General features: G+C 56.8%; 4 protein-coding genes and 1 long non-coding RNA gene across 22 annotated transcripts; 1 reads left to right on the forward strand and 4 right to left on the reverse strand.

The window, feature by feature from the left end:
* Positions 1 to 3,920: 3,920 nt before the first annotated feature.
* CCDC97 (coiled-coil domain containing 97) lies at positions 3,921 to 13,856 on the reverse strand. Of its 5 annotated transcripts, XM_051836368.2 has the most exons (6): positions 13,122 to 13,382; positions 11,212 to 12,959; positions 9,454 to 9,897; positions 7,012 to 7,287; positions 6,685 to 6,814; positions 3,921 to 5,507 (listed from the first exon to the last, which is right to left on the reverse strand). In XM_051836368.2, exons 2-6 carry the CDS (start codon positions 11,240 to 11,242, stop codon positions 5,387 to 5,389), a joined length of 1,002 nt encoding a protein of 333 aa, XP_051692328.1. In that variant the 5' UTR covers positions 11,243 to 12,959; positions 13,122 to 13,382; the 3' UTR covers positions 3,921 to 5,386. The 5 variants fall into 5 exon arrangements, with proteins under 5 accessions (XP_051692328.1, XP_051692329.1, XP_008247927.2 ...); XM_051836369.2 differs by lacking the exons at positions 11,212 to 12,959; positions 13,122 to 13,382 and adding an exon at positions 13,726 to 13,856; XM_008249705.4 differs by lacking the exon at positions 11,212 to 12,959 and having other exon boundaries at positions 3,921 to 5,502; positions 13,122 to 13,474.
* Positions 13,857 to 13,964: 108 nt separating this feature from the next.
* Positions 13,965 to 15,683, forward strand: LOC108175753 (uncharacterized). Its single transcript, XR_007915763.2, has 2 exons — positions 13,965 to 14,096; positions 15,253 to 15,683. It is a non-coding gene; the product is annotated as an uncharacterized lncRNA (long non-coding RNA).
* Positions 15,414 to 52,244, reverse strand: HNRNPUL1 (heterogeneous nuclear ribonucleoprotein U like 1). Of its 11 annotated transcripts, none has more exons than XM_070062167.1 (15): positions 52,109 to 52,244; positions 45,901 to 46,026; positions 43,938 to 44,091; positions 41,272 to 41,345; positions 39,560 to 39,699; positions 38,197 to 38,296; positions 36,662 to 36,774; positions 29,782 to 30,048; positions 28,145 to 28,267; positions 27,932 to 28,060; positions 21,533 to 21,701; positions 20,690 to 20,971; positions 19,194 to 19,483; positions 16,773 to 16,964; positions 15,414 to 16,293 (listed from the first exon to the last, which is right to left on the reverse strand). In XM_070062167.1, the coding sequence occupies exons 1-15, from the start codon at positions 52,224 to 52,226 to the stop codon at positions 16,177 to 16,179; spliced, it is 2,394 nt and encodes a 797-aa protein (XP_069918268.1). In that variant the 5' UTR covers positions 52,227 to 52,244; the 3' UTR covers positions 15,414 to 16,176. The 11 variants fall into 11 exon arrangements, with proteins under 11 accessions (XP_069918268.1, XP_069918276.1, XP_069918272.1 ...); XM_070062175.1 differs by lacking the exon at positions 52,109 to 52,244 and adding an exon at positions 51,816 to 51,959; XM_070062171.1 differs by lacking the exon at positions 52,109 to 52,244 and adding an exon at positions 51,816 to 51,959 and having other exon boundaries at positions 43,938 to 44,094.
* Positions 52,245 to 52,351: 107 nt separating this feature from the next.
* AXL (AXL receptor tyrosine kinase) lies at positions 52,352 to 81,344 on the reverse strand. Of its 2 annotated transcripts, XM_008249707.4 has the most exons (20): positions 80,835 to 81,344; positions 79,590 to 79,812; positions 79,274 to 79,374; positions 78,568 to 78,744; positions 74,934 to 75,014; positions 74,702 to 74,817; positions 70,096 to 70,306; positions 69,679 to 69,818; positions 68,900 to 69,050; positions 68,692 to 68,718; positions 66,017 to 66,149; positions 65,676 to 65,767; positions 64,267 to 64,362; positions 64,078 to 64,155; positions 62,086 to 62,178; positions 61,624 to 61,745; positions 60,951 to 61,060; positions 57,672 to 57,831; positions 56,877 to 57,013; positions 52,352 to 54,045 (listed from the first exon to the last, which is right to left on the reverse strand). In XM_008249707.4, exons 1-20 carry the CDS (start codon positions 80,896 to 80,898, stop codon positions 53,694 to 53,696), a joined length of 2,664 nt encoding a protein of 887 aa, XP_008247929.3. In that variant the 5' UTR covers positions 80,899 to 81,344; the 3' UTR covers positions 52,352 to 53,693. The 2 variants fall into 2 exon arrangements, with proteins under 2 accessions (XP_008247929.3, XP_051692320.2); XM_051836360.2 differs by lacking the exon at positions 68,692 to 68,718.
* Positions 81,345 to 81,459: 115 nt separating this feature from the next.
* CYP2S1 (cytochrome P450 family 2 subfamily S member 1) lies at positions 81,460 to 99,638 on the reverse strand. Of its 3 annotated transcripts, XM_008249708.4 has the most exons (10): positions 99,200 to 99,635; positions 98,211 to 98,376; positions 96,458 to 96,607; positions 95,883 to 96,043; positions 95,623 to 95,802; positions 94,764 to 94,905; positions 93,655 to 93,842; positions 88,371 to 88,512; positions 88,099 to 88,265; positions 81,460 to 81,799 (listed from the first exon to the last, which is right to left on the reverse strand). In XM_008249708.4, the coding sequence occupies exons 1-10, from the start codon at positions 99,362 to 99,364 to the stop codon at positions 81,740 to 81,742; spliced, it is 1,521 nt and encodes a 506-aa protein (XP_008247930.2). In that variant the 5' UTR covers positions 99,365 to 99,635; the 3' UTR covers positions 81,460 to 81,739. The 3 variants fall into 3 exon arrangements, with proteins under 3 accessions (XP_008247930.2, XP_051692322.2, XP_002722341.2); XM_051836362.2 differs by lacking the exon at positions 88,099 to 88,265 and having other exon boundaries at positions 88,266 to 88,512; positions 99,200 to 99,638; XM_002722295.5 differs by lacking the exon at positions 81,460 to 81,799 and having other exon boundaries at positions 87,447 to 88,265; positions 99,200 to 99,634.
* Positions 99,639 to 114,108: the final 14,470 nt, after the last annotated feature.

A 114,108-nucleotide genomic window follows, 5' to 3' on the forward strand; every position in this document is an offset into this window, starting at 1 on the left:
AGGAGCGGTTCTGGCCCACTAGAAGGCTACTCCTGGCGATGGGGGGTGGGGTGGAAGTGGTGAGTACATGGCGAGAGCGGGGTGGTGTGGAGGAGCCTTTGGGAAGGAGGAAGGGGTTCTAGGGAGAGGAGGTGGCACTGGAGACTGCAGGGAGCCAGTGCAGCAGCTCTGGGGGGCGGGGTTCTGGGTAGGAGGCAGTGGGCAAGACCCGGAAGTGACGGCCAACTCGTGTGGGTGGGAGAGGGCGAGCAGGGAAGGGGCTGGGAGCTGAGTCAGGTCAGGCGCCCACTGGCCAGAGAGCAGCAGCCTCATCCGCCAGGTGTGTCATCTGTCCTGGATCGCGGTGGCCTCCCCACAGTGTGTCACGGCCTGTGGCCAGCTCCAGCCCCAGGTCTGCCTGGTTTTGTCTGGAACAGAGTGGGCTCATTGGTGTGCATCCCTCTGTGGCTGTGCTGGTGTGCGAGTCCCAGATTCCTACCGCCAGCCCCCATTTGAGCTTTACTTGACAGATGCTTGCATCCTGCAGCACAGAGGTTAGTTATGTCAAGTTCACACCGCTAGGAAGTGGCAGAGCTGGGACTTGAACCCAGGCAGGCGAGCTGAGGTTCGTTAGGTAAGTCCTAGCTAGTGCTGCCCGGCGGACCGGTCCTGAGGGAGGTGCAGCCAGCCGGGACTCTGGCGGTCAGGGCTCACCCCGCTTGGTGGTTGAGAGCACACACAGTGGAGTTTGGCCACAGGGCGTCTGCTGGTCCTGGCACCAGGTGACGGTGGTTTCCCTCGGGTACCTCCTCCTTTTTTTTTTTTAATATTTATTTAATTTATTTGAAAGGCAGAGTTACAGAGGGGGAGAAACACAGATTTTCTCTCTGCTGGTTCACTCCCCAAATGGCTACAACGGCCAGGGCCGAGCCAGGCTGACGCCAGGAGCCAGACCTCCATCTAGATCTCCCGGTGGCATGTCGGTGAGGGGCATCTTCCGCTGCGTTCACAGGTGTGGTAGCAGGCAGCTGGATTGGAAGTGCACAGCTGGGACTGGGACTGGTGCGCTCTGATTCGGATGCCGGGTGCCGCAGGCAGGGCCCCTGCTGCCTCCGTTTCTTCTGCCTGCTGTGGCCTTGCTGGTGAACTCTCCAACTTCCCCTCTCCTGCCTCTCAGTTTCCTCTCTCTTCCCCCGGTTTCACTTCCCCTCTCTCTCCCACGTTGTCAGGCCCCGGGGGCCCATGTTCGGCTGTGCCACCCAGCCCTGGTTCTGTGCCCTGGGCCCAGGCTCACTGGGGTTTGGTGAGGTCCTGGCCCCTCCTCCTGCCCCAGGGCTGGGGGCCCCAGAGGAACTCCCCCATGCAGCATCAGCCGGCTCCATGTGTGGGAACGCCGCTGAGGCCTGGCCCCAAGAGGCAGAGACACAGCCGTGACACTGAGAGTAGTCCCTGTACGCCCCATGAGGCACATGTGTGTACACAGCAGCCCACAGCCACACACAGCCACACACACACACACACACACACACACACACACACACGCTGACCTCTCCCAGCCCTGATAGACACCTGGTGGCAGAGGCCGTGCGCACACGCACAGGTGGGAAGAAGAGAGAGTGCCAGCAAGCCAGGGCACAGGCCAGGGTCACGGTCACAACCCCCGCAGCAGACATTGCCACAGACAGTGTCGCACAAACACGCATCAGCACCCCGGCAGGAAATGGGCCCACCCGCGGTTCCACAAACATCCTCTGCACGAGGTCACGCGCCCACCCGGCCCCTCGGAGGTCTGACCCTCACAGCACACACAGGGCCAGCGGGTTGCGCCCAGTCTGACCTCATGCCTCCCCAACACCCGAGCCTGCAGAGTCCCATGTGGGCCACAGAGTGCAGCGACCCCGTCACACCCAGACACTGGCACACCCAGGGTCCCAGACGCAGACACAACCCCGGCTCGGCCCTGCCCAAAGCCTCGGGCTCCCAGCCCTGGGATGCTGCCGCCCACCTGCCGGCTCTGGTTGAGCTGGCCGCTGGTGGGCAGGAGCTCAGGGGTTTGTGGGCTCAGCACCTTCTGCCGTCACATGCACGTGGCCCCTGCCCTGCCACTCTGGCCTGCTGGGTGGCCTGGCTCCACTGGGACAAGTCTGCCCCCCCCCCCCCCACTGTAGACCACAGAGGCAGGGCTGGGGTGCGGGGCGCCCCTCTCCCTCGCCGGCCCCGCCCCTGCCTCTGTGGGGCCACGGCTGCCGGGGGAAGTGGTGGGGGGAGCTTGGGTTCCGGCTGCATCCCCAGCTTCTCGCCCGGCCCCCACGGGGCAGGAAGCGGCTGGGGTGGCGGGGAGGCCAGCTCGGCCTTCCTGCCCCTCCCTTCACGATGGGCCTGGGACAGGGTCGGCTGGGGGTGGGGGGTGGGGCAGCCGGGGCGCCAGTGCGTGTGAGTTTGAGGCCTGGGACTACAGCGTGGTCCCCTCCATGTGTCTGTGTGCCGCATTTCTGAGGTGGGCTTGGCACCCTGGCACGGCGGGTCTGGCCAGACTGTGTGCAAGAAACGCAACACACATTGGGGGGTGGCTGTGCGTCCGAATTGCCCCTCAGCATCTTCCTGGCTCAGCGCGGGGTGTGAGTTGGTGTGTTCTGTGCAAGTTTGACTTGAAATGCAGTGTTGCTGTTTCTCACACAGCCGTGTGTGACGACTGCCACGGTGTGCAGTGTCTGGGCACACCTGGTGAGCCAGGCGCCCACTGCAGTGCCGCGTCTTGAAGCCTGACTGCGGGCTGGTGGCTGGGCTGTGTTGTGGGGGCTCTGCCGGGCGTCCGCAGGGCCGGGAGTGCCAGTGCCCGTGTGGCTGCCCTGCCTGCTGGGGTTTGCAGGGGAGGAGGCGTCGTCCTGTGACGGCCGCTGGCCTCTGTGCTGAGTGGAGGCTGTGTCTGCGGCGCGTGTCCCCTTGCCGCCTGGTGCCACGCTGGCTTGGGGCTGGCTGCGGCAGTGGGCAGGGCAGGGGCTGTGGTGGGCATTGGCCCTGCGCCCAGCCCTCGGTATAAATAACCCAGGGCTGCCTGTGGCTGTGTTTACTCTACCCCAGCCCGGGGGCGGCCGCAGCCCAGCAGGTCCTGGGGGCGGGGGTGACCAGGCCACAGCACAGACATTTCCCCCTGGCCAGAAAAGTCCCACAGCCTCACCGCACCCCTCCTGGGTGGGGGCAGTGACCCTCGTTCTGCACTGCCAGGGGCCACCAGTGCAGCTGACCTGGACGTGCCTGGGAGGCAGACAGAGGCTGGGAACAGGGGGCAGACCAGGAGACGGGCAGGGGGAGGGATAGGAAAAAATGAGGGCTGAGACCAGGGTAGGAGGGGAGGCCAGTGGAGCAAGGGATGGGGGTCAGAGACTGACAGAAGCTCAAGAGGCCAGCAAGAGAGAATGACCAAGGTGGGAGAGGCAGGGGCTCAGGAACCCGGAGTGGAGAGGCAGGCACAGGGGGAGGGGAGAGGCTGACAGCCAGAGAGGGGCGGGGGAGGGGCGGGCGAGAGGCGGAGGAGCCGCAGAAAGGGGAGAGGACAGCAGCCAGCACAGGGGCACAGGGATGTGAAGCGGCTTCGGCTTTGGCGGAACACGGGAGGGACACACGGAGGTGTCAGTTGCTGAGGGCGGGGCCGGGACAGCCGCCACGGGGTGGGGGCCGGATGCCCACAAAGGGGCTGTCCCCAGCAACCAGCCTCCCTGACTCAGCCTCTCCGCCCACCCCAGGCCCGAGTGGCGCTGGGGGGCCAGGGTGGGCTGCTCGGAGTCTCCTCCTCTCTTCCTGTCTCCCCTTCTAATCCCCGTCCCCGGGACGGCTCCACCTCTGTCCCGGCCAGACGCTCGTCTGGACCATCTGACTAACCCTAACTCTGACTCAACTGCTGTCTCTTGTTTCTTTTTTTAAAAAAAAAAACACGTAACAAATTTACGATGGCACAGTAGAACATAAAGATTTAATGACCAGATGACAGACCACGCATGCTCCCCCACGTCGGGTGCCAGCACCGCTCCTGCGTGACGACGTCCCTGCGCCGTGCTCATCTCCCCCAGCGTAGCCTCAGCGGGCCTCACCCCACCTGGACGCTTCTCCTGTCTCCCTGTCCCGGGCGGCTCTAGCACCTTCGTTCCACCTGTCTGCCTCTTCGGGCCTATGGCCTTGAGTAAGCAGCCCCTCCACGCTGGGCCTCCCCTGACCCATCTGCGATGTGGAGCTGGGGGTCCCTAGGCTGTTGGCTGCCTGGAGGAGTCCCTGTGGTGCGGTGCCAGGCACCTGGCCCAGGGATGCTGGGAACTCTGCTGGCCGGGTACCCCCTCTGAGCCTCCCAATGCAGCCACCTACCCCTGGCTGTCCACCCTAGCTCCTGGAATCAAGGTGGGCTGACCTACAGCTGGGCACAGGCCAGAACTGTGGCCCAGGAAGGGTTCCGGGAGTCTGGCCTGGTCAGGGCGCCACCGTTCTGTCTCACAGGAGACAGGAGTCCCCAGGCCCAGCTCAGCTAACGGCTGGCTTATGTGGCCCACTCCCCTAGTGGCCGCCAGTTCCCCCTCTGCTGGGGGACCAGAGGGGTGTGGGGCATGGGAAGGCAGGGCGCCTGGGTTCCCACAGGCCGGTGGCTGAGTCACCAGGCGGCCATCTGGCTCCCATTAGCCTAGGGCGGCAGGGGGCTCCTGGGGCGGGCCCTGTGGCCGGCTGGGGGCAGGGAGGCTGGGGCAGGCTGTGTGGGATGACTCAGGCCCGTGATAACAGCCTGCACGTATTTGGGGAGTGTAAACAGGAGGGAGAGGGAGCGGAGGAAGTGAAGGAAGGGAAAATTGTGGCTGGGCGGCGGGGGGGGGGGGGGTTTGTGGGGGCTGGGAAGGGGGAGCCCCCCTGCTACCCCAAGCTGGCAGGCCCCCAGGGCTGCCCACCCCTCCCCAGCCTGGGTCCTGAGTGAGACATGGGAGCCGTGCAGCCAGGCTTGGGGGTGGGGAAGCCTACAGCTCAGAGAGATAAAGGCTGAGACCAGAGGGACAGAGACAGCCCATGGCTGGGAGAGAACTGGAAACCACAGACGGAAAAGCACAGGCCCAGGAGATGGGGACACAGCAGCGAGCAGGAGCTGCGCGAGACAGAGGGCGCCACGCACGCCACCTGAGTGGAACGAGACGTGCACGGGGCCAGCAGCAAGTGCCCCGGCCTCAGTCCAGCGGAGGACTTTCATACTGGGCCCGAGGCAGCGGGCAGCGCCTTGGGAAGAGGGAGAAGGGCAGGGACGCAGGACAAAGGGCAGTGGGGCTGAGGCAGGCACAGGACGAGCCAGGGTGTGGGGGAGCCGGCCGACGCCCCTGTGGGGTCGGTCACAGGGCGGCCTGCAGCAGCAGCCTCGCCAGGGGAGTGGACGGTGATGCCGTCAGTCGCCATCCGGCTCTGGGCTGGGGGCGTCCTCGGGCTCCTCCTCATCGAAGTAGCGCTCCTCCTCGTCCCGGGCCACGATGTCCAGGTTGTCCAGGTCGGGGTTGTCGTCCACTGTGCTGTGAAGGGAGGCAGCTGTGTTGGCGCTGACCTTGGAGGGGGACGTCAGGCCCAGCATCTCCTAAGTCACGTTTTATATAAAAAGTCTGCTTTCTCAAACGACTGGAGACCGTGGTGACGTGGGGCCCACGTTCCCAAGGCAGCAGGGGTTTCCAACAGGGCACTTTTGCCTCCTAGGGCACTGCTCAACACCCTGCCACACACAGGTCCATAGGATTCCCAGCAGCCCCCGGCTCAGCTCCCCACATCCAGGGAGCCCCCCCCCCCCCCCCGCCCCGCAGGTTTCCTGCACCTGCTGTGGCCTCTCGGGAGCGCGGGTCCCCTCCTCACAGCCTTCCCAGCCCTGCGTCACCTCTCCGCCTCTCGCTGGAGGGGCCCTGTTCTGTCTGGCAGGAAAGCCTCTCGCTGGTCTTGTTCCCCGCTTTATCCCCAGAGCCTGGACAGGCAGACACCCGGCACACACGGGCTTGGTGTGTGGACGAGGACATGGTGGAGCCGCTGCTGCCCGGCAGCTGCCCTCGCGCTCCCGACTTCCTCCCAGGCACCTGGTCTGGTGGCAGCAGCGGTGTCGCCCACCGAGGGATGCCATGGCCTGGACACCCTGCTGGAGGCTCTGGAGGCTGTGCTCTGACTGGGGGCACATCTGGCACACACACGTGCACACACACACACACACGGCAGCTGGGATGCTCTGGTCCTCAGGTGCTGGCCATGGCCAGGCCCTGTGGTGGAGACCACAAGCCCCGTTTCAGAGGGGCCCAGGTTGGCACACCTGCTCCGGGCTACAGGTCTGGTGTTCCCGACCACGAGGCAGGACTCGCTCAGCTGACAAAACCACCTTTCTCTGACTCTGACAAATCATTTTCCCGTGTCCTTTGGCCTGGTGGTCTGGGTGGAGAAATGAACACCTGGCACTGTGGACCCACAGGCCCCTGTGTGCTAACCCTGCAGGGTGCCCCCTGGGTCTGACCAGGCTGCAGGGCCTGGACACTCGGGGCTCAGGTGGCCACTGCCACCTGCAGTGCTCAGGTCAGCCCTGCGCAACGCCTCCCCGGCCGAGGGGCGAGGCTCGGGTGGCCCAGGCTGCTCCAAGGCGGCCATGCCTCCTCCTCCGGCTGAGGCCGCACCAGGGCCTCCCAGCACCCTGGGGCAGGCGTGTGCGGGGCCCGGGAGCACCTGTAGTCGAAGTCGCCGTCCTTGCCGTCCAGGAAGCGCTGGTGCATGCGGCTGGTGAACTCTTCCCGCAGGATCAGCCTCTCCTCCGAGTCGGGGACCCAGGCCTCCGAGTCTCTGCCTGACCGCTGGTCTGCGGCAGGGACAGCACGGCGGGGGGTGAGCAGTGCATGTGGCAGCTGCTGCCTCCCTCCAGGGGACATGGTCCGTCACACGCGCCAGGGACCAGACTGCAGGCCTCAGGGTGGGGAGGGAGCACTGAGGGCTCAGGTGCGGGCCAGGCCTGCAGCCGGTGTCTGGATGCTGGGTCCCCCTGCTCCTATCCCTCACCTTCCTCGTCACTGTCCTCCTCCTCTTCCTCTTCCTCCAGGCAGGCCTCCTCTTCCTCCTGCTGCTGGAGCAGCCGCTGCTGCAGCTCCCGCTCCTGGTAGGACTGGAGCAGCAGGTCAGACAGTGGGCAGGCGGGCGTGCCGGGGGCGCCTGGCTTGGGGGGCTGGATCGGGGCACGGGCGCTGAGCTCCTCCTGGGTGAGGTACTGCCCGATGTACTGCTCGTACAGCAGGGGGGCCCGGAGCCGCATCTGCTCATCACTGAAGTACTCCCCCCCTGCGTGGAGAGAGCGTGTCTGAGTGGCCATGTCCGTGCGTGCACGTTCAGGTTCACAGGAAAACCACGGGGGCCTCATGTGTGGGGCACGCATCTGAGCATGTGCGTGTGACCGGGCCTGCAACCACCGGTGTGTTCACGCATCCAAGCAGGGGTACAAGGGCAGGCCTGGTTCAGCATGGCCTCTGAGGCATCAGGGCTCTATGGCCCATGGACAGCTGTGCCTGGCCTGGGAGGGTGTGTGTGCAGTCCCACGTACCTGTGTCTGGGAGCTGGTGTGTGGGACAGTGCAGGCAGAACGCATGTGCGCGCAGCCATGTGCATCTAGGATCAGGTCTACAGAGCTTGGGGTCTGCCTCTCAGGGTGTCCCAGCTGGCTCAGCCCCTGCAGGTGGGCCTGGCTTGAACACTGTGGTAACAACTATACTGTCCCTGGCCCTCCCCCCCCCCCCCCCCCCGGTCCTAGCCCAGGACCGAGCACCTGCACAGCATCCTGGCTCCTGCAGCCCCGGGGTCTGTGCCTGTCCCTGTCCTGCTCACTCCCTCAGTCCTGCTCTCTCACTCCCATTGCTGTTTCTTTTCTTTTTTTTTCTTTTCTTTTGACAGGCAGAGTTAGAGAGAGACAAAGAGAGAGAAAGGTCTTCCTTCCGTTGGTTCACACCAAAAGTGGCCGCCGCGGCCAGCGTGCTACACCGATCCAAAGCCAGGAGCCAGGTGCTTCTCCTGGTCTCCCATGGGGTGCAGGGCCCAAGCACTTGGGCCATCCTCCACTGCCTTCTCGGGCCACAGCAGAGAGCTGGCCTGGAAGAGGGGCAACCGGGACAGAATCCGGCGCCCCAACCGGGACTAGAACCCGGTGTGCCGGCGCTGCAAGGCGGAGGATTAGCCTAGTGAGCCGCGGCGCTGGCCATCCCATTGCTGTTTCTGGCATCTTCTACCAAATGGTTTCTATTCCTCTTTTTCCCTCCATCTCTCTTGCCTGCTGTCAGTTTCTGCCACTTAACCCCACCTCACTCACCCCTCCTTTGTCACCCTGTTCCCCACCGACAGTCCCTCCACAGCTGGGCCTTCTCCTAACTGGCCCTGACTAGCTCTGCCATGCTCATGTCTGTTAACTCTGCTCGCTCTGTCTGTGGCCACAAAGACACTCCTAGTTAAGTGGTCAGGAAGGCAGCAGTGTCTCCTTCATGGCTGTCACCGTGTCTTGCTTAAGACATCCGCAAGGGGGCTGGCGCTGTGGCACAGTGGGTTAAGCCACCACCTGTAGCACCCAATATGGAATCCCACTGCTCCACTTCAGATCCAGCTCCCTGCTATGGCCTGGGAAAGCAGCAGCAGGTGACCCAAGTGCTTGGGCCCCTGCACCCACATGGGAGACCTGGAAGAAGCTCCTGGCTTCGGTCTGGTCCAGTTCCGAGTGTTGCAGCCTTTTGGGGAGTGAGCCAGCGGATGGAAAATGTCTCTCTGTAACTCTGCCTTCCAAATAAATAAATCTTTTAAAAAAAACACATAGAGCCGGTGCCGCGGCTCACTAGGCTAATCCTCCGCCTTGCAGCGCCAGCACCCGGGTTCTAGTCCCAGTTGGGGCGCCGGACTCTGTCCCGGTTGCCCCTCTTCCAGGCCAGCTCTCTGCTGTGGCCCGGGAGTGCAGTGGAGGATGGCCCAGGTGCTTGGGCCCTGCACCCCATGGGAGACCAGGAGAAGTACCTGGCTCCTGCCATCGGATCAGTGCGGTGCGCTGGCCGCGGCGGCCATTGGAGGGTGAACCAACGGCAAAAGGAAGACCTTTCTGTTTCTCTCTCTCACTGTCCACTCTGCCTGTCGTCAAAAAACAAAACAAAACAAAACAAACAAAAAAAACACATAGAAACAAAAACGGCACCCCGAAAGGAATTGCCATTTGTTCGAGTGTGGAATGCGGCGCATGTGCTGCCAGGCACACAGGTGGGCGGTGCTGCGGCCTGTGGCCTCGCCCACTGCTGTCAGATGCCAGTGACGCCTTCTGCCTGTCGGCCCCATTCTCTCTGCTCCCTCTCTCCACGACTTCTCATTTCTGTGGCTCTGCCTGGACCCGTCTGCCTCAAAGCCTCTCCCGGGATCTCGGGCCTGCGTCTGCCCCCATCTCCCCCCACCCCCTTCCCTCCCCGGCCCATCTGCCCTCCTCACCTTGGATGAGCTCGCGCAGGGCGGCATAGCGCCGGTTGCGCAGGCGGGTGCGCAGGGTGCGGGGCCGGGCACTGCCCTGCCGGGCCACCTCAGCGCAGTAGAAGTCTGCACGGTGGTCCCCACGCAGGTGGCCGAAGCAGGCCAGGTGCTCCTCACGGAGGCCCGTGCGGAAGCGCTCCAGGAACACGAGTGGCTTCTCATGGTACAGCTGGCTCAGGATGGCCACCTTTTCCCGCTCGGTCAGGTCGGGCTCGCCCTGCTGCTGACTGCACACGGGCAGAGGGCCGGCAGCCACGGCGCGCAGCATCGCACTCACTGCCGGGTTCTCGGCGCCGTCCAAGCTCCCCGACTCTCCTTCCACTGCCTCCACCTTGTCCTGGGGTCTGGGTGTGACTGGGGTCTGGCTCAGCTCCCCCCAGTGCCCAGGCGTGGGCTCCGTGCGGCCTGTGAAGAGAGGAGGTGTTGGTTTGGGGTGGGAGTGGGAAGGGGAGAGGCTGGGACTCCTCACTCACTGAGCACCTGCTATATTCTGGACACGCCCACACCCCCTACGCGAGGGGGTCGCTATTTTAGAGGGCCCAGACGGCTGATGGCTGACCGCCAGCATAGTTACTGGACACACACAACGTGGTCCATGTTTCCCAGAGCCATGCTGAAAGGAAGGGCAGGAGGAGGAGACACGGGGAGGCTGCGCTTTTACTAAAAGTTTTATTATTAAAAAACGTGTTCTCACTTCCTGTGAGAAGCAGGGAAGGGAGAGGGAGGGAGATACTGAAGTCTTCCACCTGCAGGCTCACTTCCCAAACCCCCGGGCAAGGCTGACACCGGAGCCTGGAACTTCGTGGGTCTCCCACGTGGGCGGGCGGGAGGCAGGGACCCAAGTCCTTGAGCCGTCACCTGCTGCTTCCCAGGACAAACAGCAGCAGGGAGCCGGGCCCGAAGCCGAGCAGCCAGGACGCAAACCATGCACGCCGGTGGGGGATGCCGTTGTCCCAAGTGGTGACCTAACTCTTGAGCTAAACTCCCAACCCCCAAATTTGTACCTGTTTATCTGAGAGGGAGACAAGACAGAGCCCCCATCTTCTGGTTCACTGCCCAAATTCTTGCAACAGCTGGGGCCTGGTCCGAGCCCGAGCTGGGTGCTGGGACCTCAATCCATGTGGGTGGCAAGGTACAGCGCCTCCCAGTCTGCATCAGCAGGAAGCCGGGGTCAGCCGCAGAGCCGGGACTTGGACCCAGGTGTTCCAATGTGCAAATCTTTTTTTTTTTTTTTTTTTTTTGAGATTTATTTATTAGAAAGGCAGAGTTAAAGAATGATCTTTCATCCCCTGGTTGACTCCCCAAATGGCTGCAGTAATTGGAGCTGGGACAGGCCAAAGGCAGGAGCCTGGAACTGCATCTGGGTCTCCCACGAGGGTGCAGGGACCCAAGCACTTGGACCATCCTCTGCTCCTTCCCCGGGGGCGTTCGCAGGGCGCTGGATTGGAAGTGGAGCAGGTAGGACTCAAACCAGCACCCAAATGGGATGTCAGGTGTCGCAGGCAGCAGCTGAACCCACCACGCCACAGTGCCAGCCCCCAGATGTTGGCTTAACTGCAAGGTCGGATGCCTGCCCGTGAGGCTGCGATTTAACGAGAGGAGGCTTTGCCCAAAAGTGACATGAGAGTAGAGAGCTGCACGGTGAGGCATGGACCAGCCAGCGCAGAGGCCTCGGGCCACCTCACTGATTCACTTGTTTACACAGACGCATTCACTAACCTGTCCCCTCCCTGGTCCTCTGTGCGCACATGGCCCTGAGCAGGCGAGGCCCAGCGTGCAGGGAGGAACCCAGTGCAGCTCCTGCCCTTGGGAGCACAGCTGGATGGGAGACAGTCCAGATCGAAGAGCACACAGGCAGAAACGGCAGGAAAGCTGAGCCCGGGCAAACCCCAGAGGGGGCAGCGCTGAAGACGAAGTAGAGACCGCCCCTTTAGCCACTTGGCTGGGATGGGGACGAGCTGCAGGGGGTGTCAGTGTGGCAAGAGAAGACAGCTGGAGCAGACAGAGGCTGTGGCAGAGGGGAGGGGAGAGTGGGGGCGGGGCTCCAAAGACGCCAGGAGGCTGGGCAGCCACGTGGGGCTGAAGGGCAGGGGGTGAGGGAGGCATCCAGGACTGGGCCCAAGACAGGGTCACGGGCAGGAAGCAGGAGCTGATGCATGAGGAGAGGGGCCAGACATGGGCGAGGACACGGCTGGGAAGGGGAGTGGGCGTCAGCCCAGCGGTTAGAATTCCAGGTCCCATGTCGGGTGCTTCGACTCCAAGTCCCAGCTTCCTGTGACTGCAGACCCTGGGAGGCAGCGGTGAGGGCTCGAGTGACTGCGTTCCTGCCACCCCAGAGGGGGACCTGGGTGGTTCCTGCTCCTGGCTTCCATAATGGCATCTGTTCCCAGCCAATGGATGGGAACTCTCACTGTCCATCTTTCTCAAATGGACAGAAACAAAAGACAGTCTCTTCACGCCTGCAACAGTTATCTTGGGGGAAACAAACAGAAGGGGTGTTTCCCAGGTGTGGTTTAGGGTCCAGGGGCGCCCGATGAAAACTCCAGTGTCCTTTGAGAGCCCCTGTGGAAGACCTGACACACCCCAAAGAGAAGGCAACGTGAGGATAAGCAGGGCTAGGAACGATGAGGCCACAGGCAAGGAATCCCGCGGCCGTCAGCGGCTGGGAGAGCAAAGACCAGACCCCACCCCACCCCGCCAAGGAACGCATTGCAGACTTCCGGCCTCCAGGACCCCGAGAAAGGAGCTCGTGCGGAGGAAGCCGCCCGGCGGACGGTCGTTCGTTACAGCAGCCGCAGGGCACTGAGGCGGTCTGCAAGGGAGCCACCAGAGGAAGCGGGCCGAGTCCCCGGTGGTCTAGTGCGCGAGCCACGGGGCAGCGCTACGCGCAGAAGGCTCGGGAGACTTGACCCGAGGCCTCCCGATGGAAGCCCACGGCGGTGGGTGCGAGGCGCGGGAATGGAGGCGAATCGGACTCGTCTAGAAGGCAGCATGGGCAGCGAGGGTGCAGACTTTCTTTTTAGGGTTCAAGTTTTGTTTTTAATCGTGTAAAGCTCCAAACACATAAAAGGGCCCGTGACACGCTCCCGCCCACCTCGGACACATCGTCCGGCTTCGACAGCCAGTGGTCCGGGGCCAGGATCCCCCCACGCCTCGCCCCACACCGGAGACTGAAGCAACAGATGGAATTTTAAAATGACAAAAACAGAAGCATTTAGGCTGACGGGAAGAGTGAGGGGGCGAGCCCGGGGGTGGCGCAGGGACTCTGAAGGGGCGGCCTCGGGGGTCGCGGTGACACGGGGCCGTGGTCAGCTGCAGATACTCAGGCGGCTTCGTCGGGCACTTGGGCTGAGCTCTGTGCGAACCCGCGCACCAGCACGGGAAGGCTGACCGGGACGTGGGAAAGCTGGCCGGGAACCGGGAGGAAGCTTCTCTCGGGGGAGAGGACGGAGGCAGAGGAGGGCGGCCTGTGACAAGAGGCCGTAAACCGGCGGGGCGCTGGGACGGACAGGTAACGCCGCGGGCAGGTGTCCCTCTGTCAAGAGTCCTCCCTCGAGTTCCCGGGGAACCATTTCCTAGAGACACCGCAGCTGCACCCTCCCGCCGCCTCTGCGTGGCCAGGATCTCACCCTCGTCGGCTTCCGCCGCCGCCGCAGTCGCCACGGCCTCCATCTCGGTTTCCTGCGACTTATCAACCGCCACCGAGGGTTCCGCAACCCAATCTCGGCCCCCGAGCACTCGGTAGCTACTTCCGGGAGAACAAGTTCCCGGGGTCGGTGCTCCGCCGCACCTAGGCACTAAGGTTCCGGGCTGAAGGCGGATCTCCCTACGCGCATGCGTGCTCCCTCGGGTCGCGCGCTCCCAGCCCGGAAGTAAAAGGCGCGCCGAGGGTGAGAGTGGAAAATCAGGGGGGCCCCGAACCACTGCTCATGTGCCCGCGGCTGTGAACCCAGCAGCTCCTGGCTTAATTTTGGGGTGAGCGACCACCTCCAAGAATATTTACTACGCCTCCCGCTTGTATCATACCCAGTCCCTGGCTGGGAGCGACCCAGGAATGTCACCCCCCACGTTGTTCCCAGGCCCCGGAGGACCCGCATTCGGCGTCGGTGGCCGGGCTCTGAGGCGGGGACGGTCAGGGGCGGGCTCGGGAGACCCCGGGGGCCCTGAAGCACGGGGCGTCAGGGCGTCGGGGGAAGGCGCGCACGCCACGGCCAGGGAACAGAAAGTTCCAACCTGGCAAGGCCATGACCGGGCTGCGGAGAACTTGGGAGCCCCGTGGATCTTTACGCGACTCCAGCGGTGCGCACCGTTCAGGGCAGAGTTCATGGCATGTGCAGGTCCACAAGGGGTTTGTGAAGAACCACCGGCGTGAATGTCAGAGGGGCAGACAGGGAGCCGGCGAGGCCGCCAGGTCACAGAGGGCTCACTAAGCCGTGACGATCCTTTCTAAGCAGCTTGAGCTGCTTCATCCTCCGGGGAGTGGGCAGCGGGGTCACAGGAGATGAGCGCTCTGGAGGAAGCTGCTGCAACAGCCCAGGCCGCGGCAGCGAGCGGCGCATTCTCAAGTCGGGAGGAAAGCGGGGTCCCCACGCGCCACACCACAGGTGGGGACAGCCTGGGCCTGGGCGTACTACCAGGTGAAGCCGGCAGAGGGCGCTGCGCCACAGCACGCGGACCCACGGGGCGGGAAGGGGCTTCCCGGATGGGGAGAGCCAGGTTTAGTGTCCCTCTGAGGGCAACGCTGGCACGTCCTCACGTTCAGATGGTCCCCTCCGCGCCTAGCCGTCTCCTTCGTGAGGTTCGGAGCTCCTGCAACGGAGCCACTCTTCACCAGCTCCGCCCCTCCAGGTGCCAGGCGCCGAGCAGGCACTATGGGGGGAGATGAAGTTTAGGGGAGAACGCTAGGAGCCATCGGGCTAGTCTCAGAGCTGGCCACTGGTGCTGTCCCATGACAGGTCTGAGTTCTCTGGAGCGTGACCCTGTGAGAACAGGGTCTAGGACGGTCTCCACTACAGGAGGGCGGACCACTACCCCAATCCCAGGTCAAGCCTGAGGTCCGAGGCTATCTACCCAGTGACTGCACACAAGCAGCCAGCCCTCGTCTCTACGTCATCAGTGCACCTGTCTCCACCCGGGCCTCCCGAGTCTCCCACACAGAAGTCCCTGGGGTGGAGCCAGCGCCGCGGTGCAGCACGGGCACACCGGCTCCTGCGCACCCGCGTACCCGCGTCAGAGCGGGATCCCAGTCCCAGCTGCTCCACTTCTGAGTCAGCTTCCTGCTCAAAAGCCTGCGAAAGCAGTGCTTAAGCCCCGGCCACCCACGTGGGAGGCCCAGATGGAGTTCCAGGCTCCTGGCTTAGGCCTGGCCCAGCCCTGCCACTGCGGTCACTGGGGGAGTGAACCAGTAGATGGAAGCTCTCTCTCCCTCTGTCTGCAACTCTAGCCTTTCAAATAAACAAGTCTTGAAAAAATTCCTGGAGGGATTTGGGATTGTGAGAAGCAGAGAAATCAGGAGTGAGCTAGTGGGCTCAAGGGGACGTCTGCACCAAGACCAGAGACGGCCCCCAGGCCCCAGTCGGGTAACGAGTGAGGGAGCAGCTGCCCACCCCGATTAAGGCCAACTGCAGCAACAGCTCAGGGTCTCCACCCTGCCTCCTTCCTGCTGGGTGCCGTGTCATTTACTGAAACAAAACAAAACAAACAGGGCAAACACATTTCTTAGTAAGTGCAGTTTGTTAAAAATCCTGTTAAAACACACAGGTCAGCTGGAGTCAGACTGGAGGACCACGGTGGGAAACGCGCTCAGGCCGGCACCTGGGAGCCCAGCGAGGCGGCGGGGGACACCCCGGGTTCAAGGGAGGCGGCCCCCTCCCCCTCCCTCCCCCGCTGAATCCCACCAGAAACTACCAAGACGCCCGGAATAAAAGGTTTCAAGTTCAATAGTCACACTCTCTCCAAATACAAAAAGCAGTTACAATTCAACTGAACACAGAAGCTCGTGTGCAAAGTTACGAGGAACTGAGACGTCGTATAAAAAGTTAGGTTAAAGATGATTCTGTGGTTCTGTTTTTGTGTTTTGAGGGTGTGGCTCTTCCTCGGTCACCTGAACTCAGCAAAGAAATGGTTATCTTGATGAAATATCAACGGCCGACCCACAGTAAAAACGGACAAATTCTAAAAATTAAAAAAAAGCATAATTACCAAAAAAAGGTCACTGCTTCCTCCCTCTGTATTTTGCTTTTTAAACTTGTTTTTTTAAGTTTTTGATTTTTTTTTTAATCCTGAAAAGTAGACAGTAAAACAGCTCCTGGAAGAGTTTACAACCAACTGCATGAGGGCCTGGGAAGCTAAGGGCAGGAGCAGGGCTGGGAGGAGACGGGGTCCTCCCCTCAGTCACTGTGGCCTCACTGCTGCCGAGGAGAGGGGGTTCTCTTGTCAAAAAGGAGGTAGGAGGATGAGGAGAGGTGGGAGGTCGGGGACAAACAGAAAATAAAAGGTCATTGTTGCCTGTTTGAATCCAGAGAAAAATGCCTGGCCCGGTGCGGGGGGAGAAGCCCCTCAGAGGGAGGCGGCCCTGGGATGCCCCCGTCCCCAGCACCACGGGACCCGGTGGGGTAGAGGGGCCGAGGCAGGCGCTGGTGGAGGAAGCCAGTGGGGGCCTCTGGAGCCTCGGGAGCACGCCGGCTACTGTGTACTTGCGCCTCCCTGTGTGCTCCCGGAGTAGCTCCCGTAGTCGTAGTTCCCGTAGTATGGTGGCCACTGGCCCTGGTTCTGATAGTACTGGTTCCACTGCTGCGCATACTGGGGAGAGACCAAGAGAATCAGGTTGCCCTCCTCCACCCCAGATTTGGCTCCTCTCCCAGCCCCACCCTCCCCCTCACCTGGAGCAGAGATCAGTCAGTGCAGAGGTGACAAGACACATTGGAAGGGCAAGTGACCAACCCGATGCCAGGTGGTGGGCAATCAGGGATGGGGCCCAGGCTCTGGCTGTCACCCCAGTGCCCTCTCAGCATGGCTGCCATCGGCCAGTTACCACAGCCAGGGCAGCCTGGAACAGGGCCCTAACCGGAGCTGAAGCAGGATCCGGAGGCCTCAGGCAGCCCCTCCCTGGTCCGTGCTGCACTGTGGAGGGCCTATGACGTCAGTTATTTGGCTGTACCAGCCTGAGGCCAGCAGGCTGCCCACCATTTTAGGGGAAAGCAGAGGCCCAGGTTTGGGAATCCCACCCAAGGGGAGCCCCTGGAGCGTCTCCACCCACCCGGCCCCCATTTGGCACCTACCTGCTGATACTGGTTATAGCTGGGCTGAGGGTAGGTTTGTGCAGTTGGGGGTGGCGGTGGGGTATAGGGGGCCGGGCTGTAGCCACCGTAGCTCCCATAGTTGTAGGCAGGCGGTGGCGGAGGTGGAGGCGGTGGTGCTGTGTAGCCCTGGCTGTAACCTCCCTGGTTGTAGGGTGGCTGGCTGTAACTCGGCTGGAAGAGAGAGAGTGCCGAAGCTCTGTGAAGCAGCTCACAGGTGATAAGAAGGGCCCTGCCCTGGGGAGGTTGTCTGAGGGCTGAGGAGGAGGTGGGTGAGCTCTGCGATGTTGCAGGACAGGACGAAGGGCTCGTCCCAGGCCCCTGCTCTGGCCGTGAAGACCCTGGGCGAACAAAGCACATGGTACCCGAGTCCCAGGTTTCTTTTCTGTAGTGAGAGCTGCACCCAGCTCCTTCAGGCTGCCCGTGGACCCAGTCAGCTCCTGTGTGCCAGCCTCAGTTACGGCAAGCTCTGCTGAGAACGGTGCTGCCTGGCACAGGCTGTGTCGTTAACCATGTCATTGCTGTACAGACTCTGAGGGAGAGTCCACCAATTCCATTATAATAGGATGCTGAGGCTCAAGAACGTGAAACCACTGGGTCAAGGTCACACAGCTAAAAAGAACTCCAGCCCAGGGGCCAGCACTGTGGCGTAGCTGGTAAAGCCAAATCCAGCATCCCATATGGGCGCTGGTTCGAGTCTCAGCAGCTCCACTTCTGATGGCCTGGGAGAGCAGAAGATGGCCCAAGTGCTTGGGCCCCTGCACCTGCGTGGGAGACCTGGAAGAAGCTCCTGGCTTCTGGCTTTGGAATAGCCCAGCTCCAGTCACTGTGGCCATTTGTGGAGTGAACCAGCTGATGGAAGGCCCCTCTCTCTTTCTCTCTGCTTTTCCTTCTCTGTGTAACTCTTTCAAATAAATAAATCTTTAAAAAAAATAAAAAAGAGCTCCAGCCTAGTTTGTTTAGTCCCAAAGCTTTAATTCATAAGCTATGGTGCCATTTGGCATAGAAGCTGCTTGGGGGCCGGCGCTGTGGCTTAGTGGGTAGAGCTGCCGCCTGCAGTGCTGGCATCCTATATGCGCAACGGTTCAAGTCCCGGCTGCTTTACTTCCAGTCCAGCTCTCTGCTATGGCCTGGGAAGGCAGTGGAAGATGCCCAAGTCCTTGGGCCCCTGCATTTGTGTGAGAGACCTGAAAGAAACTCCTGGCTCCTGGCTTCGGATCAGTGCAGCTCTGGCCGTTGCAGCCAACTAGGGAGTGAACCAACGGATGGAAGACCTCTCTCTGTCTCTGCCTCTCCTTCTCTCTCTGTGTAATTCTGACTTTCAAATAAATAAATAATTTTTAAAAAAAAAAAGCTTTCAAAAAAAAAAAAAAAAAAAAGAAAGAAAGAAAGAAATTGCTTGGGGTGCCCATATCCCATTAATGGAATGCCTGGACTTCTGGGTTCGTGCTCCAGTCGTGCCTGATTCCAGCTTCCTCCTGATAGAGGGAGCCGCAGGTGATGGCTTGGTGGTTAGGCCCTGCCGCCCACAGGGAAACCTGGGCTGAGCCCCTGCTCCTGGCAGTGGGCTGACTGCTCCTGGCTGCTGAGGGCATCTGGGGAAGGAAGTAGCAGATGGGAGCTCTGTCCCCGACTCCTCCTCTGCTTTTCAAATAAACGACAAAAGTCTACAACCCCTCACAGTACCGTGAGCCTTTGTGGGGAAAATGAGGCCCAGAGAGCTTCTGTCCAAGGTCACAAACCGGATGTCGTGGGCCTGGGGGCTGAGGTGGAATCTACTCCGCTCCTGTCGTAGGAAACACTGGCTCCACGGGGACTGGGGTCCATCCATCCGTCTCCCGGCAGCTGCTCCCAGGCCTGGCGCGGAAGGCGCTCAGGAAACGGCTGAGCAGTGACACACAGGCAGCCTGGGGAGCAGCGTCCTGTGCGTCCTGCAGCCAGAGCACCGGCAGCCCGCAGCTGGACCTGGGCCCAGAGCTGCCTGGGCGTGAGGCTCAGGACAGCGGACACTCACCACGCCCAGGGCCCTGGTCTTCACAGCCTGGCTACAAACGGGTCAGCCCTTTCCAGCTGGGTGAAAGCCAACTCCACGCCAGTGCTTTCCTGGGGCCCAGTGAGGCCACTGACACAGCCAAGAGAGATCCACCTGCCAGAGGGGCCAGTGCTCACACCGTGTCTCCCTGAGGGTAGCGGTAGGTTCTGGGAAGGGTGTAGAGGGGATCTGAGAATGCCCAGGGTCCATCCCAGACCAGTGCATGGCCCTGAGAAAGGGTGGACTGGAGGCAGGAAGAGACCTGTGACTGGAACACGCGTGGGCGGCTCCTTCACAACACCCTCCTCTCACCTGCTTGGGTTCAAGAGCACACGTGTGCACAGGCAGTGACCCCGGGCTCAGCCTCTCACCTGTGGAGGGCTGTAGCTGCTGACGGTGGGGGTGCTGGTGCTGGCGCTGGCGCCAGGGATGCTGCTGTTCTTACTGTAGCTGCTGGCCCCCGGGGGGTTCCGAGCAGGGCTGTAGCTGGGCGGCGGCGGCGGCTGCTGTGGGGGCGGCTGTGGCGGCGGCGGCTGCTGAGGTGGCGGCTGTTGCTGGGGGGCCCGGTTGTAGCTGCCTCGGTTGTTGGAGTTGTTGTTATCCCGGCTGTTGTTACCCCAGCGGTTCTGGTTGTAGCCACCACCTCCACTGCGGTTGAAACCTGCATTGAAGAAACAGAGAGGCCCCATCACTCTCAACTGTAAGCCACAGGGGCTGGCAACTGCTGTGGCCCCAAGCACGGCCAGGCACGAAGCGTACCCCCGAGTTTCCCCAGGCCCCTGGACACTCCCCGTCACACGTCAGACAGCATGAGGCTGTCACTGTCTGCGGGCAGGCTCGGCTCGCCCACTGGCTGTGGGCCAGTGAGGCAGGGACCAAGGCTGTCTTGGCTTCTACTACGCCCCGGCATGAACCAACAAGAGAGACGCTCAGGCAGGAAGCACAGCCATGAATGGGCAGATCTGGGCCTCTTTATGCCTGGCCCAAGGGGCCGGCCTGTCCTGAGTCTGTGCAGCTGTTCCTGGGGCCTGGAAGCCACTCCCTTCCCTTGGCCAACTTCCACCGGGCCTGTGAACCTCAGCTCAGACAGCAGCACCTCAAGAGGCCTTTGCTGAGCCTGCGGCCTCCCCTGCAGGCGGGACTTGGGGGTCACCAAGGTCATAGCATCCCTGGGTTTCCCACAGAACTCTTTAGGTCATGGCTGTATCACCCCCAGAACTATCCGCACAAAACTCACCTGGAACAGGGCTCAGGCCATGTCTGTTAAACTCACAGACTACTTCAGAGACTGCAGTACTAAGAACTGAGAAAATTAGTCTCACTGAATCTCTCTCCCCACCACTTTAAAACCCAATCCAAAGAGTCCTAGCATCTGCCTTGCACCAGGTGCAGGTGGGATCTGGGGTCGGCAGTGCACCTGGCCTGGCCCCTCAAGAAGCTCCCGGGCACTGGTGTGGCTTAAGGGGCTCAGCACCACCTGAGACACCAGCTTCCCAGCACAGGCTTGAGTCTTGGCTGCTCTCTGATGACGTGCCTGGGAAGGCAGGGAAAGATGGTCCAAATCCTTGGGACCCTGCACCCATGCTGGAGGCCTGGATAAAGCTCCTGGCTTTGGCCTGGCCCAGCCCCAGCTACTGCGGCCATTTGGGGAGTGACCCAGTGGGTGAAGATCTCCTCTGCCTCTCTAACTGCCATAGAAGATGGGGAGATTCACGAGTGAGGAGCACTGACAGGGAGTGGGATGCTGATCTCCTTGGCGTCCCAGGGGCTGCCTCCCTCTGGTCCTCACGACAGCCAGCCCACTGCAGTCAAGGTCCGACCCTGACCCAGGAACACAGCGCGGGGAGCTGTAAGCGCGACGGCTCACCTCCTCGGTAGCTGCCCCCTCCACCGCTGCCTCCACCTCGGTTCTGGAAGCCTCCGCGGCTGCCTCCAGGGGGACCTCGGTTGTCATAGCGCTGGAAGCCGCCGCCACCTCCTCGGCCCCGGAAGCCGCCACCTCGGTTGTCAAAGCGTTTCTCCGGGGGCGGCCCGGCCTTGCGGCCTTCCTCATTGTACTGCCTCACCAGCTTGTCGGCTTCCTCCCGCTGCAGCTCGATGAACAGAACCTCATCCAGGAAGTCCCCGACGTCCGGCAAGGTGAAGTTGGCTAGGAGGGGAGCAGCCCGGAAGGAACAGGGGGAAGAGGTCAGTTCCTTCCGCCCAGAGGACGCAGGCCTGCCAGAAGGGGAAGGTGGAAGGAACTGGAGCAGTGAATGAGGAAGGTGAGACGGGGTCCCAGCCACTCGGCCTCTCCGGCAGTGTCAGGGCTCACCAAGACCCTTCCCTCTCTTTCCTGAAGAGACGGCTGGTCTCCATCTAACCAAGGAGCGCATCAGGCGGTGGGATCCCCATGCCTATGTTTACAGAGGAGCAAACTGAGGCTTGCCCAGTCAGCCACCCAGGGCTGGCGGCAAGGTGAGCGCACGGCCGCTCTGCGTGCGCTCCCACTGCCCAGCCCACCCCCGGCTGAAAACCTTGCCAGGAGAGACACGTGTAGCTTTTCCATTCACAGCTGTGGTGGACAGAGAAGGGACAGAGCAGAAGCAAACAAAGAGCAAGATCAAAAGGGAGTGACGATCAGGGAGCGGGGCAGGGGCGCAGCGAGCCAGGAGCCTTCTCCCTGAAGGCCCACGTGGGGCTGGCCCGCAGGGAACCACCCGTTTCCTACCTTTCATTTCTAAGACCGCATGGTCGGGGACATCCTTCCCTTCCTCGTCGGTTCGCTTTATTGTTCGGTCTTTTAGGTCCTCGTCAGTGGGACAAATTACAATGGCTTTGCGCTGGAAGCCTTCAAATGGTCTCATTTTTCGTCTCTGGGCTGACCCATAAACATTTGTCTAGGGGTAAGTAACAGAAGAGGCAAGAGAGGGCACAGTAAGAGTTGTTTGTTCCTCTGAGGGCGGCGATGTAGGCCAGGGCTGAGAGCAGGACGCCAGTGCTCCGCCAGGCAGGAAACCGCTGCTTCGCTCTCAAGGTCTATTTTAATCACGATTACTTCTTTTCTATTTGAGACACCGAGGGAGAGCTTCCATCCCATCTCACTTCTTCGAGTCCTCAAACGTCTGCCAATAGCTGCGACTTGGCCTGGCCAGAGTTGAGAGCTGGGGACTGAACCCGGGTTTCCCATGGGGCGGCAGGAACCCCACTGCTGTCTCCCAGGGCACAGGTGAGCAGGAAGCTGGAGTCCGGAGCCAGAGCCGGGCATTCACCCAGGCACTCCTCTGGGACATGTGGGAGTCTTAGCTGCTGGACCAGACATCTGACTTGGGACAGCAGCTGCACACAGGCTCGGGCGACGGCCTTCTAAGGCTGGGATCCCACATGTTCCTGGTACAGTGCTTGACCACGTCTCCCCCACGCTGCAAGTAGCGCATGCTCATGGCAAACAACTCACAACACAAAGCCTCAAGTTTAGTCAGGATCCCCCTCCCTCCAGTGCCAGCCCTACAACTGGTGGGGAATTTCTTACGCACACCTCTAGAATACTGGTTTGCCACGTGAGTAGAACGCCACGACACATGTGCTTCGGAAGCTCTTTCCCGGAACACATCCCAAGGCGTTTCCTTGCAGCGTTCTCTTTAAATGGCCAGCACGCGGGCAATCGGCAGCCCTGGCTAACGGCACAACCGCCTTCTGCTCCCTCGCTAGTTCTCCTCTGAACAGTCAGCCTCAGCCTCATGCCTGACAGGGCAACAGCCCATGCTTCTTCCAGATGCAGGCTTGGGTCTCACGTTCTGCTCCCCTGCCCTCCACCACAGGCAGCTGTGCCTGGGCCGCTGCTGGCACAGCGCCCCCCAGAGCACCTGTGACTGACAGCTAACAGCAGCAGCTTCCACCGAGTGCCTCTCACATGACTGAATTCCCACGTGGCCCTGGGGCCCGCATCTGTTGCAGCCCAGGGCTTGGTGGTCTCAGTCTGTGTACTTGAGTCACCGGGACACAATAAGAAAGTGAAGGTCAAAGCCTTCAAGACTCCCTGAGCCTGAATCTCGGGGTGGGACCACAATGCCCATACAGGTTCCGTCCTATCCTAACTCAGAACTCAAGGGTCTGGACAGGCACCAAGGGGGAGCTGCAGAGAAGTCTGCAGAGGGCCTGCCGTGTCTGAAGACTCCCCGGGGGCGTGAAGCCCCGGCATGGCCCTCTTGCCCTGCCGCCTATCCTTACAGCTGCTTCACCTCTAAGACCAAGCTTAAGAGCCTCCCTCCCAGGGCTGGTGAGGGCCGAGCGGGAGGATGACTACGAATGACACAGTGTAAGGAACTGCGGGAGCGGAGGGTGACACGCCAGCCCCCAGGGCAGGAGGCCCGTGGCGGGAGGCAGGCGTGGCAGTGGGGCTGCTTTGCAGGCCGTGGCTCTGCCCTGACAGCCCTGTCACCCTTGCATGGCCCTGGGTGAGCGACTTCCACGCAGAGCCTCAGCCTGCTCCTCTGTAAAATCTACTTGCTGCACATTACTGAGTCTCAAGCCCTGAAAAGGGAAAAAGAGCGCGAGTGTCCTTGGGTCGCTGTGGAGACGGAATGAGTTCGTTCTCAGTGAAAGTCCTCGTCTCACTTGGCCCGCAGCCAACTCGCCACAACGTGAGCTACCACTGACACAGCTGTCACTGGAGGGATGTGTGGATACTGACACTGCGGTGTCGACTCGCAGCAACCCAGGCTGTGCTGCTCTCCCCAGGAGGAAGGCCACAGGCTTGGGGAGGAAGCTGCCCGTTATGAGCCTAGCTGAGACTGCCCACGAGTCCCCTGGTTCGTCTGTCTGACTCCTTCACTGGAAACAGGGATCACAGCACTCCCCTCCTGGCTCTGGGGAGGATCTACAGATGTGGACGTCACTTTCCTGTGATGGGGGTGGGGGGGCAGGAAAAGGAGAAGTCCACGCGGCACAGCTTGAACACGTGGTCAACAGGACGGACAGTGTTCTAGGAGAGGCTTCCCAAGGAACAGTCTGAGGAAGAGAGACGGACCACAAAGGCGGCTGCGGGGAGATCTGGACTGTGAGTCCAGTTGTTCTTGAAATCAACCAGATTCCCTGGCCCTGACACACATTCCAGGCAAAACTGTTCCTCCCTGTTCCTCAGAGGAACTATCCTGACTTTCACGAAGGAGGGGGCGGGCAGCATGTGGGTGGGGCCCACACAGGCCAGAGGTGGCTTGAGAAGGCACGTCAGATTACAGAGGCACAGTGAAGTCTCCTCTCCCAAGCAATACTACCCTGACTGCTCTGAATCCCGAGGGCGTGGAAAAGGAACCAGAGGGACGGGGGCGGGGAGCGCAGCCGGGACTCATAAACAGCTGGCCTCTGGCTTTGAGAAGCTCTGCAGACCTTCAGAACCAAGGTACCCAGAATCCTCGGGGCGACGCTTTTTGAAAAAGCACCTCCCTCTGCTTACTCCTCGGGTTGGGAGGAAGGGGAGCACTGAGACCAGACCAGCAGCAATGCAATCACTGGCTTTCCTGGAGGGCAGGGAGTGAGCTGCTGGGGGTTGTTACCACAGCAAACACGGTGAGGTCAGAGCCTCGGGCCAGCCGGGCCAGCCGGCACGCTGTGGTCACTGGGGCTGCTGGCTGCTGGCGGCTGTTGCTAGGAGGCAGACACAACAGCGAGGTCAGCTTTTCCAGCTGCCTGAGTTCCTTCTGCCTGCCTCCCGCATCTCCCAGTCCCACCCTGCTGCAAGATGTGTGTTCCCTGGGCCCCTGATCACCCCCATCTCCAGCAAGGCCTACGGGGGGTGTTCCCAGAGGAACTGCAAGGGGAGCATTGGTGTGAGAGCGTCTGAGGGACTGAGGGGGACACAGCAGGCCAGGTGATGACTTCTGCTGGCATCCCACGTTCTCTCAAGGGCCCACTCTGTCTGTCCTGTCTACTCTCACTTGTCATAGCTCAACAATCAGGCTGGCAGCAGGAAAAACCTGGCTGGATCCCAGAGGAGCAAACTTAAGGCTGGTGAGGGAAACGTTTGTCTTTTGGGCTCAGCAAGGTGAATCTCAGTTGAGGGCACCACACATACAAGAAGAGAGCTGGCTGGAGTGGCAGGAATGGAATAGGCTCAAGGCTCAGGGATCGGTGGGGGTACAGAAAAGAAACATCCCCTCTGTCAACATCTGCAGACAAGAGACCCTTTACTTTGGGCCACTGTAGCCCTGAGTGCCTGTTTCACAGGGATGCAGAACTGCATGCTCCAAGGGTGAGGCTAGGTTAGCAATGTCAGCACAGCCAGCCCCGACTCTGACCACTGTCCGGCCTAGCTTTGACTGCTGAGCTCTCACAAAGGGCACTCCTAGCCCACAATGCCCGACTCCAGGGGAGGTTTGCGGAACATGACTCTGTGGCCCTTTGAGAAGCCTCTGGGAGGGCAACTCTGTATCCAGTGTCAAGGCCCTCAGGTAGCCTAGGAACAGGCCAATTCATTCCAGAGGCTTCCTCCCTGTCCCAGGAGACCCCAAAGAGCCACCCAAAACCATGTGGCCTTCTCCTCCTTCTGGCCAGGCATTTGGCCACACCCCTCCTTAGCAATAAACACAGGACCCCAGCTCCAGACTGCCCTTGGACAAAGCATCAGCTCTCTGTAGCCCAGCTCCAGCAAACTTTCCCCAATTCCCTCCCAGGCCCAAATACATGACACTGTGGCCATCTGGGAAGTCAGCAAATCGACTGTATGACTGGAGAAGTTCTTCCTTGGTGAGGCCTGCTTCCCCTCTGGCCACCTCTTCCCATCTCCTCCTGTGATGCTCCGTGGTTGCAATGCAGACACGGTTTGCAGAGCTGCTCGGGTCATCACAGAATGCACCTGAAGCCCAAAGCCACACAAGTGCCTGTGCCCAGTGAGACTTCGGGGGCTATGGGTCCGGGGTCCTGGCCAGACAAACGCAGAATCTTGGCTCACACAGTCCTGCCTGGCTGCTGCAGGCAAGTTCTCCTCCTCTCAGGATGACCATTTCTGAGGCCAAACTACGTAACAGGAGGCCTGGAAACACCAAATGCAAGGAGGTCTGACCACGCAGGGAAAACCACAGAAGGGAAAAGGTGGTCCTTGGCCGAGATGCAGGACCTGCAGGGACTTCTGTGGCACTGCTCTCCCTGCAAGTCCTACCCAGCCCAGGGGACAGCTACAGGTCCTCAGCTTGTCCCTCGCCACCACAGCTCGTGAGGTGAGAAGTGGCAGGATCCGGCCAGAGGGCTGCTGTGAGACACACACACACACACACACACACACTCTCTCTCTCACACACACACACACACACACACACACACACTCTCACACATACCCAGAGTTTCCTGGAACCTACTTTTGGAGTTAGTTCAGAACTGGTCAAACCACTGCTTTAGATCTGGGTAACTTAGAGCTTCTCCCTGAGTCCATCTTCCAGTCTGGGCTTACCCGGAACCCTCCTCCCTGCTGTCAGAGTTGATTCACACCTCACCTGACCTGACCTGCATGTCCACCACCAGGAAGCTGGCAGTCCCAGAGCACAGGGACACCAGGTACAGCCCTGGACCCTATCCCTCAACAAGCCAGCACCAGCCTATAAGGCCAGCAATGACTACACAGTGCTCAGCTGTGCGGTTGTGTGCCTACTGGGGCCTGACCTCCTGAGAAAAACTTGGCCAGGCCTTCACTACATGATCTAGCCCTGGTTACCATCCTCCGCGGGTCCACCTACCTGAAATGAATTTCACAGTTGATTTAACCAGCAAACTGAGAAAAATACAGGCAGGGAACAGTTGCTGGGGTATCCAAAAGAGGATGCTCAGACTGCTGAACAGTACCACTGCTCTGCTTTCAGAACCATGAGGTCCAGTTGGGGCCATGTCAGATTAAAATTCTAAAATGCCCTCACAAGGAGACAAAGTGAGGCCAAGGGTTTAAAAAAAAACCCAGTCTTCCAAGTGAGAGGAAGTTGGGTGATGCATTATTGGTGCAGCCAAGCTGGCAGAATAACCACGAGAAGCTTTTGGGCTAGCCTGTGTTCGTTACGTGGTGCAGGATTCTCAACATTCCGTGAATGCAACTTGGTCCCTGGGGATTCCTCTCTGACAAGCCAACAACCATCACTGGTTGTTCACCAAGACCCTGTGACCCAGCAGCTCAGGCTATACACACAGAAGACACTTCAGTGAGGCCACAGGATGGGGTGTCACACCCTTGTACCAAGGATGTGAACAGCAGTCTGTATTTGCCCACTCACAGACTCTTACGCATCATAAATCCAAGGCTTATTCACAGATCCACAAATATGGAAAATAAGGAAACACTCTCTGCTCCTTGAGTATGGCTTCAGGACAAATGTCAAGTGTGACGTTGCACAGGCAACAAGCATGTGGAAGTCATTATTCTGAGACAGGAATCCTTAACCATTTTGGGGTCACTCATCCTTCTGAGAATGCTGAAAGCCATGGACAATCTTTCTAACTCAAAACTGTCTCGTTTCTTTAAAAAAGACGTATCTCTGTGCATGTGCATATACAATATAAAACAAAGTATTCCATGTTCGATTTCAAAGGCTCTTAAATCCTTTGATGTTAGCTGAAATGTCAGGAAAAAATACATGACTTAGGTTTTTACCTGTCAATCATAAAAACTTGGTGAAGGAAGCTGGGAAATGCCTACTCGCAGAGGAAGTAATCGTAATCACCAGTTACTGCGTGCCAGGCCCTGCTGGGTATTGCATGCCATTATGACCTCCACTTTACAGACCAGGACACTGAGACCCATAGGGTAAAGTCGGCTGCCATGGGTACATAGTGAGGAAACAGCACAGCCAGGATTTCAGCCGCAGCCTGCCAGGTTCATAAATCCACACCTCTTCCATTCTATTAAAGGGCTCTCCCCTAATGATGTCCTTTGGAGCTGCTGCTGAGCCAAAGCTAGCAGGCCTGGTTGCAGCTCCAAACCCGGCAGACTGGGCCTGGGAGCTGGGCAGAGGCCAGACTGCATCCTCGTGTATGGCTGAACCCTGGCCAGCACCACAGCCGAAAAGCACTGAGAAAGGAGAAGGCTGGAGGGGAAATTTTAGGTACCCAAGAGGCCCGCCCCCTCCCAGGACATGCTGCCATCAGTGAGCACCTGGTCTAGGATATAGTTGCGTTTCTTGCGGGCAGCGATCTGGATGAGGCGGTTGAGGCACTGGGTGGCCTGCTGGATCAGGACGTCCCAGCGGCCAGCGTAGTTTCGCTGTCGGCGCAGGCCCATCACCTGAGGGTGGGAGAGGTGAGGAGTGAGTGGTCCTAGTTGCAGGGCAGCACTGAGCAGGTGGGAGGTGCGGAGCGCTGTCCTTACCCGCATCTTATCCATGATGGCATTGGTACCCAGGATGTTGTACTTCTTGGAAGGGTTGGAGGCTGCATGTTTGATGGCCCAAGTGGTCTTGCCAGCAGCAGGTAGGCCCACCATCATCAGAATCTACAACACAAGATGCAAAGGGATGCTGCATGGGGACTGGCACTGCCTTTGTTGGCGGTGACAACAGAATACTCTGATCTCATGGCTGCCCCGGAAAGTGGAGGCAGCAGCAGCAGCACCGGCCTCACAGTGCTGCAGCTGCGATTCAAAGGGGTCAGGCTGGTCAGATGCTTGGCCGAAGGCCTGGCGAGGGATGAGTGCTAACTCAACAGCTGTCATCACCAGCACTGACATTTTGGTCAAGGCAGGAAAAGGGACTCCGACAGGGAAAAGCCCCAGAAAGACTGTGCTCCAGGGCCGGTCCCTACAGTGGGCATGAGAAGTGGTACGAACTTATTGCAGTCAGAAACAGGAAGCGAGCTGTACACACACGAACAAGGATCACTCCTAATCAGTACACTCAGAATCAGCACACTCTAGATGCAAACTAAATGCCTCATAAGGAGGGAGAAGAGAAGGCAGTTTAGGATGTCAATAAAAATGATGTGCAAAGCAGGGCTTTCCTGTGGTGGGCTACAGCTCACAAGCACTAGTGAGGGAGCAAGGCAGGCTGTCACAATGCTCCAACCCTAATACCCTAAGATCTCAGTCACATGTGTACACCGAAACAGGCTCCCGGCATACCAAAGAGAATACCAAAACTCTTCAAAGTGAACTGATGAGCAGGTGGTGGTGGAGAGGGGAAATTTTTTTTTCCTATTTTCTAGAATAAACTTAACTCACACATACAAAAAAAAAAAAAAAACAAACACTATTTAATAACAAAGATCAGGGCTGGTGTTGTGGCATGGCAGGTTGAGCTTCTGCCTGCGATGCTCGCACCCATATGGGCACCAGTTTGAGACCCAAGCTGCTCCACTTCCAATCCAGCTCCCTGCTAATGCACCTGGAAAAGCAGTGGAGGATGGACCAAGTGCTTGAGCCCCTGCAGCCACATAGGAAACCAGAAGAAGCTCCCGGCTTCTGGCTTAGGCCTGGCCCAGTCCCAGCCATTGTGGCCATTTGGTGAGTGAAACAGTGGATGGACGATCTCTGTCTCTCTTCCTCTCTGTAACTCTTTCAAATAATAATAATAATAATAAAAAAATCTGGAAAACAAAACAAAACACAATAAAACCCAGAAAACAAAAAACCAGGATCCCCAGGACAGCTCCTGGAGCCTACTCATCTCCAAAGCCCGCCTGTGTCTTCTGCTCTCAGACACCCTGGGTGGCAGAGTGCACCCCCAGAAATCGCCTGCTGTCCTTTCTGCTGAGGCAAAGCCCTCCCTCCTTTTGGAATCTAAGACTCAGGTAGATGACATTAGCCCCTTCCTCTTTAGCCTAAGCCACAGCAGCTCCACCCATCTCCCACTCAGAGCACCCTTCCACACGAAGGGCTGAGGGGCCCACTGGGCCCAGTCACTCTCGCAGTGAGCATGCTCCTTCCCCACACCCGGCTATTTAGTTCCCCTCTGCCTCAGCAGCTAGGTGGCTGTGGGAGGCGGACGCCAGTGCGGCCTTGAGTCTGCTCACCTCACATTCTGCCTTGCTCTTTGGTCCAACGGTGCCGCGGATCCGCTCGCTGAGGGGAAGGTGCTGGATGAAGGTGAATCCTGGGAGGACAGAACAGTAGGGCTCTGCCCTCTGTCCGAAGTTGAACTCCACGGCACAGTTCTTCACCAGGACATGAGGATACAGGGCCTGACCCCCCAGGGCCTCCTTCTGGATTCGGAAGGCAATGCCCATCCACTTCCCATTCTTGGTGAAGGAAAGTTCCACATCGTTTCCACATTCAAAGTCCTGGGAGAAAAAGTCAATGACAATACTTGCCAACTCTCAGCACAAGGCCCTGGGAGCCACAGGTGGGAGAGAGTTGACGCAGGAGATGCAGGGAGTGGAAACAACAGCCAACTTTTCAGACTTAACTGAATTCCTCAACATTCAGGCACGCTAGACAGCACCAGGGAACAGCTCAGACAATGTCCAGCCCCAAACCCTCCTTGCCCAAGACCTGGAAGCTGGTGGGTGAGAAACAAGTGACTTGAAGAGGCTCTAAGGATTTGACTCTAGTTCCCCCGGCAAAGATGAAGGAAAAGGCGGTCCTGCCCTGTCCTCACTGCTGGTGAGGGCACGCTGTGTAGGCAACAGATGAAGGAAGCCACAGCTGGGCCTCAGAACGTGGAGTCCAGCTCTGCACATGCCTTCACGTGTTCCACACTGTTACCTGAGATCTTACTCTTCTGGGTAAATGTGTCTGGGATGACCTGGGCCTAAGAGTGCCTGGGGGAGGGGGAACTGGGGAATCGGACAAGGACGATCTGGTGCCAAGTTTCTCTGAGGAGTAGATGCAGATTCACACACGAAGTCCTGAACAACAAGTGGAAGCCTGCCAAGTTTGGGAGCAGGAGTATTCTATACAAAGAGAAGTGCTGTGTGTGTGTACAAACCCAGCGGTGAGAGACACAGGGCCAAACAGCTGAAGCAGAGGGGATGAGGAGGTAAGTTCAGGCACAGAGGAGAGCCATGAGCGGACCACAGGCATCCGCTCAGTCAACAACTATTCCCTGAGCTGCTGAAGCTTGGTGGTTAAGGTCCTGTTTTGGAAAGTGGATTGCTTCAGCTCTATCATGTACCAATGGTAATCAAAAAAGGAGGGTGACAGTATTTCATTACTTTAGATATAAAATATTTTGTCTCATGCTACATAGGATTATGTGGGTTGGAACATTTAATACACAATGAACACACGATGAATGAACTGTCACCACCAGGTGCCAGGCACTGTGCCAGCTGTCAGAGTTTGGGGCTCCCACTTCAGCTCTGTGAGGGACTCCCTAAGGCACCTCAGGAGTTTGCATTTGATGCTGATGGCAAAGCAGAGACCCTGAGTTGTTTCAAAATTGATTTATTTGAAAGAGAGACAGACAGACAGAGATCTTCCATCTGCTGGTTCACTTCCCAAATGGCCCCAGTAACTGGGGCTGGGCCAGGCTTAAGCTGGTAGCCAGAACCCCATCCAGGAGTCCCACGTGGGTGGGAGAGGCCCAAGTATTTGAGATATCATCCAGGACTTTCTCAGGTGCATTAGGAGGGAGCTGGTTCAGAAGCGGAGTAGTAAGGACTCGAACCGGCACTCTGATACGGGAAGTGTTAACTCCCAAGCGGTGGCCTAACCCACTGCGTAACAACACTTCCCCCACCCCCCGACCGTACCTTGCTAGGAACAGAAGAGCTGTCTGGTCAGAAAGACCACGTGGGCTGCAGGGTAGAGGTCTACAGTTAATGGAGACTTAAAACTGGAGCTCAGACAGCAGACTGAAAGTCAAGTACAAGGGTTCCTGACATGAAAGAAGAAGACCAGCATTTCTGCTCTCTCAAAACGGGAGACCACCTCAAGACTTCCCCTTTAAGAAGCAGTGGATTCTCCTCAGAGCCCACAGGAGACAGCCCTGTATGAGTGGCTCCTCTCCTGGAACGCACGAGGTCAACACCATGCAGGGCAGACGGATCCTGCGCCAGGCCAGCTGCGCAGTCCCTGTCGTGTCTTCTCTGTTCAGCTGCTCTGACGTGGACAAATCCAGCACCAACAGAGCTACCTGCCCAAGTGGCAAGTGCAGCTGTGCGCTCCCGCTGCAGGGGCTGAAGGCCTGGCACCCTTTAGAATGCGCCCTTTCTGTAGCCTCATCTCTCACACCTCCTCCACAGCGGCTGAAACGGGTCATCCTGTTCTCTCCACTTAGGAAGCTGCTTTGTCCTTTCAGCTTTGTGAACAGAGAACGTCAGATGTGACGCAAATGTTCCCTCAGGCTACTCATCTCCATACCTCCTCCAACCTCACCCTGAGTCTGTGGCATCCTTTGAACGACAGATACTATACGTGGAATCTCAAAACTAACAGCAGAGGTGATCCTGTGAGAGCAAGTCTAGGCCCGGAGCTGAACGCTGCCATCCCCAACAGAACCCCATGCTTTCCCAGAGCAGCTTGGGAACACTCTTACACACTAAGGACAGTTAAACTGCTGCAGTCTCTGGAGTATGTCATCAAAATTAAAAAATACACCTTTTTCCCAGAATGTAACTTTTGAAGAAATCCTAAAATCATATCCCCATAAGAACAGAAATGGAGCTGCAAAACGCTCAAACCAGCACAGTAAAAGTGCTCCAATGTGGAAGTGAGAGTAGCTAAGTTAAACAGGAGACCCAGGTGTGGGGACACCAAGATCTACTCTAGAAAAGGGAAAAAAGATCAGCTGTCACTGCTGTGTTATCTGTTTCAGCAAACAACCTTCACAGCCACCAAAAGGATGAGTTAATTTAGGGCACCCTGAGGCCTACATCAGAATACCCACGTCATTAAGCACAGAGGAATCACACTAACCAAACGCTGAGGGGGAACTGGGTTGCAGCAATTGTGGGAGGGCCACACAGAGAAGCCCTCTAGGTAGTGCTATAAAAACATCTGGAAGAAATACACTTGGGCCAGTGCTGTGGCCTAGCAGGTTAAACCTCCACCTGCGATGCTGACATCCCATAAGGGCGCCAGTCTGAGGCCTGGCTGCTCCGCTTCCAATCCAGCTCCCAGTTAACGTGCCTGGAAAAGCAGCGGAAGATGCCCCAAGTGCTTGGGCCCCATACAGGAGACCTAGAGGAAACTCCTGGCTTCAGCAGGCTGGGTCAAGCCATTATAGCCATCTGGGGAGTGAACCAGCAGATGGGAAAAATCACTCTTTCTCTCTCTGCCTTTCAGATAAAAAATAAATCTTAGGGGCCAGCACTGCGGTGCAGCAGGTTAAAGCCCCAGCCTGCAGGGCCGGTATCCCATATGGGTACCAGTTCTAGTTTCGGCTGCTCCACTTCCGATCCAGCTCTCTGCTGTGGCCTGTGAAAGCAGAAGAAGATCCCCAAGTCCTTAGGCTCCTGTTCCCATGTGGGAGACTCAAAGAAGCTCCTGGCTCCCGGCTTCAGATCAGCTCAGCTCTGGTGTTGCAGTCATTTGGGGAGTGAACCAGCAGATTGAAGACCTCTCTCTCTCTCTCTCGAACTCTTTCAAATAAATAAAATAAATCTTAAAAAAAAAAGAAAAAAAAAACATATACTTAAGTGGGGGGAGGGAGAATAACATGCATGAAAGAAAACATAGGGCTTGTGTTTGCCATAGCAGGTTAAGGTGCTGCCTGTGATGCTGGCAACCCATATGGGCACCAGTTTGAGTCCCAGCTGCTGCACATAGTATCCAGCTCCTTGACAATGTGCCTGGGAAAACAGCAGAAGATGGCCCAAGTGCTTGGGCCCCTGGATGAATTTCCTGACTCTGGCCTGGCCCAGCCCCAGCCATTGCAGCCATCTGGGGAGTGGACCAGAAAACAAAAGATTTCTTTCTCTCCCTATCTCTAACTCCATCATTCAAATGAATAAATAAATATTAAAAAAGAAGAAAACACGAGGAAAAAAAAAGTAATGGTCATCGTTCCCATATGTGGATAAAAAAAAGTAAGTGCCAGCGGGTTCACACTAGGGGCGGGCACACGTGACCAGGCTCAGGGGAAGACTGACACACACCTTCTTATACTCCTGGATGTTTCTGGAAACAATGTGAACTGATCATTTTTTAAAAATGTCTTTTAATTAAGATAAATCTGTATTATTTGTATGGACAAGGAACAATAGCTAAGACTTTATGTTAAATGGGAAAAAAAAATCTGAGTTTAGAATAGCCTGTAGAACATAAACACAGTTAGTCTTTATTTTAAAGATATGTTCTTTAGGGCCGGTACTGCGGTTTAGCGAGTAAAGCCTGCAGTGCTGGCATCCCATATGGGCACCAATGCGAGTCCCAGCTGCTCCACTTCTGATCCAGCTCTCTGCTATGACCTGGGAAAACAGCAGAAGATGACTCAAGTGCTTGGGACCCTGAACCCTCGTGGGAGACCTGAAAGAAACTCCTGGCTCCTGACTCCAGATTGGCACAGCTCCAGGTGTTGCAACCAACTGGGGAGTGAACCAAGGGATGGAAGACCTCTCTCTTTCTCTCTACCTCTCCTTCTCTCTCTGTGTAACTCTTTCAAATAAATAAATAAATCTTAAAAAAAAAAAAAAAAAAGATATGTTCCTTAAAAAACTCATGAAATACACAGGAGAGCTGAGACATTATTTCAGACTAAAGGAGATGAAAAAGACACTACAGAGAATGCAATAAACAATGCTGGATTGGATCCTGATCCCCAAATCAAACTGCACTAAAGAATATTGGACAACTGGCAGAATTTAAATGTGAACGGTGGGGCAGATAATAGGATCACATCCATGTTAAATTTGGTAAGTATACTGTGGTTAAGATAACAGCTTTGCTCTGAAGAACGGGAGTATTTGAGAATAAAGACATGATGTATGGGGCCAGTGTTGTGCCACGGCAGGTTTAGCAGCTGCCTGCAATGCTGGCATCCCCTATAGGTGCTGGTTCAAGTTCCAGCTTTTTGACTACCCACCCATCTCCCTGCTAATGCACCTGGCCCAAGTACCTGAGCCCCTGCAACCACGTAGCAGACCCAGGTGGAGTTCTAGGCTCCTGGCTCCAACCTGGCCCCTCCTTGCCATCACAGCCATTTGAGGAGTGAACCAGCAGATGGAAGCTATCTCTCTCTCTCTCTCTTTCCCTCTCTAACTATAGCCTTTAAAAAAACAAATAAATAAACCGGGGAGGGGGGGGACATGATGTATGCAACCTACTCTCAAATGGGTCAAATACAAACCACACACACGCACACACACACACACACACACAAATGGTAGAGTAAATGTTAGAATCTGGATAAGAACCTCTGAGAATTCTTTATTTGTATTCATTTCTCTAAAGTTTGAAATTACTTCAAAGCAAAAAAGGAAAAACAAGAAAAAGGGAAAAAATGAGCAATGCACACAACTGCGAAAGGGGAAAGAGACCAAGACCAGGAAGCAGTATCTGGGTAGCTGCTTTCTCTGGGGCCTCATGGCACATTTCACAAACATCGCTTGTAACTCTTCAGGCTCACTGTATTAAGTAATATTTACTGAGCACTGACTATGTGCAGGCACTGTTCTAAATGCTTTTCATGGATTAACCTGGCTCCACACAACATTCTAAGGTGGTGCACACAGGGCCTGAGATCAGGGAGTCTGGCCCAGCGCTGAGGGTCATGCTGCAGGCTCTCCAGGATCGATGCACACGGCAGCGGCTTTGCATCCTCTCCTGCTCGCACAGAAGGCAGATGCACTGAGGGAAGCCTGGCTCAAGCAATGTGAGCTGAAGGGAGAAGTTCTGGAATAAGATGACGCCACTGTGGGGCAAGACCCAATACCACTGCCTTCAAGGTAGACAGGCTGGGGCCCGTGTTGTGGCACAGTGGGTTAAGACACCAGCTCTTGGGGCCGGTGCTGCAGCGCAGCAGGTTAAAACCCTGGCCTGAAGCGCTGGCATCCCATATGGGTGCTGGTTCTAGTCCTGGCTGCTCCACTTCTGATCCAGCTCTCTGCTATGGCCTGGGAAGGCAGGGGAGGATTGCCCAAGTGCTTGGGCCCCTGTATCAGATGGGAGACCTGGATGAAGCTCCTGGCTGCCGGCAGCCATTTGAGGAGTAAACTAGCAGATGAAAGATCTCTCTCTTAGCCGGCGCCGTGGCTCAATAGGCTAATCCTCCACCTTGCGGCGCCGGCACACCGGGTTCTAGTCCCGGTTGGGGCGCCGGATTCTGTCCCGGTTGCCCCTCTTCCAGGCCAGCTCTCTGCTATGGCCAGGGAGTGCAGTGGAGGATGGCCCAGGTGCTTGGGCCCTGCACCCCATGGGAGACCAGGAAAAAGCACCTGGATCCTGGCTCCTGCCATCGGATCAGCGCGGTGCGCCGGCTGCAGCGGCGGCCATTGGAGGGTGATCCAACGGCAAAGGAAGACCTTTCTCTCTGTCTCTCTCTCTCTCACTGTCCACTCTGCCTGTCAAAAATAAAAAAAAAAAAAAAAAAAAAAAAAAGAAAGATCTCTCTCTTTCTCTGTCTCCCCCCACCTCTGTAACTCTGCCTTTCAAATAAATAAAATAAATCTTAAAAAAAAAAAAAAAAAAAAAGAATAAAGAATAGGCAGGATACTTCCTAGCAAAAAAGACATTCCTGGGTTTAGAAAAATCACTCTGCTATCCAGGAAAGGAGGAAGGCTCAGTGTACATGGAGTCGCCAGACCTCCTCAGGGTGCTCCCTGATAGCTTTGCACAAAGCCCAGAGGGAACAGGAGCGCAGAATTTGACACAAAGCAACAGTAAGCGGCACTCCTGTCTGTCAAAGAGACAAAGAAGCATGGTGAGAGTGGCTGCACACAGGGCAGCCGTGAAAGCACAGCCATTCCTGAGGGAGCTCAGGGTGTGCTGGCTCCCTAGTCTGCAGGCACTCACCGCAAAGCAGCCAATCACATCGTTCTCTGCAAACTTGTCTCCGTAGTTTTCAAATCGGCTATTGGTGGACTTCTTTCCAGTGCCTCCGTAGCCATAGGAGAAAGGCTCTTCACCTGGCAGAAAACACAGGCAAAGGCAAGTTAAACGTGCCACGGTCCTCACAGCTTCCTTGGCTGACACATACTTTTAAGAAAAGTAATCCCCTCTCCCTTTATTGCTAATTTTGTTTATTACCTCTTAGGAGGGGTGGAAGGTTAATAGGAAGCCCTTTAACATGCAGGACTCTGGAGGGCTTGTGGGCTGAGGTGTTAAGTCTGGGATCTGGAACTGAACTCAACTACTCCACACAGAAAGGAAAAATTTGGAAATCAAGAGTGGAGGGGAACGGGGATGGAAGACACTGCATGCTGACACCCAACTGTCCGCCAAGCCTGCTAGTGCCAGTCCTGCCACAGACCCACTATGTGACCAAGGCCATGCTGTGTCATCATCCTGGGCTGTTTCCTCATCTGTACTGACCACCTGCCACTAACATCTCAAAACTGAGACAAAGAGAAATGAGGTGACCCAGGAACCTTGAATGAAAAGGACATACTGCAGTGAGCTGCGTACCCACCTTCAGACCTAACAAATCCACTTTCAAGGACTACCCTAAACTGGTAGAGTCATTACAGGATAGTGGCTCCAATGTTTCACAGAAATATTTGCCACTGATTTAAATGAGCTACAAAAGGAGACTTATTATATATATAGCACACTTGTAAAACCAAAAACTTCACAGCGATGAGAAAGTCCTGCTTGCTTACAGGAATATACCCATAATATATTACAGAGATCAGGATACACAACAGTATTCACAGCATGACTTATGTTGACTATGTAAAAGAAACTAAAGAAACTCCTGAAAGAGTGTAGATAAAAATGCTAACACTGTTATCTTGTAGGTTTAGCAGATTATCAGTTTTCCCTTTCTGTATGGTCTAAATTTTTACAAGGAGAATATACTGTTTTCTTAACTAGAATGTTCATATGACCAAGGTCTCAGCACTGGTCATCGTCAGTCACAGGGAGCCAGCCAGGTCATGGAGGAGTGGGGGCCTGTGAAAATTCAAAACCTTTTAATGGGCAACCTCTGCCTTTCTTGGCAACCAGGCCTAACCCCCCTGGTCTGTCCCCTTTAATTAGAGGGTAGGCTCTGGACAGAAAATCCAGGTAGAACTTAACAGACTGCAGATCTTACTGTTTTAGCAAGGCTTGAGGGCAGGAGACAACTGATCTTTAATAAAGAAAGCAATTTTCAGAAGAGAACTTAATTCAGAGAAGAGTTAACTGTCTACAGAAAAGCTGTCACATGACTACGATCTTTCCAGTGGAATCTAGAACGCCTGAGGACCGGCAGGCAGTGGTGTGTAGCTAATCCTATGCCTGTTCCACCCCGGCTAGCTGTTCTCAGTCCAAGCCTGCGAAGAGGAGCCTTGAAGGCCAGCAGGGGCAGTCACCCTACTCTCTGAACTGCCGAGCTGACCTCCCCTTACCTAGCTGGGTGCTGCAGGAGTCCAGGGACCAGCCGATTCGAACAACGTGGGGATCGGGCTCTGTAGACGGAAGGTGCTTCACAGAGATTTCCTCGTTGATCTGGGGACAGAGGACAAGAAGGCTGAGGACTGTCTCTGGAGGCTGACAGACTATGAGGCAACACAGGAGGAAAGCTCACCAGGCACTGAGAAATAGCGATGGTTTTTGTTGCTGTGAAAGAGGGAGTTAAACAGCTCTGAAGAGCCTACGGCACTGAAACCAGGGCTTCAAAAGGGATTGGGGAAATGCAGGGCTACAGAGAGGCATTTCAAAACAGTTTTTTTTTTTTTTTTTTTTTTTTAGTTTTAACACTTGCTGCAGGGGGAACAAACTCTCATAATATTTAGTTGAAAGATAAATTGGTGCAATGTCTTTGGAGGGCAATCTAGCAGGCTTTCAAATGTGTAAAGGAACATGTTCAATAACTGTGCGATCCTGCCGCTAGTTTACTCCAGATACTCCTATGTGTGCAACTGTGTGTATGTGCATGCAATAGTACGTCTTGTTTTTTATACATACACTAAGCAATGTTATTATTTACTTTCATCTGTTTGAAAGACTGGGTCACTTCCCAAAGGCCTGCAATAGCCAATGCTGGGCCAGGCAAGCAGCACAGAACTCCATCCAGGCCTCCCATGTGGGTGGCAAAGATCCAAGTACTTGAACCATCATCACCTGCTGCTTCCCAGGGTGGCATTAGCAGGAAGCTGGATCACAAGCAGAGTAGCTGGGATTCAAACCAGGCACTCCCACAGGGCATGCTGACAACCCACGCAGCAACCTAACTGCTGCATCACAGATCGACCTGCTTTTTAATCCTGTGTGTTTCAGTACTGTCTGAACTTTTGTTAAATATGAGCAGGTACTATTTTTTTTTTTAAATATTTATTTATTGCTTTGAGAGGAAGAGTGTTCCCATCCACTGGTTCACTCCCAAGTGCCTGCAATGGCCGGGACCGGGCCAGGCTGAAGCTGGGAGTTGGGAAGCTGGGAGTTCTCTACATAGGTCCATGCTTTCCAGATCACTTTTCTTCCCCAACAACTCCTTTCCCTGCTTCTACAAATGTGTCACCAATAGACTACTTAACTACACAATACCTGGGGTCAAATCTTGGCAAGGAAAACTGTTTGAAGAAGCAACATATGGCTGGCCTGCTTTTCCAATATCATATTTAGCAATGGTAAAGTTCTCTTTTGGTTGCTTGGACACAGTCTGTTCTCAGTTCAGTCTCTTGTAGTTGTGGCCCTGACCAAGGTGACTGATGACAGGTGCAATGGATAGGCCTGCTTTCCGCGCCTCTCCCTTCTGCAGCTCCTACTCACCTTCATCTCGAAGCACACACGGCCCCTCCTGACCCCGTAGCTGGCACGGGCTCCTGACCAAAGGTATGCAAAGCCCTCGATTGTGAGCGGATAGCCACTACTCCTATCTCGGGCCACCTTGAAGTGGAGGTCGCAGTTATCTGTGGAGGAAAAAAGTCCGCAGCTGACTGATGTTTTAAAGGTCCCAAGAATCAAGCTCCCCATGAGTGTTAACCAGGAAAACACAAGGTAACACATTGTGGGGCCACATCCAAGAGGAACCAGTACACCCCCTAACCATTCTCTCTTTGAAGAAAAAGGGTTTTGGCTACTGCAATGGCTTACGTTACTCCATATAAAAACTGAGTCTTGTTTAATTTTGTTTTTACTCCCCAGTTGGCCTTAACAGTCAGGTCTGGGCCAGGCAGAAGCCAGGAGCCAGGAACACATGGGTGACAAGGACCCAAGCAGTTAGGCATCATCCACGGCCTTCCCAGGCACATCAGCAGGAAGCCAGATTTGGAAGCAGAGCAGCTGAGACTTGAGGCAGCACTCCGATACTGGCATTGCAAGCTGTGGCTTAACACACTGGATCAGAATGCGAGCCCCAGGAACTGCGCTCTTGACCATGCAGGCAGGGCCCAAGGATATGCAAATGCCTCCGGTGGGAACTGTGTACAGAACAGCTAAACCCCAATGCCACAGATTTCAAACACTTCCCCATGTCAGCTCTATCAGCTTGGGAGCCAGACTTCTGTTATCAACGGCTGTAAAACAATCCGATCCTGGATCCACACCTGCCACCTAGCAAATCTGGGCGCACCACAGGCTCCTCCTGCTCCTGTGGGCCCAGGACACCACTCCTACACCTCTGACTCCTCCCCCTCTCCAAGGAAGCCTTTTTTAAGTCTGATCACTTAGCGTCTGACCAGATGCTGCCTCGGGGACAACTGCCACCCAATACTTTCAAAAGAGTTTAGCTTCACCTCAGGTAGGTTTTGTCTTTGACAACGTGTGACAGAAGAGACTGCATGTGAGATGTCTTCACCCCTCACCAAAGCCCATAGCCCCTGCTCTATAAAGACGTGCTACGTAAAGAAATGCACGCACAGGCAGCCTTTCCCTCTGTGGGGAGGCGCAATGTTCTCAGACCTGGTGGGCTTCTGGGTGCAGTCCGCTTCAGTCTATCACTCTGATCCTCAACTTGGGACATCTGAGAAGGGCCAGGACGCCCACAACCATTCCTCCACAGGTTTAGATGTGGTCAACGTGAACGCCACTCATCAGTGGAAAGAAAACTGAACCAGAGGACAGAGAGCAGGGCAGGCCAGGCGGGTTAGTGCCTCAGCAGACCAAGTGACGCTGGCTTCACCAGGACACGAGCAGCTGGAGGAAATGGGGCAGCGGCTGTCAGAGGGCTGAGTCTCCCCAGCAGCACTGATTCCTCTCCTGCTGAGATGAGCCCCCTTCCAGGTGCAGGCTCCGAGAAACCTGAGAACCCACGGAGGCCGCAAGGCGGGCACTCCTCTTCGGAGAGGAGCTTGGAAGCAGAACGAGCTGCCCAGGGTCCCCAGCAAGAGCTGGGAGTCGGTCTCCTATCTCCCATCCCACGTCCTGAGCGATGCTGCGTCTCACAGGTGCACGATGCCAGGCAGGGGTTCTGGTAAAGGCCAAGGCACTGCTCCTGCAATGCTGCCCAGAGGTACAACCACATGGGCACCGTGAGGACTCACATGTATCGATGGCAACAAGGGTGTCATCAAAGTCGTCTTCATCCTCTTCGGCGGGAGGCTGAGGGGAGCGGCCCCTGCGTTGCAAAGTGAGGTTAATCACAAGAGAATAGTGGCAGGAACACAGAGGAGGGACAGAAAAGGCTCTGCTGGAATGTGCAGTGGCCCCAGCCTGCTTCCTCGTCTCCATTTCTTCTCTCACAGGTTGGCAATACAACTCTGGAACTCTTCCTATTAGCAATGAAAGCAATGACTGGTACTTCCGGGTGGGGCGTGCAGGGTGGGTGGACACAAGGACACAGGGCATGCTCTACTGAAGTGGGGCATCAGAATCCTTTATAGAGTTTTAATTTTTTTTTTTTTTTTTTGACAGGCAGAGTGGACAGTGAAAGAGAGAGACAGAGAGAAAGGTCTTCCTTTGCCGTTGGTTCACCCTCCAATGGCCGCCGCGGCCGGCGCGCTGCGGCCGGCGCACCGCGCTGATCTGATGGCAGGAGCCAGGAGCCAGGTGCTTTTCCTGGTCTCCCATGGGGTGCAGGGCCCAAGCACCTGGGCCATCCTCCACTGCACTCCCGGGCCACAGCAGAGAGCTGGCCTGGAAGAGGGGCAACCGGGACTAGCACCCGGTGTGCCAGTGCCGCTAGGCGGAGGATTAGCCTAGTGAGCCGCGGCGCCGGCCTAGAGTTTTAAATTTTTAAAAAAGATTTATTTATTTGAAGGCTATAGTTAAGAGAGGGAGAGGTGGAGGGATCTTCCAACCACTGGTTCACTCCTCAAATGGTCACAATAGCAAGGACTGGGCCAGGCTGCAGCCAAGAGCCTGGAACTCCATCTAGGTCTCCCATGTGGGTGGCAGGGGCCAAAACACTTGGGTCATCATCTGCTATTTTCCCAGGCACATTAGCAGGGAGCTGGGTAGGAAATGGAGCAGCTAGGACTTGAACGGGTGCTCATATGGGATGCTGGTATTGCCAGCAGTGGCTCGACATGATGTACAACACTGGCCTGGGAATGCTTTCTCAAAGACTTGTCCCGGCCGGTGCTGCGGCTCACTAGGCTAATCCTCTGCCTTGCAGCGCTGGCACACCGGGTTCTAGTCCCGGTAGGGGCACCGGATCCTGTCCCAGTTGCCCCTCTTCCAGGCCAGCTCTCTGCTGTGGCCAGGGAGTGCAGTGGAGGACGGCCCAAGTGCTTGGGCCCTGCACCCCATGGGAGACCAGGAGAAGCACCTGGCTCCTGCCTTCGAATCAGCGTGGTGCGCTGGCCGCAGTGGTCATTGGAGGGTGAACCAACGGCAAAGGGAAGACCTTTCTCTCTGTCTCTCTCTCTCTGTCCACTCTGCCTGTCCAAAAAAAAAAAAAAAAAAAAAAAAAAAGACTGGTCCCTCAGAACCAAGATTCTGATCCATGCCTTTTGCATGACAGTGGTCTCCACAATGAACTTCTTGGTATCCCTAAGGGTGCTGGCCAGGAAGGAGAATGTGCAAGATCCTAGATAAACTCCGATAATTACAGCCTGTCCACATAACAGTTTTCTTAAAACCCTACATCTAAAAGGATTTAAAGTGACCCATTTTTTTTTCCAGTCCTTTTCAAGTGTCCTAAATTATGAACAAGATTCATCTGCCTACCAAAGCACTAAAAAAGGGACTTACAATGCTGGCTTGGGCTTTACAGGAATAAGGGAGAGAGGCAGAAAGACGGGGTCTAAGGCCCAGGGCCCTGCCAGCATTGACCTAGCGCACCGTGTGCACAGACCAGGTCGTGTGGCCCCAGCTTGCGGCTCCCCTCTGCCGGAGTTCCCTTCCAGCCTGCTGACCCACAGCCAGCAGAGAGCCCGGTACACACAAGGGGCTCAGCACAGGGAAGCTTCCTCCTGGGAATCCTTTCCTGCCGGCCCCAGATCAGAATGCGCGCTCTTCCTCTGCGCCCCATCAGCAAGCAGCCTGTGCTCTGTGGGAGGCAGAGGAAGAAACCATGTGAGGAGGGCGCCACGTCCTAACTTTACCACCGTCTGTGAGACCCAGCGACGGATGGAGGGGCAGGACTGAGCCTGGAAGCGAAGGAGCGGGAGGGCTGGTCAGGAAAGGGAAAAGGCAAATGGCCAGAGTGGCCCTCTTGTGAGCTCCTGAAACTCCCCTGCAGCCTGACAAGTAACCAGTACTGGGGCTTACTGCTGAGAGTGTCTGTTCTCAGTCCCTGTCAGGAAAAAAGAACGCAGACCCCACTGTCCACATCACCTCTGTGTCCCTGGTGTCTAGCCCAGGGGTGGGTGCCACATGGAAGCACTGAGTGGGAGGATGGAAGGAGACGGCTCGCCTGGGCAAGAGATCTTTCTCTGAACCAAAGGACCCCACGCGGCTACTAGGAACAGGACACTGTGCGGGACACCGCAGGCAGTAAGGCCAAGACTCAGACGTAGCCTGGCAACTCACACCCAAATGCGAGGTGTTTGGGATTCACCCTGCAGGTAACAAGAAGTGGGAACCGGGAGAAAGATCCAAGTTCAGGAACGCTGATCCTGGGAGCAGTGCAGGAAGGACTGGGAGAAAGTGTCAGCCCAAGGAGACCTGCTCGGCTCCTCTGCCTTAGAACTAAGGTCCCCAGCGGGTATGGGGCCGCGGGCGTGGAAGCCTACGGAATACTGCGACTCGCGCCTCAGATTCTCACCTCCGATCCTCTCGGTGCTCAAAGTACCCGCGGCCCCGGTTTTCTTCGTAAGGCCTCTTGCGACTCTGGAACTGCTGTCTGTCGGGCTTGAGCTGAGGAGCTTCAGGCGGGAGGAAGCTGGTGGGTCCTTCTTGTTTCATCTCTGTCTTCCCTTCTACTGCCAGGACAAATTCACATGGTGGTCACACTTGGAAACTCCTCAGCTGCGGGAGAAACGCTGGTCCCTTTTACCCCAGGAGATACAGGTGGACTGCTGACTAGGAGTGAAGGGTGGGGCACAGGCAGCTTTGCTGGGTGCAACAGGAAGAAGCCTGCTGAGCAAGCCAAGAAGGTGAGCGCGGAGAACAGGGCCAGGACACAGGAGAGCATGTGGCCGTACAGCTGGCAGTCACACAGCTCAGGCTTCACGGGGAAGGGGGCTTCAGCACTAAATGACGACAGTCTTTTTAATTCAAAGGTGAAAAAGCTGCCTTTGGCTAACAGGCCAGAGACCCATGAAGGCTGGCAGCTCTCTTGGCCTGTGGTGATTGGAAAAGAGTCCTCCAAGACTTCTAAGAGCCCAGAGTCACCCCGTAAGGGAGGATCTGCGGTTGAGCTACACCATAGCTAGGGTTCACCTCATTAAGTCACACCACACACAGGAAGCCAAGATGCGGACAGGGTACTGCAGGTCACAGGAAAGTCCCATTCCCAGGCACTCCAAAAACCTGCATCCAACCAAGAGCAAGTGTGGACTCACCCCAGACCCCTCTCTCACAGCACCCGCCCAGTGCTGGGTGCAGTCACACCTGCGCATTTCAGTCCAAGACCACCCTGGATCACTCCCTAGCTTTGGCATGTGACCCAATCTCCCAGAGACGTCTACTGGGCAAGTCAAGAAGGTTGCCCTGGAGGGCAGAGCTAGGACACAGGGAGCCACCCTGCAGAGGGCCTCAGGTTCCCTGGGCTGGTGCACAGGGACACCATCAAAATCTGTTGATAACGGCACATAAAACACTCCCCTTGGACGGTGGACGGACAATTCCTCCAGTCTCAGAGCCTGACACAAATCTGCAGTTTAACCTACATTCACTGGAGTCTTGAATCAGCCACAAGAAATGTCTGGGGAATTCACTTTGTGGGTGAACCAGAGTGGAATCAGAATCAACTGGTCTCCCCGAGAAAACGCACCAGGGCCGTAACACAGGGAAAGAGCAAACACTGGAGTCAGTCCTGGCCCTGTCATTTCTCAGCAATGGGACCCTGGCTTCGAAACGGTAAGACATACGCCATGAAGACCAACGCTGCTTATTAATCTACAGCACTGACCCAGGGGAGTTTCCCTGGTTAGAGCCGGAGCTCTGCCCTTACACAAGTCAACTGTCCACTCTGTAAACCCAGGAGGAAACAGCCTCATTGTATCTATCTCCCAAATTAACACCAGAAGAAACTGCTCTGCAAAGATACATTTCCAGGTTGGGGAAATCCTGAGTTTAAACAACAGGACAGCAGGTTTGCTTCAATGCAGGACTTCTCGGGGCCTTAGATGCTCTAAAGAGCACTGCCAATCTCCACAACATGGTCCAACCTATGCCGCGTTTCCAGCCACACGGTTAAGGAACCCTTTCCTGAGCAGTAACACACCCTGGAACAACATTCTCCAGAACGTGGGGACCACTAGACTGATTCAGAAGGCCCTCCTGGCCTCCATTTACGAAGATTCTAAGACTCAAGCACTGGCCTCCAGGTCTAAAGTGCCCATGGTATTGGTATTCACAGCTGAAAATGGAGACAAAGAACCAGCCCCAACACTTGAAAGTGGGGCTGGGGTCTTCCCTTTAAAAAATGCAATATAACACAACACCAATCTGCTGGAGTGAGGGGCGCCAGGTTAACAAAGTCTGAGGAGACAGGTTCCAGAGACGCGGTAGGGGCCCAAGCAGATTCTGCTTCCATCCAAGAAGATGCCGCTCACATCACTCACCTGGGCGATGGGACTGCTGCTGCGGCTCCATGTCTAGTGCTCTCCTCTCATAGGCAGACTCATGCTCTTGCTTGATGACCTGGGTCTCATAGAACTGGTTCTGCCTGGTAATATTGTCCATGACATCTTAAGACAAAAAAGAAAGAAAAGAGAAAGCCAGTTAGATGGGTGCTCCAGAGGGCACCCTGGCCATACACGCCATCCCCACTGGAGCCAGTCAGGGTGCCAGAGGCTAACGTGTGACACACCTGCAGATGTGCAAGAGGGGCCCTCTCACCCCTTGGAAGATGGCGCTACCTGTGACTGGGTTTGTACAGAAACTGTACAAACTGACCGATGTGCAACTCCTATGAAGTGAGGCAACGGCAAGGTCAGAGAAAGGGTCCACCTTGACCTCCCTGAGTTCCCACCCCAGGGCCGGGGTAAATCTCCAGACACCTGGGACTCCATGGAGCACAATTTAAGAAACCACCAGCCTAGCTGTTCTCTACGACAGTGTGATGCTTAGGGAGAGCCTTCAGGGTGCAACATCGAAAACTGTCTCAGGCACAAGTCAGCCCTCTGCCCAGCTCTGACTGTTCCCACCCCTGCCCTGCAGAGGCAAGGGTGACAATCTCAGTGGATGGGAAAATGGAGAAGGGAAGGAGCTATGAAGAAAACGGGAATCCTAAGAGTAGCCCTCAGCCTCATTGGGGATCTGTCCTGAAATACCAGGAGTCAGGCTGGAGGGGTTTCAGGAAGGTTTCCCGCAGGCGCAGAGGAGAGCGGCTGCAGCGTGCTAGGAACGATTCCTGGAGTGTGCGCTCCACACCAGAGCCTAGGATAAGCTCTCCCTACGGAGGCCTTTGCAGTTTAGGGAGACAGGCATATTAAACAAACGCACAGGGGCCAGAACAGTGGCTCAGCAGGTTAAAGCCACTGGCTGCAGTGCCAGCATCCCATACAGGCACCAGTTTGAATCCTGGCTGCTCCACTTCCGATCCAGCTCCCTGTTAATGGCCTGGGAAAGCAGCAGAGGATGGATGGTCCAAGTGCTTGGGCCCCTGCACCTGCATGGGAGACCAGGAAGAAGCTCCTGGCTTTGGTCTGGCCCAGCCCCAGCCATTGCAGTCATTTGGGAAGTGAACCAGCAAATGAAAGCTCTCTCTCCTTCTAACGCAGCTTTTCAAATAAATAAATCTAAAAACAAAACAAAACAAAACACCATACACACACAAATGCACAGAAGTTTAACTATGATTGTGTTAAGTGTTATCAAGAGGCTGGCGCCGCGGCTCACTAGGCTAATCCTCCGCCTTGCGGCGCCGGCACACCAGGTTCTAGTCCCGGTTGGGGCGCCGGATTCTGTCCCGGTTTCCCCTCTTCCAGGCCAGCTCTCTGCTGTGGCCAGGGAGTGCAGTGGAGGATGGCCCAAGTGCTTGGGCCCTGCACCCCATGGGAGACCAGGAGAAGCACCTGGCTCCTGCCATCGGATCAGCGTGGTGCGCTGGCCACAGCACGCCGGCCGCGGCAGCCATTGGAGGGTGAACCAATGGCAAAGGAAGACCTTTCTCTCTGTCTCTCTCACTGTCCACTCTGCCTGTCAAAAAAAAAAAAAAAAAAAAAAAAAAAAAAAAAAAATTAAAAAAGAAAAAGAAAAAAAAGAAAGGGTTATCAAGAAATATCAGGAGCTAAAAAAGAAAAGGGACCTGAGAAATAACAGCCAAGGTTTGGCTCCAAGGTCACAGGAACGAAGATTCAGGGATGAGAATGGAGAATATTGCCGGGGTTGGGATACCGCACAGGAAAGCTCAGAGGTGGGACTGAAACCAGACCTTCCCCCTAACCCAGACACTCTCTCAAGGGGCAGAACCTTGCAGGCAAACCTGAGAGGGCTTTGGAGACTGAGTGAGCACCAGCGAGCAGCTCACCGGCTCTCGGCCCCAGGGGCCGCTCTCTGCTGGGTGCCTCCCGAGTCCTCCTCACGGCTGTGCCAGCAGCAGTGAGGCAGAACCACGGGGAAGCAGAGCCTATCCTGCCACTTGTTGACTGACTGGATGCTTTCTCAGAGGACAAACACATCTGGGCACAAACCTGGTGCGGCCCAAAGGGAGAAAAGTCTCAGGTCACGTGGTGCCTTACAGGTCTGTTTACCAAGGCTGAGGGAGGGTCGCAGGGGTGTGGAGGGCACTCAAAGGACTCTGGTGCAGAGGGCAGGGCGAGAGGAAGAGAGGGAACGTCATCTTCCCTGGGATGTGAGGTCCTCTCAGCCCAGCTGCTTCCTCCAGGCGCTAGGCAGTGTGTGCCCCAGAGCCTCAAGCCTCTCTAAGCATCCCTCTGGGCCCGGAGCAGCCTGCCCAGGGAGCCAAGATGCTGGGGTGCCTCTCCATCCCCTAAACGCCGCTTTCCTCATCAGCAGGCGGACCTGGGGAGAGGCCCTTCACGCGTGACTTCATTCTTAACAACCCTGTAACCCCATTTTACACACAAGGAAACCAGACGCACGGAGATGAAGCACCCTGCCCGAGTCACGGAGCCGAACCTGAAACAGTCTAGAGGCTGCGTGCCGAGGCATCCAACCACCCTGCTCTCCCGGAACTCTGCCCCACTGGGGGCTCCCACTCTACAGACAAGCTCGCCGGGCCACTTCTTCCTTCCCAGGTCTCTGCCACGCCACGCACGCTGCCAGCACCTGGGTCCTGGACAGTCACTGGGCTGTTCTCCACTCCAAATTTACACGCAGGCTGCCACATCTCTCGTGAACGAGGACCCAGTGCCAACCCCAAGTCTCCTCCATGGCCCCATTTCTCCTCTCACCTTCTCCCCCCAGCCCCAGGGTGCCCTTTCCACAGACCCCCCAGAAGCCCTGGACACCACAGTCCTTCCCCCTTAACCTCTCTTCCTCCCATCTTTGCAGTCCCAGTGCTGAAAAAAAGTCGCCCTCTGCTAACTCCAGACTCACTCTCTGCCATGCCAGGTCTCTGCTCCTCAAACAGCTGCAGGCCTACCCTAATCCCTCCACTCCCACACTCACTCCTATTGGCTGATGCAGATACTCCCTGGGCACGCAAGTAACTGCTTCTGGGGACCAAGGAACCCTCACCGGGAGATGCTGAGCCCCACCTCTCCCCCCAACAACACCCCGAGGCCCCCGGGGACCAAGTCAACAGGCTTGCCTTCTCCTTCCATTACTCACTCACTCCCCCTCCCCCATCTTCCCAGACAGCTACACACTCCCGTGCTGGACACAAGGATCCCCTGTCCCTCGGTTACTTCACCAAATTCAAGCACTACCAGCTTGCTCTCTGCGCCCGTCCTATCCCGGCTGCCCCGTTCACCAGGACCATTCAGCACAGCCACTGAGTTCCGGCCCGGAGAGCTTGCCCAGTCCCAGGCTCCCGGGTCCTTTGTCCAGGGAAGCATCTTTCCTGCCCCCACGAGCTTCAGGACACCAAGGCTCCTGGTGCCGCCTCTGGCAGTCAACCACAAGGTCCCCGGATCGCCCAGCACCCAGTGCCCAAGGTGCGCCTGCCTCTCGGCTGGCCTCCCAGCCTGGAAGAGAGGTGGGTCCCCCCGTGGAACAAGCTGGTCTCCCACATCCCCTCACGGCTCTCCGGCCAACACCAGAGCACCCAGTCCACCGCACAGACACCAGTGCCTCCATCTCATCAACCCACCTCAGGACCCTATCAGCCGCTCCGGCCAGGACCCCGGCCTCTCCGTCCCGAAGCTGGAAACGCGGCTCCTAACGCCCAGCCCACCCTGCTGCAAACCCCAGGATCACCATTTCCAAGCCTCTCCCCAAGCCCCTAAATAGAAAACCTCTTTTTCTTCCGACTCCGTTCGGTTCCAAAAACCACGGTTTCCGGTCTCCGAGCCCTAAGGTCCAGAACCCTCCCCATTCCCTGGACCCACCTCTTTTCCGACACCGACAGCGCCCACCCCCAGCTTCTCCCCCGCGCCGAATGCCAGAATCCACCCGCCGGCCGTCCCGAGGCCCCGGTCCCCAGATCCTTCGCGGCGGCCGATCGCAGGACCCCCCGATCCTCACAGCAAGTCCCCGACCTCGGGCGCCGGACTCCCGCGTCCCACAGCCCTATCTTGGCCCAGACTCCAGGCTCCCCGGCCCCCGCCCCGCGCACTCTCACAATGTCCGTCCGGCCCCGAGTAGCCGCCGGGCTCCGGGTGCGGCTGCAGCCCGGGCGGCGGTGGCTGCGCGGTCCCCTCCAGCTCGGAGCCCCCCTCGGTCTCGACCTCCTCGTTGTTGTGCCCAGGTCGCCCCGGTTCGTCGTCGGCCTCGAGCTCCCGCTCGTCGTCGGGCTCCTCGGCCTCCAGCGCAGCCTGCAGCCGGTCAGCAAGCTCGGCCTTAAGGCCGCGAGTGTCCAGGCCGCGGCGCTGCAGCTCCTCGCGAAGTTCGTTCACCTTCAGACGGCGTACATCCATGGCCCGGGCCCCCGGGGCGGCCCCCGAGCCCGGCCCGGCCTCCCAGGGCTCTGTCCCCCTTAAACCTCTCCTGTCAGGAGGCGAAGGGGGAAAGGGGGGGGGGCTACTCCAATGGCGGCGGCGGCTCAAAATGGCCGCCGCCGCCGCCACCTCCCCCTCCCAGTGCGCCGTACGATGCAACACGGGTGTCAATTGGCCAGCGCGCGGGGGCAACGGGCGCGGGCCCGGAGACTCAGCCAGTTAGAGCACAGTTTTCAAAATAACGACAGTGAGAGGGCCTACGAGCAGCCAGGGAGGAAGCGTTGGCCTACGTCGAAGACGCGGCCCAAGCGGAGGGCGGGAAAAGGCAGAAGGCGGAGCGCCAGCTGATTGGATGGCGCCCGCGCGCCCGCTGCTGTAAGGTCGAATGAGAAAAGGGGAGTAACGATTTAGTCCAATCAACCTTGGGCTCTCAAAATGAGCGCCCCCCCCCCCCCGCCTTTCCTGCGAAGTCCTTTCATCGAGCTAAGTGTCTTTGCAACACACATTCTGATTTGTCTACATCTCCCGCCCCTTGAGGAGTACGAGCGGGTAAAGTCACTAGAACCAATCAAAACGAGGGTCGGTAGAAACCCCTCCTTCCTGTTGCCTTTAAGAAACCGGAAAGAGAAAAATTCACGAAGGACCCGCCCCTTGCCGTTAGGGCGGTTTCAAAACAATCTGTCCACCAATTGCATTTATTGTCTCATCTCACTGAGGGCCGGTAGAGATGGGTCGCTTGAGGAAAAGCTAACAGGATTGGCCGTTTTTCAGAGGCTTGCCTCACAAATTTCGCCGTAGAGGGAGGCATATGGAGTAGATATTAAACAGATATATTATTCATAATCTGGAACTCGGCTGTTTTATTATTACTTTTTTAATGAAAAACGGAACTTTGGCGAGTCCTGCAGGTTTGATACTAGAGGCTAGGCCAGCGACGAGAGAAAAGTTGTCAAGGAAACCGCGTGTCCATCCCCTGGCCAGCTCGCCTCGCGGGGCCTCTGTCCGCGACCGCAGCCTCGCGGAGGCCGTGGAGCCGCCCCTCTCCGGGTAGAGCCCCGCACTGAGCGGCTGTCCCCTCCCCGACCCTCTGCATGGCTGTCCGGGGCACCTGGCCGACGGGCTCAGAGACGCGGATCGGGCCTCCCGCTAATAAACACGGACGCCCGAGTTCCCCGGCGTCTAACGCCGCGCCACCTGTCGCCTCTAACTCAAACGGACAAACCCGGAGTCAGACACACAGCCGAGGCACGCAAGGCCCACACCCGCCACACTCCAGCGGAGCAGACAAAGGCGCGCGCCGCGCAGATACACCCCCAGGCTCGGGTCGGATCAGGTGCAGCACACCGGCAGCGCAGGTGTGCCCGCGAAGCTCCGCGCGGCCGGGCGGCCCCACACCGCACCGACCCAGCGGACAGTGCCACTGCAGCCACCCGGACACGCAGCACCCACTCCGCGGCGGGACAGACACTCACGTGGGCCCGGAGGTTCCAGTCCAGACACCCCGCCCCTCGCCCACGTCCGACTTCCTCTCTCCTCCCAGCCTTGCACAACGATTTGTTCTAAAAAAGTTTGTGGCCCGGATTGAACCGTCCCGGCTTCTCGGGAGCCGCCACCGGGGGGCGTCCGGGCGCTGCCAGGGGCTCCTCGGTCCGCTCCCGGACACACCCTGGACTGCGCGCCCAGGGCAGCGAGCGGACTCCCCTGGTGGACCCGGGACTACCGGAGGGGTTCTGTGCCCGCGTTTCTCTTCCTGGACTGTGGGTACCTGTTCTGCTCCGTGTCTCAGGATTTCTATCACTTTGGATCTGTTGCTCAAGTTTCTTCCTCTTCCCGCTGGGTGTCTGCCTGATTGTGTGTGTTTGGCCTCGATGTACAGTGTTCATTTAGACCTCTCTAGGGAGGAGACTTTCGTAGACCCCACCACACCCTTCCTGGTACTGACAGAGAAACTGAATGGCTGGGGAGAGGGGCCGCATCGCAGCTGAATGCAGATGAGAGGAGACACAAAGAAGATTACGAAGTTTTATGTGCTCTCAGCTCCTCCGGAGGCACCAGAGACCACACTTGTACACCGGCGATAAGGGACTGGCTCATGGGGGCAGCATGACCCAAAAGTAGGGAGCCGCCCATCCCCCGGGGTGGTGGGGAAGGAGGCATCCCTAATGCATTGCACAGGCTTGGGGGGAGGAGGAAGCGAAGGCAGTGCCTAAGAAGGGGAGGGGCACATAGAGGAACCCTATCAGGTTAGAACCCTGGAATCGTACCTAATACTCTAGGCTGTGGACCCTGAGAACTGAGAACACGCAGTCTTTTAACTGCAGTACCTAGAACCTTCAGATTTACAAATGTGGATTCTTGGGTCCTTCACATGATCCTAGGAAGGCAGAGTGCACATAGAACCTGGAGGTGTCCAATGTTAGGAACGATTAGAACTTTGGAGTCTAGTTAGTCATGGCTACCGGTGAGAGTCCTGCATGCAGAATCTTGGACCAACAGACCCTAGAGTGCCCTGAAACACAGGCTAGACCGGCATCAGGATCTCAGGGATTAACATCCAGACTCCTGGAGCATATGATCTAGAATCTTAGATTCCGAGACTAAGTCTTAGGATGTCACATCTTAGGACATGAGACCACAGAACGTCCATCTTTAGACTCTTAGAACTTCTGAGTTGCAGATTCTAGAATCCTGGATCATCTATGACCTCAGAGTCCATTAGGATATCAAACCTTGAGGAGACAATGTTTTGAAGCCTTCGTGTCCAGACTCTTATGGTTAAAGGATTTAGATCTGAGAGCCTTAGAATGTCAGCTTTTAGAAATATAGGCCTTAGGACCTCCATGTCTAGAATTACAGAATCTACATTCTTACATACATACCATTAGAAAAGCAAAATCTAGAGCTTTAGAACCTAAAATCTTGGGGTCTTATCAAGAATCTTAGAACCAGAAAATCTAGAACCACACAATCTCACAGCCTTAGAACTTCCTTGCTGAGAACTTGAGCACTTTTGAGTTAGAGACGTTGGAATTTCAGGTCCTTAGAACCAAGAACTCGTAGTATCTCTGAAACCCAGAACCTCGGCATCGAGACTCCTTAACCCTTAGAGTCCCGAGTCTCGGAATGCAAAGGCCTGGGAGTACCTTGAGAGACTGCAGTCGAACCCCTTCCTCCTACAGGTGGGGGTGCTGTGGTACAGGGAAGGCAAGGGTCTGTCCGGATGGAGGGGGGTGGCAGGAAGACAGGGCTGCAGTGGGGAGAAACCTAGGGTGGGAGAGTGGGGAGGGGGCTTCCCCCAGTGGCAGTGCCTAGCTTGGATCCTGAGAGGAAGTTCTGGGTAGAGGGTCATCTCAGACTCCATCCTCCTGTGCCGGGGGTGCTTGGGAGCTCCTGTCGGCAGGCAGAGCAGGGCCAGGAGCCGTGGAAGGGCAGAGGACGTAGCGTCCGGCAGGATGGACCTCCGCGGCCGTAAGGCAGCTGCAGGAGTCCTTCGGGTCGGGCTGGGTGTGCGGCTCTGCTCCTCCGGCAGCTCCACGGGGCTCGGAATGACCTCCGCCCTCGTCCATGTTGACGTAGAGGATTTCGTCAGGCTCCTGGGCAGGGGGCAGGGCCTTCAGCGTGTTCTCCAGGTCTTCCCGCAGCTCTGAAAAACTTGGCCGGTCTCGGGGGTTCAGCTCCCAGCACCGGGACATCAGGGCATACCTAGGGCAACAAAGTGAGGGGTGAGAGACTGAGCAGGGACTCAGACAGATGGCATTCTGGGAGTCTGGGGACACTGTATGACATGCAGAGAACTGGGGGCGTTTCAAAGGGCTGTGGGGAAACAGCAATGTGGGGGATCTTCCAGAGATTTGGAGATGCTCAGCAGTTTCTGCAGGGCGTCCTGGAGGTGGGATGTGGGAAGGGCCTGGGGACACCTGTCTGGTGTGAGGATCGGGCCTGGGGACACCTGTCTGGTGTGAGGATCGGGCCTGGGGACACCTGTCTGGGTGTGAGGATCGGGCCTGGGGACACCTGTCTGGTGTGAGGATCGGGCCTGGGGACACCTGTCTGGTGTGAGGATCTGCTCCAGCACAGCTTTCCAGGTGAGCCTCCAAGAAGAGACCCCGGCATCAGAGCCTGGCCCTGCCACCTAGAGGCTGCGCTGGTTTAAAACAAGCCCATAAAGCCTCCTTTCAAAGGATGGCAGGAAGTCTCCTCCCGCTGTGTGCAGCCAGAGTGTGTGTGACTTCCGAGACCAGCTCACACAGGCACTGTGGCTTCCTGCCTGCACTTGCCCTGGAGTCACCGTCCCAGTGCTAGGGAGGGGTCCTTGTGGCTAGGATCGGGGCCTCCGGCCTCAGCCCTGTGAGGGAGCCAATTAGAAAGTGACCTTGGCAGCCCCAGCTGACATCTTGAGTGTAACCCCCTTAGAGACTGGGAGCCAGAATCACCCTGTTAAACTGTCCTCAGACTCCGGACCTTCAAAAATTCTACCAAGTTTGTTATTTTAAGCCTATTAGATGGGCCGGTTCAAGTCCTGGCTGTTCCACTTCTGATCCAGCTCCCTGCTAATGTGCCTGGGAAAGCAGCGGAGGATGGATCAAGTGCTTGGGTCCCTGCACCCACATGGGAGACCCGGATGGAGTTCTAGGCTCCTGGCTTTAGTCTGGCCCAGCTGTGGTCATTGTGGCCATTTGGGAATGAACCATCATGAGAGATCTTTCCCTCTCTTTTTTTCTGTAACTCTTGACTTTCAAATAAATAAAAAAAATTTTATTTATTTATTTGAAAGTCAAAGAGGCATAGAGAGAGAGAGAGAGGTCTTCCATCTACTGGTTCACTCCCCAGATGGCCCCAATGGCCAGAGTGGGACCAATCCAAAGCCAGGAGCCTGTAGCTTCTTCTGGGTCTCCCACATGGGTGCAGAGGCCCAAGGACTTGAGCCATCTTCTACTGCTTTTCCAGACACATCAGCAGGAGCTGGATCAGAAGTAGAGCAGCTGGGACTCAAACCAGTGCCTATACTGGATGTCAGCACTGCAGGCGGCAGCTTTACCAGCTATGCCACAGCACCAGCCTCAATAAGATAAACCTTAAAAAACCAACCAACAGGCCGGCGCCGCGGCTCACTAGGCTAATCCTCCGCCTAGCGGCGCCGGCACACCGGGTTCTAGTCCCGGTTGGGGCGCCGGATTCTGTCCCGGTTGCCCCTCTTCCAGGCCAGCCCTCTGCTGTGGCCAGGGAGTGCAGTGGAGGATGGCCCAGGTGCTTGGGCCCTGCACCCCATGGGAGACCAGGAAAAGCACCTGGCTCCTGGCTCCTGCCATCGGATCAGCGCGGTGCGCCGGCCGCAGCGCGCCGGCCGCGGCGGCCATTGGAGGGTGAACCAACGGCAAAGGAAGACCTTTCTCTCTGTCTCTCTCTCTCATTGTCCACTCTGCCTGTCAAAAAAAAAAAAAAAAAAAAATCAACCAACAAACAAGAACAGGCTATGTGGGGCTGGCCTTGTGCAGTAGTGGGTAAAGCTGCCGCCTGTGACACCAGCATCCCATACAGTTGTGTCAGTTTAAGTCCCAGCTGCTCCACTTCTGATCCAGCTCCCTGCTAATGGCCTAGAAAAAGCAGAAAGACGACCCCAGTGCTTGGGCCCCTGCCATCCAGTAGTTCTTGACTCCTGGCTTCAGCCTGGCCAGCCCTGGCCATGGCAGCCACCTGGGGGGTGAACCACTGGATGGAAGATCTCCTCCCCTCTCTCTGTAGCTCTTTCAAATAAATAAACCTGTTCATTTTTAAACAAAGGCTATGAGAATTGGGGGTATAAGTTATTAATGCACCAACTGTGCAACCTTAGGCCTTGGTTTTCTCACCAGCAAAATGGAAACAAAAATTATCTCCCTCACATAGCTGTGGTGAGGGTTAGATGATTTAATACACACAAAGCACCTAAAACGGTGCCTGCTAGTAAGTTCTAGAAAATGAGTAGCTATTATTCTCACTCCCTTTGGCTTTGGGAGCACCCAAGGAGGACCTGGCAAGTCTGAAGCCCCAGGCTGTCTCCTCTGGACCCAAGCAATTTCCTCTGTTTACCCTCAGAGTGCTGGCTAACTGTCATGCCTCACTGCACGCCGTAATACCGCCAAGATTGATGGGCACGTCCTCAAGGAGACTGCAAGATCTCAGAGGAGCCCTAAGAGCCTGGCGGAGGTTCAGTAACCCGAGCCTCTGCCGTGTCCTGGGTGCCGAGGAGTACCTGGGAGGAGCGTGGGGTCCTCAGGGCCACCGGGTGAGGTTGTGCAGTTGGTCACTCACTGCCCAAGGACACACAGCTGGGGGGCCCGATCCAGCCTGCACACCATGTAACCTTAGCTAATTGGCTCCCCATTGGCTCCTAATGGTCCTGCCAGAGTACTGGAGAGGGGCAGGAGGGTCACTCCACACGCTGAGCACTGCACCCACGTCTTAAGGGTCCTGGGGATGTCCGGGCCACGTGGGGTGCTCAGGGGCGTGCAGTGCATTTAAGGCTGTGTATGGGGAGTCCCAGGGGTCCTCACAGTCCATCCAGACAGTCTGCAGGCTGCTTCAGGCGGTTTCCCTGGCGCAGGTAGTCATAAATCTCGCTGTTCTCCACGCCTGGGTACGGCGTCTGACCGCGGGTGGCGATCTCCCACATGGTCACCCCAAAGGACCACTATGGGAGGCAGAGGGAGGGGATTAGAGGGGCTCTGCAGCACAAGAGACCCCCAACATGTAGGTTCACAGGCACAGCACAGAGACCCCCAACACACAGGTTCACGGGTACAGTCCCTCTCATGTGCACATGTTCCCAGCCACCTATTGGTGCATCACAAGTATTTATAGAAATTCTTTCCTGGGGCCGGCGCTATGGCATAGCGGGTAAAGCTGCTGCCTGCATTGCTGGCATCCCATATGGGTGCTGGTTCGAGTCCTGGATGCTCCACTTCCAATCCAGCTCTCTGCTATTCTTTCCCCAGTTACACACACACACACACACACACACACACACAGAGGTAATTTTTGTGGATGCACGTGCATGCTTATCCAGGCACACACCTACGTGCTTCCTGGACACATGACCTCAACTGTCACCCTCCATACTGCTGTACACACTGCGCAGGTGCAGGCACATGCGTGCCTGGTCATTGTTGCTTCTCCTAACCTGTAAGATCCACACTGCTGCTATGCACGTGTGTGTCTGTGTATCCCCATGTACACACCACCACTCAGACACCCATGCCGCCCCACACAGCGAACCCTGCACCCATAGCTGCCTAGGCGCAGTGTGTGATGGCCAGGCCCTGCTGTTCACGCCAGCCCTGCACACATACCACGTCGCTCTTGCTGGTGTAGACGCGGTCAGCCAGGCTCTCGATTGCGATCCACTTGACGGGCATCTTGGCAATGCGGCCCTGGCGGTAGTAGTCCCCGTTGTAGATCTTCTTGGAAAGCCCGAAGTCGGCCACACACACGGACATGTTCTCATTCAGCCTGCCGGGATGGGGGAGAGAACAGGCTCCAGGCCCCAGCCACCTCCACCAGGAAGCCTGCCTGGCTCTCACAGGGCTCCACTGCCCAGCCACACTGTTCTGTGTCAGGGTGAGGAAGCTCTCCCCTGCACCCTTGCCCTAGTCCAGGAAGGAACTGCTTTACTTCTCGTTTCCTTCCCAGCCTGCCTGGCTCTGGTGTTTCGACAGATTCTAAAGTCCTTCCTAGGTTCCTGACTTTAATAGTTTTCTTGGCGGATAGCAGATATACAATGTCAAACCCTCAGGGAACGGCTCCCTGTGTGTCCATGGACACACCTATGTATCCAGCACCCACATTAAGAAGCAACACCCAGGGGCCAGCACTGTGGCATAGCGGGAAAAGCCTCTGCCTGCAGTGCTGGCATCCCATATGGGCGCTGGTTTGAGTCCTGGCTGCTCCACTTCCGATCCAGCTCTCTGCTATGGCCTGGGAAAGCAGTAGAAGATGGCCCAAGTGTTTGGGCCCCTGCACCCACATGGGAGACCCGGAAGAGGCTCCTGGCTTTGGATCAGCTGTTGTGGCCATCTGTGGAGTGAACCAGAGGATGGAAGACCTCTCTCTCTCTCTCTGCCTCTGCCTCTCTCTAACTCTGCCTTTCAAATAAATAAATAAATAAATCTTTAAAAAAATAAAAAATAAGCAGCAGCAGCAGCATCCACAGCCAGGCATCTGGCACAGTGGTTAAGCTGCCCCCCATATCCTAGTGCCTGCGTTCAACTCTCAGCTCTGCTTCTGATCCCGCTTCCTGCTACTGTGTGCTCTAGGAGGCAGAGATGATGGCCAAAGTAATTTTATCCCTGCCACCCACATGGGAGACCCAGATGGAACTCCCAGCTCTTGGTGTCAGCCTGGCCCAGCTCTGTCTGTTGCAGCACTGATGGGAGAGCTCTCTATTTTTCTGTCTTTCAAGAAACCTTTTTTAAAGATTCATTTTTATTTTTATTTAAAAGGCATAGTGACACACAGAGAGGAGAAGAGGGAGAAAGAGAGGAAAGAAGAGAGAGGGAGAGAGAAATCTTCTATCCCAAACAGCCGTAACAACTGGGGCTTGGAGAGGCCAAAGCCTGGAGCCTGGATCTCCATCCGGGTGTCCTACATGGGTGGCAGGGGTCCAAGTGCTTGGGCCATCTTCTGTTGCTTTCCCATAGGTGTGTTAGGCAGGAAGCTGGATCAGAAGTGGAGCATCGGGGAGTTGAACCAGTGTTCTGACATGGGAACTTAACCTGCTGTGCCACCACACCAGTCCCCACCTTTCAAGTAAATAAAACTAAAAGAAAGAAAAAACACCCATAGAACATTCATACAGTAGAATACTACACAGCAAAGAAAATGAGAAACCTACGAATTACACATACCAACACGGAACAATCCCAGAAGATCACACTAGCCAGAGAAGCCTGACATAAGGGGTACAGACTGCGTGGCTGCAGTTAGAGGACATTTAAGAACAGATGAGGCGGGCCAGCGCCACGGCTCACTAGGCTAATCCTCCACCTTGCGGCACCGGCACACCAGGTTCTAGTCCCGGTCGGGGCGCCGGATTCTGTCCTGGTTGCCCCTCTTCCAGGCCAGCTCTCTGCTGTGGCCAGGGAGTGCAGTGGAGGATGGCCCAAGTGCTCGGGCCCTGCGCCCCATGGGAGACCAGGATAAGTACCTGCCTCCTGCCATCAGATCAGCGTGGTGCGCCGGCTGCAGCGCGCCAGCCGTGGCAGCCATTGGAGGGTAGCAGGTAAAGCCTCTGCCTGCAGTGCCAGCATCCCATATGGGCACCAGTTCGAGTCCCGGCTGCTCCACTTCTGATTCAGCTCTCTGCTATGGCCTGGGAAAGCAGTGGAAGATGACTTAAGTCCTTGGGCCCCTGCACCTACGTGGTAGAGACCCGGAAGAAGCTCCTGGCTCCTGGCTTCCAATCACTGCAGCTCCAGCTGTTGTGGCCAACTGGGGAGTGAACCAGTGGATGGAAACCCCCCCCCCCTGCCTCTCCTTCTCTTTCTGTGTAACTCTGACTTTCAAAATAAATAAATAAATAATCTTAAAAAAAAAAAGACGAAACTAGTGATGTGACAGAAGTCAGACAGCGGTTACTGCTGGGGAAGGACACGACGGAGCCAGCTGGATTTTAAGAGTCCCCCTCCCCCATTTTATTTGAAAAAGGGGGGGGGAGAAAGAGAGAGATCTTCCATCTATTGATTCACTCCCCAAAAGCCTGCAACATTCAGCCAGGAGCCAGGTCTTCCCTGTGGGTGGCAGGGACCCAAGTATTTGAGCCATCGCCTGCTGCCTCCCAGGGCGCGCTAGTAGGAAGCTGGAGTCAGAAGTGGAGCTGGGACTGGGGCGAAGCACTCTGATTTGGAAGGCAGGTGTTCCAAGCAGCACAGCGGCCAGACACGTGTAACAACTGGCTGAGCTGCCCGAGTGCGTATTTTAGTGAAGGTAGAACATGCACCGATTTTTTAAAGTATAAAAACTAGAGGAAGGAGACATTACCAGCCCCCTGGTGCTCCCCTTAGGTTGAGGCCCCTCCCGGGGTAAGCACTCTTCCCCTCCAACAGCGAGGCTTACTTTTGTTTGATTTTGTGCCTTATAAAGACGGCCCATGCCCATGGTCCACGTGTGCGGGGGAGGAATACCCATTTTCAGATTCCCGCAAGCTGTGTACATGGTCGAGCCTTGTCAAAGCGTTTTTCCCAGGCCTGCTTTCGATGAGTCTGAAGTTGTCATGAGCCCAACACTCTGAGCCTGTGGTCCTGTCCCCCCGCCCCACTCCCCTGGGCGGCTGCTGTGGCCTGTATTCCGCTCGTCCGCTGGTGGAGATTCTGGCCCCCTTATCCAACGTGGCCCTTCCCAAAGGACAGCCACAGGCAAGGCACAGATGGAGGGGCACAGAGGAGGCTCCTCTGGTCACCTCTGCCCCTCTGCTCACCTCCTGCTGCACACCAAGCCTCCCCTCTGGTCCCTTCTCTCTCCTCCTCTTCCAGGAGGCCTCCCAGACTCCCCTGTTGAACTTGCGACCCCAGTCCTGGGTTCCGCCTTCCCTGAGGGGGCAGCCGGCCCGTCCTGCATTCTGGCTTGACACTCACATGCAATTCCTGGCAGCCAGGTCCCGGTGTATGAACCTCTTGGTACTCAGGTACTCCATGCCACTGGCGATGTCTGTCATGAACTTCACCAGCATCTGCGTGGGGAGGAACTGCAGGGCCAAGGCAGGGCCAAGCAGAGATGAGCGGATCCCGAGTCCCTGCCTCCTCCCCGCCCTTCTCGTGCACGCCAGTCTCTGCCTGCTCTCTTCCCATGGCCCTGAGAACGAGGCCCAGCCCCTTTCTGCAACCTCCAAGGCCCCAGATAATCTGCTCTGCCCTCCTCTCTGACTCCATCTCCCACTCTCCTTGCCCTTGACTGACATCCAGCCAGGGGCTCCTTTCCGGCCAGCACACAAACCAAGCCTGTTTCCACCTTGGTCCATGCTGTGACCTCTCCTGTCGGAATCTCCCAGAGGCCCCCCAGCTGGTGCCTCCTTCAAGGTCACAGCCTTCCCCCACCCACAAAAACCTGTCAGTCTCCCACTGCGTCTCCCTGGGAGCTGCCTGGGTCATGCAGTGGTCAGCTTGTTGAGCACCCTGTCCCACCGTCCCACCGTTGCACGGCGAGCTCCGTGGGAGCAAGTGCTCGGGCCCCACAATCTGGCCAGTGTCTGGACAGTGCTGGCGCCTGGTGTGTGCTCACGGAGTGCAGCCATGATTAAACACCCCTCACCATCGGCTGGTCCCCAAGCCGCGAGTAGAGGAGGAAGCTGTGTAAGTCTCCATGTTTCATGAAAGGTAAGATGACCACAGGTGCCGGGAAGCCTTCTCGTTCAGAACCCTGGAAACAGACGCCTGAGCCCCCCAGGCAGCCCCATCACTCCAGCTGGACTGAGGGGAGGCCGGCGCCCTCCCAGCCAGACTCCAGCCTCTGCTTCCCTCTCTGTTGCTGGGGGCTGGGGCGGGCAGTGACAGGGAGAGTTTCAGAGAAGCCACTTCCAGCAGAGTTCCCAGGGATGTTTCCGGAGCCCCCCTGGGGACCTCAGCTATTTCTGGAAAGGGTCAGAGGTCGCATTCCAAGGCGAGGGAGAGAAGGGGGCGGAGTTTGCTGACCCTGGAGGAGCAGAGGAGTGGGGGAGCCAGGAGTGTGGGGGTTTGACCATCATCGTGGGGCCCCTGGATTTCCCCCACTCACCAAGCAGCTTCATGACGTTGGGGTGGTCAAATTCTTTCATGCAGACAGCTTCGCTCAGGAAGTCCTCCAGCTCCGACCTGGTGCAGATGGCGACTTGGGGCAGAGAGGAAGGTGGGTGAGGCCAGGAGTGAGGACTCCTTCCCTCCCCTGCCTCTCCATCGTCCTCATCTCCACCTTCATCACACACGATTAAGATGCTGGACTCAGTACTATGTGTCTACGAGGTGTGCCCATGGTTCTCCTCATTTAATTTATTTAAATATTCATTTTATTTGTTTGAAAGGCGGAGTGACAGAGAGATGCACGAGACAGTGATCTTCCATCCACTGCCAAATGGGTGCAACTGGGGCTGGGCCAGGCAGACTCCCTGGACCTCCATCTGGGCCTCCCACGTAGGTGCAGGGGCCCAAGCACTTGGACCATCTTTTGCTGCTTTCCCAGGAGCATCAGCAGGGAGCTGGACCAGAAGTGGACAAGCCGGGATTCGCACTGGCGCTCATATGGGATGCTGGCATCGCAGTTGGCAGATGAACCCACTACCCCACAGCCCTGGCCCCTCATCCTCATTTAAAGATGAGGAAACCAAGGCACGAAAAGGAATGTGCCCAAGGGTGCCCAGAGCTGCAAGGTGGAACAGGCAGAACTCAACCCCAGGCAGCCTGGGGTCCGGGTACTCACTCTCACTCCAGGCTGCCTCCCAATGTTTTCCAACTGCTCTGAGACTCCCAGGGTTAATGCTGTCCCATTTTACAGGTCAGGACTCTCTGACCTGGAGGGGCAAGGTGACCTGCCTGAGGCTGCCCAGGTCAAGAAGGTAACCTGGAGCCAGGGTTGCAGAGGCTCAAGTCGCCGCTTTGGACGACAGCATCCCACATGGAGGCAAGTTCCCGTGCCGGCAGCTCCACTTCTGGTCCAGCTCCCTGCTAATGTGCCTGGGAAAGCAACAGATGATGACCCAGTATTTGGGCCCCCGCCACCCATGTGGGAGCCCTGGAAGGAACTCTTGAGCTCTGGGCGCCTGGCTTTAGTCAGGACCAGCTCCAGCCATTTTTGGCCTTGTGGGGAGTAAAACAGCAGATGGAAGATCTCTCTGTCATGCTGCCTTTCAAGTGCGTAAATACCCATTTTTTTTTTCCTGGTGCACAGGAAGTGCTCAGTGATGAATGAATGAGTGAATGACGATGACGCCGTAGCCTACGCTTTAATCCCTGTAAGTCAGGAAGGAGCCATTCCTCCCCCAACTCCAGCCCCAGCCTGACCCTCTATGCTTTTCCTTCTCTGCGTAAAAAGGACTCAGAGCTGGACTTCCTGTGCTATGTGGCCCTGGACTGGCTAGCACCTGTCTGATGATGTAAATGCTTAGCTGCGGTTAACTGCAAGAACTACCTGCCACCCCCGCATTCACTGCTTTGTCTCGCAACAGCCCAGGGAGGCAGGGACATCCCGATCCAGTCTTCCAGAGGACGAGGGGAAGTCACGGTCCTGGATCCTGCAGCGTGCCTCCCCAGACCTCCCCCACTCTGCTGTATCATGGGGTGGGGAGTGCTCCTTGAACACTGCATTTCCCAGGCTCCCTTCCCTGCTGGCTTCCTGCCGGGGTTTGCCAAGAGCTGGCATTATGGGAGATGGGCAGTGGTGGGGGAGGCGGGGAGAAGGCAGGATATTTCATCTTCTCTCTACCTTCACGGAGCTGTGTCTTCTGGCGCCCACGGGCAGCCCCTAACTCTGTGGTCTCAACTTCCTCCAGGCGCCCCTGGCCACAGGTTTGATGACATCACTTCCTCCCTCTGCTGTTCACAGCTAGGGGTGGAAGAGACTTCCTGTTCCTTCCTCCACCTATGTGGTGAGTGCCTGTATTCAGTTCCTTCTGTCAAACACCTGGCTCCCTTTTCTATTTGTTAACACTGAGGTGCTACACTGTGGTCAATCTGCCATTACCATTCCTGGGTTGGGGCTGGGGTCCCACACGTGCACACGCACGCACAGACTCACTCTTCATTGTCTTCACGGCCACCTTGAGGATGGAGTCGTCCTGGTTGAGCTGACCCTCCATCACGGCTCCAAACTCTCCTGTGCACGGCCCAAGGGAGACTTTGGCCTCAGGGGCCCATGGGGACTGCGTTTCCTACAGTCAGGTGCAGGCGGGGACGGAGGAGGGTACGTGTGGGCTGGGGGCCTCACCTTCTCCCAAGGTCTTCCCCAGGGCCACCTTGTGCCGGTCCACCATCACGTCCCGCAGCTTCTCCTTCAAGTCTTCACTGATGCCCAGGCTGTTCACTGCATGGAGGTGGACAGAGTCAGGCAGCAGGGCCGACACTCGGGGAGGCTCATCGGCAGGCCTCTGTCCACTGCTGACGTCCTACACCACTTCTGTGCTGCTTCAACATCTGAGGCTGCCCTGAGTACCTCCCTACCCTCACCCTAGCTACACCCCGGGACTCCCAAACCTTCCTCCGAGGCGGCAACTACAAGGCTAAAGTCGGGCACACGAACTTGCTCCAGTGGGCACCCTGATGGTCAGTTCCCTGCAGTACTTGTTAAAAATAATTTCTTCTTACTGAGGCGTAACTTGCACACATCCTGCGTGCACTGCTCGGTGGATTTTCACAAACCAAACACAACGTTGCAACCAGCAGCCAGGACAAGGAAAGCACACGGCCTGCCCTTTGTTGACTTCTCTTACAGTGGGCTGGTCAGCTGTTTCATTGGTGAATGTTGCAGACATGGACTCACCCGGCGCATGCTCTTTAGTGTTTGGTTTCTTTCACTCAGCATTATGCCTGTGATCACTGCTATATAATGGCTGTGTGTCACTGCGGTTTATTCATTTTCATTGCTATATAGTAAGAGTTCTCAAACTTACTGATCTCAGGGCCCCTGTACTGGTGTGGGTTATATGTTTACATCAGTATTTCTGGTATTCAAAATAGAAACAGATAGTTGTTTGTTTGTTTGTTTTGCTTTTTTGTGCTGAAACCCAGGATGGATAGCATTTTAAACCACAAGCATACAAGAGCACGTGTTCCATCAATCATCACAGTCACTGGTGACATCATCTCAGGTCAGGGAGTTTCTAGAAAACTCTACTGAATGATCATAAGAGTGCAAAAGGACAAATGCGATCTTTCCTTATGATGAAAATAGTTTTGACCTCATGGACCCCTGCAAAATGTCTTGGGGACCCCAGGGGACCAGGATCACACTCTCAGAACGCAGCTGTCGGTTACTCCACAAGGTTGCTGCGACCTCCCTGCTGCTTACTCCTTCTCTTACACAAATGTCTTTCCCAGCCCTTCCCACATGTCCCCTGGGGGCCACGGCAGTGTTCTCCCTGTGTGCTAGGAGGACCTCACTCTGTTCCTCTTCTTTCTGAATTTCAGTTTCCCCAACTGGAAAAATGAGGATATTTGACAGAGTGGCTTCCAAGGACCCTCCTCAGCTGGGACCATCCGTGAACCTACAGTCCACCAGCAGAACCTATGGGTTAATGATTCTGTTGTTTGTGTCATGCGTCTACAGGAGCCCAGCAGGTCTGATTCTCTACACGTGTTAGCCCCAGACCTGGTCAGGGAGCCATGGCGTTCACTTACAGGTAGCTTCAGTAGTCCGGCGACTGTAGGACTTGCGGACCCGGTATCTGACCACCAGCTCACCCCGCTCCACTGTTGGCTCAAACACCTCTCTGGGGGGATGGGGAGAAGGGGAAGGCAGGAAAGAACCGTGAGCACCAGCCCAGCCCCGGGTCCTGCCTGCCCTCTCCTCCAGTGCTGCTGAGTGAGTCTTGGGCTGCTCCCTTCCACCTTCCAATCATTCCCCAGACCCTCTTGCTCTCATCCTGATTCTGGGTCGCCTCTCTTCCTGCACAGCCTCCTCACTGGTCTCTTTGCCTCCAGCCTCTCCATCCCAGGCCACATAAGCCTCCCCAGCTCACCCATAGCGAGTCTCCTTCTTCCGCCGGTGGACAAGGAAGAGGGCCAAGATGAGGACGCAAGCAGCGGCCACAACTGCTCCCAGCAGTACATACCACCAGGGCCATGAGAAGGCGGGAGCTGGGGGTTCACTCACTGTCAGAGGGTATGGGGGACAGATCATGGCGGAGGCCCTGGATTCAGCTCCCTGGGACCCCCGGGGGGTGATGTGGGAGGGAGGCAGGAGGCGTAGAAGGAGGTGTGGGTGCATTTGATGAGGGGTGCAATCGTGTATCCACGGACACTGGGCAGGGTCAGGCAGGGCATGCGGCGGATATGACAGGAGTGTGTGTTAAAGCAGAAGGAACGTGAGAAGTGTAGGAACGTCGAGTTGAGAGCAGAATGAGGGGATGGTGTGATGGTGCAGCAGGTTCAGCTGCTGCTTGCGAAACCAGCATCCCGAGCCAGAGCACTGGTTTGAGTCTGGGCTACTCTGCTTCTGGTCCAGCTGCAGGAGAACATGCCTGGGAAGCAGCAGGAGACAGTGCAAGTGCTTGGGTTTTGCCACCCACACGGGAGACCCAGATGGAATTCCTGATTCCTACCTTCCGACTAGCCCAGACCTGGCTGTTGTGGCTATCTGGGGAGGGAACCAGCAGATGGAAGTGCACGCGTCTCTCTCTTTCTCTGTCTTCCAAATAAATAAATATTTGAAGAGCGGGATGAATATCTGATGACTGTGCAGGATGAGTTGTGAGTGTCCAAGGAGCACTGGGACGGGTGGGAATAAGTTTCAAGTAGAGTAGGTGTGTGTGATAATTATGCAAGGTGGGTGGTGTTGAGTGTGGAAAAACAGGTGAGTAGGAAAGAGAACACAGGATGGTGGGTGAGGCTTGTGCAAGGAGTGCAAGACTGATGAACAAAGGACCAACGCATGTCTTTGGTGTAATGCTGTCCGGTGTAATGACTATGAAAGGATGTTATGGTAAAAAAGTGTTTATTTACTTTCATCTGAATGGCGGGGGGTGGGGGAGGTAGAGAGAGAGAAATCTATCTGCTGGTTCACTTGCTAAAAGCCCACAGTTGTGAGGGCTGGGCCAGGCTGAAGCCAGGAGCCCGGGGAATTCCATCCGGGTCTCCCACATGGGAGGCAGGAGCCCTAGTACTTGAGCCATCACCTTCCGCTTCCCAGGATGCATCAGCAGGAAGCTGGATCAGAAGCAGAGCAGCCAGGACTGGCACTGGCGCTGCAATATGGAGTGTGGGTCTCCTCAGTGGTAGCTCCACCTGCTGTGCCACGACACCCACGCCTGAAAGCGTTCTCATAAAGCAGGGAGGAGGGCGAGACACCTGTGCAAGGGGCACGGTGAGTGTACACAGTGCGGGACTGCTGTGCACAGAGGTGAGGTTTAGACACTGGGAGCAGGCGATGACGTTCAGGGTGAGAGACGTGCACATGAACAGGTAAAGGAAGTGACTAGGGCAGGCGAGGGGTGTGGGTTGCATGGGAAGGGTGTGGAGATGGGGCAGGCGTAATGGTGCACAGAGTGTGTAGTGGGCTGTGACTGGTGAGGGGTGAGAAACGGTGTCTGAGGAGTGAGCGAGGGGAGCTGTAGGGTGTAGGCTAGTGTGGACTGGAAGTTTCTTGGTGTCTGCAATGGGTGGTGTGAGTGTGTACATGGTGTGCAGAGCTTGTGAGAACTCCGTGTGTGTGTCATAGGTTTGGGAGGCGTGTGAGAGGAATGAAGGAATACAAAGGGATGTGCGCGACAGGAAGGTGGGATGAGTGTGGAATGCCTTTGTGAAGAAAGGAAGACATGTGAGGAGTACTGAGGGTAGTGGGTTGAGTTGCAAGAGGTGGACTGAGATGGTGTTAGGAGGGTATGACAGGTGTAGGAGGAGAAGTTGAGAATTGCTGGGGAACTATTTGAGAGGAACAGATATGATGAGCATGCCTCATCCACCTACCCATCCATCCATCTATCCATTGACCCACCATTCTTCTATCCATATATCCCTCTACCCATGCACCCTTTGTATATCCATCCACCCACCCATCCATCCATCTATCCATCCATCCACTGACCCACTCACCCATCCATCCATCTATCCATACATCCATCAATCCATCCACTCACCCATCCATCCATCTATCCATACATCCATCTATCCGTCCACTCACCCATCCATCCATCCATCTATCCGTCCATCCATCTGACCCACCCACCCATCTATTCATCTATCCATACATCCATCTATCCATCCACTCACCCATCCATCCATCTATCAGTCCATCCACTGACCCACTCACCCATCCATCCATCTATCCGTCCATCCACTGACCCACTCACCCATCTATTCATCTATCCATACATCCATCTATCCGTCCACTCACCATTTACCTATCCATCCAGATACCCACCCACCAACCATTCATCAATCCATATACTCATCTACCCCCCTCCATCCATCCATTCATCACTGACTCACCCACCAGTCTACCATTCACTAAGGACCTACTTATGCTGGGCAATTCTAGGCACCTCCATCAAGGGCCACACAAACTCAAGAAGCAGAGGACAAGAATGATGAGTTTGAGAAACATGAAGGGCATGTGCAAAGGGCATGTGCATGCTAATGGGACCCTCCTTGGGTGTAGAGGGGAGGAAGAGAAGACAGGAGGTGCCAAAGCCCTTACCCAGCTGGTGGACTGGCTGTCCTTGCCCTGCGAGGAGAAAGGACAGAGGGGAGACGTGCTCAGAGAGGGCAAGGCTGGTGTGGCCCAGTGAAGGAGTCAGAGATGGCCCCAGGAAGCCTTGGGGTAGGAACGGAACAGGGTGCAGGTCGGGGTGGCAAGGAGGGACAAGGGTGCTGCAGGAGAGGGCTGAGCATGGCTCAGGAGTTACCTGGACGCCAGGGCTCCAAGGGCACGGGGAGGCTCCAGGGCCCATCCCCAGCAGCCGTGTAGGCTGCCACACACACCGTCAGGTTGGGCACAGGCCTGTCTCCCCGCAGCTCCAGGGTCACTTCTCGCTTGAGCCCTATGTCCATTAGCACCTAGGTGGTCCAGAGGGGCACGAGGGTAGAAGGCCAGGCCCATAGCTCAAGCCTCAGCCTCAACCCCGTCTCTTTCCCAGAGCCCTCATCCTCCAGCCCCTCCTCCCCTACATCTGCTCCCCCTTTCCTTTTCACTTCTCCATCCACAGGCCCAGTGGGAGACGGCACCAGGGCAAGGGCCTCGCCTGTCTCATTCCCTGAGGTGCCCCCCAACTCCTTAGCACGGCGCTCGGCACCCAGCACTGCTCAGGGAAGGTCTGCTGAAGAAGCCGTCTCGCCTTCTCACCTGGAACTCCGTCCCCTCCAGGCCTCCTGCCCTAGCTCTCCAAACCCACGGAGCAGCTCTGCACTCATCGGGAGAGCCCCGCTTCCTCAAGATGCTGCACCACCGCCTCAGACAGAACTGCGCAACTGTCGTAGGCAGCAGGTGTCTCCTGAAACGCCGTCGCAGAGGTTCACAGAGAATCGTCCCCTAACCCCTCCCCGGAGCACTCAACCTCCCCAGAACGTGCTCCCGGACGTGTGAGTGACCGAATGCCACCCCACCTGGACAACTTTCTATGTTTTCCATCTCCTCTCCGAATCCCTCCTCCAGCCACCCCGCCCCACCCCAGCCAGCAGCACCCACCTCGGGGGTGTCCTGGCTTCGATACGCCAGCCGGTATCCTAGCAGGGTGCCCTGCAGGGGTGCCTTTGGCTCTTGCCAACGCACGAGGGCCTGGCTTCCGTTCCGCACAGCGCTAACATTCTCGGGGGGGCCCAGGGGCACTGGAGGACAGGGAAGAAGGGAAGCTAGCATCCCCACTGCTTCCTGACCCCCTCCCCCGTTCCCAGGAAGTTAGGCATGGTGCAAAGGGCAGGCACGTGGGCAACGCTGCAGGCCTCCTGTGAGCAGAAGCACGGGGGTGGGGGTCGGGGAGAGGTGAGCGACGCCACGGACGGGGTTGAGAGGCGGGGGACGCAATGAGGGGGACGGGGTAAAGTGCGAGAGGCACACAAGCTCCAGCAGGGCAGTGGGCAACATCTCCCTGCCCAGCCCACTTACCTCCCTCCGGCGTCGCCACGGGTAGCCAGTGGGTCCAGGGTGAGGGGCCCTGGCTGCTGGTGCATGACACCCGGATGTGGTAAGAGGTGTGAGGATAGAGGCTGCCCAGCCGCAGATGGTGAGGGGGCACGGCTGCTTGCAAGGTGAGGGGCTCCTCCGGGGGGTCGGGCTGTCCCGGCCAGAGGCCCACCCCATCATCTGACAGCACTGCCTGGGAAGAGAGGGAAGGGCGTGGGGACAGGAAAAGCTCTCAGCTGTCGCGGCCCTGGTGTGACCACCCACCCTTGGCTGTATCATCACACAAAGGCCACCTCCTCTGGCAAGACTCTCGTTCCTCTCCGAGCCTCAGTTTCCCCATCTGGAGAAAGGGGGCTTAGAGGGGCAAATGCCCCTGGGTTGTTGAAAGCGTACATGTTATGGACACCCGAGGAGGCCAGGTGCACGGCAGGCGTTCGGCCTCGGTTGTAGTAAGGACGATGAATGGCGTGATGGTCACAGCTGCGACAGCAAAGCAAGCAGGAGCCTCTGAGACCCCAGCGCTGAGCCGGCCCGCAGGCAAAGGCCACCTCCCACAGCAGAAGCCCGCAGGGCGCTCCTCTCTAGGAGCCGAGGGGCCTTCCTGGGGCTTGGGAAGGGTCTGTGCTTGTTCGTGTGTCTGTTTTTCTTCAAAGCTTTATTTACTTATTTGAAAGAGTGACACAGAGAGAGATCTTCCAGCTGCTGGTTCATTCCCCAAATGGCTGCAAGGCTGGAGCTGGTCCAGGCTGAAGCTAGGAAGCCAGGAGCTCCATCCAGGTCTCCCACATGGGTGACAGGGGCCCAAGCACTTGGGCCGTCTTCCGCTGCCTTCGCAGGTGCATGAGCAGGGGACTGGACTGGAAGCCGAGCAGCCGGGAGTGGAATCAGCACTCTGACACAGGGTGCTCCAACTCACTGTGCCAACACCTGTCCCAGGAGCTGCGTTTTGATTTGGAGGCTGGTTACATGGACAACTCTGCAGGTGAAACCATCTAGGTGTACGCCAAAGACTTCGTAGGATCCTTACAAGCATAAGGACACGTCTGGCGTGCACTGAGCACCGTTCACAAATCTGCATTCATTTACCCTGGCACTGAGGTAGGTCCATGCTTATCCCGGTCACGCAGGTGAGGTCACTGAGGCCCAGAGAGATGGAATTACTTGTCCAACATCATCGGTTTGTCACTCCTGACCCTAGAGTGTGAACCCCATTCTGTCCCCAAGGCTCTGTTTACAGCGAGAGCATCAATAAAAGTGACAAAAGCTCTCAGCAATCCAGAGAGGTGGTGTAACTTAGAGCTGAAGGGCTTGGGCTCAATCCAGACTCTCCACTCCCTGGCTCTGTGCCTCGGTTTCCTCTTCTGTAAAATGGGCGGACAACAGTGGCTCTGCTTTACGGGGTTGGCTGAACTGGGGCACACAAGAGTTGGCCGGCACCGCGGCTCACTAGGCTAATCCTCCGCCTTGTGGCGCCGGCACATCGGGTTCTAGTCCCGGTCGGGGCTCCGGATTCTGTCCCGGTTGCCTCTCTTCCAGGCCAGCTCTCTGCTGTGGCCAGGGAGTGCAGTGGAGGATGGCCCAGGTACTTGGGCCCTGCACCCACATGGGAGACCAGGATAAGTACCTGGCTCCTGCCATCGGATCAGCGCGGTGCGCCGGTCGCAGTGCACTGGCCGCGGCGGCCATAGGAGGGTGAACCAAAGGCAAAGGAAGACCTTCCTCTCTGTCTCTCTCACTTTCCACTCTGCCTGTCAATAAATAAATAAATAAATAAATAAATAGAGTTTAGAAGACTGCCTAGGCATACTGCATGTTCCTCCAGGATTTTTTTGTGCGACAGAAGTCACCTGGCAACAAGTGTCAACCTCTGCACTCCCCCGCACGGCAGCACCTGGCTGGTCCTCTGGAATGGCACGGTCGGGACGGGGCCCCAGTCGGGGCACACATTTGCACAGCCCTGCCACGGAGCCCCACGCCACGATCACACACAACTCCTGGGCACACACCTCAGCACTGCTGCTGCTCAGGGCCTCACTTTCAGCCTGGAGACCTCAGTGTGGGCTCCTCGTGTCTGGGTCCAGCTTGGATGTTATTTGCTGTGTGACCTACAGTGAACACCTTGACTTTTCTGTCTCGGTTTCTGTCTCCAGAAAACAGGCCTCCCTACTCGTCAGGGTGTAGAGTTTAAGGACACAATGCTTGCACCTCGTGGCACCAACAGCTAACACCTCTCTGATGCCAAGGATGCGCCAAGCTCCAATGAACTCACTGACTTTTCACCCTATGGGGCCAATTTCCTTTCTCACTGCTACTTTATGAGTGAAGTCAAGGCTGTGAGAGGGTCAGCAGCTTTCCCAAAGTCACACAGCTCCTACGTGGGGAGATACACCACCCCCGGAGAGCCATGGAGGGGTGGACGTGCGTGGTGCATCACAGGAGGGGGTGAGGCTGTCCTCATGCCTGCTCTCCCACCCACAGTGACAGACAAGAAGAGGAACCTCTTCCAGGGCAGAAGGGAGGTGGGTGCAGATAGTGGGCCTGTGCCCACTCCCACTTCTCTTTTGCCTGGGATGGCCGTGACCTTTCTGCTGGAGCCCTTTAGCCCCAGCCAGAGCACAGCAGGAAGTGAGACCTGGAGACGGAAGATGACACACTTCTGCTTTCCTGGGGACACTTGATGGATGGGGCCTGAACCGGCATCTGAGGTCTCCCAAGTCAGGCTGGCCTCTGGGACTGGACCTCAGCTTTGCCCTTCTAGCCATGGTAGGGGTCGGGTGGACAGGCCACTTCCCCTCTCTGGGCCCCAGTTCTTCACCTGGAAAACAGGGAAGTTACTGGCACTCCCTGCTAGGGTTAAAATGCCCAGGGCACGGAAGCGTAAGAAAGGCAGCACCTGTTTAGTTAAGCACTGGCTCTAAAACAGTGTCCGAGGAGGACAGGAGCACCCTTGGGTTTAGTGAGACCAGGGTTTGAATCCTATGTCTGCCACTTCTTGGCTGTGACCTTGGGCAAGCTGCAAATTACTGAGCTTAGTTTCTTTCATCTGAAAAACAGGTGGGGCCACGCGTGAGGAGAAGTGAGTACAGCTGTACACAGGGTGCGGCCCGCAGTTGACTTGCGAGCGAAGCCGACCGCTGACATCATTGTCACGGACACTGGCCCGCTCTCACCTCTAACTTGCAAATCTCAGAGAACTCCAGAGGCCCTGGACGCACACTTCTGGCTTGCCTGCTCGCTTGCTCGCTCTCTCTATTTTTTACACATCTGGCTTTTTTCTTCCTTCCTTCCTTCCTTCCTTCCTTCCTTCCTTCCTTCCTTTCTTTCTTTCTGTCAGTCAGTCAGTCAGTCAGTCAGAGCAGGGCTTTGACACTGCTTGGACGTTGCTCACGTCCTGCGTCAGAGGACTTGAGTTCGAGTCCCAGCTCCACCTCCAGCTTCCTGCCAACACCCTGGGAGGCAGCAGATGATGGCCCCAGTGCTTGGGTCCTTGACACTCATGTAGGAGACACAGATCAGGTTCTGGGCTCCCAGGTTCAGCCTGGATCAGCCCTGGCTGTTGTGGGCGTTTGGGGAATGAACCTACAGACAGACGACTGACCTCTGTCTGTCTATCCCTGTCTCTCCCTTTTTCTGTCTCTCTGCCTTTCAAGTAAAAATAAATCAATAAAATTAAAATAGAGTAGGAACAACTTAATGTGGAGACTGGGTCTAGCCCACCTCACTTGTCATGCACTGTTCTTTTATTTTTTAAAAACGATGCATTTATTTCAAAGGCAGAGAGACCGAGCGATGGAGAGAGTGTGAGTGAATGTCAGAGAGACAAGGAGAACTTCCCATCTGTTGGTTCACTCCCCAGTTGGCCACAACAGCCAGGTCTGGAGCCCGGAACACCATCCGGGTCTCCCACATGGGTGCAGGGCCCCAGCACTCGAGCCATCCTCTGCTGCTTCCCAGGTGCATCAGCAGAGCTGAATTGGAAGCAGAGCAGCTGGGACTTGAACTGGCACTCCAGTATGGGATCCGGCATCACAAGGGGGGGCTTACCCCTGGGTCACCATGCCAGCCCCATCACGTACTCTTGTAGAAAACATGCCCCGTACATGCCCGACCCTGTGGTGGTAATAATGAGGAGTCAGTGACCTTGGAGCCCACCGCCCCGTGGGGGACGACCCAGAGGGGTCAGGACTGAACAGGAGATACACAGGGCAACGGGTACCTTACAGTGACACAGAGAGCTCCCGGCCCTGCTGTCTCAAATCTGGTCAGAGTTAATACCATTAATACTAAAAATAATGAAAACAGCTAATGATGCATTTCCTAAGTTCCAGTTGGTTATTATTGAATTTTCACAACAAGCTTATCAGATCGATGCTACCACTGTGCCCATTTTACAGATGAGAGAACTGAGGCCTGTAGAGATCAAGTAACTGGCCCAAGTGGAGCCAGGATTTAACTCAGGATATCTGGCTTAATCTGCAGCTCTGTTGCCTTTCAACACACCAATGGCTGGGAAGGGCTGGCTTCCCAGGGAGAGAGTGAGGGCTGGGGGTGTGGGCTGACTGAGGTGAGCAAAGCCTGGGAGTCTCACCTGCAGGGTGCAGTGGGTGAGGGGGTAGATTCCGCTGAGGCCTGGGGTCCAAGCCACCTCCAGCTCTGTAGGCCAGCGAGAAACCAGGTGGAGGTCACGGGGCCGCTGGGGGATCACTGTGGACAGATGAGGGCGCGTTTGCCCAAAGCTCCCCACCCTGCCCTCTGCCCCTGGGCCCAGCCCCCACCCGACACCCAACCCCCCCCCCCCAACTAGCTCCCGTTTCTGTCACCTGTAATGGTGGCCGTGCGGGATGTGGTGACCCCCTTGGCATTATGAGCTTCGCAGGAGAAGGACGACGTCCTGTTCAGGCCTGGGGAGTCACAGGAGGAGCCCAGGGTCAGAGACGGGGAGGAGGGGCTCCGCCCACCTTGTCCGTCCATCTTGACCAGGCTCAGCCCAGGTCACCTGGGCACCTGCTGGGAGGGAGAGTGTGGGAGGGGAGGGCAATGCACCGCCATCCCCAAGCTCAAGGCCAGGCCCCTGGCCTCAGACCAAGCCCCTGCCACACAGCCCCACACAGGCACAGGAACACACTCCGAAACACACGTGTACATACATAGACACAGACACACATACATGCACACACACTTTCAGAGGGGCCTGCAGAGACACCCCAGACTGCGTGTGCACCTGCTAGACAAGCCTGAGGCTGTGGGCGAGCATGCCACCAAAGCATCTCATTCACACACTTGTCCTCTCCCAACCCCTCTCCTCGCTCACTGTGCTCCGGTCACACTAGCTTCCTGGTGTCACACACACACACACACACACACACTAGCATGCTCCCACCCTGGGAACCGTGCACTTCTGTTCCTTCCACTTGGAGGCTCACTGCCTCCCTCCATCATGCCTGTTCCGCACATGACACCTGCCAGTCGCTCTGTTCCCAGCCACCCCTTTTCCAGCGCAGGGGCACAGCAGTGCTGGGGGTGCAGGGCCCCGTCAAGTGGGACTGGCACACAATAGGTGCTCCCTATGTGGGCACGATGGATCTGTGGGTGTCCATGTGCTGGTGAGCGTTTCTGGGGGTGTGTGCAGAAATGTGTATGTGGCCAGGCGAGCGACCATGTGCGTCTTCAGTGCCATTTCTCAGTGCCTGGAGATGATAACTGCCTCTCCCCAGTGCCACGGTGCAGCTGCGCACACACACACACACACACACACACACAGAGGCGCCTGCAAGTGCAGAGGCCACGCACACTGCCGCACATCTGCTCAGCGACATGGCACGGCCAGAGGTCGGAGCGCCAGGGCCTCGTCTGTTGCTGCCGCCAAGCGCGCGCGCGCGCACCTCGTCCAGCTGTTTCCGTGCGTGTGCCGGTGGCCCTGAGGCCTGCGCGTGCTGCTCTCTCGGGCCTGTGCCTGGGTTCCCACCACCGTGTTTGCGAGAGGAGCACTCTGCCCGCCCGCAGACAAAAAGTTTCCTTTTCTCCGGAGAGGAACCGGAGAAAAGTCCGCCGAGGCCGGAAGGGGGAGGGCAGGGGGGAGGCGAGGCCCTGGCGGCTGCCTGGTGCCGGAGCGGTCCGTTCCCAGCCAAGGTCAGGTGCCCGCGCGCGCGCAGCCCCCGCGGCCAGGCGGCCGGAGAGGGGGCGGGGACCCTGGGTCTGCTCCAGCCCACCTGGCACGTGGGGCCTGCGCCAGGGTCACCGCGTGCGGGCGCTGGCGCCGCCCCTGCCGCGGGCCCGAGCAGCCGAGACGGAAGGGGGGGCAATGTTCTGGAGCCAGGTCCTGTTCCGACCGCAGCATTCCTGCCCCCGCGTGAGTCACCGGGGCGCCCCCCCACCCTGGCACTTCCGGCAGTCCAAGGGGCCCCCTTCCCAGGCCGGGCGGGTGGTGGCACCTTGAGGGAGGGGAACTGAGGGCCGGAGGGGGCCTGGGTCTCACTCCCCTCCTGAGGGCTCTCGCTTTGGGACAGGGGCCCGCCCGACACTCCAGATGTACTTTCCAGATGTCTGCCCCACCCCCTGCCCGCGCTCCCCCCGCCACTCTTTTCCAAGGGAATGAGAGGGATGGAAGAAGAGGGAGGCACGCCCTGAGTCAGATAGAGGGACAAACACCAGCAGACAAAATTCCTTCACCCCCCCCAACACCAATGAATCACACTTAAACACACAAGGGCCATTATTAGAACCAGAAAATGCAGCACTCGCTACGCTACACACAGATGTGCAAGGGCTGATGCTGTCACACACACAGTGACTTCCATGTAAACCCACAGTGGTGGACGCTGATGTCAGATACACGGGTGAGCTTATGTGGGGACAAACACGTGAACACTTGGTCCCATGTGTGCACGCGGATGACAAACACCCACCAACACAAGGTGCACCCGGGCTCACGGGTGACTGGGTTGACTGGGGCTGGACACACACACACACCAGGATGCCTTTGGTGAAGGTTCCCATCGGCTTGCTTGCCTACTTGCAGCACCTTGGGGCATACAAACACGCAGCCAGACACAGCGGCATGCGCTCAGGCTGCTCCACGTTCATGGGGAGGCAGACTGCCACAGAGACACTGCTACATACACTAAGGCTGGCGCCGGTGCGCACGCATGCACCAGGCATGCACCAGGCACCAGATCATTCACCAAGTGGCAGCCACAGGGAGGGCGGATGGAAGCAGAGGGTGTTGCTACTGCTCTGCTCTGACTCCACACACACACACACACACACACACACACACGGACACATGCGTGTGGATACACACACACACACACACGGAAGCTGTGCCCCACTAAGGCCCCCTGCGTGAGAGAGGCAGCTACTGATGAATCCCTCCCACACACTGAAACTCACACACACAAACCCTGCTACATCTGTGCCCCCAATTTCCGCTCCTCCCATGGATTTGGCGGGGGGGGGGGGGGGGGGGGGGACACCGTCCCCTCCCCCTTCCACTTCTCCTGGGTCCTGCCAGGCTGACTCAAGCCCCATCCCTGTCCCTACCCGGCCACCTGAGCTATGGGCCTGAGTCACCCCTCTGGGGGCTGGCTTGTTCCCTGCACACTCAGGGCCCCCGGAATGCTGGGAATGCGGCTCCTCCCTCCACCCTCCACTCTGGGAGACCCTCCTCATCCTGGCAGAGGGAAGCAACAGGTTGGGGTACGGGGAGCTGTTATCCTTTAGGGCTCAGCCACTTCCCCTGACAGAGCATCCCATGTGTACTCCTGTGTCTCCTCCTTCCATAAAGGGGAGCCCCCATGTCCAGGGGCTGCTTCTGCCCACTGTGTGACCCCAGCTGGAGGCCTGCCAGTCTGTGAGATGCGGAAGGGATGGGTCACCCTGACGGGGAAGGTGCCTATCACTCGGACCTCCCTGTGCTGTCTCTCCACCTCTGGTCACCTCTGTGGCTGGTCCCTTCTTGTGTCTCCCAGGCTCGCTCGCTCTGATTGTCTCTGAGCCTCCCACTTTCTCCCTCTCTTCTCTGGGCTCTGTGCCCCGAGAGGGGCCTGGCTGGATATCCTCCCTGTTGTCCTCCCCATAGTTGAGGCCAGCAGGGCTTCTCAGGGCCGGAGGTGGGCAGGGCATGGGGGGAGGTGGAAGACAGGCGGAAGCACTGGTTCGTGGGTCAAGGGCACCAGGCCCACACGCACTTGGGCTGTGCAGCAGCTCAGAGGAAATCCGGGACAAGGAATGCTATTCACAGCGAGACACTGGGCTGAATGGAAGGAGAGGCAGAGAGATGGAGAGACAGAAAGACACACACAGAGAAGCAGTGGGAGAGACGGAGAACTAGAGAAATAAGAGAACTGACAGAAAGAAACAGACGCGAGACCGAGACAGGGACAGAGGGACTGGCAGACGCACAGAGGCAGCGAGCCAGCGCTCTCTGCTGACTTGGCCCAGGGAAGCCAGACTCACCGGGAACACGCAGGCTGTCCTGGGGGCCGTGCCCCACGGCCGGGGCCAAGGGGGCTGCATCCTGGAGCCAGAGTAGGTCCACGGGTTCTGGGGGCCCCTGGGCCCGGCAGCTCAGGTTGAAGGGAGTGTCGGCAGGCACAGCCCTGTCCTCAGGCTCCTCCAGGAAGTAAGGTAGGCCTGGCGGGAGGGCAGTGGCAGAGGTCGGGAATCTGGGAGCCTCCCACGTGTCCCACCCACCTCTGGGATACTGGGGGCTTTGGATACCTGACCCACTTTGCAGGGTCTCTGACCCCCCTGGGACATCTGAGCCTGCTTCATGACTGACCCCCTAGGCCTCTGTCCAGCAACACGTGATCCCCCCCCATGTTTGACCCCCAAGATGTCTGGGCCCCCCATGTCTGCTTTTCAGAATGTTTGACTCATCATCTCATTTTCTTGATGCAGAAAGTGAAGCCCCTGGTGTGGGGAGTGGGGGCTCAGTCTCGTGCCTACCACTCCTTATCTGGTTCCTAGAATGGGCTATGCCAGCTACAACTGACCTTCAGGACATCCTACAAACCCCAGTACGTCTTCTCTTCACAATACACACCCACAAGCCTGCCTCCATCCTCGAGAGACCCCAAGTTCTCTGCCCTGCAGGGCCTGCGTGACCTCCATGGACCTCCCTGTGTGTCATGACTCCCCCCCCACCCATCCCCGGGCTCACCTTCCAGCCCCAGATAGCCAGGCTGAGACACAAAAGTCTGTCCCCCCAGGACCACCGCACACTGGTACCGCCCTGCATCCGACAGCCGCAGGGATGAGATTCTGGAAGGGCAAGAGGAGGGAAGAGGCTGGAGGTCAGAACTGGAGCCGGTTGGTCCCAGAGGTCTTGTCACTGGCTCAAAGCCACACAGCCTGCAGGCGACTCAGCCAGGACTCTGGTCCAGGAGGGGCTCGGTGCCCATGACCTACCCGCCCGTGATGGGGGCGTGTGGGGATGGGGAGGAGCTTGGGTGTGGCTGGTTGGGGAGAGCAGGCACCTGAGTTTGCTGACCACTTTCCAGTCATCCTGGCCGTCTTCGCCCAGGGGCACCTGGGTCTGGGTGCTGTCCGCCAGCTCCAGGATCTGTCCATCCCGCAGCCAGACCACCTCGGGGGGCTCCCTCTGGATCCGGAGCTCGCACTGAAGGGTGCCCGTGAGTCCCCGGGCACGGGTGACGTTCCCTGGACTTCTCACAAAGGGGTGCTCCTCAGCCTGCGCACCTGCATTGGAGAAGGGAGCTTATGGACCCCCCGTTTTCTCCAGCCACTCGGTTCCACGCTGTCCCTGCCTGCCCACCGGCTGCCAGGACCCGCCAGGCCCTTCGGCCCACATAGTTGTAGGGTGACCTCAGAAGGGGGTGGAGGGCCGAGGCGTGGGGGAGGGTGGGAGCCTTCCCAGGGGACCGAGGCCCAGCATCCATCCGTCCGTTGGGAAGTAGGCCCGGGATCTGGCAGCCTCCCACGCCCTGGACTGCCTGGCAGGCCAGTCCCGGCCCCCTCTGCCCTCCCTCAGGGTCTCTGGAGACTTCATGGACTGGGCTGCTGGCTGGGGGAGGGAGAAGGCGAGAAGAGAGGCTGGGAATGGGGAACCAGAGAAGTCAGAAAAAGTCTGGCACAGGGAGAAAGAGAGCGAACAGAGATAGAGGTAGACAGAGAGATGAAGAGAGACATGACTCTTAGGACAAAGGGCAGGGAGGGTGTCTAAGAAGAGGGGCAGAGACGGGGAGAGAGCAGCGGAGCCGGCAGGCGGTGGACTGGAGGCAGAGATGGAGAGGAAGACAGAGAGGGAGCAGGCAGTGGTGGGGCAGGCACAAGTGTGAGGGGTGACAGTGGCAAGGAAAACCCTGGGGGCTCCAGAGCCCTCCCCACTCTGCCACTTAAGTGCTCTTTGGGGAAGGTTCCTGCCTTCCCAGAGGGCCCCCAGCCCAGCCCCGGCTCCCAGAGCCTCCACCCCTTCTGTCTCCTGTCGGTCTGTGTCCATCTCTTCCGTCTCTGGCCCTCCTAGTTTCTGTTTCCTGTCCCCCTGTTCCTCTCTCAGACTCTCCCCCTGCCTCTTGCTCTGTCTCGGAGTCTCAGCAGCGTCTCCTTGTCACCCTCATGCCAAGTCCCTTGTCGTTCCCAGGAAACTCTAAGCCAGCTCAGCACACCCCCCCCCCACCGCCTCGGCACCTGCCATCCATCCCCTTCCCCTCCCGCCACAGCCCCTCCATGGACGGCCCTGCCCGACAGTTCCCATCACTCACCCCTGGGGGCCAGGCACCCCCAGCAGCACAGCACCAAGCACCAGGCCAGTGGGATCCTGCCCATCCTCCGGGCGCCACAGCGCAGTCCTTGCCAAACTTTGCTCCGAAGTTGCTGGGCACGCCGCGGGGGGAGGGGGCAGGGCTGGGCTGTACCCGGCCCTCCCCCCAGCTCCGTGCTCCCCTGATTTGGCACTGCCCGCCTGGCACAGCCGAGTCCCTTCAGCCGGCTCCGTTCCTCCGCAGCCGCCTTCCCGGCTCCCTGCCTCCTTCTCTCCCTCCCAGACTTCAGGCAACCCAGTCCCCGCCCCTGGCTCCCCCTCTGCCTCCGCCCACCGGGCCCGGAGCCCAGGGGCCACCTGGAGGACGAGGGGTTAACTTGGAGAAGCGAGGACTAGCCTTGTCTTAAAGGGGCCTCAGAGGGGGGAGGCTGAGGAGGAGGAAGGGGATCCCCAGTGACTGTGTCCGGCCCCAGGGCCAGTGAGGCGGGGAGGCTGTGTGTCCCTCTGGCTGGGCCCTGGGCGCTGTCCCTCTGGGCTCCTCTGGTGTCTGGTAAACATCCCTCCCCAGCTCCCCCCACCCAGCCTGCACACCCCCCTCTGCCCCCGCCCCAGCCCCAGCCAGGCCTCCTTGGCCCTCACTCCCCCTCACACTCAGGGCTCCTCGGACAAGGACACACATACACACACACACACTCACACTCAGACAGGCAGAGACACGCAGGGGCACGCTGCCGGCCCACAAACACACTCTGACAAGCCGGCTCAGGAGCTTGCCTCCAGGAGAGATCTCAGAGGGAGGATATGTGAGAGACACTCACGTGCGGAGACACGGATCCTCCGACACCCCAGACCCCACGTGGACATGTGCACGACGGCGGTGCCCCCAGAACCGAGTTAGCATACCAGCTATACCGTTAGCCACGTGGCCGAGGGCAGGTGCCTGGCATCCTGAGGCTCCGTGTGAATCTGTAAAATGGGAATAAGAGCAGGATCCCTTTAGCTGGCCGGTGGGGGGACAATCTGGGTCAAAGCATGTGCCGTTCCTTGCACTGGCTGGAGCTGCACCTATCCGAAGCCAGGAGCTTCTCGCTGGGTCTCCTATGCGGGTGCAGGGGCCCAAGCACTTGGGGGCATCTTTCACTGCTTCCCCAGAATATAGCAGAGAGCTGGAATGGAAGTGGTGCAGCTGGGACTCGAACCAGTGCCCATATAGGATGCCGGCGTTGCAGGCGGTGGTTTTACCCGCAGCACCACAGCGCAGGCGCAGGTGGTATCTTAATCACTGCACCAAATGCCCCCCCAGGACCCCTTCTTGAGGTCTGCTTGACCCTCCTTCCTCCTTTCTCACCCAAAGAGCCCCCTCGCAGGCCTTGGAGCACCCTCCTGCACATACGTCAGCCCCATCTCTCGTCTACTCCCATGGCCCCACTCCCTGGCCCCTTCCAGTCTGAGGTCCTCATGTTGTGTTGTTTGCTTCCAACCCCCTGTCCTTCCCTGGTGCAACAGGTGCATGGTCATCATTACAGATTTTTTGGCATGACTATGTGCCTCATGTCTGTCCCCTCCAGTTGGCCTGTGGGCTCTGGGAAGGCGGGGACAGGCTACATCCTGGTCACTGCTGCATCCCCACCCACCAAGGGTGCCACAAGGGGACAATGAATCACTGAGGGGGCAGATGCTGGTCACAGCAGGTTAAGTTGCCGCTTGGGATGCACGTCCTAAATTGGAGTTGGTTTGTGCCCCAGCTACTCCCCTTCTTTCCTTCTTCCCTCCCTCCCTTTCTCTCTCTCTTTAAAGATTATTTATTTATTTGAAAGGCATAGAGAGGGGCCAGCGCTGTGACGCAGCGGGTTAACACCCTGGCCTGAAGCACCAGCATCCCTTATGGGTGCTGGTTCTAGTCCCGGCTGCTCCACTTCCGATCCAGCTCTCTGCTATGGCCTGGGAGGGCAGAAGATGGCCCCAGTTTTTGGGCCCTGTGCATCTCCAGCTGTTGCGGCCAATCAGGGAGTGAACCATCAGATGGAGGACCTCTCTCTCTCTCTCTCTCTGCTTCTCCTCTCTCTGTGTAACTCTTTCAAATAAATAAATAAATCTTAAAAAAAAAAAAAGCATAAAGACAGAGAGGGGAAAAGACACATATATATACAGAGAGAGAGAGAGATATCCTCCATCCACCCAAATGACTGCAATGGCCTGGTCTGGGCCAGGCCAAAACCAGGAGCCAGGAACTCCATCCTGCTCTCATCCATGATGGCAGGGACCCAGGCATCTGAACCATCATCTGCTGCCTTTCCAGAAGCTGAGCAGAAGCAGAGCAGTTCAGACTCTAATCGGAACTCTGATATGGGATGCGGCTTAACCCACTGTGCCACACTGCCAACCCCTCTGGCTACTTCACTTTTTTTTTTTTTTGACAGGCAGAGTGGACAGTGAGAGAGAGACAGAAAGGTCTTCCTTTTTTCGTTGGTTCACCCTCCAATGGCCGCTGCGGTCAGCACACCGCGCTGATCTGAAGCCAGAAGCCAGGTGCTTCTCCTGGTCTCCCATGTGGGTGCAGGGCCCAAGCACTTGGGCCATCCTCCACTGCCCTCCAGGGCCACAGCAGAGAGCTGGCCTGGAAGAGGGGCAACCGGGACAGAATCCGGCGCCCTGAACGGGACTAGAACCCGGTGTGCCGGCGCTGCAGGCGGAGGATTAGCCTATTGAGCCGCGGCGCCGGCCTACTTCACTTTCAATTCCAATTTCATGCCAGTGTGCACCCTGGGAGGCAGCAGGAGATGGTTCAAGTACTTGGGTCCCTGCAAGACACCCAGATGGAAATCCAGGCTTCTGGCTTTGGCTGAGCTTAGCCCTGGCTGTTGTGGGCATTTGAGGAGTAAATCAACAGATGGAAGATTTCTGTCTCTTGGTTGGGGGGGGGGGGGGAGGCGGCGGTGGCGCTGTGATGCAGTGGGTTAATGCCCTGGCCTGAAGCGCCGGTATCCCATATGGGCACTGGTTCGAGACCTGGCTGCTCCACTTCCAATCCAGCTCTCTGCTATGGCCTGGGATAGAAGATGGCCCAAGTCCTTGGGCCCCTGCACCCATGTAGAAAACCTGGAGGAGTCTCCTGGCTTCTGGCTTTGGATGGGCGCAGCTCTGGTTGTTGTGGCCAATTAAGGAGTGAACCAGCAGATGGAAGACCTGTCTCTCTCTGCCTCTCCCCTCTCTGTGTGACTCTTTCAAATAAATAAATAAAAATCTTTTAAAAATTCTTTCAAGTAGATGGAAAAATAAAACCTTTAAAAAATACGAATTGAGAGGCATTTTTGAAGGTGCAGAGGTCTATCCACTTGTTTAGATATACTGCAGGTCTTCACCCACCTAGGGCATCACGGACAGTGCTGGGTTCGTGGCAAACTTGAACTTGTGACTTCATTCCCTCAAGAACTTTTGGCTGAGAACTGGCCCTCATATAGGATGCTGGTGTTGCAGGTGGTACCTTGACCTGCTGGCCCCTGAGGGCCAGAGGATGGTTGAGGAAGGCCTTGCTGAGGTTATGACTGAGATTGGAAGGAAGTGAGCAAGTGAGCCAAGACCGGAAGAGCATTCCAGGCAGTGCAAAGGCCCTGCAGCCGGCGTGCGCCAGGAACAGCAACTAACTTCAGGGAGGGCTATCTGTGGCTGGGAGTGGGAGAGTAGAGGACAGGTGGGGTCAGGAAGGGCCTGGCTTGGCAAGGATTTTGGTCTGTCATCTATGATGGGAATTACTGGTGGACTTTGGGCAGGAAACATTATTTGATCTCTCTTTAAAGAATCCCTCTAAGGCCACTAGGTGAAAAGTTGAGAGACTTCTAATTTTTTTTTAAAGTTTTTTTTATTTATTGGAAAGAAAGAGAGAGAGGGGCTGGCGCTGTGGCACAGCAGGTTGGGTTAAAGCCCAGGTCTACAGAGCCGGCATCACATATGGGCACCGGTTCGAGTCCCAGCTGCTCCACTTCTGATCCAGCTCTCTGCTATGGCCCAAGTCATTGGGCCCCTGCACCCGCATGGGAGATCTGGAAGCTCAAGGCTCCTGGCTTCAGATCAGCCCAGCTCTGTCCGTTGCAGTCATTTGGGGAGTGAACCAGTGGATGGAAGATCTCTCTCTCTGGCTCTGCCTTTTCAAATAAATAAATCTTGAGAGAGAGAGAGAGAGAGAGAGAGAAAGAGAGATCTCCCATCTGCTGGCTGGGCCAGGCTGAAGTTAGGAGCATGGGACTCCATCTGGGTTCTCCCACGTGGGTGGCAGGGGCCCAAGCACTTGGGCCAACTTCCAAACAGGCGCTCAGACAGGACGCAGGCGGAGGCTTAACTGGCTGCGCTACAACGGCCTGGACAGGACCTCCTAAGAGAAGGATCGGGACGTGGACGCAGCAGCCTTAGGAGTCACTGAACACAGGACCATTCGTTAACTCAGACTCTAATTCCCAGTTTGTAGGGGTTCCTGGGAATGGAAGGACATCTTGAGGAATGCTACAAAAAATGCCATCAGCCAAATCTAGAATATGAAAAACTCTTGTCAGGCAAATGACTCAGTTTACTCAAGAAGTGAGCAGCACGCCGCCAACGTCTAGGGAGCAGTTATGGAGTGGAAAAATCCAAGAGGCACTTCAAACGAAATCTGCTCATGCAATTGGTGTGAAAAATGGGTCCTGGGATTTTGACTTTTGAAAAGAAAGCTTTTGGGGGCAGTTCTTGCTTAGTGGATACAGAGGTTTTCGTGGGATGATGAAAACAGTTTTGAGTATAGGAGCTGGTGTTGTGGCATGGCGGGTAAACCTGCTGTCTGTGACACCATCATTCCATTTCCCACCCGGTTCCCTGCTAATGTGCATCGGAAGGCAGTGGAAGATGGCCTGAGTACTTGGGCCCCTGCTACACATGTGGGAGACCCACACGGAGTTCCTGACTCCTGGCTTTGGCATGGCCCTTCCCCTGGCAATTGTGGCCATTTGGAGAGTGAACCAGCAGAGAGATCTCTCCATCTCAGCCTCTCTTACTCTGCCTTTCAAAGAAATAAAAGAAAAAATATATTTAAAACAGAAAAAGATGGTTATCCTCCATCAAAGAGTCAACAGCCTAGGAACAGGCAATCAAGATGGAATCCCAATCCTGTCTGTCCACTTTACTCTTCCACTGTTTTGTGCTACCTCTAAAGAACAGAAGTCAATAAAGTGATAACATCATGGGACTTTTTTTTTTTTAAATAAGGAAACTTTGTGAATGACAGATGCACTGTGGTATTTTTGGAAGATGAACTGATATCTGCAGCTTACTTGATGGAAAGAAAAAAAAAAAAACCCGAGCCGGAGGGACAGGTGGACAGAATTGTTATTGAGCAATGGAGCAAGATGCTGTTGGGAGAACCAGGAGTTGGCACGTGGGCATTCTCGGTACAAGCCCCTCAACTTTGCCACATGTCTGAAAACTGTCACAATAAAATGGTGGGGGATAGGGGTGGGTGTTGTGTAGTGGACTGAGCCGGAGCTTGGAATGCCTGCACCCCACGAAGTGCCTGAGATCCAGGCATGCTTCTGCTCAGAGAGAGAGGGACATAGAGAGAGGGAGACAGAGATCTTCTATCCACCAGTTCATTCCCCACTTGGCTGCAACGGCCAGGGCTGAGCCAGGCTGAAGTCAGGGGTCAGGAGCTTCATCTGGGTCTCCTATGTGGGAAGCAGCAGGCATTCGAATCATCTTCCTCTGCTTTCCCAGGCCACTAGCAGGGAGCTGGATTTGAAGTAGAGCAGCTGAGACAGAAACGGGCACCCATATGGATACCAGCGTCCCAGGTGGCCACAACACTGGCCCCCTTACCTCTGCTTCTGATGCAGCTCCCTGCTGATGCACCCTGGGAGGCAGCAGATGATGGTCCAAGTACTTGGGTCCCTGCCACCCATGTGGAAGACCCAGGTGGTTCCTGGTTCCTGGCTTCAGCCTGGCCCAGCCCTGGATGTTGTGGGTACCAGGGGAGTGAACCAGTGGACAGAAGATCTACCTCTCTGTCACTCTTTCAAAGAGATAAATAAATCTTTTAAGAAATGTTGGGAAGAAACAAATGTCCTTAACTCTTCAATGATTTTCTGGGATTTGCCTTAAAATATCCCTAATTTCACATAAGTGAAAACTAGAAAGTTAGTGGTTGTTGAATGAGGCTGGATGATGGGTAGTCGGGGAGGCAGGGTTGTGTTTGTCTGAAAACTTCCTTACCAGATAATTTAAGACACAAAGGATCTCCCTGGCTCCCTTAAGAAGGGAAGGCAGGGGGGCAGGGTGGCGGAAGAGGCCAGGGCAGGGTTGGGGTCTCTCTGTGGGCTATGGCCCCTGTGTAGTATCTGCTTCCAGATTCCCAGAATCCCCAGGGGCTGGCTCTGTTGGTTTTGGGCTTTCCCAGGCTGAGGCCCCCCTTCCAGGACAGCCCTGTCCTGCCCTCCCCCGCCAGCTCCACATCTGGTACTGATGTCAACAGCCAGGGTGGGCGGTGACCGTGTTTTTCAGCTCCCGCCCAGCCTCAGGGGAGGGGTGGACTCCCCCAACCCCACCCCTTACTCACTAGGACAGACAGATTCGGTCACACAGCAGGCCCCGCCTCAGGCCAGACACAAATGTTTATTGCAAAATGGGGGCCTTTCAGTCACAAGGACATCAGATCTGGCCTCTTCCCTGACTCTGGGGCTGGGAACTCGGCCCCTACATGGTCATCCAGCCGCTTCCATTGGGTCTTACATGGACTGAGGCAGGGCAGGGGCTGAGTCAGGGACAGCAGGGGTCGCTTTCAGCTCCGTTACATAAGCAGGGCTGGGGCTGGGTGGGCGTTTCTCAGACAGGGCCAGTGCCTGCCAACCAGGACCTGTTTGCGTCTGGGAGAACTTGCGATCAGGGTGCTTGGAAAGGGGCCTCCGCGGCAGTGCTGTCTCCATGGGAGGACCCCTCGGGGAGCTGGGCGGTGTCATGTATGTCTAGCTGCGGCCTGGAGGGCCCTGGACAGGAACCTGTGACTTGCCCCAGAAGGGGGGGTGGGGCGTGTGGCTCTAGGTGGGCTGCGCACCCCAGAGCGTGGCATGGACAGCTTTGCTGTGTTTAAATGGTGAGACACAGGTGGCTGCCTGCGGTGTAGACGTATGGCTGTGGACACACAACTCTGTCCCTGCTCGCCCCGGGCGGCCACCCCCACCCCCACCCCCACCCCGAGCTCCCCTCTTCATCAGGTCCAGCCAAGGCAGTGGTCAGCGGGGCCGGACCTGCAGCTGGAAGGCCGAGGGGATGTTGAAGAGGCCGCTGACGGCAGGCTGCAGGCTGAGCGCTTGTGGCGGGCACGGGCTGTCCAGGGAGAAGCCCTGCAGGATGGCCGTGAAGAGCAGGAAGAGCTCGGCGCGGGCCAGGCCCTCGCCCAGGCAGACGCGCTTACCTGGTGAGGAGAAGGAGACCCGCGGCTCACAGCCAGGCCTGGGGATGGGGCGGTGGGCGAGGGGAGCCAGCAGGGAGCCCGGGGCGCAGGAAGTCGCGGCTGTACCTAGGGAGAAGGGCAGGAAGGCCTCGTGCTTCCGGAACCGCCCGTCAGCATCCAGGAAACGGCCTGGGTTGAATTCCTCCGGCTGCTCGAAGACCTTGGGGTCCCGCAGGACGGAGCCAAGGAGCGGGAAGACCTCGGTGCCCTGATGGGAGAGAGCCACGACAGCGTTCCCTCACCAAGCCCGGACACAGAGGTCCCAGGCCGCAGGCACTGCGCATGCGCATGGCACGGTGGGTGGAGCGCCGAGGACGGAACACAATGACGTCAGCGGGGCCAGGTACGTGTGTACCGCACAGGTGATGCGTAGGTGCACTGCACACAGAGGCGCCCGCACTGGCAAACATGTTTGGAAAATGGAGTCAAAAGGTCAGTTCACTCAGGTGCGAAACGTTCTGAAGTCTGTATATACAAGGAGACTTTAAAAAGCAAGAAACGCAAGCGGTGGGAGTCTGGCGCAGTGGGATGCAACCATTCTGTGTGAGTCCCGCTCTGCTTCTGACTCTAGCTTCCTGCTGATGGGCACCAGGTGATGGCGCAAGTACTTTTTTTTTTTTTAGCTAAAGATTTATTTTGGGGCTGGCGCTGTGGCCTAGTGCGTTAAGCCTCTGCCTCTAAGGCTGGCATCCGGTTTGGGTCCCAGCTGCTCCACCTCTGATCCAGCTCCCTGCTAATGGCCTGGGAAAGCAGAAGATGGCCCAAGTGCTTGGGCCCCTGCACCCACGAAGGAGACCCGGAAGAAGCTCCTGGCTCCTGGCTTCGGATCGGCCCAGCTCCAGGCCCTGCAGCCATGTGGGTAGTGAACCAGAGGATGAAAGATGTCTGTCTCTCCCTCTCCCCGTCTGCAACTCTACCTCTCAAATAAATAAATCTTTTAAAACAAGATTTGTTTATTTGAGAGGCACAGTAATAGAGGGAGAGACAGAGACCCTCCTTCTGCTGGTTCTCTCCCCAGATGGCAGCATTGGCCCGGGCTAGGCCAGGCAGAAGCCAGGAGCCAGGAGCTCCATCCATATGGGTGTCAGGAGCCCCAGTACTTGGGCCGTCTTCCACTGCTTTCCTGAGCTGGATTGGAAGCAGAGCAGTAGGGACTCCAGTTAGCACCGTGATGTGGATGCCAGCATTGCAAGCAGCAGCTTAACCTGCTGTAGTACAATGCTGGCCCCACAAGGACTTGGGTCCGTTCCACCCATGAGGGTGTCTGGATTGAGTTCCGGGCTTTGGCATGGCCCAGCCACAGCTGTTACTGGCATTTTGGGGGAGTGAACCAGCAAATAGAAATCTCTCTCTGCTGTCTCTTTGCCATTCTTTTTTTCTTTTTTCTTTCCTCTTTTCCTTTTTTTTTTTTTTTTTTTGACAGGCAGAGCTAGACAGTGAGAGAGAGAGACAGAGAGAAAGGTCTTCCTTCTGTTGGTTCACCCCCCAAATGGCCACCATGGTCGGCGCGCTGCACCGATCCAAAGCCAGGAGCCAGGTGCTTCCTCCTGGTCTCCCATGCAGGTGCAGGGCCCAAGCACTTGGGCCATCCTCCACTGCCTTCCCAGGCCACAGCAGAGAGCTGGACTGGAAGAAGAGCAACTGGGACAGAATCCGGTGCCCCAACTGGGACTAGAACCCCGGGGTGCTGGCACCACAGGCAGAGGATTAGCTTAGAGAGCCACGGCGCAGGCCTCTTTGCCTTAAATAAATCAAAAACATATTAAAAATGAAAAATACGTATAATGAAAACATATGGAAGCATTATTTGTACCAAAATGAACTTCTCTTTAAAAAAAAAAAAAACATTTTTATTTGAAAAGCAGAGTTACACGGAGGGAGAGAGAGAGAGAGTTGTCTGTCACTGGTTCACTCCTCAAATGGCCTTCATGGCTGGGGCTGGGCCAGGCCAAAGCCAGGAGCCTGGAGCTCCATCCAGGTCTCGCACATGGGTGACAGGGACTCAAGTACTTGGGCCATCTTCTGCTGTTTTCCCAGGTGCATCTGTAGGGAGTTAAATCAGAAGTGGAGCATCTGGGGCCGGCGCTGCAGCTCACTAGGCTAATCCTCCGCCTTGCGGCGCCGGCACACTGGGTTCTAGTCCCGGTCGGGGCACCGGATTCTGTCCTGGTTGCCCCTCTTCCAGGCCAGCTCTCTGCTGTGGCCAGGGAGTGCAGTGGAGGATGGCCCAAGTGCTTGGGCCCTGCACCCCATGGGAGACCAGGATAAGTACCTGGCTCCTGTCATTGGATCAGCGCGGTGCGCCAGCCACTGCGCGCCAGCTGTGGCGGCCATTGGAGGGTGAACCAACGGCAAAGGAAGACCTTTCTCTCTGTCTCTCTCTCTCACTGTCCACTCTGCCTGTCAAAAAAAAAAAAAAAAAAAAAAGAAGAAGTGGAGCATCTGGGACTCAAACCAGTGCCCATATAGGATGCCAGTGTTGCAGGCAGCAGCTTAACCCATTGTGCTACAATGCTGGCCTCTACACTTGTCCTTTAAATCCATTTGCATGAACTGGTTTGTAACAGGCATGGGCATTGCACGCATACACACATACACATACCCTGTGAATAAGCCAAAGAGCTAGGTATGAATATTATTTCCATTTTAATGATGGTGAAACTGAGATCCAGAGAATGGAAGCGAGTTGCCCACAGTTGCCATCTGGACACAGCAGTGCTTGTCATTTTTCCATTTTGTTTTGAAACTTTGGGCACATCTGTGATTCAGCTGTGGCTGTTTTAAGCCACCTTTTTGCCAAATGTTGAGTCCAGCCTTTTGCTGGAGTAGCAAAAGGCCTTTCGGAGGAGACGGCCAGCATGGCTGGGCGAGGGCTGTCCAGGCAGACTGCCCCTGCCTGTGTTTGCAGAAAGTGGCAGCTCTGGGGCCGGTGCTGCCGCGAAGTAGGCTAATCCTCCACCTGCGGCACTGGCATCCCATATGGATACTGGTTCTAGCCCCGGCTGCTCCTCTTCCCATCCAGCTCTCTGCTATGGCCTGGGAAAGCCAGGCCCAAGTGGCTTGGGCCCCTGCACCCGCATAGGAGACCTGGAAGAAGATCCTGGCTCCTGGCTTTGGATAGGCTCGGCTCTGGCCGTTGCAGCCATTATGGGGAGTGAACCAGCAGATGGAAGACCTTTCTGTCTCTCCCTCTCCCTGTCTGTAACTTTACCTCTCAAAATAAATAAATAAAATCTTTTAAAAAAAGAGAAAGTGGTAGCTCTTTCAGCCATGATCAGAGCCCCTGTGTTCCCAGGGCTGTGTGGTGGATGGCAAATGTGGCAGGATAGCATGAGGGGAGGGAGCGAGACCCCTGCTAGGGACTTGCCTAGAAGGTAAGGGAGGCTCCAGAAAGGACAGGGCCATGGCACTGGTGCTAAAATAAGAGAAAGGCAGATAGCTGGTAAAGCATAGGCTCTGAGTTCAAATCCTGCCTTCAAATCCTGCTTGCAGGTTGGGTGCCCTTGACAAGTGTTTTAACCTTTCAAGTTCTCAGTTTCCTCATTTGTAAAATGGGCATAATGGTATGCAGTTGCTTTGAAGACTAAATAAAATGCACATGCAAACCATTCAGAGTGATACCTAGCACACAGTATCGGTACCTATTATGATGATGATTCTTTTTTAAAGATTTATTTATTTGAAAGTCAGAGTTATACAGAGAGATAGAGAGGCAGAGAGAGAGAAAGAGAGAGAGAGAGGTCTTCCATCCACTGGTTCACTCCCCAATTGGCTGCAACGGCCGAAGCTGTGCCAATTTAAAGCCAGGAGCCTGGAGCTTCTTCTGGGTCTCCCATGCAGGTGCAGGGGCCCAAGCACTTGGGCCATCTTCTGCCCTCCCAGGCCATAGCAAAGAGCTGGATCAGAAGTGGAGCAGCCAGGACTCCGGTGCCCATATGGGATGCCGGCACTGCAGGCAGCGGCTTTACCTGCTACGCCACAGCGGCGGCCCCTAATATGATTATTATTGGTGTCTATTACTGTCATTAGAAGAAAGATACTATTGAGGTTCACAGGGTGAAGTAGTCTGTTCAGGCTTCTAGCTGGAAAACAGCAGGGCTGGACTTAAGCTCCAGGGTTTGGATTCTACAAGGAAGCTGCCTCAGGTTCAGGGAGTCATTGATCTCCCCCTAGTGGTTCTGGGGCTGAACTGCTCTCTGATGAAGAGGCAGGGCCTGGGAGAGGGAGAGGGAGAGGGAGGAGGAAGGAGGGGAGGAGGGAAGCGGAAGGAGGGAGGGAGTGTGCGTATTGCGTGTCCCAGCCACAGGGCTGAGGGCGAGGAGGGCCGCTGTTAGCGTTACACCTGTTACTCAGTACTCAAACTCCTTCCCCGAGCGCGTCCTCATCAGACTGTCCCAGCCACCTCAGCAGGATGTAGAATTAGCATGTCTGTCTGACAGGTGGGGAAACTGAGGCCCAGAGACAGGGTCCCAGGGCAAGAGAAATGCACACAGAAGAAACCAGGAAGAGTAAAGGCTGCAGAGAGAGGAAGAGGGGGGATTATCACAGAGGGAGGAAGGTGCAGGGCCACAGCGGCATGGTTGGGGCACGGGGGAGGGGGAGATGTAGACACTGAGATCAAGAAAAAGTCAGGGAAGGACAGGAGTTGGGCACAGTGGTTAAGATGCCCCCTAGGGCACCTGCATCCTTGTCTGGGTTTCAGTCCCATCTCCACTTCTGATCCAGCTCCCTGCTAACGTGCATCCTGGAGGCAGCAGGTGACGGTGCAAGTGCTTGGGTCCCTGCCACCCTCACGGGACACCCAGATGGAGAGATGGAGCTCCTGGCTCTTGGCTTCTGCCTGGCCCAGCTCTGGCTGTTATGGGCATTTGGGGCAACAAACCAGCAGTTGAAAGATTTCTCTTTGTCTCTTTCTCTGTGTGTCTCTGACATTCAAACAGAATGAAAATAAACAGACATTGGGGCAGGCGCTGTGGCGCAGTGGGTTAACGCCCTGGCCTGAAGCGCCAGCATCCATGTGGGCGCCGGTTCGAGACCCCACTGCTCCACTTCCTGTCCAGCTCTCTGCTGTGGCCCAGGATAGCAGTGGAGGATGGCCCAAGTCCTTGGGGCCCTGCACCCATGTGGGAGACCCGGAGGAAGCTCCTGGCTCCTGGCTTTGGATCGGCACAGCTCTGGCCGTTGTGGCCATATGGAGAGTGAACCATCAGATGGAAAACTTCTCTCTCTCTGCCTCTCCTCTCTCTGTGTAGCTCTGAGTTTCAAATATATAAATAAATCTTTTAAAAAAAAAAAAAGAAAGAAAATAAACAGACAGAAAATAAAAAGTCCGGCTGTCCAGAATACCCACCTGGGGCAAGGTGTACCCTCGGAAGCAGGTGGTCCGTGTGAGGGCGCGGGGCACGCCCATGGGCAACAGCGCCAGCAGCCGCTGGGCCTCGTGCAGAACCGCGTCAGTGTAAGGGAGGCGGGCACGGTCCCCCAGGCCCGGGGCCCGGCCAGCACCCAGCTCCCGCGTCAGCTCTTCCTGCACACGCTCTGCACACAAGAGTTATTGGGTCAGAGGGGACTCAGGCCCCCCTTTCCCAGATGAGAAAACTGAGACTTGAGAACTCAGGCCATCTGCCCGGAGACACAACCGAGTCTGTCACCAGTGCCACCAGCTGCCCAGTGCCACCTTCCCGACCAGCCACTGGCCCGACAGCAGGTGACACAGCTGCCCGGCCCTGAAATGCTGGCGTTCCTGGGGGCGCACGCCCAGCCCGCCTCTTCCCATGCACCCTTCTGCACCCCCAAGGCTCTGGTCCCTCCTAAGCTCCGATAACCCTGGGGTCTTGTGGTCTCCTGCATCCCGCTCCCCACCCCTCACTGGGTGGCTTCAGACCCCACCCAGATGGTTTCAAACTGGAGTCAGCATCTTCTCTCTAAAACCAGTTCCTTCCTGTCCCCACCTCAGGTGGCCACAGTGTCCTCCTGTCGCCCTAGGCAGAGACCTGCCCTTCTGCTTGACGCCTCCCTGTCTTGTCATTCTCTGGGATCTGCCTGTTCCACTCCTTCATCCCTCCCCGAAGCCTGTCCTGTCCTCTCCTGTTCAGGTCTTTGTCCTCCTCCCTGGGGCTCCTGGTGTCCCCTCTCACCCTTCTCCACTCCCTCAGGGCAGCCCAAAGGAGTTTTCTAAAAGCTGAACGTGACTCTGCCCTCTCCTGCTCAGGGTGCTGCCTTGATTCCCAAGGCCAAGGCCAAGGCCAAGGCACAGGCAACAGGCCCCGAGAGGACTCCTGCTTGTCTCTCTCCATGCCTCACCCCATAACCCGCAGCCGCCTGGCCTCCTCCGACACCCCGAAGCCCGCACTTCCTCGCCTCCTGCTCTGGCTCAGCCCGACCACTCTGCTTGCACAGTCCTCCCTCTCGAACCCTCTCTTCTGTCCCCAGGGCCTGGCAGGTGCGAAAGGCGCTTACTGTGGACGTGAGGATGCTTCAGCAGTAGCAGCAGGGCATAGCGGATGGTGGCGCTGACCGTCGCCGTCCCGGCAAACAGCAAGTAGGTGACGGTCATCAGCAAGTTCTTCTCTGTGAACTCTGTGTTTGGGTCTTTTTCCTCCTGGGAGAAACCAGGCAGAAGGGCTCAGAGAACACAGGCTGTGGGAAGTAGAGGTGCAGGGAACCAGGCATGGGGCATAGCACAGTAAGTTACAGCTTTGTCACGGAGTGCAAATGAGTGGTTCAGAAGGCTGGGAAGTGGGTGTCTGATATTAGTTCTTCTGGTTGAAAGGCTTTTTTTTTTTTTTTTTTTTTTTTTAAAGATTTATTTAGGGCGGCACTGTGGCACAGTGGGTTAAGCTGTCATCTGCACTGCTGGCATCCCATAAGGGTGCCAGTTCGAGTCCTAGCTGTTCAACTTCTGATCCAGCTCCCTGCTAATGCACCTGGGAAAGCAGCAGAGGATGGCCCAAATGCTTGGACCCCTGCACCCAAGTGGGAGACCTGGAGGAAGCTCCTGGCTTCCGGCTTCGGCAGGGGCCAGCCCTGGCCGTTGTGGCCATTTGGGGAGTGAACCAGCAGATGGCAAATCTCTTTCTCTCTCCTTCCCTCTCTGACTTTCAAATAAATCAATAAATCTTAAAAAAAATTTTTTTAAAGGGGGTGGGGCAGGGAGGGGCAGTGAGAACAGAGCACCCAAAAGAGAGAGACAGACACTCAGAGAGGAGCATATGCACAGATGTGCAGCGAGATAGAGACCTGACTGGGGAGTTCAGGTGCACCTGTCCTGTCCAGGAGGGACTCACACCCCACCAACCCTCCTTCCACCTGCTGCTACCTGTGCCATCTTTAGCAGGAAGGCATCCACAACGTCACGAGCAGGGCCTGAGGGGTCCAGGCTCTCCTGGTGTCGACGCACCTGGCGCACAGTGAAGGCAGCCAGGGTACCCAAGTGGTGGAGGAGCTGTTTGTGGGGGCTGGGCAGGGGCCGCAGGAACCAGGAGAACATCTCGTAGGCCTGTGGGGGGAGGGCAGTTTTCCTCATCAGAGGGCTTGGCGGGAATCTTAGGCAGGTAAAAAGGGGTCCCACCTGCTTACCTGTCCCCACGGGGAGCTGGTCCCCAGCAGGGTACCGCCAGCTGCCCGCACCACAGCCTGGAACTCCTCATCCTCGTAGGGCATCCGGAAGCCGAAGATAAGGGAACAGACGATGTTGGAGGTGGCCTGGGCCAGTAGCAGGGAAGGGTCAAATGGGTGTCCTGGGGGAGTGAAGGGGGGGATGGAGCCAAGGTGGAACAGACCCCAGGCCTCGATGGAGAGAGAAGCATGGAGGAAGGCAGGAGGGCAGGTGCAGGGGAGAGAGCCGGAGCAGGGTGAGGCACAGAGCGAGAGGGAGACGTGCAGGGGGATGGACAGTCACAGAGAGACATAGGGAGGCCCAGAGACAGACTTAGGGTCAGAAGAACTGAGAAAAGGAGGCAGAGAAAAAAGGCAGAAAAGAGATGGAGATCCAAAAAGAGGGCGATGACATATAGAGAAGCTGAGATACCCTCACACAAGACACAGAGGGTGGAGGTGGAGACCCCAGCCCAGCCCAGAGCCCAGGGCTTCCCGGGCTGCACTGGGGCCATGCCCACGCACAGGGAGAAGCTCCTCCCCCTGACTCTGCTGACCTTGGGTCTCCTGGAGCGCCTCCACCAGGCGCTGAGCCTCTGCCTGGATCAGCTCCTCGCCTTCCCGCTTCCCCATGCCCCGGTCCCGCAGAGCAAGCATGGTGAATTTCCTTAGCTGCTGCCACCGTTCCCCGTTGGCAAAGAAAACCCCTGCATAGAAGGTGAGACTCAGTGAGGGACCGGTCCCTCTCAGCATTCCCCAGGACAACCCCTGTCCTGAGTCCCTGCCTGCCCAGCTCAGAGATGACCACTCAGCAGGTACCCAGTAAATGCACAAACTGGGGCCTGTGTCCCATGGCCTTGCTCTGGACAGCCAGTTCCTGGGGGAGCCGGGCTCCTGCTCCGTGATTGGCCAGGGGAGTTCAGATTTGTCCCTCCTTTTCATCTCTGCATCTTCCCCCACCCTCTTCCTCTCTCCCGTCCACCCCACCCCAACATTCACAGCGTGAACCGAGAGGGGAGGAGATGAGAGCCACACTGTTCTGCTCTGAACAGACCTCCCCTTCTCCAAGCTCAGTGCTCCTCCTGGCCAGTGCTGCCCTACGGTGGCCTCCCCTGTGTCCCCTAGCACCCCTCAATCCCCACCCCACACTGGGTCCTGCTCTGGCCTCGGTGTCCCTCCTCTCCCTGTCCCCTGGCTGGAGCTCTGGGCGTGACTCGGATGCTTCTCCCACCCCCCACTTTGTCCCATCCCACAGCCCCTGTTCTGGTCCAGCCCAGTCCTGTCTCTGGCTCGCAGCCATCAGTTCTGCTCCGTCTGCAGCTCCTAGGGAGGGTCTTTCAAACTCTGACCACATCCCTTTTCTGCTTAAAATCCACTGCTGAAACCCAGCGTGACTCACGGACCCCACATGGACAGAGCTCACACCGGCTCATCCATGACAACCACACTGGCCTCAAAGGTCCCCGCCTAAGCCTTTGCCCCTGCTGCTCCCTCAGCCGGCATCAATGCCACCACCCCATCTCCTGCCATCCATCCTGATTGAACAAACTCCACGCATCATCCCGCAGGTCTCAGCTCAGAGAGGAGCCTCCCCTGCTCCCCAGGTTCCTGCTCCCAGAGCTGTGCCTGTCTGAACACAGACCAGCCCCCCCCTGCCCCCCGTGGTGAGAGAGGACCCGACATCTCTCTCAGGCACCTCTGCATCTCCGGTTCCCAGAGCAGAGCCAGCCAGGGTGAATGTCTGTGCCTGACAGCTCTTCTGCCCTCACGCTTTTGGACAGGTTGGTCTCTCTGCTTGCAACACCTCCCACTCCGAGTCTCAGCTCAGATATCCTCTCCTCCAGGCAGACCTCCTGGGTAGCCCCCTCCCAACCCAGCCCTCCACAAAGGAACCTCTGGGTCAGGTGCCTCCTCTGTATTCCTGCACTCCCAGGACTTCCGTCATCCCTCAGCCCCTCTGGCTGAGCCTCCTCTATCCGGCCCTTACCCTCTGAGCTGTCACTGTTTGGTGACAGGTCTGCTGCTCATAGCCTTGTGCTCTGGGGGGCAGGAGAGGGGCTGGCTCAGCCAGTGCTGTGAACCCACAGCGCCCAGCATGGGTTTCCTGATTTCTGTGCAATTCTCAGAGCTTTGAAAGTTCTGCCTGAGCCGGGGCTTCACCTGCACAGGTGACTGTTGTCAATGACACCACCACCTGGCAATCACTGCAAAGCCCAATCCCATGCGATCAGTACAACCCTGTGTGCCACAGCTGAAAACACGGACCCCCTAAAGTCACGGATCCAGCGGCCCCCGCCTCCCCTGACTCACCATGGCCGTCAAAAGTCTGGTCCAGCGTGGCCAATGCTCCCCGCCCGGCAAAGTCCTCGGCTTGACCTCCCAGAGCCTCCTTCACAGCCTTGTGTCCAACCAGGACCACCACGCGCCGCCAGGGGCCCAGGTGCACAGTGAACACGGGTCCGTACCTCTCACTCAGCTGGGGTGGACAGGGAGAAGCGGGGATCGGTCAGCAGCTGCCTCTTCTGGCCGAGGTGTCTCTACGGGGGCCCTGGCACTGGATAAGCCATCTGGTCTGGCTTCTGCCCCCTCTCTGGGGAGCCCGCCCCAACCTGAGGCAGAAATAACCCCACTTGGAGGGCTCAGTTCTTTTTGTCTCAGGCTCCCTCCCTAAACGCATCTTCCAGTCCTGTTTCTGTGTGTTCAATCCTCACCTCTGACCCTGGGACAAGCCAGAATCAGATGTGGTCTCATAATTTCGACCTCCACCCCCACCCCAGCTCTCCCTTCCGGTCACTGCTACACCCTCAGATTCCGGAGCACCTGCCCCCTCCCTCCCCAAGACCCCATCCCCTTTCCGTGTCCTTGAGCCCTGCCCCCAATCCTTCTGGATGGGGAAGCTCTTTGCACTCCCAGCTCCATGCCCCCAAGGTTGGGAGGCCTCAGGCCGCCTTTCTTGCTCTCTCGAAGTTGAGCGATTCCATTCTAGTTCCTTCAGCCAGGATCCCTCCCCTCCCGTGGGCCTGCAAGGCTCCCTCCTCTTCCCAGCCCTCCAGGACACCCTGCACCCTCCCCCACACTTTCAGCTACTCCTGGTCCCCCACCCCCACCCCAGGACGCCTGTCTATCAGCTTTGGTCCTTGCCCACCGCCCTCCCAGGAGTCTGTGGGTCCCTGCTCCCCAGGACCCCTGCTCTCCCCCCTCCACTTCCTTCCAAGGAGACCCAAGAGCCTCTAGGCTCTGGCACTCCGGTTCCTCCCATCCACCCATTCCCCTCCGGGCCCTGGGTGCCCGCCCCTCACCCGCAGGAGCCCCGGGTACAGCGCCCCCGGACGGAGCTGCAGCAGGTTCCCCAGCAGCGGCAGCGGCGCTGGCCCTGGGGGCAGGTGGCCTCGCGCCCGGGGCAGCGCCAACGCCAGCAGCAACAGCAGCAGCAGCAGCAGCGCCCAGGTGCCAGCCGCCTCCATCTCCGCAGGTCCGCTCCGTCCCCCACTCCCGGCCGCCGCACGCTTCTGGGCCGGCGAGGGGCGGGAGCCGCCCTCCACGGAGAAATCAGGCGGAGGGGGCGGGGCCGCGAGCCTATCAGCCCGCCCGCAGGCTCGCGCTCCGCTCCCCGCTGCCGGATTTCTCCCAGGCTGCGGGCGTCTGAGGTCGGGGGGCGCACGCCCAAATGGGCCTCCCAGGGTTGCCTGGGGTTGCTGGGCGGAGACAGCGCCTTGGACCCCAGGTGAGGCGAAGGTAAATAGGAGGAACCTGGAAGCGGGAGACTTTGACCGTCCGCAGGCAGCCACACCCCGCGCCTGGCGGTGACCCGGCGCCGCCCTCCGCAGCTCTGGGTTCCCAACTGATGGACACCGGCGTGCGTGCGCGCGTGCGTGCGTGCGTGTGTGCATGTGTGGTGCCTGGGGGCCAGGAGGGACGACTGGACCTCTAGCCTGAAGAGTCTGGGGTCCAAGGCAATGAATGGGCTGGCCCAGAGCCATTCATTCATTCATTCATTCACTTAGGGGCAGTGTGTTCAGTGGTTAGCAGCATGGTGGCTCCAAAATGGGGCGAGTTCCCAGGATTGATCAGAAACTGTGATTCTGGAAAATATGCTGGAATTCGTTTCCTGGCACAAAGCTCCTGAAATCCTTGTTACCCTCACAGCGCCAAGTGTCCTTTTGTGCACCCATCGGTTGGCTGGTGACTGGCGGCCCCTGGCTGGCTTCAGGATTGGGGCTGTCCCTGAAGAAGGGGACAGAGGCTGAAGGTCAAGTTGATCGCCAGTGGCCAGTGATGTAATCCATCACGCCTGTGTAGTGAAGCGTCCACAAAAGCCCAAGAGGACGGCATTGTGAGAGCTTCCGGATGGCTGAACTGGCGGAGGTGCCTGAGGGCGGGGAGCCAGAGAGGGCACAAGCTGTGCCTCCCCTCCCCAGCCTCTCCTCGCCTGTATCCTTTCTAATCTCCGTTATCATCCAGCCGTTAGTGCAAGTGCGGCTGTTTTCCTGACTCCTGGAGGCTGCTGCAGCAGCCGGGTTATAACTGGCATCTGAGGTCGGGGGCGGGGTTCTGGGGCTGGGGGCCGGGATCTGGGGCTTGAGCCCCTGGGCTGTGGGCCGTGATGCTGTCTCCAGGGAGCTGAATTGAGGGCCTGCCTGCTGCGCGGGGAGAACCTCACACACCTGGCGACAGAAGATGCCTGTGTAGAGTAGGAGAGACTGAAGCCGAGCTGGAGTGTTTTTTATACTCGGCGACACTGGTGCACACCGTTTGAAAGGGGCCAGGTGCGTGTCTAACAAGCACTAAGTAAGTGTTAGCTCACATTTATGCACGGATTGTTGTTGAAGTCTATCAGTGATACTGTGTGTTTTACAAACCAGGCTTTGCGCAAGACCTGAGCATGCAGCTTTGAGCAGCTGAGAGAGGGGCTCAGGAACTCGCAGCCACCTGGAAATAAAATGGAAATTAGAGAATTGCAGGAAGTGCTAAGGCCGGCTGAGTGTGTAGATGGGGTGAGGGGAAGCAGGAGCGGATTTGTCGAAGAAGAACTTCCTGGACCCCTGCTGGTTCCCTGCTCAGTGAGGTTTCCAGGGGGCTGTTTTGCAGGGCCCTGGGAAAGACGCTGCGTTTTGTTTCTAGTGGGAAGGGAAGCCGTGTGGAGGGTTCCTAGCATGGCTGTTACTGTGTTTGGAACTCCACCTGGGTCTCCTGTGTGGGTGGTACCTGAGCCATCAGCTGCTGCCATTAGCAGGAAGCTGGAATGGAGAGTGGAGTCCAGCCTCGAATACAGACACCGGATGTTGGCATTCCAGGTGGTGCTTAATTGTTCCACATGGCCACTCCCACTCTACATGTGGTTAGGAAAACTTTCAAACGCATGGGAGGGGCCAGCGTTGTGGTGCAGCAGGTTAAACGGCCACCTGTGATGCCAGCATCCTGAGTGCCAGTTCAAGTCTCTACTGTTCCACTTACCATCCAGCTCTCTGTTGATGCACCCGGGAAAGCAGCAGATGATGGCCCAAGTACTTGCGACTCTGTCACCCATGAGGGCAACCAGGGTAGAGTTCCAGGCTCCCGGCTTGGGCCTTGCTGGCCCAGCCCTGGCCATTGCAGCCATCTGGAAGAGTAAACTGGCAAATGGAAGATCAATTCTCTCTCTCTCTCACTCTCTCTCTCTCTCTCAAGTCTGCCTTTCAAATAAATCTTTTTTTTTTTTTTTAAATGAATACTTGTATACTGCAAGGAGAAAAAAAAGCCCTTTTATTTTCTGGAGTTTTTATAACTGAGGGTATGGAATGAGTGAACAGTGGGCAGATTAGCAGCAGAAAAGCCATCTTCCCCCGGGACTCTGACAAGGGCCAAATGTCTCCTATTTATGCAGAATCCTGGGCTAGGGACAGGCAGGGGAATGAGCCCAGGGCCGCCCAGTGGCCCAGTGTAGATGCGAGGTGCACACTCGCTGCTGTGCAGGGGGCCTGTCTCCCAGGAACCGGAAGTTATCTCCAATCAGCCCCCCTTCTGATACGGATGCTATACTAAAACAGGTTTCCTTTAGAGATGCACATTTCCTTGACAAAAGGACAGCTTCTCCAATCTACTCCTGTATCTGCAGTTGCTCAAAATAACCAGCTCAAAATATGCCAAGGAAAGATATTTTGGGGTGGTACATTCTGGTTTCCTACAGTCATCTTTAGGGGTGGCAGGCACTGAGCCCCTAAATTCTACCTAGATTACATAGATTCTACAAGCAATATATTTTTATTTATTTATTTATTTATTTATTTGAGAAGTAGAGTTACAGACAGTGAGAGAGAGAGACAGAAAGAAGGGTCTTCCATCTGCTGGTTCACTCCCCAAATGGCCACAATGGCTGGAACTGAGCTGATCCGAAGCCAGGAGCCAGGAACTTCTTCCAGGTCTCCCACCTGGATGCAGGAGCCTGAGTGATTGGGCCATCTTCTACTGCTTTCCCAGGCCATAGCAGAGAGCTTGATAGAAAGAGGAACAGCGGGGCTGGCGCCGTGGCTCACTTGGTTAATCCTCCACCTGCAGCGCCGGCATCCCAAATGGGCTCCTTTTCCAGTCCAGCTCTCTGCTGTGGCCCAGGAAGGCAGTGGAGGATGGCCCAGGTGCTTGGGCCCCTGCACCCGCATGGGATAGCAGGAGGAAGGACCTGGCTCCTGGCTTCAGATTGGTGCAGCGCTGGCCGTAGCGGCCATTTGTGGGGTGAACCAACAGAAGGAAGTCCAACAGAGAGCTGGACTGGAAGAGGAGCAACCGGGGCTAGAACCCGGTGCCCATATGGGATGCTGGCGCCACAGACAAAGGATTAACCAAGTGAGCCACGGCGCCGGCCCCCAACAATATATTTTTTAAAATATTTATTTGTTTGAAAGTTACAGAGAGCTAGAGAGAGGTGTCTTTCATCTGCTGGTTCTCTCCCCAAATGCCTGTAATAGCAGGGGCTAGGCTCAGACAAAGCCAGCAGCCCAGAACTCAGTCCAGGTCTCCCAGGTGGGTGGCAGGTACCTAACTACTTGCTGCCTCTCAGGATGCACGTTAGCACGAGGTTAGATGAAAGTGGATGGAGCCCCATGCCCCTGACATGGAATGCAGGTGCCCCAAGTGGTGTTTCCGGCTGCTATGAGAAATGCCCACCCCTAGGGATGTATTTGGAGGTAGAGCTGGCGGGGGCGGCTGACGAACTGGCTTTGAAAGCAAAGGCAGGGCCGGCGCCGTGGCTCAGTAGGCTAATCCTCTGCCTTGCGGCGCTGGCACACCGGGTTCTAGTCCCGGTCGGGGCGCCGGATTCTGTCCTGGTTGCCCCTCTTCCAGGCCAGCTCTCTGCTGTGGCCTGGGAAGGCAGTGGAGGATGGCCCAGGTGCTTGGGCCCTGCACCCCATGGGAGACCAGAGACCAGGAGAAGCACCTGGCTCCTGCCATCGGATCAGCACGGTGTGCCGGCCACAGCACACCGGCCACGGCGGCCATTGGAGGGTGAACCAACGGCAAAGGAAGACCTTTCTCTCTGTCTCTCTGTCTCACTGTCCACTCTGCCTGTCAAAAAAAAAAAAAAAAGAAAAAAGAAAAGAAAAGAAAAGAAAGCAAAGGCAGGAATCCACTTTACCCACTGAGAGCAAAGCTGGAGTTAGGTAAGGAGGGCCCTGGGAGGACTAGAACGAGGTTGCCAAGGCAGTGAGCAAGACCAGGGTCCGTGGGCCCTGGGGGCCGTGTTGCTCCTTGGGACACATTTTCCCTGGTCCCAGACTGTGTTGTCATCAGCCCACTTGGGGGGTGCGGCGGGCGAGCAGGAACCCCCGGCAGGCTTGCCCTGCAGAAGGAGGGGAGTCGGGAATTGTCTCGGTCCCCTGCAGTGTGAGAGCTATCCCAGGGGATGGCAGAGTGGGTGGACAGGTTTCCAGTTGGATTTGGGGCTTCCTGGACCCTCTCTCCAAGAACAAGCAAAGAAAGAGCTGCTGAGAACCCCACCCCTCCCTCTGATTCAGGGCAGGGGGCTGCAGGCCAGGAGCATTTTCAACATGCTCTATCGCTTTTTAAAGATTTTATTTGAAATGCAGAGTTACAGAGAGATGAGGAGAGACAGAGAGAGAGATCTTCCATCGGCTTGTTCACTCCCCAAATGGCCCCAATAGCTAGGGCTGGGCCAAGCCAAAGCCAGGAGCCCAGAGTTTCTTCTGGGTCTCCCATGTAGGTACAGGGACCCAAGCACTTGGGCCATCTTCCACTGCTTTTTCCAGGCCATTAGCAGGGAGCTGGGTTGGAAGTGGAGCAGCTGGGACCTGAACCAGTGCCCATATGGGATGCCGGCACTGTAGGAAGAGGCTTAACTGGCTATGCACAGTGTCGGCCCCCATGTTCTATCTTTTTTTTAAAAAAATATTTATTTGTTACATATATATATATATGTACACACACACACACATATATATACATATATATGTATCTTCCATTTATTGGCTCACTCCCCAAGTGTCCACAACAACCAAGGTTGGGCCAGACCAAAGCAGGGAGCCAGGAGCTCAGCTGAAATCTCCCACGTGCATGGCAGGAACCCAAGTACTTGAGCCATCACCTGCTGCCTCCGACTGCCCATTAGCAGGAAGCTGGCCTGGAAGCGGAGGCGAGACGTAAGCCAGGCACTCCAGTATGGGCTACAGGAGTCCCAAGTGGTGTCTTAAGCTCTGCTGCAAATGCCCATCCCAAAGAGCCCTGGCCTGGAACCCACGTTGCATGGATTCTAGGAGTCTGGTGGTTTAAGATGACCAAGACTGCAAGATCAGATAGATCAAAGTTGTAAACGTTCCTGAGAGTCTAAAGATTCCAGAACAGACTTCACACTGGTCACAGCACCCGAGCCCCTCACGCTGGCCTCCGAGGCCCACCTGGGCTGTGCCCTGGCTGGACTCTCTGCTCCTGGTTCTCCACTCACGCTGTCCTCAAGGCCTTGGCACTCGCCGTTGCCTGCAGCTTGAGGTCGACTCTGTCCCTGGTGAAAGACACCCTCAGAGCCTTCACACTGAATTAGCTTCCTCCCCAGGCCCACACATCCTGCCTCAATTCATCAAATCAAGTCCTGTAGAAACAGTCATCGAGTTAATATCTGTAAGCACGTAAAGTGCCCTCCACATAGCAAGCCCTGAACGTGTGTGTTCAGCTCCCGTAGCTTTGTCTCACCACCTGAAAGTGTCTTCCATTTGATTGACATCTTCATTCTGCCCCTCCCTGCGCTGTTTTCTCCAGGAGGGTAGGGACTTCTGTCTGTTTCCTTCACTGCTGTATCCTGAGTGCTCACCACGGAGTAGGTGCTTGGTAAACATCTTATTAAAAAAAAAGTGGGGGCCTGCAATGTGGCATAGCCAGTAAACCGCCACCTCCAGTGCCGACATCCCATATGGGCGCCGGTTCTAGTCCCGGCTGCTCCACTTCCCATTCAGCTCTCTGCAATGTCCTGGGGAAGCAGTGGAAGATGGCCCAAGTCCTTGGACCCCTGCACCCATGTGGGAGACCTGGAAGGAGCTCCTGGATCCTGGCTTCTGCCTGGCCCAGCTCCAGCTGTTGCAGCCATTTGGGGAGTGACCCAGAGGATGGAGAGAAATCTCGCCTGTAACTCTGCCTTTCAAATAAATGAATAAATCTTTGTTTTTTAAAATGATATAAGTATAATTTGCAAGTCTGTGAAATTTGTCTGCAAAGCAATCAAGGTTCCCCAATTCTCAAGTCTAAAGAGCAAAAGTTTAGAGTTTCCCTGAGTTAGATTTCGTGGTAGCTGAGTCACCCCTGGTGAGCCCTAATCTCCCTCCCACACCAGACCACACCCCAGGCCAGGGGATGCTGACAGCCTGGCCTCTTCAGCCTCTGGTGTGGGCCTGGCCGTGCAGCAGGGGGATCCTCTTTGAGTCTGGCCTCCTGCCCTGCATTTTCCAAACTCTGCAGGCTCCCAGCCCTGGGGTTGCAGCAGGCCCAGTGGTGGAGGGGTCAGGAGATTGGGGAGGGGTGGGAGTAGTTTGCTGGGAATGCTCTGAGACTCTGGTTCTGGAATCGGACTTCCTGTGGGGCCAAAGCCATAGCCTGTCTCCTCTCTGGTCCACTTTACCACCAGGCTGACCCTGCCTCCTCCTCTGCCTCCTCTCAGCCTTGCTTATCTTGGCCTCTCTGCTTTCCCTTCCTCTAAGTGCCCGCCCCCCACCCCCCACCCCCAGTGCTAGGACTGGTCCCAGGGGAACCTGAAATGAGCCTGGCTTTCTTCCTGCTGCCCCAGATCCAAAGCACGCCCGTGGCTGGGCCTATGGCAGTGACTTGATTATGTCACAGCCCACAAGGCAGCCACAGGCTTGGTTCCTGTCTTTTATTTATTTTTTTTTATTTTACTTATTTATTTTCAGTGTATTTGAAAGACAGAAAGAGAGAGAGAGCACGCGTACTCTTCCATCTACTGGTTCACTCCTAAATGTCTGCAACAACCAGGGCTGGGCCGGGCTGAACCAAGAGCCCAGAACTCAATCTGGGTCTCCCACACGGGTGGCAGGGACCTGAGTACTTCAGCCACTGCCACCTGCTGCTGCCCAGGGCGCACACGGGCAGGAAGCTGGGTTGGAAGTGGAGTAGCTGGCACTCTGACTTGGGCTGCGGGTGTTCCGAGCAGCGTCTTAGCTGCTGCACCCAATTCCTTCCTGCTTTGTTCCTGCCTTCAGTTGCTGTCTCTTCACCCCCTCCCTATCCACTTGCTTTCTTCTACCTCCTTATCCATAATCTCATCTTCCGCCCTCCCCCTACCCCTATGCCGCCTCCTCCTACCCGGAGGGGAACCCAAATTTCTGCTGTACCCTCTGAAGTTTGCATAGCTGGAGTCTCTGAAATGAATTTACAGTGCACAGATCAACAGGAGAAAAAACATTCCAGGGATATGCACCTGGAAGGGGGGGGGTGGTGGTGGTGCACAAAACAAGAGACTCTGAGAAGGCCCAGGTGGCTACAGCAAGGGGCAGGGCCCTGCTCTTCCACCGGCCATGCCTGGGGCACCGCTTCCTGAGCCCCCACAGACCCCTGCGTGCACTGCCTCATTCCCATCCGCCCCTTGTCTGCTCCTCCATCTGCCCCTTCCACCCGAGTCCTCACCCCGTCCTCTCTGTGCACCTGCTGGAGGAGGAAGTGAGGCACTGCCTCTTCAGGAAGGCAGCCATAGGTGAGAAAAAAAAATCACAGATCTTTCCCTGCTCCCTCTGTCTCCAAGTAGCATCGGGCCCCACGCTCCCTTATTTAAAAAAAAAAAATAGGAGTGGGTGTTGTGGTGCAGCCAGTTAAGGCACTGCTTGGGATGTAGACATCCCTTCTCTGAGTTCAAGTCCTAGCAGGTTCAAGTCCTCGCTGTCCTGTACTGCCCAGCCAGCTTCCTGCTCCTGTGCCTGGGCCCCTGCCACCTGTGTGGGGGACCTGGATGGAGCTCCTGGCTCCTGACTTAGCCCTGACCTGCCCTGGCTGTTTCAAGCATTTGGGAAGTGGCCATTATGGCCACTTGGGGAGTGAACCAGCAGGTGGAATATCACTCTCTTTGTCTCCCTCCCCCCCCCCCCCCCCCGTCTCTCTGTAATTCTGACTTTCAAAAAAATTAACAAATCTCAAACAAAAAAGAGTATAAACAAATGGGAAGATGGACAGATGGGGTTTCAGTCACAGGCAGCTGAGAAAAGCCTAAGGACCAGCTACAGGGCGACAACATGGAGCCCACCTGGAAGGTTCCCTCCTGAGCCCTGACCCTCCTTGAGGTGAGACACCAGCTCCCTGGCCTGCCCCCAGCATTGTCAACAACAGGGCTCCTCCAGGCCCTGTTACTGTCCTCTGAACCTCCCAGCATGCTGCACCCCTCTTTCTCAGGGTCTCGCTCTACCCAGTCATCAGACCCACCTCCTCCAGGAAACCCTCCCTGATACCCAACACTCCCAGGCTGGAGCGGGCACTGACTCTGGACACACACACCCCCATCCCAGCCCTGTCCACTCTGGGCACTCAGTGTCTGATGACTGATTTGTCTACCCCACAGCTGCAGGGTTGTCGCCGTCTCCACTGTGTCCAAGCTGGCGTCCACTCTGGACGAAGGGGCTGAGGGTGGGCCTTCCCTGGGGCCTTGCATGCCTGGCACGGACATCCTCTACCCTCTGGAACCCTGCAGCCACTCCTCATTCTGGAAGCTGAGGCTTGTTGGGAGAAAAGAATGAATAGAGATGGAATTCATGTTAGCTTAGGAGGCGTGGGCGTGCAGCGGGCTTCATGATCTTCACAAAGTAACGTGCAGAGCGGGCGGCCTCCTGGCCCAGGGCGGGCCCTTTCTGTTCTCTGGAAGGTGGACTGCACCTTCCAGAAAGACAACACTCCCAGACTTAGCCCAGGCCAGATCCCACAGTGGGAGGAGCCACTAGAAACAGCAGGTGGAGCCGGCTGTGGCGAGGGTGCAGGGGGCTGGGAGGCACAGGGACCTGGAGAGAGAAAGGTTTTTTTTTTTTTTTTTTTTTTTTTTCTCCTTTGGGGTCTGAATTGCTTGCTGAAGCCCTAGTCGGCTACAACTCACGTGAGTGAGTTTCTATGAAAAGTGGCCCTGAAGTGGATCTGGAAATGGCCCTGCCTCCAGGGTTTTGGGAGGCGCTGGTGCCACGCCAGGCGCAAGCGGGGGTGTCTGGCAGCTGGCATGACAGGCTGAGTGTGGTTTTGCCTCAACACGCTGGAGGCACGGATCACGGATCCCCGTAATCCCCCGTGGGAGAGGCTGAGGGATCCTCCCCAGCTGCTGCTGACACTCAGGGAGGCCAGGTCTCCTGCCCAAGGCCTGTTGGGGGATTTGAACCCAGGCAGCAGTGGAGGAGGGAGGGGAAGGAATGCTCTCTGACTCCCACCCCTGGGGTTTTCAGTCCCAGTCTGGACCATCCTCTCCCCTCCCCCTTCCTGAGAAACCAAAGCCCAAAGCGTGAATTGGGGGCAGGGAGGGGGCAGCCCCTGGTGGAGGGCAGGAGCAGGTGAAGGTTATGGGTTGGGGGCACAGTCCTGTGAGGACCTGGGGAGGAGGGCATCAGAGTGGAGCTCGTGCACCCATTTCTTCTTTCTCCCTCCCTCCCTCCCTCCCTCCCTCCCTCCCTCCCTTCTTTGTGATTTCTTTATTTATTTGAAAGTCAGAGAGGGCCAGCACCAAGGAGCCGAGGGTTCAGCTGCTTGCGTGCTGTCACCCATAGCCCTGCACCGGAGCACATCGCAGTAACCGCATCTGTGATCCAGCTCCCTGCTCAAGTGTCTGGCAAGCAGCAGAATATGGCTCAAGTGCTGGGGTCGCTGCCACCCACATGGGAGACCTGGATGGAGCTCCCGGTCCTGGCTGCTGGCTCCGGGCTTCAACCTGGCCCAGCCTTGGCCGTTATGGCCATCCAGGGAGTGAACTGGCACATGGAAGACTGCTCTGTCCCTGTAACTCTACTAAATAAATAAGTCTTTAAAAAACAAAAAGGAAGGGAGCTTCCATCCATGGATTTACCCCCAAAACACCTGCAACAGCCAGAATTGAGGCAGGAATCCACTGAGGTCTCCCACACGGTGGCAGCAGTTGAGTGTGGAAGCCATCCCTGCTGCTTCCCAGGTGCTCAGCAGGGATCTGATAACCCAGCACACTACAGCGCCTTCCCCATTCATTTCTCCATCATGAACATTCTGAAATGGACATGTTGCAGGGTAGGGATGCAGCTAACAGTCCCCCAAACTGAAAACGTGGTAGGAGAGGGGGCAGGGGACTGAAAGAACCTTCCAGAACAATAGATACTTAGGAGCAGTGTGACCCTGGGCAGGTAACTTACTGTCCTTTATTTCCTTAATCTTTATTTATTTATATTTATTAATTAATTTTTAAAATTTATTTATTTATTTATGCACGTATCAGCCGGAGCGGTGCCTATTCGAATCCAGGAGCCAGGAGATTCTTCTGGGTCTCCCATGTGGGTGCAGGGGCCCAATTACTTGAGCCATCTTCCACTGCTTTCCCAGGCCATAGCAGAGAGCTGGATCGGAAGTGGATCGGAAGTCTGGAACTGGCGCCCATATGGGATGCCGGCGCTTCAGTCTGGGGCTTCATCCACTATGCCACAGCGCTGGCTCCCCTCCCAGATTTTCCAGAGTAAAGACTGGCTTCTTCAAGCCCGCCCCCCACCCCCCACCCCGCATCACACCTGCCCAAACATTTCTTGTCCTTTGAACGCAAAACTGAGATAAGCTCAAGCTGGCTCCTCCCCTGCCCAGCTCCCCCCCACCTCTGCCACACCCACCTCAGCCAACTGGCTCCTCCACATATTTCCTGAAGGTGCCCGCCCTCCCAACAGGAGGTCCCCAGGAGGGACTGGGCCAGTTTTCACCCCTGCTCGCTGTCTGCATCTTCCTGACCAGGTGGGTGTGTAGACAGTGGCACGCAGGGGTGAGGACGGCAGACAGACCCTGTCCCTGCCCGTGCCTGTGCCCAGCTCTGGAATGGGAGCATTTGCATCAGGCAAACAATCACGGAGGTGCAGTTTCAAGAACATGTGGACGGGCGTGCCAAGCCTGGAGGCCAGGCGCTCTGGGAAGAGGTGGGCGGGGCCCTGGAGGGAGGTGCTGGGCTGGGCTCCTGGGGAGGGCTGGGCAGATCAGAGCCCAGTGCAGTAGGCACAGGAACCAGACCTCCATGACTCAGACACTGGAAATGTGGAATTCTCCACCCACCCCGAGATGCAGCACTGATTGTCGGGGTAGGGGGGGCAAGCTAGGAAAAGAGCGGGACCTGAGCTGTGTCCCGGGGGAGCGGGGGGCAGCGTTGTGTCCAGGCTGCTCTGTGTAACACCTTCCAGGAAGTGCAGCCGAAGAACCAGAGCCAGCAGCAAATCTCAACCGCGTGCCATGGGCTACCCTGTGGAGGAGGTTTCTAACCCTGCAAAAGCATAGCCTTGCTCCCAATTCTGTTTCCTGCCGATGTGCAACCTGGGAGGCAGCAGGTGATGTCTCCAGTGGTTGAGTCCCTCCCAGCCACGCGGGCAAGCTGGGTTGAGTTCCTGGCATCTGGCTTCAGCCCCAGCTATTTGGAGTATTTGAGGAGTGAACCAGCCCGTGGAAGATTTCTCTCTGTATCTGTATTTGTGCTTCTGTTTCCCAGCCATTCCAAAAACTTAAATAAGTAAACAAAAAGGAAATGAGTTCCTTCTAGGGGCTGGTGTGGCACACCAGGCTAAGCCACCACCTGCGATGCCAGCATTCCATATCGGAACGTTGGCTCCAGTCTCAGCTGCTCCACTTCCAATCCAGCTCCCTGCTGATGTCTCTGGGGAGGCATCAACTGATGGCCAAAGTCCTAGGCCCCTGCCACCCGCATGGGAGTCCCAGTGGAGTTCTAGGCCTAGACTGACTCTGGTTGTTGCAGCCATTGGCAGCATGAACCAGTGGATGGAAAAATCTCTCTGTCATAAATAAAATGAAACGATCCTGGGGCCGGTGCTGTGGCGCAGTAGGTTAATCCTCCGCCTGAGGCGCCGGCATCCCATATGTGTGCTGGTTCTAGTCCCAGCTGCCCCTCTTCCAGTCCAGCTCTATGCTATGGCCTGGAAAAGCAGTGGAAGATGGCCCAAGTCCTTGGGCCCTTGCACCCACGTGGGAGACCCAGAAGAAGCTCCTGGCTTCGGATTGCCACAGCTCTGGCCATTGCAGCCATTTGGGGAGTGAACCAATGGAGGGAAGACCTCTCTCTCTGTCTCTGCCTCACACTGTCTGTAACTAACTCTCAAATAAAATAAACAAAATCTTTACAAAACAAAAAAAAATGAAATGATCCATCTGGAATGGATATCTGGTAGGAGGTCAGGAAGGTGCCTCAGAAGGAGGCCAGAGAGGGCAGGGATGTGGGGGCGACAGGCGTTGTGACGGGCGGAGTGCGGTGGGGCTAAAAGGCAGAAGGACCCCTGGCCTCCGTGTTGCCACACAAAAGTCACACAGGGTAAGGAAGGGGCGGGAGCACTCAGGCAGGGCCTCGCTGCCCTCGCTGCTGTGACAAATGACCCCACCCTTAGTGACTTAAAGCAACACTCGCTTATTCTCCGACAGGTGCGGAGCCTGGAGCCTGAGTCGAATCCTGAGTGGCTGAAACCAAGGTGTCCCCAGGGCTGGTTCCTTCTGGAGGCTGGGGGTGGGGTGGGGATTGGGGGGTGGTTCCTGCCTGCTACCCCCGCCATCCATTCCTCTGCCTCCTGACCGCCTTGCTCCGGCATCCCTCTTATAGCTCAGGATAATCAAGGACAACCTTGCACCCCATGGCTCTTCCTGTCACACCTTCTCAATGTCTCCCTCTTTGCTTTTTCTGAAACTGTATTTATTTAAGAGCAAGAGAGAGAGAGAGAGAGAGAGAGAGAGATACTGTTGTCTGTTGCTGCACTCGCCGAATGCCCACCATGGCTGGGGCTGGGCTGGGACTGAAATCGTGAGCTGGGCACCGAATCCAGGTCTCCCACGTGGGTGGCAGGAACCCAGTCCCTGGGCCATCAGCGCTGGCTCCCGGAGCTCAGGTTGGCAGGAAGCTGGAGTCCGGTGCAGCAGCTGGGAGCCGAGCCGAGGTTCCCACTAAGGCACACGGCCATGCTCCCCTGTGTGCCCCCGCCAGGCTGATCGCTGGGCTCTGCAGTGTCTCTCAGCAGGCACGGGAGCGCAGCGGAGGGGTTGGGATCAGGATAGGAGGTCTCTGGGGGCCGTTTCTCAGCCCGTGTCACCTGGACACAGGTGATTCAGGGACCCGGGTCTCTGGAATCCCCCAGGAGCCAGGCGCTGGGCTGCCCTGGCTGACAGCTCCTGGCTCCCTCAGTCTCTTCCCCTCACAGTTCTTAGGATCAGTTTAGCTGCAGTCCAGGCCAAGTCAACACTGACTGTTGACCTTAGTGCAGCGAGGACAGAGTTCACAGGGTCCTCGTTGCACCTGCTTTCCCCTCCATACTGGTTTTCCCAAGGCCACAGCTGCCTGTGTCCTGCATTCTGACGAAGCCAAGACCTCTCCCACGATCAAGAGTTTCGGGGAATCAATGCCCTGGTGCGAGGCTCAGAGTCGCTGCTTGGGAAGCTCCCATCCCACAGTGGGGCACCTGGTTCGAGTCTTGGCTACTCCACCTCCCACCCAGCTTCCCACTGGTGCACACACACCCTGGGAGGCTGCAGGCGATGGCTCAAGTGCCTGGGCCCTGACACTCATGTGGGAGACCAGGATGGAGTTCCCAGCTTCAGCCTGGCCCAGGCATTTGGGGAGTGAACCAATGGATGGAAGATCTCTCTGGGCCTCTCTGTGTGCTGCCTTTCAAGCAATAAAATAAATAAATAAATAAATAAATAAAACTGTACAGGTGACTCTGAGGGATGCCAAGGAACCAACTCATTATTCTGAAAGTGGATGAAGTCAGAATCAAGTACATCTCTTGCTTGTTGTATACAAACCACCTCGGGGCATCTTTAGCGCTGACAATCTTGCTTCTTAGACATCAGCATAATTATCTATCTGCCTTCTCTCTCTGTTGTCTCTATTTCTATATCACTGTGTCTGTCTTGTGTGTATGAGTCACTGTGTAGCATGTATGGTGTAGAACTTTGTGTCTGTAGTATACATTGTGTCATCTCTGCCATATAGCTACGCTGTATTTGTGTGTATCATCTATGTGTCCACATCTGTCTGAATGTGGTACATCCATTTCAGATTCTTCATTTGAAAGGCAGAATTCCAGAGAGACACGGAGAGACAAAGATCTCCCATCTGCTGGTTCCCTCCGCAAATGGCTGCAACAGCTGGGGCTGGGCCAGGCTGAAGCCAGGGGCCTTGAGCTGCATCCGAGTCTCCCACGTGACCAAGCACTGGGGCCGCCCTCTGCTGCTTTCCCAGGCGCAGTAGCAGGGAGCTGGATGGGAAGTGGAGCAGTGGGGCGCCGAGCGGAGCTCACTGGACAGCGGTGTCATCATCTCACAACGTGAAAGCAGAGTGCCCACCCCTGGTCAGGCTGGAGCAGCCGGAGCCGCAGGAAGCCGCATTTGTCCTGGAGCCCGCTTCAGGGCTGAGGCCAGGAGGCTGCTCTCTGTGGGTCACGATGTCTTCTGCACGCAGAGGACTGGTGGGCTGGGCCGTGTGCAGCGGCCCCTTCTTCCTGTGGGGCCGAGCGCCCAGACTCACAGCTGCCGCCTTGACAGC

This window comes from Oryctolagus cuniculus, chromosome 18 (genome assembly GCF_964237555.1).
Source record: "Oryctolagus cuniculus chromosome 18, mOryCun1.1, whole genome shotgun sequence".
NCBI classification, from domain to species: domain Eukaryota; kingdom Metazoa; phylum Chordata; class Mammalia; order Lagomorpha; family Leporidae; genus Oryctolagus; species Oryctolagus cuniculus.

What these genes read in the sequence shown, in the direction of transcription:
- HNRNPUL1 (XM_070062166.1), bottom strand. Translation starts at nt 50,322, where the DNA reads ATGGATGTACGCCGTCTGAAGGTGAACGAACTTCGCGAGGAGCTGCAG. An exon ending in CTCCTGCAGCACCCAGCTAG is followed by an intron (nt 36,775 to 38,196) that starts GTAAGGGGAGGT and finishes GTTTTCTGCCAG; the next exon opens with GTGAAGAGCCTTTCTCCTAT. An exon ending in AGAGCAAGGCAGAATGTGAG is followed by an intron (nt 28,268 to 29,781) that starts GTGAGCAGACTC and finishes CTTGTGTTGTAG; the next exon opens with ATTCTGATGATGGTGGGCCT.
- CYP2S1 (XM_051836362.2), bottom strand. Translation starts at nt 99,364, where the DNA reads ATGGAGGCGGCTGGCACCTGGGCGCTGCTGCTGCTGCTGCTGTTGCTG. An exon ending in TCCTGCTAAAGATGGCACAG is followed by an intron (nt 94,906 to 95,622) that starts GTAGCAGCAGGT and finishes GGTTTCTCCCAG; the next exon opens with GAGGAAAAAGACCCAAACAC. An exon ending in GGTCTCCTTCTCCTCACCAG is followed by an intron (nt 81,800 to 88,265) that starts GTAAGCGCGTCT and finishes CCCATTTTACAG; the next exon opens with ATTCACACGGAGCCTCAGGA.
- CCDC97 (XM_002722313.5), bottom strand. Translation starts at nt 13,164, where the DNA reads ATGGAGGCCGTGGCGACTGCGGCGGCGGCGGAAGCCGACGAGG. An exon ending in GGCGGCGGAAGCCGACGAGG is followed by an intron (nt 9,898 to 13,121) that starts GTGAGATCCTGG and finishes CTCTCTTCACAG; the next exon opens with GCCGCACGGAGCCCACGCCT. An exon ending in GACGGCGACTTCGACTACAG is followed by an intron (nt 5,508 to 6,684) that starts GTGCTCCCGGGC and finishes CTCCCTTCACAG; the next exon opens with CACAGTGGACGACAACCCCG.
- AXL (XM_008249707.4), bottom strand. Translation starts at nt 80,898, where the DNA reads ATGGGCAGGATCCCACTGGCCTGGTGCTTGGTGCTGTGCTGCTGGGGG. An exon ending in GGGGAAGACCTTGGGAGAAG is followed by an intron (nt 64,156 to 64,266) that starts GTGAGGCCCCCA and finishes GGCCGTGCACAG; the next exon opens with GAGAGTTTGGAGCCGTGATG. An exon ending in ACACCAGCAAGAGCGACGTG is followed by an intron (nt 57,014 to 57,671) that starts GTATGTGTGCAG and finishes TGCCTCCCATAG; the next exon opens with TGGTCCTTTGGGGTGACCAT.